The sequence below is a fragment of the Rhinopithecus roxellana genome, chromosome 11 (genome assembly GCF_007565055.1).
Source record: "Rhinopithecus roxellana isolate Shanxi Qingling chromosome 11, ASM756505v1, whole genome shotgun sequence".
In the NCBI taxonomy this organism is placed as follows: Eukaryota; Metazoa; Chordata; class Mammalia; order Primates; family Cercopithecidae; genus Rhinopithecus; species Rhinopithecus roxellana.
In genome coordinates this window covers 4,706,587-4,850,765 of record NC_044559.1, presented here as the reverse complement: position 1 = coordinate 4,850,765, position 144,179 = coordinate 4,706,587, and the positions used below count along the sequence as shown (strand labels likewise).

At 43.1% G+C, this 144,179-nt stretch overlaps 6 protein-coding genes across 10 annotated transcripts; all 6 read right to left on the bottom strand.

The window, feature by feature from the left end:
• Positions 1–61,218: 61,218 nt before the first annotated feature.
• LOC104668759 lies at positions 61,219–62,998 on the bottom strand. The gene is given in 5 exon segments (XM_010371539.2): positions 61,219–61,446; positions 61,449–61,691; positions 61,693–61,752; positions 62,158–62,221; positions 62,901–62,998. Coding segments are annotated over 5 exon segments (693 nt in total).
• Positions 62,999–68,115: 5,117 nt separating this feature from the next.
• LOC104668757 (annexin A8) lies at positions 68,116–85,187 on the bottom strand. The gene is given in 12 exon segments (XM_010371537.2): positions 68,116–69,032; positions 71,385–71,507; positions 72,246–72,304; positions 74,229–74,324; positions 74,566–74,659; positions 75,208–75,267; positions 75,756–75,835; positions 76,481–76,571; positions 77,810–77,923; positions 79,211–79,314; positions 80,424–80,514; positions 85,121–85,187. Coding segments are annotated over 12 exon segments (993 nt in total). The 5' UTR covers positions 85,142–85,187; the 3' UTR covers positions 68,116–68,972.
• Positions 85,188–88,805: 3,618 nt separating this feature from the next.
• LOC115900339 (protein FAM25A) lies at positions 88,806–92,988 on the bottom strand. Its single transcript, XM_030940249.1, has 3 exons — positions 92,852–92,988; positions 90,858–90,920; positions 88,806–88,996 (listed from the first exon to the last, which is right to left on the bottom strand). The coding sequence occupies exons 1-3, from the start codon at positions 92,922–92,924 to the stop codon at positions 88,863–88,865; spliced, it is 270 nt and encodes an 89-aa protein (XP_030796109.1). The 5' UTR covers positions 92,925–92,988; the 3' UTR covers positions 88,806–88,862.
• A 4,759-nt stretch (positions 92,989–97,747) lies between these two features.
• LOC104668760 (arf-GAP with GTPase, ANK repeat and PH domain-containing protein 5-like) lies at positions 97,748–118,008 on the bottom strand. Its single transcript, XM_030940248.1, has 8 exons — positions 117,711–118,008; positions 117,027–117,214; positions 116,582–116,650; positions 114,240–114,308; positions 111,596–111,630; positions 104,161–104,261; positions 98,444–98,495; positions 97,748–98,197 (listed from the first exon to the last, which is right to left on the bottom strand). Exons 2-8 carry the CDS (start codon positions 117,130–117,132, stop codon positions 98,156–98,158), a joined length of 474 nt encoding a protein of 157 aa, XP_030796108.1. The 5' UTR covers positions 117,133–117,214; positions 117,711–118,008; the 3' UTR covers positions 97,748–98,155.
• A 7,403-nt stretch (positions 118,009–125,411) lies between these two features.
• LOC104668758 (ribosome biogenesis protein BMS1 homolog) lies at positions 125,412–141,014 on the bottom strand. 5 transcript variants are annotated; one of them, XM_010371538.2, is made up of 8 exons: positions 140,360–141,014; positions 138,787–138,985; positions 137,708–137,897; positions 132,501–132,689; positions 131,474–131,616; positions 130,623–130,744; positions 130,093–130,286; positions 125,412–126,279 (listed from the first exon to the last, which is right to left on the bottom strand). In XM_010371538.2, exons 4-7 carry the CDS (start codon positions 132,681–132,683, stop codon positions 130,219–130,221), a joined length of 516 nt encoding a protein of 171 aa, XP_010369840.1. In that variant the 5' UTR covers positions 132,684–132,689; positions 137,708–137,897; positions 138,787–138,985; positions 140,360–141,014; the 3' UTR covers positions 125,412–126,279; positions 130,093–130,218. The 5 variants fall into 5 exon arrangements, with proteins under 5 accessions (XP_010369840.1, XP_030796103.1, XP_030796105.1 ...); XM_030940243.1 differs by having other exon boundaries at positions 140,512–140,621; XM_030940244.1 differs by lacking the exon at positions 125,412–126,279 and adding an exon at positions 128,406–129,381 and having other exon boundaries at positions 140,362–141,014.
• Positions 139,741–141,014, bottom strand: LOC115900338. Its single transcript, XM_030940247.1, has one exon. It carries the CDS (start codon positions 141,006–141,008, stop codon positions 140,532–140,534), a length of 477 nt encoding a protein of 158 aa, XP_030796107.1. The 5' UTR covers positions 141,009–141,014; the 3' UTR covers positions 139,741–140,531.
• Positions 141,015–144,179: the final 3,165 nt, after the last annotated feature.

Here is a 144,179-nt window from a genome sequence, read left to right as displayed (position 1 = left end):
TAGCAGTTTTTTATTTCAATAGAATATAGGATGAAAATTTTGACTATACCTGAATAAATATTTTTAATATAACTGTTGAGAGTATACAAGTTTAATATTTTAAGGAAATACAATGTCAAATTCTATCAAGCTCTATTCTCAAACTAAAATAATAGCAATTTGCTTTCAAATATTTTGAATATTATTGTGACATTTCCCCCTTCTACCTTTCTGGGACCTTGGACATAGGAACCACATAAGGGTAAATAGTCTAGGTCTTCGTTTTGGGACAGGGGTAATATACTACAGTTCCACAGAGGCTGAGCCAGGTTTCAAGGTTGAGATAGAGAGCTGATGGTAAAAATAACAATGAGAGCAAAGGCCAAAATGTATGGAATATTTATTATGTGTCATTTTTCACTAAGCATTCTAGTACAATATTTCTTCAGATCTATGAAGATCTTACTCAATCTTATATAGTAAATGGTTTTATTATAACCACTTTACAAAATAGAAACACTAACATAAAAAGGTTAAATAATCTGTTTAACTTAACTTGGATTATGAACCCAATTAGCTGTATCCTTAGAACAGAAGCTGTTAGCACTACACTGAACTATACCACACTTGCAAGCCTTCAGAGGAAAATTCCCTAAGAGAAAATGGTATCTATGATTCAGTATTTCTTCCCATACCCTCAGTGACTTACGGTATTTATTTACTAAATGCTAAAGCAGATAGTCCAGTAGGAAATGTGTAGCTAAATGGCCTGGGAAGAGAAGGGAATGCCAAAAAACAGGCAAAATAGAATCTGACACCCTAGGTCTCAGCAAGCGTTTTGAATGGACAAGAAAGAAAGTGACTAGAATGTAACCTCTGAAAAAATGTTGTGAAGCACCAATGGCCTTGAAAAAATCTAAGGAGCTCATGTAAAGGACATCCAGTTCATACTGACAATTGTTGAACAAATTACCTGTTGGAGATGGAGTTGCAGACAAAACAAATATTTGCCACTGCTTTAAAATATGTTTATTGTACTCAGAAGAAAAGTCTGGAACTGTGGTTTCAAAATGAGCTTATCCAACAGTAAGAAGAGGACTGGGGCATACCTTTTAAAATAATAATGATATATTTATAATCATCCTGGTGTGATTTATTTACCTTTTAGTAAATCAAGTTCTCAGAAAACTAAAGTAAAAAAATCTTAACATTACATATGCAGGACTTAATCTGAATAATCATAAATTTTCATAAACATAATTTATATACCACACCATAGCAGCTGTGATATAGTAAATTAGTGAGTTTTCTCTACTGTGGTGTAGCTCTTTCATTCTAAGAATAAAAAAGATTCTGTTATGTCACAAGACATGTATCTGGATGATTAAAAAAATCCAGTCATATATAACTGAAGAAAATATAGTATTTTAGTGGAATGAGAATGTGATATATGAAAACAGAAAATAATTAAATATCTTCAATGGTACTTAAAGAAATAGAACTAACAAAGTTGTATCATGGAAGAGAGGATAGATAGTTCTGTAAAAACACATAAAATAACTTTCTAAGATGAAAATTTTACATATGTAAAAGCATTTGTCAAAGAAAGTAATAATAATTCCATTTATGCATTTGTTCATGTATAACCAATAACTTGTGATGTCATAGAAAAAAATCAAGCATCAAATGGAAAAGCAAATTTTAATAGATAAGAAACTAGTAGCCTTTAAGCTGACAATATATTTGTTTGAATAAAATATATTATTACTTTAAAATAATCAAATTAGCAAAATACCAAAAAAAACTTCACATGAACATCTTAATTTTTGGTATGTGTTTAAATATCAGGACATCTACTCATATTCTTTATAAACAGAGTCATAAGTCTTAGTAGATGCTGCCATGTTTAGGCAGGTTGTCTTTTCTAATTATCCTCAGTTCCCACCATTCCATAGTGTCCCCAGTAGAGATATTACTGACATTTTTCATTTATTGCCATAATTTAGCTGTTGTTTTTCACAGTCAGCTTGCCTTCTTTATTTTAATATTTATGTACCATGTAGGCAGCTCAGTGCTTCCACTCTTGCTGTGAGACAGTCATAGATCTCTTTCGGCCTAGAGTTTTTTATTCTCTTTTTCAAAATTATTTTCCCTAAAAGAATGGAACCTGGGCCGGGCGCGGTGGCTCAAGCCTGTAATCCCAGCACTTTGGGAGGCCGAGACGGGCGGATCGTAAGGTCAGGAGATCAAGACCATCCTGGCTAACCCGGTGAAACCCCGTCTCTACTTAAAAATACAAAAAACTAGCCGTGCAAGGTGGCGGGCGCCTGTGGTCCCAGCTACTCGGGAGGCTGAGGCAGGAGAAAGGCGTAAACCCGGGAGGAGGAGCTTGCAGTGAGCTGAGATCCGGCCACTGCACTCCAGCCTGGGCGACAGAGCAACTCCGTCTCAAAAAAAAAAAAAAAAAAAAAAAAAAGAAAAAAGAATGGAACCTATAAGCCTCCACATAGTGCATTTAAGCTCAATCACTTCTAGAAAACAATGCTAAACTATTCAGAAAGAATGAAGAGAATAAATGAATTCTCCAAACCCAGAACTAATGAGTGCCAGCTCTGAAAATAAAGTTCTTGATTCTTGACATCTGGCCTAGTGTGCCTAGGAAGTATTATCAGTTATTCTGACTCAGTCATTTTAATAACTGAAGTAAACTACTTAACGGTTAAATATTATATACTTAAAATACTTAAATTAACTTAGATATAATCAAATAATTTCACTTTTCAATTCCAAATAATGAAGCGCTTGGTTGTAGGGTATTAGATCTTTCATGGAAGAAAGTAGTCCCGTAAGTCTAAGTACAAATTTCAAATGTAGAATAAAACTGATCAAGCCAGAGACCAGGTTTGGTGAAAAGTATTACATGATATGACTTGTAAAGTATCAATTATTGTGAACAATTTTAAAAAGATCTCATCAGAGCATATTGCATGTACTTGTAAAGGGAAAGGAAGTAAGTATCAGCATATATTGAATACTTTATGCCCATTATACATCAGGCTTTTTAGACTCATTTTACCATTTAATTTTCATGGACATGCTGGGGATAGGGTATTGTTATCATCCCTATTCTTTAGTGAGAACTGAGATTTACAAAAGAATAAGTAAATTTTCCAAAATTAGTTATTAATAATGTGTACACAGACCATTTCCAAATTCATGAGATGATTGCTGTTTTAGTTACTTTGGGCTGTTAAAACAAATTACCGTAGACTGGGTGACTTAATCAGAAAATGCTTGTTCTCACGGTTCTGGAGGCTGGAAAATTTAAGACAAAGAGGTGCTTGCACATCTAGTGACTGATGAGGGCCTATTTCTTTGTTTGCACATGGCCATTTCCTCATTATATACTGACACAGCAGAGACTGAGAGAGAGAAAGAGATTATCTCTTTGGTGTCTCTTCCTATAAGAGTATTAATCTCCTTTACCAACTATTTACTTCCCAAGGGCCCACCACTGAATACTGTCACATTGGGGACTAGGGTTTCACCATATGAATTTTGAAGGTACATAGACATTCAGTTTTAGCAGCTGCTAACAATATTACTCTTACACAACCATTTTTCTTACCTAAATATTTTCAATCAATTATTTAATAAATGGAAGCAGTGGGATTACCTTGGTATGACCGTAAGAATTTATCTGGGAGATGCGTGTGTGTGTGTGCGTGTGTTTGTATGTTTATCGTGGGGGAGAAGTTTGTGAGTAGAAGCAGTGGATTGAGAATCTGGATAATAAGAAAATATTCTATTGATCCTGGTGATTTTAATGTAAGATAGGAGCTGGTTGTCAACTGATTTAATCAGTGAGTATTTCAGTATGAGGCATACTTAGTGACTAAACTTTCACGTGATAATCTGAGGTGAATATTGACATAGAATTAGAATTATAACTCACATAAATTCACACAAAACATTTTTACATTGCCTACTGATTTTTATGCATATAACCAAGAAATAAAGTGCATGGTGGCCACCTTTCTCCAGGAATTTCTAGGGTAATTAGACAAAGTCTTCTAATAATTATAAAAATAAGAACTGAAATAACAAGTACATATTCTGAATTATAAAAGTCATTCAAAGTAACAAAAAGCTTGTATCTTTGATCCCAATAACCTAATTTTCTTTTTAAAATAAAAGTGTTCGAGGCAGGAAAAAAAAAAAAAAAAGCCATAACTAAACCAAGTACAGATCAAGGAAACAGGAATGCGAAACAGTGTATGTGTGTGTGTATGTGTGGCCATGCCTATAGGTATAGTTGTGTATGAATTTAAGTGAACACATTTACTAATTGAATAAAATACAGTAAGTGTTTGTATATGTATATGCATGTTTGTGTTGTATTTTGGAGTTGTTATTCAGCTTTGACAGAATATTCAAATAGAAAACCAAATAGGATTGTCACCTATATTGCATAAATAACCAGAGAAAAGTCACTTAAGTGGTTATAAAAGAAATGTTGAAAATAAATGCAGAGAATTATATTTAGAGTAAGAATGCCCACATGTATTACAGTCCCCAAAAAGCAATTAAGCAGAAGAAATTGCTTTTGGAGCTTGGAAAGATTTAAAGTGTTGCCATTAAAGTTTGAGTTGAATGTTACTCCATGAAAAGAATATATCCTTAAACACTGCTGCCCTGTGCACCAGAACATAACTCACTTTGTGGACAAAGACATAAAGACTCCGATATTGGACCTGTTGCTGGTTAGAAATGTCTTGACAAATGGGATCTAATTAAACTAAAGAGCTTCAGAACAGCATGAGAAACTACTATCAGAGTGAACAGGCAATCTACAGAATGGGAGAAAAATTTTGCAATCTATCCATCTGACAAAGGGCTAATATCCAGAGATTACAAAGAATTTAAACAAATTCACAAGAGAAAAACAATCCCATCAAAAAGTGGGCGAAGGAAATGAACAGACACTTTTCAAAAAAAGGCATTTATGTGGCCAAAAACATATGAGAAAAACTCATCATTACAGAAATGGTCATTACAGAAATGCAAATCAAAACCACAATGAGATACCATCTCAGGCTAGTTAGAATGGCGATCATTAAAAAGTTAGGAAACAACAGATGCCAGAGAGGATGTGGAGAAATAGAAACACTTTTACACTGTTGGTGGGAGTGTAAATTAGTTCAGCCATTGTGGAAGACAGTGTGGTGATTCCTCAAGGATTTAGAACTAGAAATACCATTTGACCCAGAAATCCCATTACTGGGTATATACCCAAAGGATTATAAAGCATTCTGCTATAAAGATACATGCACACATATGTTTACTGCAGCACTATTCACAATAGCAAAGACTTGGAACCAACCCAGTTGCCCATTAATGATAGACTGGATAAAGAAAATGTGGCACATATACACCACGGAATACTATGCAGCCATATAAAAGAATGAGTTCATTTTCTTTGCAGGGACAAGGATGAAGCTGGAAACCATCATTCTCAGCAAACTAACACAGAAACAGAAAATCAAACACCACATGTTCTCACTCAGAATTGGGAGTTGAACAATGACAACATATGGGCACATGGAGGGAAATATCACACACTGGGGCCTGTCGGGGGGTGGGGGTCAAGGGGAGGGATAGCATTAGGAGAAATACCTAATGTAGATGACAGGTTGATGGGCAGCAAACCACCATGGCACATGTATACCTATGTAACAAGCCTGCACCTTCTACAATGTATACCTTAAGTATCATTTAAAAAAAAGAAATGTCTTCGTTAATAATATTTCTCACCTTTTCTAGATATAAATTTAATTCACAGTTGGGTGGGGCATGGTGCCTCACACCTATAATCCATGCCCTTTGGGGGGGCCAAGGCGGGCAGATCACTTGAGGTCAGGAGTTCAAGACCAGCCTCAGCAACATGGTGAAACCCCGTCTTTACTAAAAATACAAAAATTGCTACTCGGGAGGCTGAAGTAGGAGAGTCGCTTGAACCTGGCAGGCAGAGGTTTCAGTGAGCCAAGACTGCACCACCACACTCCAGCTTGGGCAGTAGAGCGATGCTCCATCTTAAAAAAGATAAAAATCAAACTAAAATATAAAAATAAAATTTAATTCACAGTTGTAACCAGCCTAAATTAAAAATATTTCTTAAGAAAAAGATTGAGACTTTATGTTTTAGATAATTGTGTTTTTATGACAGAACACCTACACACACACACACACACACACACACACACACAAACTAAAGAACTTTTTCTGTTATATACCAAATCATACTTTTATTAGTGTGGTTAATTTTATTTTATCTTTCTCTCTGTGTTTCTCTCATCAATTTATCTATTATCTGTCTCTTAATAAATCCATCCATTCATCCTTCCATTCAACCTTCTATTACTTTTAATATTTTTAAATAAACTGCCTATTGCTCTGATTTGTATTCATGTAGACTGGCAGAACATGAAATGACAGAAAGACTTTTATTTGCATGGAATCTCCTGAAATCAGCTAATAATTCACTATGGACTCTGTTTACTCAGATTAATAACTGTGCAGAAATGTCATTATCTGAAGAACACAAATCTGGGGACAGACAGAATTTTAATCATGGGCTCTGTTATTGACTGACTGTGTGATTTTGGTGGCTTAAATAATCCAGACTCTAGTCTTCTCAATTATAAAACAGTAATAATAATGGACTTAACTTTATTATATGTTAAGCAACATAAATTGCTTTGGGTATTTGAAGAAGATAATTAATTGCCATGGATTAGGAATCTGAAATAGAAGCTTGAATTCCCAGGAGTAAAACAAATTTAGCAATACTTGCACGACTGTCGGAGAACCAGGCCACCTAGCAGGTATACATATGCCCCTCTGACTACCTCCTAGATATTTTCTGCCATGTCAGCAGTAGGCAGAGGACCAGTTGGCTTAATGTTTATATTGTTTACATGTGGCAGCTCAAACAATGTGATATGAATATTAACTAAGGAGGGAGACCCTTCACATTTAACATCTGTTCTTCAAGAAAGCCATTAGATAATCACAGTATCCATCTTTTAGGCATACACATCTAAAACACGCATCCATTTGTCTTATTTTAAATCCATATTTTAATTTTCAAAATATTATTTCATGAATATCTTGCCACACAATTATGCTAGTTTTTACTATTTTCTCCCCTAGTGTGTAGAAGAACAAGAGAATATAAATTCCTTGGCATGTCAGTTATTTAGTCACTTCACATTTTGATATTTCCAGAAGTCATAAGTGGATTCTTCTCTCATAGATGTGATTATAAAACACATTTGATTAACCAACTTTTAGTCTTCTGTTTTCTACAAATTAACTCTCTTGTGCAAATGGATTTCTTGATTAAGCCACAACTGGTGGACCTCACAAGTGTCAAATATGTTGTTCCAAAGTGTCAGTTGTTTAAACTCATTTCTCAGCTTGCTATGGATGAGTTTCCTTTCATATCTGGAGGTATCCTGTTGGGGAAACTGAAAGACAAATGTTAAAACTTTATTCACAATATATGCAACAAATATATTTGCTGAAAAACAGTAGAGAAAAGTCATTATACCAAGAGTTTACTACAGCTTTCAATAATTACAAATGAGCAAATCCTGAGAAGCAGGAACATTTGATTTCCAGAATCACACTGTAATATTCAAGCGTCCGTTTTTTAACAAAAAAATCACAAGGCATACAAAGAAACAGGAAATAAGACATATTTAATAGAACAAAATAAATTAACAACTACCATCCCTAAAAATATCTTTAAAATTGTAATTACTGGCAAAAAGATTATTTTTAAAAAATGTTTTAAACCTGCTCAAATAATTGAAGGAAAACCTGAACAACCAAATAAGAAAAATCAGAAAAATAATAAGTGAACAAAATAAAAATATCAATAAAGAAAAACTATAAAAGGAGCCACAAATTCTGGAGCTTTAAAGTATAAAAACTGAAATAAAAAAATTAAATAGAGAAATTCAACAAATTTTACCAGTCAAAAGGCAAAATCAGGAAATTCACAATAGGGCAATAGAAATTATCTATTCTATCTATCAAGTCTAGAAGTAGAAAAAAAAATAACAAAAGTAAATGGCACGTAAGGGGCTTGTGAGATGCCATCAAGAGGACCAACATATGAAGGAGAATCCCAGAAAAAGCAGACAGAGAGAAAAGGCAGGACAAATATTTAAAGAAATAATGGCTGAAAACTTTCCATATTTGATGAAAGATATAAATATACAAATTCAAGAAACATGAATAAACAGCAAGTAAGATAAAGAGATCCACACTGAGACATACAGTTGTCAAATCATTGAAAGCTAAAGACAGACAATTTTGCAAGTAGCTAGGGAAAATCAATTTATTATGTACAAGGGGTTTTCAATCAGATTAAGAACTGTTTTCTCATTATAAATGATAGAGGTCAGAAGATAGTAGAATAATATGTTTTAGTCTGAAAGAAAGACCAAAAACAATAACAACTGCTTACTGAGAATTCTTTATCTGGCAAAACATTCTATCATAAATGAGTAAAAAATTAAGATATGTACAGAGAAACAAAAGATGAGGGAGTTTATAACTTGCAGACCTGCCCTATGAAAAATGCTAAAGAGATTCCTTCAGGTTGAAATGAAAAGACACTAGACAATAACTTAAAGGTGAATGACGAAATAAAGGTTTCCTGGAAAAAGTAAGTTCGTAGACAATTATAAAATTTAGTATTACTTTATTTTTAGTTTATAACTCCATTTTTATTTTCTATATGTGTTGAAAAAAATTATAAAAATAATTATAAATTTATGTTATTCAGCACAGAATGTATATGAATGTAATTTGTGAAACAACATGAAATGGGTAAAGGGACTGCACAGACATGGAGTGTTTCGTGCTATTGAAATTATGTTAGCATTAACTAAAACATAGATGATCATAAATTTAAGATATTAAACAGAATCCTTATGGCAGTTAGAGACAATATTTTTAAAATGCAGACATAAGAAAATGACAAAGGTTTTAAAACATTTCATTATAAAAAATCAACTAATCACAAAAAAAGTATTAAGAGAAGAAATGAACAAAAAATTATAAGCCATACAGAAAACAAAAAGCAAAATGGCAGTAATAATTCTGATCAATAATTTCTATAAAAGTAAATGAAGTAAACTTTCCAATTGAGAGGCAAAAGTTAGTGTACTGGATTTTAAAAATCATACAACTACATATTTTCTATAAGAGACTCAATTTAGATGCAAGCCACAAATAAATTGAAAGTGAAAAACAGAAAAATATATTCCATACAAATGGTAACCAAAAGAGAGGTGTTGTGGCTCTACTCATGTGACATGAATTGACTTTAATTTAACCACTGTTACAATTGGAACAAGGGGATTAAACACTAATAAAAGTATCAATTTATCAAGAAGATATAACAATTATAAATATGCATACACTAAACAACAGAGCCCCCCCAAAATATACAAAGCAAACACTGACAAAATTTAGGGAAAGAAGACGTAGTTCTGCAATAATAGTTGGAGACATCAATGGGCCACTTCAAATTCCTGATAGAAAATCTGCAACAAGAAAATAGAGGAATTAAACAATGGTGTTTATATAAATCAACTATACCTAATAGACATACATAGGACATTCCACTCAACAACAGCAGAATACATGTTCTTTCTGATAGTCCATGTGTTTGGCAACAAAGAATTCTTCAATAAATTTTAAAAACATTAAACTTATACAAAGCAGATTCTCAGAGCACAGTGGAATGGAACTTTAAATCAACAACAAGAGAAAACTGGAAAATATACAAATATATGGCAATTAAACCATGGGTGCCTTTTCAAGCAATGGATCAAAGAAGGGAAATTACAAATATCTGAAGATATGTAATAACAACACAACATACTAAACTTATGAGATGAAGCAAAAGCAGTGCTCAGATGAAAATTTATAGTCGTAAGAGCCTACATTAAAAAATGTACAAAAGATCTCAAATCAATAACATAACTTCAGACTTTTATGAACCAGAAGAGAAAATTAAACACAAGTAAAAGAGAGGAAATAATAATAATTAAAATAGAAATAAATAAAATACAGGGCAGGAATTATAGAGAAAGAAAGAATAAAAACAAAGTTGATTTTATTAAAAAATCGACAAAATTGACAAATTAATCTATATTGATAAAGAAGAAAAGAGGTAATAAATAACTGAAATCAGAGATAAAATTGGGGCTATTACTACTGACCTTATAGAAACAAAAATGATTATGAGGATAATATGACCAAATTAGGCCATAAACTAGATAACCTAGAGGAAATTGTTGAATTTTCTAGAAACACACAAATTACCTAAGCTCACTGAAGAAGAAATAAAAAATACATATCAACAGACCAAAAACAGATAAATACAAGTCGTAGTAAAAAACCACCTAATCAAGAAAATTCTAATACCTACCTACCTACCAGATGTTTTTCTTTTTTTGTCTGAGTCTCCTCTGTTGCCCTTGCTGCTGGAGTGCAGTGGTGCGATCTCGGCTCACTGCAAGCTCCGCCTCCCGGGCTCACGTCATTCTCCTGCCTCCGCCTCCCGAGTACCTGGGACTACAGGCGCCCGCTACCACGTCTGGCTAATTTTTTTGTATTTTTAGTAGAGACGGGGTTTCACCGTGTTAGCCAGGATGTTCTCGATCTTCTGACCTCGTGGTCCGCCCGCCTTGGCCTCCCAAAGTGCTGGGATTTCAGGCGTGAGCCACAGAGAATACCAGATGGTTTTAATGGTAACTTCTAGGATACATTTAGAGACGAAATGGCAGCAATTGCTTGGCAAACTTTCCCAAAAACTGAAATGTAGATATTACTCATTAATTCATTCTATGACGCAAGTATTTCCCTTAGTGTAAATTCAGATGAAGAGATCATAAGAAAATTGCAGGTGAATATTCTTTGCACATATAAATGCAAAAATCTTTACCAAATACTAGGAAACCAAACTCATAAACAGGATTATGCCCTATGACCAAGAAGGATTTATCTTATAAATGTAAGGGTAGTTCAACATAAGAAAATCAATCAATGTAAAGCAGCACATTGAAATTACCGATGTAATACAGCAAAGAAGAAAAAAGAGATGAATTCATTTGACACAGAAATAGCATTTGACAAAATTCAACACACCTTCATGATGAAAGTCACTGAGCATATAGAAGGGAATTTCCTTAACTTAATCAAGGACATTCTAAAAATACCCCCAGCTAACAACATATTCAATGGTGAAAGACTGAACACTTTTCTTTAACATCAGGAACAAGACAAGGATGTCTGCTTTAATCACTAGTGAACATTGCAACTTCTAGCAGAGCAATTGGCAAGACAGACAAATAAGAGGCATTCAAACTGGACAGGAAGGAATAAATTATCTCTTTTTTCAGACTACATGATTCTATATATATATAAAAAAATCCATCAGAGAGCTACCAGAGCTAATAAAAAATTCTGCAAAACTGCATATTACAAGGTCAACATACAAGATTCATTCATGTCTCTATATCCTAGAAATAAATAATCGAAAAACAAAATTAGGAAACAAATTCCATTTATGATAGTATCTAAAAGAACAAAATACCTAAGAATTAATTTAATGAAGAGTGTGAACACTTGTACACTGAAAAGAGCAAAGCATTACTGAAAGAAATTAAAGAAGTTCTAAACAAATTGAAAGTAACCCTATGTTGATGGATTTGAAGACAAATTAATAGTGCTAAAATAGCAGAACTACCTAAGCTGTCTAAAGATTCAATACAATATTTAGTAAAATTCCAACAGTCATTTTACTGAAGCGGAAATGCCATTTCTCAAATTCCTAGAATTGTACATGGAAATCCTAAAAAGCAAAGACAAAGTTGGAGGACTCAAACTCTGCCATTTCAAAACTTATCAAAAACCTGCAGTAATTAAAATAGCATGGAATTAGCATAGGATAGGTATATAGATAAGTGGAATAGAATTGAATCCAGACATAAACCCATATATTTATGGAAAATGTATTTTCAACAAGCCTGCCAAGTCTATTCAATGGGCAAAGAAAAATCTTCAGCAAATGATGTTAGGACAACTGAATTTCCAAAGGCAAATTAACATTAGGCTTCATCCCATATACAAAAATTAACTGACACCATATGTAAAAATGTACTCATACTATATACAAAAATTTATGCAAAATGAATCAATGACTCAAATATGAGAGCCAAAACCAGATACTCTTAGGGATAAATCTTTGTGAACTGGGATTTGGCAATGGATTTTTTAAATACGACACCAAAAATACCACAGCAACAAAAATATATAGATAAGTTGAACTTTATCAAAATTAAAAACATTGGTTCATCAAAGGACATTATGAAGAAAGTGAGAGATAGCTTACAGAATGGAAAAAAATTTGCAAATCATATATCTCATAAGGATTTAGTATATAAATATATGAAGAATCTTTAAAACCCAATAACAGAAGACAAAGAATCTATTTTTTTTAATTTCCATAGTTTATTGGGGAACAGGTGGTGTGTGGTTACATGAATAAGTTCTTTAGTGGTGATTTGTGAGATTCTGGTACATCCATCCCTGATCGTTAGTGATGCTGAGCATTTTTTTCATATGTTTGTTGCCCATTTGTATATCTTCTTTTGAGAAATGTCTATTCATGTCCTTAGTCCACTTTTTGATGGGATTGTTTGTTTTTTTCTTGTGGATTTGTTTGAGTTCATTGTAGATTCTGGATATTAGTCCTGTGAATATTTTTTCCTGCTGTTTGGATTGTCTGTTTACTCTCCAAACCGAGCTATACAGCCAGCAGTCAAGTGCAAAAGGAGCCCACACTTTCAAAGCACTGAGAGAGGGCACAACAATCCTTAGAAAATAGAGGAGCCACATGACTGACTAAGAGCCTACCTACTGGCCATTCCACTTAAGTGCCATCAACTGGATCATAGCCCAAACTTTAATATTAAAAATACTTTGTTAATATATTCTAATATATTCTTCTGTGAAACCAAGGACAAGAGCTCAGTCACAAATAAAGTTCATGCACAAAACCTCAGTCCTCTGGAAACATCCAAATAAGCCAACTGAATGTACTCAAATTAGTTTAAAGAACATCAGCCAACACAGATGAGAAAGAACCAGTGCAAGATCTCTGGCAACTCAAGAAGGCCTAGTGTCTTCTTCTTTCCTCCAAACAACTGCACTAGTTCCCCAGCAAGGATTCTTAACTCAGCTGAAATGGTTGAAATGTAAGAACTAGAATTCAGAATATGGGCTAAATACCGCAATTTAAAGGCACAGAGTGGAAAGCTGGATAAAGAAGCAAGAACCAAGGTTATGCTGTCTTTAAAAGGCCCATCTGACATGCAATGACATCCATAGGCCCAAAGTAAAGGGTTGGAGAAAAGTCTACCAAGAAAACAGGAAACAGAAAAATCTGAAGTTGCTATCCAAATTTCAGACAAAAGAGCCTTTAAATCAACAAACATCACAAAAGACAAAGATGAACTTTATATAATGGTAAAGGGTACAATTCAACAAGAAGATCTAAATATCCTAAATATATATGCATCCAACACAGGAGCACTCAGATTCATAAAGCAAGTTCTTACAGACCTACAAAGAGACTTCAATTTCCACACAATAGTGGGCCATTTCAATACCTGATGGACAGTAATAGACAGATGATCAAGGTGACAAATTAAAAAAGATATTTAGGACCTGAATTCAACACTTGAACAAATGGATGTAATACACATCTATAGAACTCTCCACCCAAAAACAACAGAATATATATACTTCTCATCACCACATGGCACATACTCTAAAATTGACCACACAATTGGACATAAAAACAATCTGTAACAAATTGAAGAAAACTAAAATCCTAAGAACCACACTCTCTGAACATGGTGCAATAAAAACAGAAATCAATACTAAGAAAAACATTCAAAATCACACAATTACATAGAAATTAAGCAACTTGTTCCTGAATGATCTCTGGGTAAACAATAAAATTAAGGCAGAAATAAGATACTTCAAACTAATTGAAACAAAGATACGACATACCAGAATCTCTGGGACACAGCTAAAGCAGTGTTAAGAAAGAAGTTGATAGTGCTAAATGCCCACATTTAAAAAGTCAGAAAGATATCAAATGAACAATCTAGCCTTACATCTAGAGGAACTAGAGAAATAAGAGCAGACCAAACTCAAAGACAGCAGAAGACAAGAAATAACCAAAATCAGAGCTGTACTGAAGGAAACTGACATGCAAAAGACTATGTAAAAGATAAATGAATTCAGGAATTAGTTATTTTAGTTGTTTGAAAGAATTAATTAGATAAATGGATGAATAGCTACATAAATAAAAAAAAGAGAAGATCCAACTAAATACAATCAGAAATGACTGACTGAATGTAAAAGGACATTACCACTGACCCCACAGAAATATAAAGGAACCCTCAGAGACTATGAATACCTCTGTGTACACGAGCTAGAAACCCAAGAAGAAATGTATACATTCCTGGAACCATTCAACCTCCCAAGTTTGAGTTAAGAAGAAATTGAATCCTGGCCAGGCACGGTGGCTCATGCTTGTAATCCCAGCACTTTGGGAGGCCGAGGCGGGTGGATCACGAGGTCAGGAGATCGAGACCACAGTGAAAACCCGTCTCTACTAAAAGTACAAAAAGTTAGCCGGGCGTGGTGGCAGGCGCCTGTAGTCCCAGCTACTCAGGAAGCTGAGGCAGGAGAATAGCTTGAAACCAGGAGGCGGAGCTTGCAGTGAGCCTAGATCACGCCACTGCACTCCAGCCTGGATGACAGAGCGAGACTCCGTCTCAAAAAAAAAAAAAAAGAAAGAAAGAAAGAAATTGAATCCCTAGGCAAACCAATAATGAATTCTGAAATTGAATCAGTAAAAAAAGAGCCTACCAACCAGGAAAAGTCCAGGGCCAGATGGATTCACAGCCAAATTCTACCAGATGTATAAAGAAGAGCTGGTACCATCCCTACTGAAACTATTCCAAAAAATTGAGGAGGAGTCATCCTCCCTTACTCACTCTATGAGGCCAAAATCATCTTGATACCAAAACCTGGCAGAGACACAACAACAACAACAAAGAAAACCTCAGGCCAATATTTTTGATGAACACAGATGCAAAAATCTTTAACAAAATACTGGCAAACCAGCAGGACATCAAAAAGCTAATCCACCACAATCAAGTAGGCTTTATGCCTGGGATGCAAGGTTGGTTCAATATAGGCAAATCAATAGAAGTGATTCACCCCAGAAACGGAACTAAAAACAAAAACTACATGATCATCTCAATAGATGTAGAAAAGGATTTCAATAAAATTCCACATCCTCCCATGTTAAAAACCCTTACCAAACTAGGCACTGAAGGAACATACTTTAAAATAATAAAAGCCATCTATGACAAATGTGCAACCAACGTCATACTGAACGGGAACAAGCTGGAGGCATTCCTCTTGAAAAGAGAAACAAGATAAAGATGTCCTGTCTTATCACTCCCAGTCATCATAGTAATGGAAGTCCTGGCCAGAGCAATAAAACAATAAAAAGAAATAAACCCCATCCATTTAGGAAGGGAGGATGTCCAACTACCCCTGTTTGCAGATGATATGATTCTACACCTAGAAAACCCCATAGTCTCTGTTCCAAAGCTCCTTGATCTAATAAACAACTTCAGCAAAGCTTCAGGATACCAAATCGATGTATGAAAATCAATAATAGCATTTGTATGTACCAACAACATTCAAGCTGACAGCCAAATCAAGAATGCAATCCCATTTACAATAGTCACACAAAAAGTACCTAGGAAAACAACTAACCAGGGTGGTGAAAAATCTCTACAATGAGAATTTAAAATATTGCCCAGGTGAAATCAAAGATGACAGAAACAAATAGAAAAACGTTCCATGCTTGTGGAAAGAAACAATCAATACCATTAAAATGGCCATGCTGCCAAAAACAAAGTACAGATTCAATGTTATTCCTATTAAACTACCGAAGACATTATTCACCAAACTAGAAAAATTATTCTAAAATTCATACCAAAACAAAAATGAGCTTGAATAGCTAAGGCAATCCAAAGCAAAAAGAAAAAAGCTGAAGATATCACATTTCTTGACTTCAAACTAGACTACAATGCTACAGTAACCAAAATGCATCATACTGGTATAAAAACTGACACATAGACCAAGGGAACAAAATAGAGATCCCAGAAATAATGCTGCATACTTACAACCATCAGATGTACAGCAAAGTAAATAAAAACAAGCAATGGAGAGTGGACTCCCTATTCAGCAAATGGTGCTGGGATAACTGGCTATACATATGTAGAAAAATGAAACTGGACCCCTTCCTTACACCATGTACAAAAGTCAACCCAAGATGGATTGAAGACTTTAATGTCAAACCTAAAACTATAAAAACACTGGAAGATAACCTAGGAAATATCATTCTGGACATAGGCCCTGGCAAAGATTTCATAACAAAGATACCAAAAGCAATTGTAACAACAGCAAAAATTGACAAATGTGACTTAATTAAACTAAAGAGCTTCTGCAGAACAAAAAAACCTATCAACACAGTAAACAGGCCACCTACTGAATGGGAGAAAATGCTTACAAACTACGCATCTGACAAAGATCTAATATCCAGAATCTATAAGGAATTTACAAATCAATAAGCAAACAGCAAACCACCCCCTCAAAAAGTGGGCAAAAATATGAACACATACTTTTCAGAAGAAGACATACATATGGTGAATAAGCATATGAAACAATGCTCATCATCACTAATCATGAGAGCAATGCAAATCAAAACCACAATGAGATACCCTCTCACACCAATCAGAATTGCTATTAAAATGTAAAACAACAACAACAGCGAAAACATGCTGGTGAGGTTGAGGAGAAAACGGAACACTTATACACTGCTGGTGGGAATGTGAATTAATTCAGCCATTGTGAAAAGTAGTTTGGCGATTTCTCGAGGAACTCAAAGTAAAATGACCATTTGACCCAGCAATCCCAGTTTTAGGTATATATCCAAAGATAAATAAATTGTTGTACCATAAAGACACATCCACGTGTATCATTTGTGTCATGCTATTCACAATAGTAAAGATATGAAATCAATCAACCTAAATGTCCATCAATGGTAGACTGAATAAAGAAAATGTGGCACATATATGCCATGGAATAACTCTGCAGCCACAGAAAAGCATGAGATCGTGTCCTTTGCAGCAACATGGATGCAACTAGAAGCCATTATCCTAAGTGAACTAACATAGGAACAGAAAACCAAATACTGCACATTCTCACTTAGAAGCAGAAGGTAAACATTGAGTACAGAGGAACACAAAGATGGGAACAACATACATTGGGGGATGCTTGAGGGTGGACAGATGGGGGAGAGTGAGGATAAAAAAACGACCTATAAAGGTACTATGTTTATTACCTGAGTGGCAAAATAATCTGTACAATCAAACCCTGTGACAGACAATTTACCTGTATAACAAACCGCACATGTATGCATGTAACCTAAATTAAAAGCTTTAAAGAAAGAAAAGTGTTGGAAATTACTCAGAATCATTTGAATAACTCAACTGAGCATGCCCTAAACCTTTTGAATTAAAATAATAATATGTCTTCAGTTACAAGACACAACATATGTTAAGATATAACATTTTTATTTTATTTTATTTTATTTTTTGAGACGGAGTTTCACTCTTGTTGCCCAGGCTGGAGTGCAGTGCCGTGATCTCAGCTCACTGCAACATCCATCTCCCAGGTTCAAGCGATTCTCCTGCCTCAGCCTCCCGAGTAGCTGGGATTACAGGTGTGTGCCACCACGCCCAGCTAATTTTTTGTATTTTTAGTAGAGATGGGGTTTCATTATGTTGGCCAGGCTGATCTCGAACTCTCAACCCAGGTGATCCACCTGCCTCGGCCTCCCAAAGTGTAGGGATTACAGGCGTGAGCCACAGCATCCGGCCAAGATGTAACATTTATTTATCAAAGTTTTATAAGTTACAATAGCAAAGACTTGCAATCAACCTAGATGCTCATCAATGGTGAATTAGATAAATACAAAAGGGCACATATATACCATGGAATACTATGCAGCCATGAAAAAGAATAAAATAATGTCCTTTGCAGTGACATAGATACAGCTGGAGACCTAAACAAATTATCCTAAACAAATTAATTCAGGAACATGAAATCAAATACTGTATGTTCTCACTTCTAAGTGGTAACTAAATATTGGGTACTCATGGACATAACCATAGACACTGAAGATTAATAGACAGAAATTGGGTGGGTTAGGAAGTGAAGAAGCAGGGGTTGAGAAAGTAATTATTGGGTACTATATTCACTACCTGTTTGACAAGGTCATTCATATCCCAAACCTCAGCTTCATGCAATATACTTATGTAACAAATGTGAACATGTAATGCCTGAATCTAAAATAAAAGGTGAAAATGTGAAATAAGACACCAAAAAAGAAAAAGTAGTGGAATACTTCCTGTGTTTCACTGTGATTGCAGAATTATCTTAAAAAAATCCAGACCCCAAAATTTTATGGTTAAGAACATTAACCTACCTGAAAAATACAGTTATGCTAATTATGTATTGGTGAAATCTTTTTTCACATCATTACTTTGTTGTCTAAGAAAATCAATAGCATATATCTAGCTATTCAGCAGCATAAGAGTCAAACAATAACCTAAGAAAAGTGATTATTTCGTCTTCCATCATTTCAAATAAAAGAAAATCTTATTTGTAGTCCCTGTAATACGAGAATTGTAGAAAAGTTGCCTATGACCTTGTTTACCTTATGACCCTGGATACATATAGTCTTCTACTAAGGTCCCTCAGAGACATTTGTGTTGCACATGCATAATCTGAATGATCTCACATAAATGTACTGGCCACTAAAATAAAAAATTAAAAACAAACAAACAGAGAGTAATCTCAGGAACTTTGTCTTATTTTTAGACGGAAATGTATCTGCACCTTCACACAGTCTTCAGGTAGCCAACAAAATCCAAATGATATGGAATTGTTAGTAATTTATCATAGGTAAATTCTGCTAAACAATTCACCTTAAACACTTAATGGACTGTAACTCTAGCCACTTCAAAAGAACAAATGAAAAAGCATTGATGGGAACAAAATACAACCTGAAAATGTAATACTGGCAAAGTTTAAGTGAACATGGATGCCTAGAGGTATCTGCATGATCTCCAGGATTAGATAACCTAACAAAGTTGGTAAGTCATGTAACTTTGATCCCACTCAGCTCTTACACACTTTTAGTGACTATATAAAGCATGAATAGTACCACCATGTAGTAGACAATATGTAGTTGCCAAGATTTCATTCTAATCCTATGGTATGATCCTGCGACTAAGCATTTATTAAAAATGTCCACATCTTTCCACATTTTTCTATCTAAGCCCATAGATTTCATTGATTTTTAACAAAGAAACTTGATATCTATGGTCACCTGGTAAAATCTGAGCCATAATTATCAATTATATTTTTGGGGGTAGAACATAGATACAACTGTGAATAAAATATAAATCAAAACATCTATACTAAAGTTAAATTGTTTATTCAATTAATTACTCATATTCATCTATTTTATGCATGGCCATTGAAATACTCTATAAGCTTCTTTGCAAGTGCTTCATTTATCTTACAGATCTTCTGTCTTTTTCCTCCCTCTACTGCCCTTGCTCTGTGTGGGTATCTCTATTTCTTTCCGAACAGCTCTTTTTCATCATTCAAAATCTATTCAGGAAGCAGGAAAAAAAAAAAAACAAAACACTTTAATAGGACACTTTCAACTTTCTGTTTTGTTCCCTTACCAGAACAAAAATTTTTACAACGTACCATGATAGTGAATGAACTTTTACTTTATATCGCCTAAGAAATTATTGTCATGTAAAGTCAATTTTTAGTAATATACTCATTTAGTAAAGTAACTTGAGGATTTCTGTATAGGTATTTTTGTAATTGAAGTAAATTTCTCAATATGGGATTCAGATGTCTTGTATAAGAATCATCTGTGTACTTTTCCAAAATGCTGATGTTTATGATGGTCCCCATGGGACAGGTCCTTCTTTGGGGAAGGAGTGGAGAAATCTGAAAGTTTCAGATGGCACTCAGACGAACTTTGTATGTACTACTATTTGAGAACTGATCAACTTATAGTGCTTCTTCTCATATCTACTTGTAAGTTGTCTCTTAAAAATCATTAGAAATTCAAGAGGTTAAAAATGCCATGCTCTTTCAGGCAATCATCTGGCACAGGATATTATAATAAATGAGATAACAAATCCAGAGAGGTTAACAAAGTCCCCAAGGTCATAGAGCTTGAAAAGCGTTGAGCCGGAATTTAACCCTAATTCCATCTAACTTGGAAACTTATTTCATCCCAGAGGTTTGGGTTTCAAAACTAATTTTGGGACCTAAGAACTCTTGGCTCTTCAGAGTCGTTTACAAAATTGTTTTAGTTGAAGGATTTGTACCAAATAATTATGCCTGATGCTGTGGAGTTTGAGCTAAAATCTAGTTTAGAGAGGTTATGACTTGATGGAAGTCACAGAGCTCATGCAGACTCACATTTCCATGGTCTTTGTACTCCTATTTAGTGCCTCTTTCAAATTTATCTTTTATAGTAAAAAATATAGTTATTTTTTATGTATTCATAAATATTTCCCATTGGAAAATCTATGTTCTGGGTCCGATACCACTGTGTCATTAGGAATTGTTATCAAAACATATTATAGATATAACAGAAGAAACAAAACCTGTATGTAGAGAGAGCAAAGCAGGCAACCTGAAGTCATCTCTAGTCCTTACCTTTATAATCACTGTGACAGTAGCAATACCAGGTGACGTTTTTCCATAAATATCAAAGGCCTCCACCAGAAAAGTGATACCTGCTTCTTAGTCTGGAAATACCTTATAGTCTAAACTCCTTAAAAGGGATAGTTCTCCTGTAAATGGATGTAGTGTAAAAAAGTGCTTCACTTCTGGGCTTCTCATCTGGTAAGACACATTTGCTCCAAGGTCGACATCTTTGGCCTGTAATAAGCAGAAGAATGGTTTTATTAATGACGTTACCAAAATAAAGAAATGCAGGAAGGATGGAAATCATGTGTCAGTGCCTAGGACAGCATGAATTTAACGAGGACAAAAAGACACGTTTTAAAAGAAAAGCACATTATTCAATAATTTACCAGAGAGAGGGAAGGAGGGATGAGGGAGAGAAAGATGGAGGGAGGGAGGAAAGGAGGGAGGCAGTGAGAGGGAGAGTCAGAGAGAGAGAGAGAGAGAGATCTTCTCATAAGATTCTGTCATTGTTGATGTTATTACTATACCTATATAACTTGAAAAATCACTAAATGAATTATATCACAGTAAAGAAATAAATATTGTCTTAAATGGTTGTTTCTTATTTTTGCTGATTTGATAACCTTGAACAAATATTTTTAATAAAAATAAATACTGAGTGATTTCCATAAACATGATAGATGGCTAAAGTACTATAAGAAAACTAAGAAAACGTAAGTAGTAATTCTTTTCCACAGGGATCCTGTAATACATCTCTAGAGATCGCTCTACTATACTTCCCTTCATTTAACTAGCATTTGAGTAGTAGTTACGCACAGGTGCTGTAGAGAGCACCAAAAGGAACCAAGACACAAATATTGCCCCACAGATTATGGTCTCAGAGAAGAAACAAGAAACAAATACTAAAATAGAAAGGAAAAAATGTGACATGCTATCTAAAAGATGTTCTAAATTGGGAACGATGTCCTTTAGCTGAAAGGGTGGGTTTTCATGGGAGTCTTGTAGAATGGCTATTTCACTCCGTAGTACAGACTAGCAAATGCACCTCAGGTACAGAAAACCGAATGGAGCAAGAATGAAAATTGGGAAGATTCAGAGTATGTTATAATGTGCATTTTTTAATGCAAACACCTCCTATGTGAACCTCAGCCTTGGTCTCCTCCAGTCAATTATTGACTTAACAATCAGAAAGATGCTATTAAAGCATACATTTTATTATGCAATTTTTCCTGCTTAAAATCCTCTGGTTTTTAATTCAATTTTCAGTCAATGCCATTATCCTTAACTTGGTAAGAGCCACTACATTTTCTAGACCTTTAGTCCCTCACCCCTCACCCCTTCCTGTCTTCCATGATTTTGACCAGGCTTTTTTCCCCCTACTACTTTAAACAATCTTTCTTCTTTTTCTGCTTGAACAGCTCTTACTTGTCCCTCAGTTGCAGGCTCAGCTGCAGACACTCAGCAATGTTGACTGCATCAGGAGGCAGCAGGTGACTCGATGTTATGGGCTCATAGGAAAACCCTTCTCCTCTTCAGAGGGCCTTACTCTGAGGTGGCCTCACCCCAGTTGTCTTTACTGGGTAAGGGCCTCTTTGCCCACCCCCTGGTGCCTCACTAACCTTCCTAGCCTCAGACAAATCTAAACTCAAGTCAAAACCAGGGTGGAGACAGGCCTACCTCAGCTCCAGAGAGAGACAGCCTGAGTTCCCCTCCCTCTGGTCCCACTTCCTTGCAAGGATCAGCCTCTTCCTGGATGATGACACCAGGGCTCTTCACCCCCTGGGGAGGGGTCCAGCCCACGTCTGTGGCTCTGGTCTGGGCCCTGAGGGGACACACAGTAAGTGGTAAACACAGAGGGACAAGGTCGTGAGCCAAACAATGTCCTCAATGGTTAAGATGTATAGGCCAGAGGGAAGTTGATCAGGGAATAACCTTAGAAGCATCCAGGGACTGATGGGGAAGGAGCTGTACTTGGAGGACCTGTGATGCAAGTTATAGAATCAAAGGTGTGGCCCCTGGCTTTGCTGTGTCCTCCTGGGATGGGTAGCAGGACAGAAGCCACCATGCAGAGAGTAGTCACACACACTTGGGCTTGCTTTAACCTGGGTCTTTCTTTACCAATGCATTTCTGGTTACACTGGGGAAACCTAGGTGGCTAACACATGTTTTTAGGGGTCAGAAGACCTGGCTGCACTTTTCTCTCTTTCTGCCTGCACTCCAGCCACACTGGCCTTCGAGTTTGTAGAATGCCTATACTCTGCTCTGCCTCAGGGCCTTTGCATATACTGTGCTCACTTTATGGAAAGCTTTGCTCTCAATCTCATCCAACCCCTTTAATTATTTGAATGCTATCCATCCTTCAACATTCAGTTCAAATATCACAGCCAGAATAGGTAAAATCTGTGTAATAAACTCTCTTAGTTTCCTCCAATTTTTTCTTCCTGACATTTATCTAGGTTTGTAGTCATGTATTTTTTGTGGCGGTTAGGCTAATATCTGCCTCCTCACTAGTGTTTAACCACTAGTTAAAAACTAGAGGCTTAATCTCTGAGGTCACATCTCTGAGGGCAGAGAGATGAGTGACTGGTCCAGTCTTATTCCCAATATCAAGGCCAGAGCCTGTCAGGCAGCAAATGCTCAGTAAGCATTTGTTGAGTTGACTTTGAATTGTCAGAGCCAGAGGGAGGGTTTAGCACTGACACATGGAGGACATCATGAGAGAAGCCACATTTCGTTAGGACCTGGCCCTGGGGAGATTTCTTAAGCCAAAGGATTGGGTCTGCCATCCCTTCCATCCAAGGAGGAGTCCGAAGACAGGGTCAGCATTTTGCTTGTCCTCCACAGTTGCTAACGTTTTTTTTTTTTTGAGACAAAGTCTGCCTTTGTCACCCAGGCTGGAGTACAGTGGCATGACTAAAACTCACTGTAACCTCCACCTCCCAGTGTCAGGCAATTCTCCTGCCTCAGCCTCCTGAGTAGCTGAGATTACAGGCATGTGCCACCATGCCCAGCTAATTTTTGTATTTATAGTTAGAGACGGGGTTTCACCACATTGGCCAGGTTGGTCTTGAACTCCTGACCTTGTGATCCATCTTCCTTGGCTTCCCAGAGTGCTGGGATTACAGGCATGAGCCACTGAGCCTGGTCCACAGTTGCTAACTTTTAACACACAGGAGATTTCATGTAAAAATTGTGACTTGCATTCTTCTTTGGAAGAATCTGAAGTCAAGCAGCCCTGGCCTGCATTCGTGCATGGCTGCCTTTGTGGGATCTTGGTCACAGCTGGCCCTTTGCGTGGGCATGCTACCCTTCAGTTAGTTGGACCCTCTTCACTAATTTTTAGCCCTGCTTGCTTCTGTTAGCAGGTGTGGACTTCTACCTGAGCACACAGATTAGAAAGAGATGGAAAAACCACATGGCCTTGCAGAATAAGTGAGATCTCATCTCCACGCAATGAAGAATCAGTGGTAGGCCTCTTTGCAGAACCTCCCTGGAGGGGGATTGCTATGGTTGCAAGTGTTCCACAAAGTTTATGTGTTGGAAACTTAATCCCCAATGCAGCAGTTTTGAGAGGAGGGAGTAACGTAGAGAAAAATATCCAGAAATCTGTATACAGGTGATATGGTTTGGCTCTATGTCCCCACCCAAATCTCCTGTTGAATTGTGGTCTTCAGTGTTAGAGGAGGGGCCTGCGGGGAGGTGATTGGATGATGGGGGTGGATTTCCCCCTCACTGTTCTTGTCATAGTGAGTGAGTTCTCATGAGATCATCACTCTCCCTCCTGCTCCAACATGTGAAGGATGTGTTTGCTTCCTCTTTCCCTTCTGCCATGATTTTAAGTTTCCTGAGGCTTCCCCAACCATGCTTCCTGTACAACCTGTGGAACTGTGAATCAACTAAACCTCTTTTCCTCATAAATTGCCCAGTCTCAGGTCATTCTTTACAGCAGTGTGAGAACAGATTAATACAACAGGGTTCCCCATGGATCTGTTATAAAAATTAGGTTGTGGATGTCTATCATGAAACTCCAGGAGGATGGACAAAGGGTGACTGGAAAGCAGAGAGCCGGCACTTTCAGAGTTCATGTGGGGCATGGGGGGACTCCTGCATTCCTACCAGCCAGAGTGGAGCATCCTTGTAGAAAATCTGGTGTGTTCGGTTTAGATCCCAGAAAAGTCATATTTTGGCAGGAGGAGTAAAGAAGCCCTAAAATAAAGTCTAATCCAACCCCTTTCCTTCAGTCAAAGCTTCAAAACAAACCTTAAAAGGGTCAGGGTAATTTGTAAGTAACTCAGTTGGCTGCCAGAAAAATATCTACCAGTCTTTACAGGAGGACAACAAAATCCAGCATTAAATAAAGTATAATTAACAATGTTCAGTGGCATATAAGAAATAGAGCCGGGCGCGGTGGCTCAAGCCTGTAATCCCAGCACTTTGGGAGGCCGAGACGGGCGGATCACAAGGTCAGGAGATCGAGACCATCCTGGCGAACACGGTGAAACCCCGTCTCTACTAAACAATACAAAAAACTAGCCGGGCGAGGTGGCGGGCGCCTATAGTCCCAGCTACTCGGGAGGTTGAGGCAGAAGAATGGCGTAAACCCGGGAGGCGGAGCTTACAGTGAGCCGAGATCCGGCCACTGCACTCCAGCCTGGGCGACAGAGTGAGACTCCGTCTCAAAAAAAAAAAAAAGAAATAGAGACATGTAAAGATGCACAAAAGTGCAACTCCTACCAGGAGAAAAACCAGTCAATAGAAACACACTCAGGAATGATGGATGTTGGAAATAGCACACAAAGGATTTAAAGCACCAATTACAGATATGCACATGAATTTAAAGGAAACATGAAAGTAATCATCAAAGAAGGAGAAAAATTAAAAAGGAAATACTAAAGCTGGAAATAAAATATCTTAAATAAAAAATTTCTTAATGAAGTGAACAGATTAGACGTGAAGAAGAAAAGATCAGTGAACTTGAATGTTGCAATAGAAACTTTCAAAACTGAAACTCAATCAAAAGAGACTTAAAAAATGTAAATGAATCTTTAGTAACCTGTGGGAAAATACCCATACAAGTATGGGTCACATACTTGTAATTGGAAGCTGAGAAGGAAAGGAAAGAGGGAAGAGAAAAAAATATTTGAAGAAATAAAGGTAAAAAATGCTCCAAATTTGATGAAACATATAGCACCACCCATCCACGATGCTCAATAGATCAAAAGCAAGATAAACACAAAGAAAATTATGCAAGGTAAAACATAATCCAATTGCTAAATACCCGTGGCTAAGAAATGTGGGTGGTTTCATCAAATCTAATGAAGACCTGAATAGGACAGACAGACTGACTCTCCTGCAAGTTAGAGAGAAGTTCATCCTGACTGACTGCTTTGAGCTGGGACATGGTTTTTTCCTGCCATTGGACTTGAACTGAAGTATCAGCTTTTTATGAGTCTTGGGCCTGCCAGCCCTTGAACTGGAAGTACACCATTGGCTCTGCTCTTTCCAGCTTACTAACCACAGATTTTGGGACTTGTCAGCCTCCATAATCATAGGAGCCAATTCCTTACACACACACACACACACACACACGTTATGTATACGTATAAAATTATATGTCATTATATATTTAAGTATAATCATATCTATCTATTCCAAAATTGGTTCTCTAATCTGATTACATTTAAAGTTGCTAATAACTTTATTTCCTGTTGTAAAGAGAGCACTAATAGTCCATGGCATGATCTAGCAATAAAGATATCACCAATGGGTACTCCTAATCAACCCCTTATAAGAGACAAGGAGCTGGGTGAGTATGTATACTTTCAATTATTTTCCTCAAACTAACAAATATAATAAGACTGTCCAGGTGTTTCTAATGTGAAGTGATACCAAGTGGACAAAGGATGAAAAACACTTAATAGTATGTGGGTAAATACAAAGGCTTTTCTCACTTTTAAATTTCCTTAAAAGATAATTGATTGTTTAAACAAAAATAATAACGACATACTGTGTGGTTTATAACATATTAAAGCAAAATATGTAATGATAGCATGACAGACAGAATGGAGGAAATGGAAGTATATGATTGTAAGGTCTTATATTGTACATAAAATGTTATAATAGTCTATTTGTGACGAGCTAATGATACATATTGTGTACCCTAATGCAACCACTAAATATGAAGCCAGAGTTATAGCTAATGAACTCACAGTGGAGATAAAATAGAACCATAAACATTTTTAATTCCTCTAAAAGAAATCAAGAAAAGAGAAATAAAGGATGAAGAACAGATGAAATGAACAGAGAACAAATGACAAATGGTAGATTTATACCCAACTATACTGATAATTATATTAAATGAAACTAGTCTAAAAATTCCAATAAAAAGACAAATATTTTTAGATGGTATAATAAGGCAAGATTCAACTCTATGTTGTCTAAAGACTCCAATAATTTAAAGGCACATGTAGGTTAAAAGTAAGAGGATGGAAAAAAATATACAATGTAGCACCAATTACAAGAAAGTCGGAGTGGCTAGTTAAATATCAGAAAAAGTAAACTTCAGAACAAGAAATAAAAGGGAACATTTCATAACGATAAATTTATCAGGAAGAGAAAAATTCTAAACATGTATTCACCTAATAATAGAACTTCAAAATATGACAAAGAAATGGACAGAACTGAAGGGGGAAGTACAGAAATCTACACTTATATTTACAAGTTGTCATACTTGTCTCTCAGTAACTTATATAACAAGTAGAAACAAATGAAAAAAGGAGTAGGACACTTGAACAATACTATTAACCAACTTGATTTAATTGACGCCTATAGAACCTTCTACCTAAATACAGATTTTTACATGGAGTGTTCTATATCCTACGAATGCAAAGTCAGTTTAATCAACAGTGCAATAAATCAATCAATGCAATTCACCATATTTGTAGAATCCACATTTTTTCCAACTGAACACAAAACATTCATTAAAATGGACCATATCTGAGGCAGAAAACAAGTTTTTATACATTTAGGAGGACCAAAGTAATACAGAACATGTTATCTAAATTCAGTGGAACTAAAATAGAAATTAATAGCAGAAGGATATCTAGAAAATCCCCAAGTATTTTTAAATAATACTTTTAAATAATACATGGATCAAAGAGAAAATCACAAAAGATCTTTTAAAATAATTTTTTCTAAATAAGAATTAGAACACAGAATGTCAAAATTTATGTAATGATTAGAGACAAATTTATAACTTTAAATAATTTTTATTAGAAAATATAAAAAGTCCGAGGTCAATGATTTAAGCTTTACTTTAAGAAGTTGGAAAAAGAGGAACCAATTAAACCTAATGTAAGTAGAAGAAAGGAAATCAAGTTAATAGCAGAAAACAATGTAATAGAAAAAGGAATAATAAAGAAAGTCAATAAGATAAAAAGTTATTTGAAAAGATCAATAAAATTGATAAACTCCTAATAAAAAGTCATAAAACAAATTACCAACATCACTAATAAAAGAGGGAATAAAAATTACAGACAATGCAGAGATTACAGAAATAATATGGGGATATTATGGAAGCTTTATGGCAACAAATTTGACAACCCAGAGGAAACGGGAACATTTTTCCAAAGAAAAATTACTGAAGCCCACTGAAGAAAAAAATAGATAACCCGAATAGCTCTATAACCAGTTAAAGAAATTAACTTTGTAATTAAAAACCTTCACACAAGGAAAATTCCAGGCTCCAATGACTTCACTAGTGAATTCAATCAAATATTTAAGGAAGTAGTAGTATCACTTTTATACAAACTTGCAGAAAGTAAAGGAGGAGGAAAGACTTTCTAACTTAATATATGGGGTCAGCATAACCCCAATATCAAACTCAGAGAAAAAATACTACAAGAAAAAAATCTTATAGGCCAATGTCCACAAGGAATATACATGCAGCTGGGCACCATGGCTCATGCCTGTAATCCCGGCACTTTGAGAGACTGAGGCGGGTGGATCACTTGAGGCCAGGAGTTCAAGACCAGCCTGGGCAACATGGTGAAATCCCATCTCTACTAAAAATACAAAAAATTAGCTGGGTGTGGTAGTGTACACATGTAATCCCCACTACTCAGGAAGCTGAGGCAGGAGAATCACTTGAACCTGGGAGGTGGAGGTTGCAGTGAGCTGAGATTGCACCATTGCACTCCAGCCTGGAAGACAGAGTCTTGCTCTGTCTCCAACAAACAAACAAACAAACAAAGGAATATACATGCAGATATCCTTAAAATATTTTAGTATGGTGAATCGGGGAATATATGTAAAGGGTAATACACCATGACCAAGAGTGCTTATCCTAGAAATACAAAGTTAATCAGTGCAATTGATCAATCAATGAATGCAATTCTAGTAGTTTAAAGCAGAAAACCCATGTGATGATCTAGATAGATGTTATAAAAACATTTGATAATATGCAATACTCATTCATGATGTACTTTTTTAAAAAAATAAAATCCTCTTAAAATACTGGAGTAGAAGGGGACTTCATCAACCTGAAAAAATGCCGTCATGAAAAACCTACAGGTATTATCAAACTTAATAGTGAAAGACATAATGTTTTCCTCCTCAGGTTGGGAGTGAGGCAGGAATGTCCACTTTTGCCATGGTCATTCAACATTGTATCAGAAGTCCTAGGTGGTACAACAAGGTAAGAAGACATACCAACATAAGATTTGAAAGGAGGAAGTAAAACTGATTCCATTCATAGAAGAAATAATAATGTACCTGAAAATCCTAAGGAACTTACAAAAAAGTTACTAAAATAAGTAAATTTAGCAAGGTTATAAGATATAATGGTCAACAAACAAAAGATCAGTTGTTTTCCTAAATTCTGGCACATTGGAAGATTAAATTCTATAAATAATACTGTTTATAGTGCCATTTGAAAATAGTTACAAGATGAGCAAAACCACTATGTAAAAAACTATGAAACGTGGAGACAAAGTGAAGCAGGCCTAAATGAAAGTAGAGATGTACCTGTATGTATGGATTGGAAGCTCAGTATTGTCAAGAAGTCAGCTGTCCTGATTTTTGGTGGAAATGGACAAAGCGATTCCAAAATCTACATGGAAGTAGAAATAATCTAGAACAGTCAAAGCAATTTTTAAAAAGAACGAATGTTGAATACTTATCTACTTTATTTCAAGATTATAGGAAAGCCAGTAATTAAGACATGTGGTAGAGGTTTTAGTTTAGACAAGTCGGTCAGTGGAACAGAATTAGATGTCCTGTTTCTGGACATACATAATATTTTGATTTCTGATGAAGTTACCAAAGTAAATTGATGGGGAAAAAGATAGTTTTTGAATAAATGGTGCTAAAACAAGTGAAGATCTATATGTGAAAAAAGTGAACTTCAACCCTTACCTATACTATAACTTGAAATGGATCACAGACAAAATAAAAGCTAAATTTGTAAAGCTTCTAGAGAAAAACATAAAAGAAAATCTTCACAACTTGGGCAAGCAAAGATTTCTCAGGGCACAAAAAATTTTCAAGGAGAAAAATTGATAAATGGGCCTTATTGAAATTAAAAGCTTTGGTCTACAAAAGGCACCATGAAGGGAAAATGAAAGGGCAAGTTGGAGACCAGGAGAAAATATACACAGGTATCTGGCAAAGTAATGGTATGCAAATTTAAAAAGAACCCTGGAAGATCAATAAGAAGAAGACAACATAACTTGATCAAAATGGGCAGAAAAGTTCGAGCAGACACTTCCCAAAACAACCAATAAACACATGAAAAGATGCACTGCAGCATTACGTATCAGAGAAATGTGACAGCCCCTCAGACCACAAGGATGCCTGAACTTAAAGATCGACAGTTCTGAATTTTTGTAAGAATCGGGAGCAACTAGAAGTCTTGTACAATGTTAGTGGAAATTCAAGATTAATACTGTCACTTCGAAAAACAGTTTGGAAGTTTCTTATGAATTTAAATATATACTTACTATACGAACTAGAAATTTCCATATCAAGTTAAAAAGCTGCACAGCAAAGGAAATGACAAAGTGAAGAGACAGCCCACAGAATGGGAGAAAATATTTGCAAACTACTCATCTGATCAATAACCAGAATGTATGCAAAGCTCAAACAACTAAATAGGAAGAAATCTAATAATATAATTAAAAATGGCCAAAATATCTGAATAGCCACTTCTCAAAAGAGGTCATACAAATGACACATAGGCATATGAAAAGGTGCTCAACATCATTGACTATCAGAGATATGCAAATCAAAACTACAATGGGATATCATGTCAACCTGGTTAAAATGGCTTTTATCCAAAAGAAAGGCGATAAAAAATGCTGGCGAGGATGTGGAGAAAAGCAAACCCTTATACACTGTTGGTGGGAATGTAGATTAATACAGCCACTAGGATGAACAGTATGGAGGTTCCCCAAACAACTGAAAATAGAGCTACCTATGATCCAGCAATCCTACTGGTAAGTAAATACCCAAAAGAAAGGAAATTAGTATATCAAAGAGATATCTGCACTCTCGAGTTTATTTCAACACTGTTCACAATAGCCAAGATTTGAAATCACTCTAACTGTTCACCAGTAGACAAATGGATAAAGAAACTGTGGTACATATATACAATGGAGTACTATTCAGCCATAAAAAGAGAATAAGATCCGGTCATTTGCAACAACATGGATGGAATTGGATGACATAATGTTAAATGAAATAAAAAAGGCACAGAAACACAAATTTTGCATGTTCTTACTCATTTATGGGAGCTAAAAATTAAAAATATTGAACTTATGGAGATAGAGGGTGAAATGATGGTCACCAGAGCCAGGAAAAGGTTGTGGGGGTTGAGGGGTAGGAAACGGGGATGGTTAATGGGTACCAAAGTATAGTTAAATACAATGAATAAGATGTGGTATTAATAGGTTGGCCAGTCAACGATAATTTTTAGTATATTTAAAAATAAGCAAATGTGTATAATTGGAATGTTCATATCACAAAGAAATGATAAATGCTTGAGGTGATGGATACCTTATTTACCTGATGTGATTATTACACATTGTATGCCTGTATCAAAACACCTTGTGTACTCCGTAAATATATACACCTACTATGCACCCATAAAAATTTAAAAAACCCAGAAATTCCACTCCTAGGTATTTATTTACTCAAGAGGAATAAAAACACCTGTGTTCACAAGGACTTATAAACAAATATTTATAACAATTTTAGTAGCCTCAAACTGGGGAAAAACCCCAAACAGTAGAATGGATAAGCAAATTGTGATATAGCTGCAGAATGGAACACTACCCAACACTAAAGCAGGAGAGATTACAGATACACATGACAAGGAGAATGGAGCTCAGAAACATTATGATGAGTGAAAGGAGCCCACACAAGAGATGACAGTCATGGTGATATAGTTTGGCTGTGTCCCCACCCAAATCTCATCTTGAATTCCCATGTGTTGTGGGAGGGACCCAGTGGAGGGTAATGGAATCATGGGGGCAGATCTTTCCTGTGCTGTTCTTATGATAGTGAATAAACCGCATGAGATGTGATGGTGTTATAAGGGGGAGTTCCCCTGCACAAGCGCTCTCTTTGCCTGCTGCCATCCACGTAAGATGTCACTTGCTCCTCCTTGCCTCCCACCATGATTGTGAGGCGTCCCCAGCGACTTGGAACCGTAAGTCCATTAAATCTGTTTTTTTTGTAAATTGCCCAGTCTTGGGTATGTCTTTATCAGCAGCGTGAAAATGGATTAATACACAAGGGATGCTCGATGACAGTGATGCATTCTCAGAAACACATCATTATGGGATTTTGCCATTGTGTGAACATCATCGAGTGTACTTACACGAACCTAAATGCTATAGCCTACTAAACACCTGGGCTCTATAGCATAGTCCACTGCTCCTAGGCTACCATGTTTTATTTCCTAGCATGTGACTATACTGAATACTGCAGGCAACTGTAACACAGTAATATTTGTATATCCAAACATAGCTAAATATAGAAAGGGTAGAGTAAAAATACAGCATAAAAGTAGTGCACCTCTGCAGGGTATCTACCATGAATGAAGCTTGCAGGTCTGAAAGTTGCTCTGGATGAGCTAGTGAGTGAGTGGTGAGTGAATGTGAAGTCCCAGGACATCACTGTACACTATTATAGATTTTATAAACACTATACCCTTAGGCTACACTAAATGTATTTAAAATCTTTTTTCTTCCTTCAATAATAAATGAATCTTAGCTTTTTTATGTTATCAAGTTTAATTTTTTTAACGTTTTGAGTTTTTTATAAATAATTAGCTTAAGACACAAACACATTGTACAGCTGTTCAAAAATATTTTCTTTCTTTATATCCTTATCCTATAAGGTTTTTTCTTTTTTTTTTAATTTTAAATTAGAAAAAAATTAAAATGAAGACACACACACATTAGCCCACACCTACTTGGGGTCAGAATTATCAATATCACTGTGTTCCACCTCCACATCTTGTCCTACCAGATGGTCTTCTGGGGCAATCACGCACATGGAGCTGTCATGGGAGAAACCGCCCCCACTATCCAATTACCTCCGCCTATCTGGTCCTGACTTTAACACGGAGGGATTATGGGGATCATAATTCAAGATGACATTTTGGGTGGGGATACAGCCAAATTGTATCATCGATGTTATCCTCTCAGAACTCAAGAGAGGGGTGAGGGCTGGGAGAGGGCCAGTGGATGAGCGCATCTGAAGGGGCCAGTAGAAGCAGTTGACCTTTTGGAGAAGGAGGCAGGAAAGGCCGGGGAGGTAGGTGGCCTGGGAGGCCCAGAGGGTTGGGGGAGAACGTGGGGGTGGAGTGACAGTTGGGCATCCCGAGGTAGGGACTGGAAAAGGAGACCTAGGGAGTTCCAGATGTACCCACCTTTCTCTTTGTGACTTAATGCTGGTTGCATGACCTGTAGGTCACATTGCAGGGGATTTGGTGTACAGTATGAGCTCTGTGGTTCCCTGCTTTGAGAAAAGGGATCCTCCTTACCAACTTTCTATGTGATTGTGGTAAGGGTAATAATAAAGAGAGCTCTCCACTGCCCACCACAAGGGCAGTCAGAGGACCTCCATTGGCCAGAGTGTGTCACACATTGGACGTGCTTATTTGGGATCAGCACTGTGGAAAACAGGGCCAATCAGGATCTATTGTTAGGAAACTGAGTGCTGGGAGAGGAAATGTCTCTCCTTCTGCATGTGCTCCAAGGACTCTGAGCTTGGACCTGCTGAGCACCATAGCTGTCTCCTGGGGAGCCTGTGTCTGAAGCTGAAGCCCAGGAGAGCCCTGCAGAGGCCAGAGACGGGGAGGGAAAACTGAGGACCTTGCTTGAACTCCTGGATCCAACCTCACTTCAAAGTCATGGTCACGGATTTCCCAGTTAGAGAGCTCACTTTGAGAGGTGGGGTCTCTGTCCCATTCCCTGGAATCTAGGTGAGCTCTATGAATTCTCTGACCCATAGAGTGAGAGGACATGGTGCTGTACCTGCTTCTAAGCTCAGGGCTAAGAGGCTGTCAGCTTCCACTTCCTGCCTTTCTGATCCAGATGCCATGCAGTGAGAAGCCCAAGCCACATGGAGGAGCCGTGCCTAGGCCTACAGACCACAACCTTCGCTTGGTTCCCAGCTGCCAGCTATGTGAGGAAGCCACTTGGGATGTCCAGCCCTGTCAGGCCTTTGGATGACTCAGACGCCATCTGACTAACCCAGGGAGAGACCCCACACAACACCTGCCCTGCCTTAGCCAAGCCAACTCCCTCAACTGTGAAAGATAGTGACAAATTATTGTTTTAAGCCACTAGGTTTTGAGGTTGTTTATTATGCATTATTTAAAAATAATTAAAATTATTTCAAAAACTGTTTATTGTGACTGATATGGATGCTTAAGGTCCTAGCATAAATGTGTCCTCACTTGATTTAGATGTCAAAATAGGAATCTGCACCTTGAATCTCATCATAGAGCTCCATGAAGCTTTGGGTAGCCTCAAGAATTTTAGAGTGCAGGAGCTTAAATTCAAGTAACTCTGGCAGAACACTGATGACCTCCCTCCTCCGGCTGTATCATGCACAGCCCGCTTCAGCTAAGGGGACAGAAGGAGGGAGCCAGCATTTCTCTGAGGACCAATTCTAAACACCTTGGGATCAATAAGATGCTTTCTGAGCATTGCTTTACGCCTATGCTAAGAAGCTGGGGCAAGAGTAGCTTTTTTTTTTTTTAAATAGGATATTTTATGTAAATTTTTATTCAAGTGAACAGACATATACAAAAATATGCAAATTATAAGTATATGGTTCGATTAATCTTTGCCAAGGGAACCATGTCACCGGCACTCAGATTAAAGAATTGAACACTGTAAGCACCCAAGAAATCTACTTGCACCCTGTGTTGGTCATGCTCCCCCAACAGTGATAGTCACCTCATTCTCCAGAGGCCTTAGGCATTGCCTCAGGATCGTGGTGAAAGCTTCTCTGGGTGGGGCTGCTTGGGGACCAGCCATCCTGCGGTGGGCCCATGATAAGCACCTGTGGCACCACACCTCTGGCCAGCAGGCCTGCTGGGAACACCTGTAGGAAGACCTTGGCAGGATCATTGGCCCTTGAGTCAGCTGCTTGCTCAACTTCATGACCAGAGCTAAAGGTAAATGCAAATACTGTGGCCATGCCATGCTTAGGACTCGAGCATGGTGCAGCCTCTCTGTAGGCCAGGGGAGGACCATTAATATGGCTCCCTGCCAAGGGTCTCAGGGATTCTGAATGGCACAGTCTCTGCAGACCTTGCACTGTGTGGCTTCAGGTCATCCAGGAGAACTAAAATGTGTGGGCCCTGAGGGTGCCTTTGGGTGCTCATAGCCTCATTAAGAAGATGGAGAGGTGAGCAGATGTCACATATGCCAGGACAGTGGAAGCATCAAGGAAGGAGAAAGGATGGGGAGGATATCATCCCAAAGGGATGGGAAAGGGCCTGGTATGTCTGGAAAGTGAAGAAGGCCAGAGTGACCGGAACAAAAGACACCTGGCCAGAGAGCTGGGAGATGAGGGCAGGCAAGGAGGAAGGGGCTTTCCAGGCAAGGCTGAAGCCTGGATTTACCCAGAAGGCAATGAAAAGCCACCAGATACTTTAGGGGACCCATGGTGTTGTAAAATGAAGAATTTGGGCTTTGCCTCAGGTTCCTGGAAGGGAGCTTCTGCACCCTTGGCATTTTCAGGGTGGCAGGGGTGTCTTTGCTATTCCTCGTGGGTCCCTGGGCCACACCGGAGTTTATGCTGACCAGGTGATTCATGGTGGGACTCCATAGTTTCAGGATGCAGGCTGGCCAACCCTGGAAAGACCAGCCATGTGAATAGAGGGTCAGGACTTTGAGCCACATGATATCGGCCTGACCTCTGGGGAGAAAGCGGGTATCAGAATTGGGTACAAATGTGTAAGCAATGATTTCATCAGTCATGCCTACATAACAAAACCCAAATAAAAACTCTGGACATTGTAGCTCAGTGGAGCCACCCTGGTTGGTAATCGTATAACCACATTCTGGGAGGCTTCGCATTTGGGAATCTTCCCAAAACTCTCCCTGTGCATCTTTTCATTTAGCTTGTCCTGACTTGTACCAATCAAGAAAATCGGAATTGTAAGTACAGAGGTTGGTGAGGCATTCTAGTGAATTATTTATTCAACCTGAAGCCCTGAGTGGGAGCCTCTATCTTGGTAGCCAGTGATCAGAAGTGTGGGTGCACTGGGAAAGCAGCTGGTGTCCTGCAGGGCCCTAAGCCTGTGGCATCTGTGCTAACATCCGGTGGTTACTGTCAAGCCTTCTTTACTCCGTCAGGTCTGTGCTTCAGATGCACTGCTCTGTGGAGTGGGGAGGGGACCTGGAATGCATTTCAGCTCATGGGGCTCATGATTTGAACTCAGGCCTAATATGTTAATGAGCAGACACCTGGCCAAGCCCTGGGGGACCTCAAAAAACCAAGAGAGGGGAAGCATCAAGAATGTGATGAGAGAGTTTGCGGCCATGGGAGTGTCACCTTTGCCTCCTCTTCTCCCTGTGCCTGGAAAGGCTGGCCTGTCTGGCTGCCCAGAATAGATGGGGAGAGGTTTAATTGAATCACCTACTGGGTTGGGTAAAGTAAACTGTCGTCATTGCAAATATAATCAAGACTGTATTTTAACAATAAAAAATGTGATTATAATGACATATTTATTAGCTCCTTTCACCTGGGTGGATCTGAGGACATTTCAGAACATAAGTGATTGGAATTGCTTGGCCTACCTCACACACTTACACACACATACACACACACACTCACAGAGACACACACTTACACAGTCCTGTGCATGCACACAAGTGTGTACATACCCACACACATTTCCACTCGCATGTGTGTGTGCACACTCACATACACAAACACAGAGACACATGCTTACAGGGCATCTGGCACTCCGGCCGGCTCTGACACACAGCCCCTCCTGAGAGTGGGCAGTAAGCATTGGGGGGACATCTAGATCCTCCCTGGGGAAGCTGGAAGGCTGACCACCTGGCGAGCAGCAGGGCCCACTCACTGGAGCCCCTGCCTGGATGAGCTGGCTTTGCTCAGCTCCAGCTGCGTTTCCCTCTGTAGACTGTGGGATTGGAAAGCCCTCATCACATGATGTAACTCTCACAAGGCTGTAATCTTCTTCCCTGTCCAGGTCCCAGAGGCTTCAGGCTCTTTGTGGAGTCACCTGCTTGGGCAGCCACGGTTCTGTGGGGCTGCTTGTCAGAGAGTGCAAAGGCTGAGGTCAGTCAGACTTGGGTTTGACTGCTGACTCCATCTCTTACCTGCTGTGTGGCTGTAAGCAAATGCTTATTCTCGCTGGGACTCAGTTTCATCATCTACAAAGTGAAATGTGTTCATACTTCCCTTATGGTCAGTGAGGATGGAATGGGGTAACATTCTGCATCCTGCCTGGCACCACAGGCATATGAGGTGTTCCATAAGTGAATGTTGATTGTGTCAGACAAGAAAGCTGCCTGCCCTCCTCCTCCTCGGCCCTGTGCAGCGGCTGGGGTGGATGAGAAAGCCCATGTTTCCTGAATATCTGTTGGCACCAGGCACTTCTTTGGCTGCTGTCTGAATGTCTGTCTTAGGTTCCAGCTCAGGTCTCTTGGACCAGTCCCCTGGTGTGGGGTAGGGATGCCTGGAACGGCTCTAGCGGCAAGGCCATATCTTGCCAGGTTGCCGGGATGAGCTGAGCATTGTGTCCATGGTGGGTGTCTGAAGGAAATAATGTACACAGTGGTCCATTTCCAAGACCAAGTGCCTTGAATCGGCTTAGGTCAGCAAACTATAGAAGAAAGAGGACACACTAGGCCCCTGCTTGGATAGCTGATGCCTGCTTGTCGGCCTCCTCCTTCCTCCTTCTTCCCCACCCCCTTAGTTGCCCTCACCCGAACCAAAGAAGTTTAAGTTAAAAGTTTACTAGTCTGCAGAATAGCTTGATTTGTCTGTTCTTGTCAGCCTGCCTCGCTACTTAGGTCATAAGTCAAATACTCGAAGAGCCCCTGAGCTGATTAGGATTGCAATGCATTGTGAGCTGCAGCAAAACGCAGCAAGACAACCCTAAAAAAAAACACCTAAAGCCCCTGCCTAACAATCAATTGGCAATATCTGGGAAGATTGTGATCCCACAGTACTCCGTCTATGAGCAACTTGGGGAGGGACCCACAGTACTCCGTCTATGAGCAACTAGGGATAAACTGCTTGTCGAAGCTTCTGGGTGTGCCTGTCCCTCAGACACCCCATCTTGCAAGACCATCATTAAAAGTTTCACTTTCGCTGCTCTCCAGGTCTCTGAGTCCATTCTTTGGGTTTGGATGGGTAAGTTTGTTTCTCACATGTACAAGCCAGAGGTCCATGGGTGACAATCGGGGACCAAGGAGCTTTGTCCATGGGGCCGTAATGGAATGACAGGGCAGAGGTTATCCGACTCTGAGGGCTGGAGGAAGATATGGTTTCTACCTCTTGTCTCATTTCCTACTCATTTAGCCTTCGGAGGCAGGCGCTGCCACTATCCCATGGAGGAGTCTGACACTGTGGGTGGGGAAGGCTGCAGTTACCCTGTGAGTAGCCGGGCTGGACTCCACCCTTGCTCCCTCCTACAATCGACCTCCTGCTCCTCCCAACAACCTTCCTGAAGGAGGCAGTAACCACTGTGCCCTTGCAGCCTCCCTGGCAACCGACTTCTGAATCATCCCACTGCAGAGATCTCATTACTGCAGTGAGTGTGGCTCCAGCCTCCCCTCCCTTGGCTGCTAATGAGCGCCCTAATTTGATTGCCTCCAAATGAATGTGATGCAAAATTAAAAGATGCCAGAAGACATGACCATAAATCCAGTGAGTTGGCTTCAATTTATTATGTTTGAATTCAATTAGATTTCTCCCCCGATCTTTTCCGAATATTTATCTAACTGCTGACTACAGAGCGATAACTGGAAGGGGCTATTATCGTTTAATTCCAGCCTCCTCCATTCAGCTTGGGCTCTGGCAGTACCGTTGGATGGAAAATCTCAGCCTGGATGTGGGGAGGTCAAGGGAGTTCAAGGTCAGCTGCTAAGCCTTCTGCCAGTCAGCCAGCATATTTCCTGTTGGTGAAGAGACTCAAAGCAATATACTCGATTAAAATGTTTTAAAAATGATTTTTAGTGCATAAACACTTCAAGAGACTCCACAGAAGGGAGTGTTGGTGTCAAGGCCTTTGTTGTGTGACAGGCAGCCAGGGGTATGGGGATCTAGGGTCTGGGCTCAGCCTGGCCACAAATTTGTGTGACTCGGGAAAATCACTAACCTTTTCCAGCCTTGGCTTCTCCATTTGCAAAATGAAGAAGTTGGACTCTGGGAACTGTTTTCAGTGACTCTGGATTCTGCACTGCTACTCTCCTTTTAATTTCAGGGTGTTTGCCCACTCTCCTTTCCCACCCCCACAGCCATGTGTCCTGTTTGACCCTGGGAATCTGACTTCTTTAAGCTGGCTCTCGGGCTTTCTTACTGACTGGACAGAGGTTAGCCCGTGGGAGACTCTAGCTGGAAGGCAAAAGTATAGGAAGAGAGAGAGAGTGATCAGGGTATTCCCCCACCCCGTCCCCACTGCCCCTGCCCAAGGCTATGTCTCTCCAAGACATCAGCTCCTGCTGGAAGCCCCTTCTCCACATCTCTAGCTCTTACTGGCTCTGGCAACACTATTCCTCTCTGTCCCTTTAGTCCCATGGGTAACAGCATCCTAGAATTGTCTTCGTGCTTCTCAACATCCCTTGTTCATCCTCTTCACCTGGCCACACTTCTGTAAGGACTACTGACATTAAAGTCTCATCATCTGAACCATTCAATGCCATTTCTTGCCATGATCCTGAGCAATGCAGATGCTAAATCCACTTTTAGACTGCGGTTTTCCATGGAGGGCTCCCTGAGTCTCGAGGGGAGATGAGACAAAAGCAGTCCTGGCTTGGGAGCCTGTTGTGCAATTGGGGAGGTGCCAGAGCAAGGGAGACGCTGTCCCTATGGGCATGGCCAGGCCTCCAGCCTCGGGGAGGCGAGGGAGACGGTGACCGTCTCCTGGGAGTGAGGAGCTGGGGGGATGGTTCCACCCTGCCCCTCACCCCCACCTCCAGAGAGTGAAAGACAATGGGATGTGGAAGGAGGGCAAAGGGGAGGAGGAAGAGGCTCCCTGTCCTGCTGGGTCCTTAGCCAAGTTTGAAGTGGAAGAGTGAGAAGCCCCCATCTAGAGCAAAGGAGTGTGCCCTCAGGGGAGGGGAGAGAGGCTGATGACACAGAGGGCTCACTGGCTCTGAAATGGGCCTCCCAGTGGAACAGTGACGAGAGGCAGAGTCAGCGGTGGCAGAAGAGCAGGAAGGAGAGGAGTCCCAGAGCAGGATGGAAGGAGTAGCAGGGAGATGGCATGGCCAGGGCTGGCCTATGGGGCGATGACCAAAGGTTGCAGGGATGGGTTCAGGAATGAGACCAGTGAAGGATTCTGATTTATGGCTCCCAGCTTTGATGTAAGTCGATGACCGGAACCCCTGGAGGAGGGTGGAGAATCTGACTCCGAATATGTGGCCCAGGAGCCCTGCATGAAGGAGCTGGGGCCTGAAGAGTAACTCTGCATTGAGCACTAGGCCTGGGTCATGGCAGACCAGCATCTTGGGGCCACAGCTGGCTGCCTGGGGCTTCTGCTGGCAGGGCAGGCCGAGTTCTGCCTCAGTGGTTCCCACAGCTTGGACCTTGTGCTGCCCCTTGCAGGAGGGAAGCCTGGCGGTGAATGTTGATTTACCTGGAGACATCTGGGGATGAGCAGCCACCAGGAGGGATGGTGCTCCCGGCCTTCTGAAAGACCAGGGCTGATAAAGAAGGGATGTGAACGTAAGAGATGGGTGCGGATGGGAGCAGGTGGCCTTAGTGAGCTTCCTAGCCTTGGGGCTTTGGGTGGCTGTGACCTGTGAGTTGGTAGGAAACTTGGGTACCAGGTAACCAGGCCAAGACTTCTGGGCAAGCAGAGTTGGGATCTAGGGAAAGAGTCTGGGCTCCAACCCAGATCCCAGAGATGCAAAGGCGAATCAGATCCTGGCTGGCTGCTCTCTCTGATGGCTCCCAGTCCTCCCCCAGACCCAGGGCTATAGGCCAGACTGGCAGGGGCAAGAGGCAGGAGCTGAGTGGGACATGTCCAGTGTCCTGACCAAACATAGACTGGACCCAGATGAGCCATATGCCTGGGAAACAGAGAAATGGGGCGAGGCCAGGTCTTCTTGTGAGAATGAATGTGCCTTACTCTCTCCTGAAGAGAGGGTGAAGACAAGAGTTCATTCATTCATTCGTAACTGCTTTTTGATTTAAGCAGGCGAGTTTGTTTAACAGGCTGGGAACATCTCTCTTTTATTGAAACATGTGACATAGCAGGTTAAACTCCTAAAGATTCAGCATAGCAGATGAGAATCGAGGAAGTTTCCTTCTCAAAAAGCATAACTTGCATGTGAAGAAAGATGGTTCCAAATTATGTTTTTTCCCCATGACTCTAAAATTTTATCCCAAATGGAGTTACAATATTAGATATTGATCAGATCAGCACTTCATATCAAAGCTCAATCCATCCAAATATTTAAAAATCTTTCACTCTCACAGCACATCTTGTGATCAACATAAAACAAACAGCAACAAATCAAATATGAGAGAAGGGTTTATGGTGAGAGAAAACAGTTTCTAACCTCTCCCCTCCCCAGTCCTGGCCTCACTCTCCAGAGCCAACTTCTTGTAAACATTTCCATTTTTAGTACTTCTGGTGGGTGCCTCCACAATGCTTAGTAGCACGTATAGGCACTTAGTTTTTTATTCATCTGTAGCAAATGTATCTACCTCCTATGACGGAACATAAGAAACGGCCTCATTATGCACCTCTTCTTCCTCCCTTCATCATTCCAAAGCTTTATCATTTTGGCATAATTATTTTTAGTTTTCTGTTATTTACTTTTAAAACTTTAAACCATAGAATTGTACTTTGATTCTGCATTCCATCCACCTCAGGGAGGGTGACGGTCTGGGGCAGCCAGGTTGGGTCTGTTCCCATACCCTCCCCTTCTTCTGAAAGGACTCTCCCCTCCTTCTCAGGGGCCTGTGCCCATGACCGGCCAGTCACAGGGCCAGGCGTATGTCCTGGGCCCTGGCCACTGTGGGATACAGGCATGCTCCCCAGTCTTGACCACTAAGAATCCTCCAGGACTTTCACTACAAAAACTGCTCTCTTTTGTTCTGGGATTACCTCTAGGAAGGAAACGTAAAATCGGCTGTAGTAGGGTGCCTCCAGGCCCCTGACATGTGGAAAGATGGTGCAGGAGAAAACCAACCCAAAGGTCAGTGGGGGTGGAGAGGAAGTTGTGAGAGAGATCAAGCTGTGGTGGTAAGAAAGGCGGCCGGTCCTGCTCACTGATGCCTCCATTGCTTCCACACTGTTACAGTTACACTGGCTTGACAACTTCAGTATTAGCATTAAGAGAATTGTTTCAGTTTTCCAGCTAATGCAGGGTGTATTGTACACCCCACCTCAGGTAAGATGAGAATTAGCGCATAGGCTGCCTGTGCTACTTTTCTGTTGCTGCTGTAACAAGTTTCCACAAATTTACGATTTGCTTAGAGCATCACACATCTTACAGTTCTGGAGCCAGAAGTCCAGCATGGGTCTCACGGGGCTAAAATCAGTGTCACAGGGCAGCTGTGTTCCCATGAGGCAGCTGTGTTCCCATGAGGCTCCGGTAGGAGACCGTTTCCTTGCTTTTTCCAGCTTCTAGAGGCTGATGGAGTTCCTTGGCCAGCCACCTTCTTCCTCCATTGTCACAGCAGGCGTAGTTTCACTCTGACCTCTTCTGCTTCTCCTTTCCACCAAAGGGCCTTTGTGGTTACACTGGGTACAACTGGGTGCTTAGCCTGTCTAATATTGCCACACCCTCTTGTGAATCTTCTTTTTTCTTTTTTAAGAGATAGAGTCTCTCTTTGTTGCCTAGGATGGAGCAGAGTGGTGTGATGATAACTCACTGCAGGCTTGAACTCCTGTCCTCAAGCGATCCTCCTCCCTCAGCCTCCCAAAGTGCTGGGATTACAGGTGAGAGCCACAGTGCTAGGCCTCTCATGAACCTTGTCTTCCAGAAATGTGTTGGACTCTTATCTATTAGTAAGCCATCTTTCTCTCTTTTTTAATGCTTTTCCCTTATAGATTTATTCCATTTCAAATTTATACGCTTAAATTTCAGTGATGTCTTAGGAAGAACAGGAGAGGAGGAACAAAGGAACAAACCTCTTTAATGGGAAGGTGAAAGGACCCTTTTAAAAGTGTGCAGTGGGGACAGCCTGGGCTTGGGCTCTGGTAAGACCTGGTGAATGGTGGGTTAATACTCCCTCCCTCACTTGGTGTTGCTGGGAGGATAAAACAGAAGATGTGGTGAACAGGTGTCCAACAGCTACCTCTTGCTTTGTGCAGCCGGCGTCACATCCAGGCCGAGTGCTGTGGGGAGTGTGGCTCATCCTGCTGGGGCCACCCCAGGCCTCGCTCACTGGAGACTCTGGAATCAGGGCTGACTGAGCAGCCTGTGGCACTGAAGAATGTTCTAGGAAAGGAGGTGTGTCCTCCTTGGAGGGGAAAGCTTCATGGTGGCTGAGCTGAGGGTAAGGGGTGGGTGAGGGCCATTTGAAGAGTCACCGCCCCTACACTCTTTTATATTTTGGAGCCTCCACCCACGCCACTTCAAACAACAAAACACACACATCTAAGTCAGTAAGTGCACTTCGTGTATATCTATATAAGTGATGTGCAATTACTATATAATGGTTCACTAGCTGACCTGACATTACTCACATATCGTAGACATGTGACTAACTGTAGGCGTGTAATCAAGTGTTCACATCTTATTACACATTTAATTCCTAAGGCATTTCTACAATTTTATTTGAGAATTTTAGAACTGCCAATTTTTTTTTCATGTTTCAAACCTTTTTACAGGTGCTGAAAAATCCCAAAGGCCCTATATTCTGGGACCAAAATGGACAAAATAGCCCTAGGAAGTATGCTTGGGAGGATGGTGACGGCTGGGCTTGCTGAGGGAGGTGCCAGCTAAGGTGCTGGGCACACCAGAGGCAGGGGATCTGGACCACAACTGTTAGTTTGATGAATACACTAACAGCGGAATGACCCCACCGGGAGTGGCCAGCAAGCAGGGTCCAACAGGAAAGACATCTGGGAGGCCAGCAAGTGGAATCCTGGCTCTGCCACCTTCGTGCTGTGTGATATCAGCCAAGTTACTTGTCCTCTCTGATTCTCAAATGCTTGGAGGCCCTTTGACCTCTAGAGTCTATGGGACCAGAGTGACCACAAGGCTCTGGTTTGTTGGTGGCTGCCTCTTTATTTAACTCCTTTTCTCAAATATGGTCTATGGACTTTGCTTAAAGTAAGGTGTCCTGTGCACACTCTTCTCCCTGACCTTGAGGCCATGAAGAAGCCTGCCCTGCAGAAGGACTGAGGAAACTAGTGAAAGGAAGGGGAGAGGGGAGATAAAGTGCTCAGGTTACAGAATGTGAGAATCATGCCCCTTTTCTCCAACCGAAGACATTCCTAGGCGCTTTATCTCCCCTGTTGCAATTCCCAAATCACAAAAGCCTTATGCATCCAGTTTGGCTGACATCCACCCCAATGGGAGTGAGTGAGATTGAACCACTCCTCAGGTGAATGGAAAATTAAGGCCAACCGAGGCCTACCCAGTGCCCCACTGTGGGGCCTAAAAGGAGCAGCCACTGGCCAGAAAGCTCTTTGGGGACCCAGCAGAAATAGCAGAGGTGGGGATGCGAGCTTCCGCCTGCATTTGTTCCAGGGTGGTCCAGTGAGGATTTGGAAGGAATGGTGTGGAAGGACCCTGCCCAAGAAGGTTGGATGCTGGCTGGGAAATGCCCAGGCTGCCAGTTCCCTACCCTGGGGAAAGGCCAGGCTGGCACAAGCCAGAGCCAGAGTCCAAAGTCACAGAGAGGCCACACCTGGGCACTGCTCCCAGCAAGGGAGGGTCCAAGCTGGGAATTACTTCTCTTTGGAAAGCGAGGTCCCAGTATGGGGTCATGATGGGGGTGGTACAGAAATACTGCTATTGTTGCTGTTGTCCTGTCACTTCTGGCATTAGAAATGGTGTTAAGCTTCTATGTGACGGGCATTGGAGGTCAAACCTGAAACAGATGAGGTCCATCCCTTTACGAGGCTCACATTCTAGGTAGGGAGACAGGTACCTTCTCCACCTAAGAAACAACAAGAGATACAGAATGCAATAACTGTCCTGAAGAGAAAAACCAGGGGATGGAGAGAGAATAATGGTGGTAGGACGGGTCAGACTTTACGATGGTAAATAAGGAGTGGTCTCTGAGAAGGGGCGAGGCAGAGGAATTGAGGCTCAGGGAAGTGAAGCACTTGCGCAAGGCTGCTTGCTGGTCATGGCAGAGCCAGCAAGCTCATTCCCTCCTCATTATGTCAACCTTTGGGACGAGGGTCTGGGCAGGACAGAAACTACTGCACCAGGGGTGTGTGGCTCCAGCAGAGAAAGCCAAGGTGCCCCATGCAATCCAGAACCTGAGCCTTCTGGGCTCAATCTTCAAAGGAATGACACTCAGAGTTGTGTCCCCTGCCTTTTCTCCACCTTCCTGAGCTTTTCCCACCTCCACTCTGGTGGGTTTGGGGACAGGACCTGCCCTCTGCAAAATGATGACCGAGAATAAGTTGGATTTTCAAGGAGACCTTGGAGAACACCACCTGCTTACTGTGCAAAGCAGGAAACAGGTCTGGAGAGGGTGCACCATTTTTTCAGCATCATACACCTGACCTACAGCAGAGTTTCCTAAAGGCTCCCTCGGTGCTTTTTCCATTGCTGTGGCCAGATCCCTCCACAGGAACTTACAGGAACTCAAAGGAACGAGTCACTCATGGCAGAATCACTAATGTGATGGAGGATGGGAGTGAGAGACGGCATAATGTCAATTCTGGCACATGCCTGGCACATGGGAAACTGTCCATGAGTGGTTGCTTCCCACCACTTCCACCGCCTGGTTTGGGACATGTCTAAGCTCCCCTGCTGAGCCCAGGGTCTAGCATGTCATGGGAGCTCAGAAGTTTGCTAACTGACTGCATGAATGCTGAGATGTGGGATGTGCTCCTTCTTGCTTTCTCATTCTCAAAGAACACTCTTATACACCTGTTTGGGGGGGATGGTATATAGGCAATCGACTTTTGCCTACCCACTTCCATTATATGAGCATGCACGCAGCGCACGCGCGCGCACACACACACACACACACACACACACACCACACACACCCCTGCCTTCTCAAACTTGTGGAACCAGAAAGGATGCTGCAAGGCCTAAGATAATAATTGCTGGTCTCTTTTTTCTTATGCTTTAGCAGGAAAAACGCACTCCTCCAAGCACACAGCTGCAGAGGTCTTTCGGAGCAGCATGCAGTCTTTAATCACGTTGTGGAGGACAGGATGATCTGTGCCTCAGGAATCTGCTTAGTTGATAACTCAATTCCACGGTTGGGCCCCATTTGTAAGCAGTCATGGCACATCCCACAGAAACCTATAATCTAATTATGGCTGCTGCATCAGTCCTCATCCTTCATGCTGTCATCCACAGCTCCTCACTACCCATTTTACGTGGATGAAGGCTATCTGAGGTACTGAAGGGCAAACATCTGATCTTCCCACTGGAGGCCTGGGCTGCTTTCCTTATTCCCACAGCAGCCACAAGTATTGGGATCACAGCTTGAAAGGCTCTTGTTGGTCCCTGGGACTGGGGCAGTCAGGACAATTTCAGGCCTTTATGAATGGAGGCATTTCATTACTTCAGATCTCACCTAGTCTTGGAGGTCCTGGGCATTTTTAGAACTCACCCAGCCAGATAGCCACTCAGGGTGAGGCTACCTGGATTGTTTATTGGCAACGAATGTTGAATCAGAGACTGTTAGAAAACCAGAAATGAAGATTTTAACAACACACGTAGCGGAACCTAAAGAGGTTTAATCAGTAGGATTGGTACCAGTTCTTTGTACGTCTGATAGAATTTAGCTGTGAATCCATCTAGTCCAGGGCTTTTTTTTGTTGTCGTTGGTAGGTTTTTTATTATTGGTTTAATTTCAGAGCTTGATATTGGTCTATTCAGGGCATTAGTCTCTTCCTGATTCAATCTTGGGAGATTGTATGTTCCCAGGAATTTATCCATTTCCTCTAGATTTTCTAATTTGTGTGCATAGAATTACTCACAGTATTTTCTGAGGATCTTTTGTATTTCTGCATGTATCAGCATGCCATACTGTTTAAGCACATGGACTTTGCAGTTGGACATTCCTGAGTACAAACTCTGCTTCTGACAGAGCATTTAGGTGACTTAGTCTGCTGACTAAGCTGCAGTATCTTCATCTGCAAATGAAGATAATACCCACCTCAGCGGGTAGCTGAGGTCATTAAATGATATCAGATTTCGAAGCATTAGATGCTCACCTTGTAGTAATGATTACTATTGTAATTACTATTAGTGTGGAAACACACACAGGCCTCTAAACTGTCCTGGGTACAGAGAAGGCTCTACAGACAGGTCCTGTTTTAAATTGCAAGAGATACTCAGGCAGTCTTCAGTAGACAAAGGCAGAGGCCATTCAGTGCAGAGGAGGACATTCTGTCCCCTGGTTAGGAAACCTGAACTATGAAGGAGAAAAAAATATTGAGTTAATATTCAGAACAACTTTCCTGAAGTAAATAAATAAATAAAGGAAGACTTGAATTTTCAGACTGAAGGGTAAACTGATTTAGAGAAGTCAATGCTGAGATGACAGATCCTAAAAAAATGAATGTTTGACTTTAAGAAAAAGAATCATAGGTGTATCCAGTAGAAAACCATCTCTCCAAAAACCAATCAAGACAACAACAAAAATAAAAACAACTACCCCCACACAATCACATGAAAACTCAAACCAAGAGAAACACTTGCAGAATGTCAGAATAAGGACTTCTGAAAATCCTTCCTTAACAACGAGTGCACTAGCAAAAATGTCAAAATCAACCTTTTCAGAGTTCTGGAAATTAACCAAATTGCTTTCAGCAATCCAAGTTAGATTCATTCAAGAAACATAGCTGAATCTCAGTAAGAATAGCGAATTTTGTGGTGTTTTAATTTGCCTTATTCATAGTCTTCTTTTCTAAGCTCTATGATAGACTTGAAAATAAATGTTCTCAGCTAGGCATGGTGGCTCACACCTGTAATCCTAGCACTTTGGGAGGCTGAGATGGGAGGGATTGCTTAAGTCCATGAGTTTGAGACCAGTCTGGACAACACAGAGACAACCTCTGTCTCTACACACACACACACACACACACACACACACACACACACAGACACACGCAATTAACATTCTCACAACCATGGCAGCTGTGAAAACCAGCAGCCTGGTAGCCACTGGGGAGGACAGAATAGTTTTGGAGCCCTCCAAAAAATTCCATCCTCAGAAGGTTGTCACTATTTGATCCGTCTGACAGCTTCTTGGAAAAGGCACATTCTTAAGGATTGTCTTTTTTTTTTTTTTTTTTTTTTGAGACGGAGTCTCACTCTGTCGCTCAGGCTGGAGTGCAGTGATGGATCTCGGCTCACTGCAAGCTCCATGTCCCAGGTTCACCCCATTCTCCTGCCTCAGCCTCCCGAGTAGCTGGGACTACAGGCACCCACCACCACACACAGCTAAATTTGTTTTTGTATTTTTAGTAAAGATGGGGTTTCACTGTGTTAGCTAGGATGATCTCGACCCCCTGACCTTATGATCCGCCTGCCTCGGCCTCCCAAAGTGCTGGGATTACAGGCGTGAGCCACCGTGCCTGGCCCTTGGGATTGTCTTTGCTTAACATGGTTCGGAGCTTAGTCTGTGTGAACAGCCCTATCCTGAGGGAATCTGTCAAAAACAATCAGCAAAAATTGTTTAACATTGCAACTGCCTGAAATGGCAGTACCAGTTGGGGCTAATGAGAGGCTGACCAAAACACTTAAAAGGGAAAACTGGGGAATGAGGTAATCATAGTGGCTTTGGAAAAGCTCTGACATTTTCTTAAGAACCTAGAAGGCCATGTGCATGTGCAGGGTTGTACACATGTCCAAGACAGATCTAACTAGAGCTCAACTTTTGTTTAGCTTTGAGGCTCTGTGCAAGCAGGAAGTAAACTCTGAGGCAGAGTTGTCAGCTGCTTGCTGAAGCATTGAAGGCATGACCCAACATGCACAAAGCTTCTCAGAAAAGGTAGGGAGATTTAGTGGTGCATGGAATTTAAAGAAATCTCTGTCCAAAAATTAACGGACAACTAAACTGAGGAAAGACTTCAGTGGCTACACATGACAAAGAGTATACATTAAAACTTAGTCCAGGTAATTCACTAAACAGAGAGAAACAGCAGCATCAGCAACAACAAACAGAAGCAACAACAAATTGTGAAGAGGGGTGAGGTCTGATTTCTAGAGATGCCACGTTATTTATTTAAAACGTTCAGTTTTTAAGAAAAAATTATGAGAAATGCAAATAAACAAAATGTGTGGCCTATTCACAGGGAAAAAGCAGCCATTAGAAACTTTTTCTTGAGGAAGCCCAGACATTGGACTTACGATCAAAGACTTTAGAACAAGTCTTAAAAACATGTTTAAACAACTAAACAAAAACATGTTTAAAGAATTTTAAAAAGCATGACAATGATGTCTTACCAAATACAGCATATCAATAAAGAGATAGAAAGTTATATAAAAAAGGGAACAAAATAAAATTCTGGGTTGAAAGTGCAACTGAAATAAAAAATTATTAACCAGAGGGGCTTAACAGCCAATTTGAGCAGGCAGAAAAAAGATTCAGTAAGTTGAATATGGGTCAATTGAGATTATACAATCCAGGGAACAGAAAGTCAAAAGAACGAAGAAAAATGAACACAGCCTCAGAGAGAATACCCATATGTATATAATGAGAATCCCAGAAGAAGAGGAGATAAAGGGACAGAAAGAATATTTGAAGAAATAATTGCCATAAACTTCCCAAATTTGATGAAGAACATTAATTTACATGCTCAAGAAGTTCAGTGAACTTCAGGTGGTATAAAAACAAAGAAATCTATACCTAGGTACATCAGAGTCAAACTATCAAAAGCCAATGACAAAAAGAGAATCTTGAAAGCTACAAAAGAAAAATAACTCAGCATATACACTCTAGTTTCAAACACTTCAATAAGATTAACAGCTGACTTCTTATCAAAACCATTCAGGCAAGAAGGCAATGGGATAACATATTAAAAGTATTGTGAGAAAATGACTGTCAACCAAGAATTCTATATTTAGCAAGGGTATCTTTGAAAAAAGAATGAAGAAATGCCTAGCTAGATGAATGAAAAATGAGAGAATCCACCATGAGTAGATCTTACCTACAAGAAATACTAAAAGGAGTACCTCAGGCTGAAATGAAAGGACACTAGATGGTAACTTCATCCACACAAAGAAATAAAGAGCACTGCAAGGTAATTACATAATTAAAAAGACAGTGTAATGTATTTTTATTTGTAATTCTTATCTGATTTAAAAATAGCTACATAGATGAGTAATTGTAAAACTGCATTGTTGGGCTTATAATGTATAAAGATGTAATTTGTATGATAATATTTACACAAAGGAAGGGGGCACTGAAGCAATCTTTTAATATATTGTTGAATCTTTAATATATTGAAGCAATCTTTTAATATATTGTTGAAATTAAGTTGGATTGATACGGATTAGATTGTTTTAAGGTAAAATGTTATAATCCCCAGGGCAAGAATAAGAAAATAACTAAAAATATATGGTAAAACAAATAAAAGAATTAAGATGATATGCTAGAAAATATCAATTGAATTCAAAAGACGGCAGTAATAAAGGAATAGAAGAACAAAAAAGATGTAGGACATATAAAAATAGCAAAATGGAAGGTGTAGAGTCTATCTTTTCAGTAAATCATATTAAATGTAAATAGAGTAAACATACTATTCAAAATGCAGAGGTTGTCAAAATTGATTTTTAAAAACTGAATCAACTATGTGTTATCTATAAGAGACATATTTTACACTCAAAGATACAAATAGGTTGAAAGTAATAGGATGGAAAAAGATAAACCATGAAAGTAGTAACCAAAGGGGAGCTAGAGTGTCTGGCTATACTAACAGTAGACCAAATAGACTCTAAGGCAAAAATTATTACAAAAGACAAGGAAAAACATTTTATAATTGTAAAGGTTTCAATCCATTAAGAATACATGGCAATTAAGAATATATATGCACTTAATAGCAGAGATCCAAATACATGAGGCAAAAACTGAAGTGAGAAACAGAAAATTTGACAACTGTAGTTGGAGACATTATTACTGCACTTTCAACAATGGATAGAACAACTAGGCAGAAGATCAACAAGGACATAGAAGATATGAAAAAAACAGTAAACCAACTAGAGCTAGTAGTTACCCATAGAACACTCCACCACCACCAACAGAATAGACATTCTTTATATGTGTATATGGAATGTTCTCAAGAACAAATCTTGTCATGAGAAGAATAGTGGCCCCCAAAGATATCCATGCCCTAATCCCTGGAATCACATTATATTACATGACAAAAGGGGCTTTGCAGATATGATTAAGGGTATAAACCTTGAGATGCAGAGATTACCCTGGATTGTCTGGGTGGGCCCAATCAAAATACATGATTTCTTAAAGGTGGAGACACTTTCCTGGTCATGGTAGGGAGATGAAATGGAAGAAGGAGGAGACAATTGAGGTGTGAGAAAGGTTTAAGTGACTACTAAACTGATGGACTTGATCCACCATTGCTGCCTTTGAAGATGGAGGAAGGGGACTATTAATAAGGGAATGTGGGTAGCTTCTAGAAGCTGGGAACAGTTCAGCTGACAGCCAGCAAGGAAGTGGGAATCTCAGTCCTACAACTTGCAGGAACTGAATTCTACCAACAACTTGAAAGAACAAGAGAACTCTCCGAGAATTTCCACAAGGGAATATAACCACACAGATTCCTATTTTTAGCCCAGTAAGACATGTCAGACTTCTGATCTTCAAAACCACAATATAATAAATTTGTGTTAGGTACAAACTTGTGGTAATTTGTTATGGCAGCAATAGAAAACACATATGTGTATATTCAGCCATAAAACAAAACTCAGTAAATTTATTTTATTTTATTATTTTTTTTTTGAGGCGGAGTCTCGCTCTGTCGCCCAGACTGGAGTGCAGTGGCCAGATCTCAGCTCACTGCAAGCTCCGCCTCCCGGGTTTACGCCATTCTCCTGCCTCAGCCTCCTGAGTAGCTGGGACTACAGGCGCCCGCCACCTCGCCCGGCTAGTTTTTGTATTTTTAATAGAGATGGGGTTTCACCGTGTTAGCCAGGATGGTCTCGATCTCCTAACCTCGTGATCCGCCCGTCTCGGCCTCCCAAAGTGCTGGGATTACAGGCTTGAGCCACCGCGCCCGGCCAAAACTCAGTAAATTTAAAATAATTGAAATCATATAGAATATGTTCTCTAACAACAGTGGACTGAAATTCAAAACCAAAAACAGAAAGAAATTTCGGACATCCACAAATATGTAGACATTAAACGACACACTCCAAAATAATCAATGGGTCAAAGAAGAAATCACAATGAAAATTAGAAAATTATTTGAAATGAATGAAAATAAAATAACAACATATCAAAGTATATGGGATGCAGCCAAAGCAATACTTAGGGAGACTTTTATAGTTGTAAATGCCTACATTAAAAAGAAGAAAGATCTCGATAACCCAAACTTCCACATTAAGAAAGTAGAAAAGGAAGCTCAAACTAAGCCCAAAGCAAGCAGAAAGAAGAAAATAATAAAGGTTGTAGTGGAAATAAATAAAATAGGGAATAGAAAAAACACTAAGGGAAAAAACAAGAGTAATTGCTTCACTGAAAAGAACAATAAAAGTAGTAAACCTTTAGCTTGACTGACAGGAAAAAAGTTATGTGTCCTATTTCATTCCCTATACATTAAATCATTAAATTATTAATGTATAGGGAATTAAATTATTTATGTTTAGAGAATGAAATATGGCACACCACTACCACCTCATAGAAATAAAAGGATTATAAAGGAATACTATAAACAATTGTAAGACATCAAAATTTTAACTTGGGTGAAATGGAAAAATTCCTAGAAAGACAGGAACTACCAAAACTGACTCAAGAACAAATAGAAAATTTGAATAATAAGTAAGTCCCTTAGTAAGTAAAGGGATTAAATTAGTAATTAAGAATCTCAATGGGCTCAATGGGGAAAGGATTCCCTATTTAATCAATGGTGCTGGGAAAATTGGCTAGCCATAAGTAGAAAGCTGAAACTGGATCCTTCCTTACTCCTTATATGAAGATTAATTCAAGATGGATTAGAGACTTAAATTTTAGACCTAATACCATAAAAACCCTAGAAGAAAATCTAGGTAGTACCATTCAGGACATAGGCATGGGCAAAGACTTCATGTCTAAAACACGAAAAGCAACGGCAGCAAAAGCCAAAATTGACAAATGGGATCTAATTAAACTAAAGAGCTTCTGCACAGCAAAAGAAACTACCATCAGAGTGAACAGGCAACCTACAGAATGGGAGAAAATTTTTGCAACCTACTCATCTGACAAAGGGCTAATATCCAGAATCTACAAAGAACTCAAACAAATATACAAGAAAAAAACAACCCCATCAAAAAGTGGGGAAAGGATATGAACAGACATTTCTCAAAAGAAGACATTCATACAGCCAACAGACACATGAAAAAATGCTCATCATCACTCGCCATCAGAGAAATGCAAATCAAAACCACAATGAGATACCATGTCACACCAGTTAGAATGGCAATCATTAAAAAATCAGGAAACAACAGGTGTTGGAGAGGATGTGGAGAAATAGGAACACTTTTACACTGTTGGTGGGATTGTAAACTAGTTCAACCATTATGGAAAACAGTATGGCAATTCCTCAAGGATCTAGAACTAGATGTACCATATGACCCAGCCATCCCACTACTGGGTATATACCCAAAGGATTATAAATTATTCGACTACAAAGACACATGCACACGTATGTTTATTGCGGCACTATTCACAATAGCAAAGACTTGGAATCAACCCAAATGTCCATCTGTGACAGACTGGATTAAGAAAATGTGGCACATATACACCATGGAATACTATGCAGCCATAAAAAAGGATGAGTTTGCATCCTTTGTAGGGACATGGATGCAGCTGGAAACCATCATTCTTAGCAAACTATCACAAGAAGAGAAAACCAAACACCGCATGTTCTCACTCATAGGTGGGAACTGAACAATGAGATCACTTGGACTCGGGAAGGGGAACATCACACACTGGGGCATATCATGTGGGGGGAGGAGGGAGGGATTGCATTGGGGAGTTATACATGATATAAATGATGAATTGATGGGTGCTGACGAGTTGATGGGGGCAGCACACCAACATGGCAGAAATATACATATGTAACAAACCTGCACATTATGCACATGTACCCTAGAACTTAAAGTATAATAAAAATAAAAAATAAAAATAAATAAATAAAATAAATAAATAAATAAAAAGAATCTCACCATGCACAAAAAACTCAGTACCAAATGGTTTCGCTGATTAGCTTTCCCAAACATTTAAAAAAGATTATTGTCAATTCTTCACAATCTTTTCCAAAAATAGAAGAAACAAACTTCAACTGATTCTATGATGTCCTTATTATTATCATGATACTAAAACAAAAGACATTCTAAGAGAACAGAGCAATATCTTTCACGAATATTAATACAAAAATTATCAACAAAATACTAGCACACTAAACCCAGAAACATATAAAATGATTACGTATCACAATCAAGCGAAATTTATTTCAGGAATGCAAAGTTGGTTTAACATAATAAAACAAATCTAATTAATACACCACATTAATAAAATGAAGGACAAAATTCACCTAATCTCAATAGATGCAGAAAAAGCATTTGACAAAATCAATATCCTTTCATGATAAAACACTCATAAAACTAGAAATAGAGGAGAATTTATGAAATCTAATAAAGAGCATCTATGAAAAACCACAACTGACATCGTCCCAAAGGGTGAAAGAGTGGATACTTTCCTTCTAAGACCAGGAAGAAGGAAAGGAAGTCCATGCTCACCACTTCTATTCACCATTTTATTAGAGCTCTGAGCTAGGGCAATTATGCAAATAAGTAAATACATAAATTTTAAAAATAGCATCCAAATTGAAAAGAAAGATGTAAACTATATTTACAGATGATATAATCTAAGAAATTCACAAAATAGCTATTACAACTAATAAATGAGTTCAACAAGATTGCAGATACAAGAACAATATGAAAAACAAATATATTTCTACACACTAGCAATGAATAATCTGAATATAAGATTAAGAACGCAATTCCATTTACAATGGCATCAGACAAAATAAAAGGCTTCTGAATAAATTTAACAAATAAGCCTAAGACTTGTACGTACTGAAAACAATAAAACACCACTGAAGGAAATTAAGGAAGATCTAAATAAATGAAAAAACATCCTATGTTCACGGATTGGGAAGACTTAATATTGTTAAGATGTCAATGTTTCCCAAATTGGTCTACAGATTCAATGCAATCTTGATTGAAAGATTGTGTGCCTTTTTCTCAGAAATTCATATGGAGATGCAAGAGACCCAGAATAGCCAACATGATCTTGAAAGGGAGAGGACTACACTTCCTGATTTAAAAACTTACTACAGGTTGGGTGCAGTGGCTCACACCTGTAATCCCAGCACTTTGGGAGGCTGAGTTGGGAGGATTGCTTGAACCCGGGAGTTTGAGATCAACCTGGGCAACATAATGAGGCCCCGTCTCTAAAAAAATAAAAAAAGATTAGCTGGGTATGGTGGTGTGTGCCTGCAGTCCCAGCAACTTGGGAGGCCAAGGTGGGAGAATCACTTAAGCCCAAGAGGTCCATGATGCAGTGACCTATGATCAAGCCACTGCACTCCAGCCTGGGCAACAGAACAAGACCCTATCTCAAAAACAAAATGAAACAAAGCAAACCCCCCAAACCCCAAAGAAAACCAAACTCATTACCAATGTCTAGTAATCAAGATAGCCCAATACTAGAAATGTAATAGAATAGAAAATCCAATATTAAACCTTCACATTTATGGTTAACTGATTTTTGACAAAGGTGCCAAGACAATTCAAGAGGATTTAAAAAAAGGCATTAACAAATGATGCTGGGACAACCGGATTTCCACATGTAAAGGAAAGAAACTGGACACTTACCTTACATCATGTACAAAACTTGACTCAAAATGGATCAAAGTTCTAAATGTAAGAGCTAACACTATAAAACCATAGAGGTAAATGTTTATGACCTTGGATTGGTAAAAGGATTCTTAGATATAACACCAAAAGCAGAAGTGACCAAACAAAAAAAAATAAGCAGGACATTATCAAAATTGACAGCTTTTGTGCTTCAAAGGACACCATCAAGAAAGTCAAAAAGCAATCCACAAAATGGGAGGGAATATTTGCAAATCATATATATATGATAATCACATATATATGATGTGATATATATATGATGTGATATATATGATGTGAAATATATGATGTGATATATGTGATATATATGATGTGATATATGTGATATATATCATGTAATATATATCATGTAATATAATTTGATAAGCGACTTGTATCCAGAATATATGAAGAACTCTAACAACTCAGCAATAAAAGACAATAAACTAATTAAAACATGGGCAAATAATTTGAATAAATATTTCTCCAAAGAAGATATACTCATGATCAAAAAGCACATGCAACGATGCTTGACATTATTAGTCATTAGGAAAGTGCAAATAGAACCACAATAAGATACAACTACACGCCCATTAGTATGGCTTTCATAGAAAAAGACAGGAAATAAGAAGTGTTGGTGAAGATGCAGGAAATTGAAAACCCCATTCATTGCTGATGTGAACATAAAATGGTGCTGTCACTTTGGAAAACAGTTTGGTAGTTTCTCAAAAAGTTGGGTGTAGTATTATCATATGACCAAGGAATTCCACTCCTAGATACATACCCAAGAGAACTGAAAACATATATCCACACAATATCTTGTACAAGTGTATTCAAAGCAGCATTATTCATAATACCCTAAAAGCAGAAACAATCCAAATGTCTGTCAACTAATGAATGGATAAACAATTGTGGTATTCCTTTCCAGTGGTAGGAGAGAGAATTGATTAGGGAAACGTGGCAGATTCACTAAACTCCACTAAATGACGGACCTGAGCCAACAGTTCACAGGAAAACAACACAAAAGGCCTTTAAATATATAAAAAGCATCACTTTAAAAACTTGACTTGTCATCACAGGAAGTCAAACTGAAACACTGAATTACTATACTTTGTCCACCAGATGAGTGAGGATCAAATTTTGAAGATTACTGTCTTAGTAAGAGGTTTAGGAAATTGGTATTTTCCTTCCGTACTGATGAGAATGCTATTTTTGGGACATCTTGACAAAAATCTATCTTAAGTACAATTCCACATACTCTTTGATCTAAACACAATATTTTAGGAGTCTATCGTATGGTGATACAAAGTAATATAAGAATGTTTATTGTAATAATTTCCAATAACAAGTTACTAAAACCAGCCTAAACAACCAAAAACAGACTAAATGAGTAGAGATTGGTTAAATAAATTATGGTACATTCACAGTGAAATTTTACACTGCTATTAAAAAGTATTAATTTTTCCCAAAGATATATTAAATACATATAATTTCAAATCGAAAGAAGACTAGCATTAGACAAAAGCTAGAGAAGGAGGGAAAGTACATATATTTTTGCATATATCTAGAGAATTTCTAGAGGCATATACAGGAAACTTAATAACTGTGAGAGAGTTTGGAGAGGACTTTGGCTGGGGGTTCTGGAGTGGTGCAGAGATTTATTTTCACCATTTACTCTTTTGTACTTCTTGATTTTCTAGAAGCACGTGCAAGAGGAATTTCTAGAAGCATATACAAGAAACTTAATAACTGTGAGAGCGTTTGGAGAGGACTTTGGCTGGGGTCTCTAGAGTGGTGCAGAGATTTATTTTCACCATTTACTCTTGTAGTACTTGATTTTTATCAAGTGCATGCATTACTTTTTTGCCTTTTAGGTTTTTATTTTAGGTATGTTTAGACTTTTAAATTTTCAAATAATCGTAGATTGACAAGAATTTGTGAAGGGGTCCCAATATCCTTCACCCAGTTTCCCCAATGTTTTACGTTCTATAGAACAATATCAAAACAAGGAAACTGACATTAGCACCATGTGCATTCTTCTATTACATTGTATCACATGTGTAGATTCCCGTAACCACCAAGACACAAAACCATCCCATCACCCAAGATCTCTCCTGCTACCTCTTTGTAGTCACACTTCCCCACCACCCCCTCTAACGCCTGCCAACCACTAATCTCTTTTCCATGTTTATAATTTTGCCCCTGGAAGAATGTTACACAAGTGAAATCCTACAGTATGTGACTTTTTGAGATTGCTTTTTTTTTCACTTGGCCTAATGCTCTTGAGATTCATCCATTTAGTTATTTGCATCAATAATTTGTTTCTTTTTATTGCTGAATATTGGCATAGATGTGTCACTTAGTCTAAGCATTCACTTAGTGAGGGACATTTTGGTTCATTGCTAGTTTCTGGCTATGATAGGAAGACACAGGAGAAAATCATCTGGACCTAGGAGATGAGGATACACAGGCATGGCACCCAAGTACGATTCATTAAAGAAAGAATTGATAAATTGGACTTCATCAAAATTAAAAACTTTGCCTCTGCAAAATATTCTGTTAAGATGATGAAAGGACAAGCTACAGAGGGGAGAAAATATTTGCAAATCGCGTATCTGACAAAGGACTCACATTTACAATGCATAATGAGCTCTCAAAACTCAACAGTAAAAAAATAATCTAGTAAGAAATTGGGCAATAGACATGAAGAGACATTTCATCGCTGAGGAAAGTAAGCATGTGGAAATATATTTAACATCATTAGCTTTTGGGGAAATGCCAATTGAGATCATGAGAAATCACTACACACTTATTTGAGCGGCTGAAATAAAAACGTAGTGATAAAACCAAATGCTATCAAGGATGCAGAGAAACCAAATTTCTCACCCCTTGCTTGTGGGAATATAACATGATACACACAGCCACTCCCAAAAATAGATTGGCAGTTTCTCAGAAAACATGTACTTATCATATTAGTCCACAATCACATTCCTGGGCATTTATCAGAGAAATTATAATTTAAGTTTGCACAAAAATCTACACACAACTGTTCATAACTGCTCTATTCATAGTGTTTTTATTGGCAGGTAATTTACATACAATGAAATGTAAAAATCTTAAATTTTACAATTCAATGTGTGTTGTCAAATGCCTGCATTCCTGTCCTCCCCCACTGTAAGATTTAGAACATTCTAGCACCCCCAAAAAGTTCTTTCATGCCCCCTTCAGCTAACCTCTGCCATGCCACTCCATCCACAAACCCCAACGCAACTATTTTTATTAAAAAAAAAAAAAAATGGCAAAAATCGCAATTACTTTTGCATCAACTTAATAGTAGTCTGATTTTTAAACCACAGATTTGTTTTCATATAAATGGAATCATACAATGTATATTCTTTCATACCTGACGTCTTTCATTCAGGAACCTGATTCAGAGCTTCTGCCGTGTAGTAGGTGGCATCAATAGTTCATTTTCTTTTTATTGTCTGCTAAGATTCCATTGTATGGATTCAATCTAGTCTGTTTATTCGTTCTCCTGTGAATGAATATTTGGGTTATTTCTAGTTTTTGTCTTTTATGAATAAAGCTTCTATTTTCATTGTTTTATAAATCTATTTGTTAGATATGAGTTTCACTTCTTTATCCTTGGATAAAAACCTAAGGATGGACTCGCTGGATTATATAATAGGGTATTTGTTTAAATTTACAAGAAACAACCAAACCATTTTCAAAAGTGTTTGCATTCTTTTCCTTACTCGCCTGAAATATATGAGGTGGGCTTGTTTGAAGTTTGTGAATGTGTATGAGTTTCTCATGTGTGTACTGGCATTTGTCTACGTTCCTTTGTGAATAGTTTACCCAGCCTTTTTTAAAAAGAATGAACATTTTGTTGAGTTATAGGAATTATTAAATACTTCAGAATCAAGAATCAAGTCACTTGTTATGTTTTACGCATATTTTCTCCTAGTCTTTGACTTGCCTATTGATTTGTTTCTTACTGAAGTTTTTTTTTCTCACGGATTAAGTCCAAGGTGTGTCTTTTTCGTCCAGCCAGGTGGCCCCGGCGGGTCGCTACTCAGGGACCCACGTGGGCCAGGGCGGTGCAACAGTGACCCACAGGGGCCAGTGCAGTGAAGTGGCTTTGAAATCTGATTGGAGAAACAGACTGCTCAGCTGTAAGAACACACAGCGCTCCAGAAAACTGGTGTTCAACAGAACGCGTCACTCCGGCTTCCGCTGCTGCGGCGGAGAGTCAGGTTCTCGCGCAAGGCCCCGCACGTCCGCCCCCGCGCGCCCGCTTCTCTGTCCGGAGAAAGCCTTTCTGCGGGGGCGGAAGCCGCTACAAGAGAGCGGGTTTCCAGGCACGCCTGGCGCCACTAGGCGGCACTGAGGCGGCGCTGCGCCCTGACTGCCGGTTGGAGGCGACACGGGCTCTGGGGCAGGGACCGCTTTTAAGAGTTTGCTGGTCACGAGGGGAGGCATGGGGGCGCGACCTTGTCCAAGATCTGTCTGCAAGGGACCCTTCCCAGCCTTTGTGAACACAGCCCGGGGAAAGGGGCCGTCCGGGGAGTAAAGGCAGCAAAGGCAGCCCGGGAAGAGGAGGAGGGGCTGAAACCAAAGGCATCCTGCGTACCCAGTTGTTCCCAGGGGACAAGTCCCCCGGTTAGCTGGGCACAGGGAGGCATGGGGAACGGCAGCGACTGCGTTGGGATGGGGCGGCTGCCCCCAGGTTGGGGCGGTGACCCGTGTTCCACCAGGCCAGGCACAGGGCTGAGGTGGCTGACTCCTGTTTCACAAGTGAAGACCTGGTCACCCCAGCGGCAAGGCATTCCGGAGTGGGAGAATTCCTGAGTCCTGGGAAGGAAGCTTTGGTTACAGGGCTGTGGCCCTGAGCAGGAGCTGGCTGGCCCAGCAGGGTGGGCCAGCACTTAAGTCAAGGCTGAGCGCCAGGCACCAGGGACTCGGGTCTGAGAGACCTGATGTACATCCTGCTGCAGAGCAGATCACAGATGCGCCCGCATGAATCCCCAGGCTGAGCCCAGAATTCCCTGGAAAATGCCCAGGAACACAGGTAGTCACCACGCTAGGACATCACACAGGGCCCACCTTGGCCAAATACCACGAGGGATCTTGGACACCTGCATGGGGCCATGGAAGTGCCTGCAAACTCACACTCAGGCCTGGTGCTCACCGAGGTATTGCAGATATTTGTGGTCTCAGAGTAGGAGCTTGGGGAAATCAGTGTCTGCTCTTCACTGCAGGAACAGAGATGCAGTGACCTAGGACACATGACAAATATTTAAAACGACGTCCTTTGTCAAGGACAGAGGTAGCCAAGGCCAGCCTTCTCCAGGAAAGTACCCCAGGACCCCAAAGCGCAGGGCTGTTAGGTGGGAGGGAATTGGTCTGTGTGTCTCCCTAGAGTGTTGCAACACTTTGGCGCTGGGCTCCCTGTCGCAGACTCACCTTCCATACTTAAGCCAGAGGCTTATGAAAGCCAGGCTAAGATCCTCCCCTGCCTATCCCTGTAAAGCCTCCCCACTGGTCCCTGGAAATCCTTTGAGCTTCTTAGCCCCACAGCATGAGCCTGCTCTGACTCAGGCCCTGACCTGCTCTTTCTCTTCTGTCTCTCCCTCCTCTGTTGATATGGACACACGATTCCTTTGGCATGTCCGGTACAGACCAGACCCCCTGCTGTTGTTAGCATTCCTCCCTCTCCCTGGAATGTTCTTTCCTATCTGTCTACCTGATAAGCACTGAGTCGTCCTGCAAAACTCTGCACAGCTTTCACCTTCCCTGTGGAGCCTCCCCTGGCCAGCCCCACCCTGTTGCAGGCAGAATGCTTGGCGGTGTAACAATGTGGGTTGCTGACCACAAATCCATTCCCTCTTTATTCCTTGCCAAGGGAATGCTGATTTTGAGGTCTGTTTTCACTTATTGGAATAGTCCTGAATAAAATCTGGTTTTACTACTTTATCGTCTAGCTCTGGTTTTTCTTTGCCGTAGGTATTCCCTGCTTGTAGCCTTGCCATAGCTCTATCATTGCTGCTGATGATAGTTATCAACCCTCGGGAAGGTGACCCTAAACAAGCCAAGTCCAACACGCTAGCTCTACCCCCTGGGAGCATGAGACCAACAAGGGTGGGCATGTGCCCGGTTCTGGCCTTGCCCTCATGGACTGCGGGTCAGGGGTGGGAAGCTCTTACAGAGCAGCTGTAGCGGCCATAGGGGCCATCCTGCTGGCCATGCCATGGCAGTGTCAGAACCCCAAACAACACCTGGGGTGAAGGAGCTGCCGAAAGAGTGAAGCGACCCCACTTTGTCCTGTTAGATCTGTCTGGGAAGTATTTTTATTAGGGTTGGCTGGGTAAGCTTTCTTCCACAGGGAGCCTAAGGGGGCCCAGAGAGTCTTCTTAGAACTGGAGGCCATCAAAGATTGGCTCAGGCTCACTGACTAGTAGGCTCTCCTGTTCCCAAAGTCCATACTCTTGTTTGTTGTTATTCAAAAATATTTGTTGAATGCCTGCTATCTACTAGGCCCTGAATGTTTAAAAACAAATAAAGTTCCTGCCTTCAAGGGGCTTACAGTTTTTCTGAGAGGACACGTAAAGAGATAAAATGTCGTTAGGGTGTAGTTCTGTGTAATTGAGAGTGTTCTTAGGTGCTAACAAGAGCATCTACTCTGTAGTTTAAGCAGAAAACAAATGTATGAAAGGCTATTGGAGAGCTCACATAATTCTGTGTGGCACAAACACTGTGTCTCAAATCATGCTGCAGAGCAAACTTGGGGCTCACTATGCTGGACCATGTTGTGCCTTCTCTCCCAGCCAGTGCTGCAATGGAAGAAAAGGAATTCAGCTCCTAGGAAATGCAAAACATTGATCTGTGGATAGAGAAGGAGTATATGTAGGTATCATCTCTTGGAGGGAATTAAAAAGTAACGATGATAGAGCTATGGCAAGGCTACAAGCAGGGAATACCTTATGGCAAAGAAAAACCAGAGCTAGACGATAAAGTAGCAAAACCAGATTTTATTCAGGACTATTGCAATAAGCGAAAACAGACCTCAGTATACAGTCAGGCTCATTCTAAAAACAGCATGAGAAGTTGAGAGTTGGAGCCATGGAGCAGGTAGGAGTTGAAAGATGGAAAATTACCAAGAGGAAACGTCAGGGGTGAGGGTGATGCTGGCTAAACTGACCTAACAGGATACCTGCTGAAGAAAGGCCAGGGTGACCAGATATCACCTGGGAAGGTGGAGGATGAGGACCCTGATCAGATATTGGGAGTGGTCAGATAGGAACAAGGGGGGTTCTTGCTGAATTGACTTTGTGGGGTTGTTGCTCAAACTGGATTTTATAAGAAAGTACACAGATGAGCCTAGCAGATTCAGGAGCCTGACTCTAGTTTGCTCAAGCAAAGAATCTTTGTCACTACTCCCTTGTTTTTCCCCTATGCTGAAATTAAACTAGGCAGGCTCCAAATTATCTTTAAAAACATAGGTGTGTTTTTAAAACATTCCAAAGAGCAATTGCAAAAGCACCTGTGGAATGTGTCTGCTTTACCAGAAGTGCCCAAAAGGTTACTCCAGCAAAAATGATTAGCAGGTGCTGTGGATGCTGCTGGTGTCCTGGCCAGGTCCCCTTTGCTTCCTTCCCCAGGTGCCATGGGGGTCACCTGGTGGGAGTCAGCACAGGGGGCCGTGACCCCCTACACCCATGCCGCTCCAGCTTTGACATCAGGCAGAGAGAGCTTCCCCTCTAATCTGAGGAGACCTCCTGCTGCCAGGCCTGTCCCAGCTTTCTCTGCTGGTAGGGAGGCAGTGGGGGTGATGTCCATTCTGCCCCATCAGGGGAGATGAATCAACTTTATGGCTCTGCTTAAGCAGATCCTCTTGCTGGGTACATACTTGGATGTGACCAAATTTCCTTGGCTGCAGCTCTTCTCAAGGCTCCTGTTTGGCCACGTGAGGCCTGTTTTGCGGTGGGCTGCAAAAGAAGCCATCGAACCAGTGGTCAGGAGGGCTTGCAGGGCAGAGAGATCCTCTAAGTCTGTTCCTTCCTTTTCCCTCTCCTCTCCTCTCCTCTCCTCTCCTCTCCTCTCCTCTCCTCTCCTCTCCTCTCCTCTCCTCTCCTCTCCTCCTCCCTTTCCTTTCCTTTCCTGTCCTTTCCTCTCCTCTCATTCCCTCCCTCCCTCCCTCCCTCCCTCCCTTCCTTCCTTCCTTCCTTCCTTCCTTCCTTCCTTCCTTCCTTCCTCTCTCTCTCCCTCTCTTACTTTCTCTCTCTCTTTCTTTTTCTTTTTTTGACAGAGTCTCACTCTGTCACCCAGGCTGGAGTGCAGTGGTGCGATCTCCTCTCACTGCAAGCTCTGCCTCCTGGGTTCACGCCATTCTCCTGCCTCAGCCTCCCCAGTAGCTAGGACTACAGGCGCTGCCACCACGCCCGGCTATTTTTTTTTTTTTTTTTTGTATTTTTTAGCAGAGAGGGGGTTTCACTGTGTTAACCAGGATGGTCTCAATCTCCTGACCACGAGGTCATCTGCCCGCCTCGGCCTCCCAAAGTGCTGGGATTACAGACTGAGCCACCGTGCCTGGCCCCTCTAAATCCTTTCTAAAGGGCTTTGGCAGAAAGCAGCTGGGCAGTGGCTCAGCACTGAAAGCAAGTTGGCACACAAAGCAGGACTTGAACTGAAAGAAAAGGAAAAAGAATCCTCACCCAGGGCTGGGATCCAAGAGACACACACTGATACAGCTACTAAAAGGTTGTTAAACTCCCGAAGGGCCCCCGCCTTGCTGTGTTATGGTCTGATTGTGTGTTGTTGAAGCCTTTACCCCCAGTTTGATGGTGTTTGGACATGAGCCTTTGGAAGGTAATTAGGGTTAGATGAGGTTAGGAGGGTGGGGCCCTCATGATGGTATAGTGGTCTTATGAAAAGAGCAAGAGAGAGAGAACTCTTCCCCGCGTGACTATGTGTAAGCACAGAGGAAAGGTCATGGAAGGACGTGTCAAAAAGGCAGCCTTCTGCAAGCCAGGAAGAGACCCTCCCCGGAACTAAATTGATCTTAGACTTTCCAGTCTGCAGAACTGTGAGAAATAAGTGTCTGTTTTTAAGCCACCTATTTATGGTATTTTGTATGTCAGTCTGAAAAGACTAAGACATGTTGGTGAATAGCTGCTGCACCCCAAACACCCAGGAGCCTCCCCTGGGGCCCCACAGACTCCCTGCCATCCAGCACTAAGAAGGGTTGAGGCCTGGCCCCGCAGGGGCCACTATTCAAGCTCTGCTCCACCCCTGCAGACAACAGCCATTCAGGTGAGTGGGTTGTGCCACAGCAGTTGTTAAATATTCTGAGCACCACTTGTGGTGGATTTAAAAACAGTCCCCAGATTCATTGAAACTCTTCTCATTGACAGATGGGGTCTGTGTCCCCTTTCCTTGAAGCCGGGGTGGCTTGTGATGTCTTCAGCTGATAGGGCACCGGGGAAGTGATGCCATGTGACTCCTGACACTAACTCACAGAAGGCAATGTGGTGTCCTCCTTGTCCACTGGGAGACCGTGGAGCCCCACCCCTTGCTACCCTGAGGCCGCCATGCTGGAGAAGCTACGTGTAGGAGCTCAGGGGACAGTCCCAGTTGAGCGTGGCCTTTCAGCCATCTCACCAGGGGCCCAACATGTGAGTGAAGAGGCATCCAGATGATTGCAACCCTCTGCCTTAGAGTCACCCCAAACTTCAGGTCTTCCCAACTGAGACTGAGTCCCCTTACTTGTTGGGGCAGAGACAAGCACCTTGCTGTGCCCGCCAGAATTCCTGACCCACAGAGTCTGTGAACATTATACATGAGGATTTTACACCACTGGCTCTGGGATGGTGTGAAAGGCGGCAGTTGTAACTGGGAGCCCACCCTGTATAGAAAGGTGAGGAAACAGGCTGAGAGAGTAAGTGACTCAGTCACTGATACAGTTTGGATATGCCCTCCAAATGTCATGTTGAAATGTGATCCCCAGTGTTGGAGGTGGGGCCTGGTGGGAGGTGTTTAGGTCAGGGGGCGGATCCCTCATGGCCTGGTGCTGTCCTCACCGTCTTGCGCTCTGACAGGATCTGGTTGTTTAAAAGTGTGTGGCACCTCCCCCCACCTCTCTTGCTCCCACTCTCACTGCGTGATGTTGGCTCACCCTTCACCTTCCGTCATGACTGTAAGGTCCCTTCAGAGGCCTCCTCAGAAGCTGAGCAGATGCTGGCACCATGCTTCCTATAGAGCCTGTAGGATTGTGAGTCAGTAAATTACCCAGACTCAGGTATTGCTTTATGGCAACACAAGAATAGGCTAACACAGTCAAAGTCATGGAGCTGGCACAGGGCAGAGCCAGAATCTGCCTCCCATCCAAGTGAATTCAAAGCCCACGCTGTTCCCATCTCCCTGATCAGGGAGGTTCCTGGGCACACGATTACCCCTCAGGGCCACTTGAGGGGAAGTTCAGAAGCTGGAGCATGTTCAGGGGTGATGGCCCCAAACCAGGCTCCAGGAGGGACCACTGAAGGAATTGGGGACACCGGGCTTTGACAGAAGTAATCGCAGAATTTGTGGGGCTTCTTCAGATATCCAAAATGTTGTTACTGGGAATGAATAAGTGTTGTGGCCCCAGATGGCAGAGGTGTGGGCTTGATGCGGCTGATTTTAGTTCAGGTGAAGCAAGAACTTTGCCGGTCACATCCACTGGAAAAAGACTGGGCTGTCAAAGGATGCAGTGAGTCCCCATCTTTGGAGGCAGCCAAGTGCACCCGGAGTACTTAACTGCACCCTGAGTACCCCCAGTATACCCTGAGTACCCAAGTGCACCCCAAGCACACCAAGGACCACTCCCGGGTGGATGCCAAGGAGATAGTCAGGCTGCAGGTTGGAACAGGACCAGCTGACTTTAAATCCCTCTCTAACCCTGAGATACGAGGATGTAGCCTACACATCAAGAGGTGAATAGAATCTACCCTCATTTGCAAGGGTTGTCCCCAGGGCAGCGGTGGGTGCAGCCCATCCAGTGTTCCCACTGGGAGATGCCCACCGGGTGCTCAGGCTTTGTGGCTCCCCAAAGCTCTGTTTCTGACAGATTAAATTGGTCCTACTCTGGTGCCTGCTAAACATCCAAAGGCACTTTGAGTTGAATACAAATCTTTATTATTTTGAAAACCACAGCAAAGGCACTTCAGAATCTCCAGGTACCCGGTCTCAGTTGCTGTTCGGTGGGGACAAGAGTGGTGCTGAGGGCATGGTCACGCCCTTCTGTGCTGCATGCAGAGGAGTGCGAGGCCAGGGCACTGACCTGGTCAGCCACCAGGGGAGCCCACGCCGCTTAGAACAGTGTCCTTAGGTCAGGAATTTGTAGTTTGTTTTGTTATTAAGGTGGTAAGAGAATTTTTCATCCATTTAGAGCCTAACATTTTTAGATGAATGTTAATGGCTTCTTGGTTAGGATGGATACGTGTTCGTTTCTCAGCTGCTGAAGGATGTGTGTTCTAAAACAAAAGGGCTCCCAGCCAGCTCTCCGGCTGCCTGATAGAGAAGCATATCAGTAAGACACTTGTTAAAAACCCATATTCCCTGGCCCCTCTTGTGGAGACCCTGTCTCAGTAGATGGGAGTGGGGCCGAGGTCTGTATAACCTGTGCCCAGGAGACTCTGTGACCAGCTTGGGAAGCTCCTGCAGGGAGGAAGGAATGACCCAAAAGCCCCCAGGCCCTTCATGCCGAGGCATCTGTCTGGCTGGAGAAACGCTAAGGTTGGCGTTGTGCTCACACTGGGAAATGACCTGGAGGAAGTTGGGAAGAGGAGCCCAGGCCGGTTCTACCCTCTGGGTCAGAAACCCAGCTGGAAAGCACTGGAAATAGGGAAATAGAAGACTAAAAGGCTGGGACTCCCCCTCCCCCACACCCAACCTGCGTCCATGGCTGAGGTTGAGTGAGGAGGCCTGGAGACTCTGGCTTCATGGCCTTCGCTCTTGTTCTTCTGTGCCTCAGGGGTCGCTGCCCACCAGGCTCAGCAGGGTGTTCTTGTAGTCACCACTGGTGTCTTCCTGTGGGCAGGAGATGCATGAGCATGAGAAGGGGCTTGTTTGTGCCTGGCTTGGCAATGGCGGTGTGTTGTTATGACTAATAGCTGTGCCCCTGGCCTGCACCTGGCCCTGCCCTCCAGGGTTCCTAGCCGCAGGGGTTGTGCCATCACCCCTCTTTCCTTGTTTTTAATTTCATGCCATTCCTTTGCATGTCCTTTTGATTCTCTTAGCAATTACATGCAGGAGTGATGTGGAAAATGAATCAGAGACAGTTCAACTGCTAAACAAGGAAGATGTCAGCTGTCCCAGAGTTCTTCTATTCGGGAGCCAGGGGTGCCCAGCCATTCATTTACACAACACGATGCATCGTTATTCAACACCTGCTGTGGCAGCTTGGGAACCAAGGCTGAGAGTGAGGCACCAGCACACACCTGGGGGCAGGGCCGGGGGTGGAAGGAGCCTGGACCATCGCGCCCTGATAGTGTGGCTGAGGCAAGCCCCTTCACCTCTGTGGGACTCATCTGTGAAATGAGATTGATGCTGCGCTGCCGTGCATCCTGCTGAGACGTGGTAAGGGCAGAGCAGGAGAAAGGCAAGCTGGTCTACCCTGCAGCTGACTCACATCGGGTCCACAGTGTTTGTCTCCTGATGAGACTGACCTTGTGGTCTGATGGCTGAGGAGCCCTGTTTCTTAGATACTGGTAGGTCCTGATGGGACTGGCTAGTCCAGGGTCTGCACACAGAGCTGGGAAATGGGCCAGGTCAGATCATCCAGATTCTTCTTCATGCAGTTGATGACAATGGGGCCAAGAGAGGGGAGTGGATTCATTCACAGCAGCATGGTGAGTAAGGGGTAGGCTGGGGCTAGACTTTCCACACTCTGAAGCAGTTTAGGTCTCATGGTTATTGTCTGTTTTTCACCGCTTAGTAAAATTTGCCTGTTTTGAATCTGAAATCTTGTCACAGGTTTCAAACTACAATTAATTTTTTTTTTTAACTTTTTTCTTTCTAGACACAGTCTCACTCTGTCACCCAGGCTGGAGTGCAGTGATGCAGTTCTAGCTCACTGCAGCCTTGAACTCCTGGGCTCAAGCGATCCTCCCGCCTTGGCCTACCAAAGCACTGGGATTACAGGTGTGGGCCACCACGCCTGGTGATTTTTATTATTTTGAAGACAATTTTTGTAATAGTTTTTAGAAAGAGAAGCATTAATTTTGTTTACTTTTTCAAATACATGAGTTATACTTGGAGTGTTTATATGTTTGCCTCTTAATTTCGATGCAAGAGTTTTTAGTTCATATTAGTATTGAAAACCATTTTTGCTTTAATGACATCTGTGGTCTACACTAAAAAGAAAATGTTTTGTCAAGGTATTTGTGATTCTAACTCAATTTTCTTAAGTTACAACATTAGATAAAATTTGAAGAGGGTGGCTTTATCTATCTCTAGAAATCTCTCTGATGCCGTAAGTTACCATGTGTGGTTAAAAGGGTTAATGACAATCAGCTCAGACCGTCTGCAGGTGACAGCAGCAGTCCAGGCTGGTGTGTGCCTTGCCCTCCTGTCTCCCAACAAGATTGGCTGGGGAGCCTAAAGTGAAACCAAGAATAATTCCAACCATCCCTTCCCCCTGCCCACCTGCTGCCCCATCTTGAAACATCTGGAAACAGAAATGTCTTTTCCATCTATTGCCAGCTATGTGTTTCTTGAAAAGTGCACTTAACAACGACATTTGCGGAAGAGCTAGAGACTTGACTTAGTAGCCAAAGACGACTTGGGGATATATTTGTCCTAATGTGACTTCTGCTAATGAAATCATCAAGACCTCAATTTGCAGACACCCCCAGATGAGCTGTTTCTCCTGATTATCACAGTGTGATAATCACTCTGTGTTTTGAAGGCTCCAGAACTCTTGCTAATTGGAATCTGGTTAGACAGATCAATTAGACAGTCTATTGACGCTCATCTGACTTAGAAGTTGGCTGCCAGGACTACTTAAATCTGGATTTGAGCAGTGGGCCCGATTCCTACCGGACTAGTGCATCTCATTGACTATTCAGAGGTGGCTTCTTCTGCAAGGATTTGGTGTCTTTTCCAAGGAGCAACCATAACTCAAATGTGAAACCAACTTCCTGAGTGGGACACAAGGGAGCCTCTGTGCCCTGGTCTCTGCATCCCCCCTCTGCCCCCAACTCCCCTTGGGATCCAGCCACACTGACCTCTGCTATTCCCTGCACACAACACATGGTCAGGAATACAAGCGCATGGTGCCCACTGGGAAGGGAAGGGCTCACGTGGCGTTGGCCACAGCCTCCAGGTCTCCCCGAATGTCTAGGTTTCAGGCTGGCCTCAACATTGGGAATGGCTGCTTACCATGATCATGCTGCTGAGGGTCTTGCCGTACATCTTCTTGAAGTGACACTTGATAAGATTTAAGTCAATCTCGCTCCTTGAAACGATGTTTCTTATCAGGGTCCCATCGCGCGTCCCTGCTCCCTGGGCAAGACAGCAGCCATCAAAATCCTGCCTCACCTTTCCTGTCCATCTCTGAGTGATGGATGGATCTGTGTGGTCGGGTTCTGGGGCTTTTAGAGGGAGGGAAGGAGCCTGTGCTTCAGTCAAGGAAGCATTAGGAGGGATGCTTTGGTGGCTTAGGGTGTCCACTCCTTCAATCCCTTCTCACCCACTGCCCAGAACTCTTCCTTTATGATGCCAAGTGCTCCAAACTGCATTATGTTTGGTTTGCCATATCATATTCTAGACACGAAATACTCACTGCTCCAGGAACAAGACTTCCTACTAGAGCAACAGCAGCAGTCAGCTCAGCCAGGAATTTCACAGGCAGGGCCTTCCTGCTCACCTTCATCCCTGACCAGTCTCATGTCAGCTAGGGCCACATGGCCAAGGGAATCGCATGCCCTCTCTCATTTCCTGGGCAGAAGTGGCCAGAGGGCTTGGGTTTCGGGTGTGGAACTAACTTCAGGGGATATCAGCAACCATCAATCAGAGAAAACAGGCATTGGTTTTAGTTTCAGGGAATTATTCACCTCTGGAGAGGCAGCGTCCCTTTCCCAGACTCAATTTCACCTCTGAGAACTAAAACCTTTCTGATCCACAACAGGTTGGGGTAAGAGAACTCCCCAGTGTGGAGGATGGTGGTGGCTTTGAGCTCCTTGACTTTGCACTTGGTGCTATGTAGGGTGACTGTCAGGAAGCAGAAGACAGGACAATTACCTTCATGGCATAGTAGAGTCTCTCTGCAAAGTAGCTGTGGAGGTTTCGGGTGCATTTCACTGGCAAACAAGAAAGCTACGTTAATGTCTGGAGCTGGTAGGTGGCACTGCCTACAACTTTATGTCTTCCCTTGGGTCTTAAGAGTCAGTGTTGTGCAAGGCTGGGCATATTTCTTTGTGCCCTGCCTTTCCCAAAGTGAGAGGCTTTGTGTCAGGTGGTGTGGGACAGGGAAGGAAGCCCGGGGCACTGGGCACAGCTCCAAAGGCCCAAGCAGGCAGGCAAAGTGTAAGATGTGAAATGCACCGGACTGTGGGGCTCATCTGAAGACACCAGCTCAAGCCCATCCGAGGGCAGCTCAGACTCAGGACAGGCCCTGGGCTCTCAACTGAAAATCCAGTCACTCAGCTCCACAGAGGCACTGTGGTATGGTGGCTGCTGGCCTTAGAGTGCCCTCTCTCTGTCACTTATCAGCAGGAACGCTGCATTTTGAATTCCCATGTGACAAGTGGAGTTTGGCCCCAGAGGACTAAGGCACCTGGGGGTGTCTGGTCCAGAGAGTGGGCCCATGCTTGCTCCCATGGGTGCTGCTCAGAGACTTGGCATCTGAGTGGGGAAGTTTGGCGTTTTCACCCAGGGCTGTAGAAGGAGCGTGGGCTTTGAGTGAGCTAGGCGTGTATTCACTTCCTGTCTTGATGGTGCAGTATGGTTTCATTACTTGACCTCCCTGACTCATCTGGGAAGTGAGACTGATGCAAGGCTTCAAGGGTAAGTAAATAGGAAGGCCCAGCATGACAGGGCACTGCATGGCTTCACTGTTCCCTGCTAGCAGACTTCATTCATGGCGGGTTCAGGCCAGATCCAGGGGTGGACTTTGGAAGCTGAGATTGGAGCAGGGGTGTGATTAGATGTCCTGACATAGACCGGATTGTGTCACAGCATCCAAGGCCAGCTGGGGTGTCTCAGATCGCCCTGTCCACCGAGAGAGGCAAGGACACAGCAGGGAGCCTGCTGGCTGCTGGCCTCTGCACGGAGGCAGCCTGGTGTGGAGCTGAGAGCTGCAGACCAGGAGTCCGGACCTGGGCTCTGTGTGTAAGTGAGAGAAGAGACGTCCCTCTGTCCTGGGCCTCAGCTCTCTACTCTGCAGGGACTCTTCCCATTGTGATCTCAGCCCTGGACCCCATGAGAGCTCTGGAGTGGGTCCTCCTGAGTAGCCTGACTTCCTGCTGTGGGGAAGATCCCCAGTGTTTCTCAGCACCAGACCATCCGTCACTCAGTTTGGACTCAAGCCACACATCACTGTTTCTTCAACTGGCAATGAAGGCAGGGGCCGGGCCCCCGGCTTATGTCCAGAAAGGTGACTTTGTGCTGGCCAGGGCTTCATAACCAGAGCCAGAGCGCTCCCTGCATGGCTGCCATGAGTACACAAAGGGTTGGGGCTGGCATAATCACTGGCATATGTATTCGTGTGTGCACACACACACTGTCTCTCTCACACACACTCACATCACACTGTCTCACACACACTCACATCACACTGTCTCACACACACTCACATCACACTGTCTCACACACACTCACATCCCACCCACACAGTCATGCATACACACCCTCAGGCACACTCTCATGCAAACACGTTCTCACGCACACACACTCTCATGCACACACACTCTCATGCACACTCATGCACACACACACTCACGCAGACACACTCTCATGCACACACACCCTCATGCACATACACCCACACAGCACTGGGCACCACGTGGGCATCACAGAGATCAATCCTTGGCAGCACACACTGGGACTCTAGAGGTGGAGCAGTCCCTGGGTGAAGGGGACAGGCAGAGTGTGCACTGAGGGGACATCCCGTGAAGGTGACATGGATTATTTCTCTTGCGGTCACATCTCTAGGCCCTTTGTTCTTTTGGTGCTGCCCCACGGTGAGCCCTGTGGCCTGAAAAATGTGCATGTCTGAGCTCTTACCCACAGTGAGCATGGCCTCTTCCAGCGAGCCGTGGGTCTCACTCTTGATGCTGTCCTCAATGCTCTTGTTGGCAATTTTCTCATACTCTTCAAACACTGTGGAGAGGGCTCTGCTCAGGGGATGGTCAGACCTCCTTGTGATGCCCCTCAGTGTCTCGGATCAGAGACTGCACATCAGTGTGCTGCCCTGACCTCCCACTTGGTGGCCAGGGAAAGAGTCCTGGCCTCTGTGGCTCTCTCCCTAACTCTAGACTTGGCAAGGCAGAAGCATGAGGGAGAGACTCATGACCAGGATACGCCCTGTGACCCCGGCCCCAGCCCCCTCCCTCCCTGGTACCTCTCAGCAGGTGAGTGGCACTGCACGTGCACAGGATGGTGATGAATTTCATCTCATCAGTCCCACGGATCTTCTTGCCTGCCGCATACAGATCGTAGCATTGGAACACCCACAATAAGCCGGTGAGGGAGACCAGGGAGGTGAGGGACTGAGCCCCAGAGTCCCAGAGCTTTGCAGCCGTGGCTGGGCCCTGTCCACTCTACCAGGCCAGCATGCTCCTCTGCTTGGTCATCTCTGACAGGGAGCTCCCCTTTCTCTAGCAGCTCTGGCTTAGAATCTTTTCTCCATCCTGGGCTACAATCTGCTCTAGGAACTGCCCAGTTCCCAGGCTTCCCTCTGCCAGCAGGCAGACCTACAAAACCTGGACACATTGTGTCCAGCCCTGGGGCTCAGCATCCCCAGGTTCATGGGCTGTTGCTGCCAGGACAGAGCTTTAGTGCTCCCACACCCCCAAGTCACGCTCCTTCCTCCCGAGTCTCCCAGCACCCTCACTCTCCTCCCCAGACACCAGAAGGCAAAGGCCTATAGGGAGCTGAGCTGGGTGGGTCCCAGCTTAGTGTCAGAGAAAGCCCCCACAGGCAGAGGAGCTGGAGTCCAGATGGCAGGGGGTGGGGCCACATGGCCAGCTGGGCGCAGCCTCACCTGTGCGTCTTGGAGGGCCAGTCCCGGGTCCACAAAGCTGCTCACATCATCCCTGCTGCCCTAGGAGCAGAGGAGGTGGATCTGTAAGGCAGGCCAGCTGACGAGAGCATTAAGGGCAGAGGCGGGATCCTGGGCTTGGAGGGTAGGCATGGCTCTGCTGCTTTTTGGCTGTGGAAACTTCAGCAAGCCAGTTATTCTCTTCAGCCCTCGGTTTCCTCATTTGTACAATGGGGGTGGTAAGGACTGTCTCATAAGGCTTGGGGGATTCAGTGAGCTAAGGTAAGCAAAGTGCCTGGCATGAGGCCTGCACGAAGGCTCTGCTCTCCTCGCCCTTCCAGGACGCTCTCACATGGCTGAGTAAGGACAGGTGTGGGGCCTCTGCAGTCAGGACCCTCTAACCATGCTGAGACACATCCAATGAGCCCTGGCTGCTGGGCTATCCCATGCCCCTGCCTTGATTCTTGTGGCTCTATTCCAGGGCTACTCCCTGGAGTGGAGCTCTTGGGACCCCCAAACCACGGCACTCCCAAGAGCCTAGGTTGTGATACCTGCAGGAGGTACACCAGGATCCTCTCCAGGTAGCCACTTGTGTCTGCTTGGATGTCCTCCTCCAGGCTGGACCCGTAGTCTGCAGGGAAACAGGACCATGAGGCACAAGCAGAGGTCCACAGCCTGATTTCTTCCTTCCAGCCCTGTTCCCCATACTTCTCCTGATTAAAGCCTTCTAGGAATGAAAGTCCTTGGCACAGGGCATGGATGCAATGCTCGGATGTCCAAGTGGCTGCCACCTGGGTGGTGGTTCACAACTAGAAGCAACATGCATACACAACCAAGCGCAAAGCACAAGATGGACCAGATCAGAGAGCGAGGCCAGGGGCTGCCAACCAAGCTCCATTTCATCTCAAGGCTTGGCAAAGCCAAAGCCTCCAGCAAAACTCCCCACTGGCTACACAATGTGGAGGACTGACTGGCCTGTGCTAGCCTGGGGTCCACACCCCCCACTAACACAGTCCTCAGGGCAGAGATTTTAGTTGGTCACGTGCCTCTCTCCCCTGTAAGGGGCTGGTGAGCTTACAGATCAAGTCTAAGTCATGTTCAATGTCACCATCAGGCACAGATCTTGGCACACGGTTGGTGCTCAGCACCTGTGGGTAAAAAAGTCCCCAAAGGGTCCTTTCTAGTGTGGTCCAGGTTACTTCTTGATCCTTGTTCCCCGCCAGGCTGCCAAAGCTTGTGGCCACTCCTGAGCCCCTCCATCTGTGCCACCCCTTACCTTCCTCATACGCCTTCATTATCTCCTACAGCTGGTTCTTGGTCTGAGAGGCCAGGATCTCAATGATGACACCCTCCTTGGTTCCTAAGCCCTGTGGACAGAAACCTCTGCCTGCTGGAGTGCTCTGCCATGACCTTCTGCTCTGTCCACACCTTCTTTTCTCAAGATGCCTAAGCCTCAGGGAGGACCTCACTGCCCTGTCCCACTTGGAGTGGGAGGATTGTTATGCCCAGACCGTTTGTTCCCCGAAGAAGACCACCAGAGTCCAGAGTCAAAGCCAAGCGGCAAGGATCTTTAATGCAAGTTCGAACTTGGTCCCTCCGTTCCACAACATACACGAGGGCCCTGAACAATGCGTGCGCTTGCTTTTTATAGCTCGAGGTAAACAGGACTTGTCAGGTTACAGAGGAACAAGGCATTTCTCTAGGCTACAGCATTACAATTGGTTTACATTTTAAATTATACTTTTAGCAGCTTTCTTATTGGTTCCTGCGCTTTTACAAACAGTTGTAACCTTATCGGAGATTCTCCAGGTGTTTTTCTTTGAGATATATGGAGGAATGTGTTTGTGTTGGGCCCAGGAAGTGGAGGCATTGCTCAAGGCTGTGATGTGTTTGTGTCGGGCCCAGGAAGTGGAGGCATATGGGGCGATGTGATGTGCTCAAGGCTGTGATGTGTTGAGGAATGTGTTGTTTCAGATGTGATGAGAAAATCACATGCTTGTCTTCAGTGATGGACATTGAGGGCAAGTGGTGTGATGGGGAAGCCCTGTCTCAGCTCTCCCTCCTTAGGTGGGTGGTGTCAGACAGGCTGCTCCATGTCCCGCAGCCTAAGCATCCCGATCCATAAACAGGAATAAGCCTCCCCTGCCCCAAAGGTAGATTAGGGGACACGGGTGTAAAATGCCTGGCAGTGCCCACGCAGCAGCATCTTTTCAAGCAAAATGACTATAGTTACTGGGTCCCCATCCCTATTAATCTGCAAAAGCAAAGAGTAGTGAGAGGTAAAGGGAAACCCAGGGGGCTATGCCTGGGACTGTAGAGGCAGGTTTCCAATACCACTGTACACCTGAGCTTGTGAGGTTCTGAGAAGTACCGATTTTGGCTTCATCATGGCCACTCAACATGTCAGTCAGGAACCAGTGACTCCAGGTGTTGGGTGCAGTCTGAGCAGCTGACTGCCTGCTCACTGGGCCCAGCTGTGGCCCATGTGGCCATTCCAAGCAGTGGCTCAAGGGGAGCTCTGGGCTGCCAGTGCCTGGTCCCCGTATTGCCCCTACCCAGTCATGTGAGCACCCCTGCCACTTCCCTGCCCTGTTAGCCTGGTTACCTTAATGGCATCATGCAGCTCCTTGGCTTCGTATCTGTATGGCAGGTACATAAGGGCCACAATGAGCCTCTCGAACTTGCCACACAGCTCCGACTTCAAGGTCTCAGTGAGGTCCTAATGCAGGAACAGGGAAAGGTGATATTTGTCGTAAGCCAGACCCACCTGAGTGCAGGCAGCGGTGTGGTGGCTGGGCCCAGGGGCTTGGGCTGGATTCTGCGTGGGCCCTGCCGTGTGCTGGCTGGGTTTCTTGGGCCAGCTCCTTAGCTTCTCTGAGCATCAGTATCTTTACCAGTTACATGGAGATAAACATGCTCCTGCTTCATCCCATTGCTTTGGGTGTTGATAGAGAGATGTGTGTGACTCAACTCAGCATTCAGTGCAGTGCTGGGCACATCATAAGCTCTCAGTAAAATGAAATTGGCATTGCTAGCTAGACTGCAAGCTCTGAGTGTGGCATTGCCATAAAATACGTGTGCCTCCTTTGAAGGGCACATGTTGCTACAAGGAGCCATCAGGCTACATCAGCTGATCTGCAGAGCAGCAGAGAGATCAACGGCTTTGTCAGACCTGGATTTTAATCCCCCACCTTGTTGATTACAGGCTCTGGGACCTTGGGCAACTTACAGCCTCTCTGAGCACCAGTTTCTCCAAATGTTTGAATGCAAAGAATAATGTATAGCTGTGAGGACTAAGAGAAGGAAACTGTAAAAATGTGCACTGGGTTCTCCAAGAGAATATCTGAGCTGATCTTCCCTTGTTAAATCTCCAGACTAATGATTTGAGTCACTAGAGGCTTCAGGCAACCATGGCTATGCACATATTTAATCCTGTGTTTACTGTGTACCCTCAAATGTCAGGCTTTGCCCTAGGGGTGGAGGGCAGGTGGGAGGAGAAACAAAGGGTCCAGCATACTTGTTCCAGGCTCTTAGAATTCCCAGGTGGCAGAAGGGATGAGGTGTGGGTGCAAGCAGCTCGACTGAGGAAAATGTGCCCACACCCCAGAACAGAGCGAAGCCAGGCCCTGCATGCTCAGGGTATGGGAAAGAGAAGGTGGTCTGGGCTCAGGGGGCAGGGCAAGATAGCCTGGGGGCAGGGAGACAGACCTCCAGTGGGGCCTGTGGGGTGCATGAGAAGGAATGCTGTGAGAGAGGAGGCAGGAAAGGAAGCAGGGAAGGCCAGCCCCTGGCCCGGGCACTGACACCTAAAAGTAGGTCTGCCAGATGAAACACAGGGCGGCCAGTTACATGTGAATTTCGATAAAGAACAATTGTTTTCGTGCATATAGGTTCCATGTGCCCATGCTGCCAGTGGGCTGGCTCTAGGGGAAAGTCGTCCAGAATGGAGCTGCCTCCCAGGCTATACCCCCAACCCCAAGGCTCACCTATCCCCACCCCCACCAGCCTTCCCCTTGCCTTGCCAAACAGCCTTGAAGGACTTGGCGATCTGCTGCGGCTGTGCGTTGCTTCTCTTGGTGAGCACATCAATGATAGCCTGCTCGTTGGTCCCTGCAGGGATATAGCGTGAGTGACCCTCTACCCCAGGGTCACCCACTGGTGAGGGTGGAGGAGGGGAAGGTGAAGGCAGCTGCTTGGTGGCTGAGCAGCTGGGAGCCGACACCCGGATAGTTCCAAAACCCCGGACCATTTCCCACCCCACACCCCCACAATGCTGGGGTGTGCCCAGGGCCAGCCTCACAAGATGGAATCTGAGGTCTGGGTGGCTCTGGACATCAGCCCGGGCCTTTGGAGCTTGGCCGAGTGAGATCTCCGGCTCTGCCCTCCTTTGTGTTGGTCACAGTAGGGGAAGGTCAGGACTAAGAGTCCAACCCCTGGATCTGAGGCCTGGCCCAGCAACTGCGTGGCATTGGGCAGCCAGCCTCATTTCCCTGGGCCTCCGTTTTCTCATTTGGGAAGTGGAGATAACTTTCTGCTTCACAGAAAGCAGAGGGCATGAGAATGTTTTCTGGGCTTGTCAGGAGCGGCAGTTCTCGTTAATGCCCCTGATCCTCAGGCAGAGCCGGCTAAGGGGTCAGTCCCAGCTGGGGTGAGGTCAGGGTGCATGCTCTGCTCTCAGGTCAGGAGGGCTTTCTGGGCAAGCTGTTTAAATCTGGCCTCAGGTCAGCCCTTGCCCACTCATGGTAGTGCTGAGGGCGGCACTGGGCAAGTGCCGGAGATGGGAAGGGAGCCGGCTCCGTGGCCATTGACATGCGGCAAGGGGGCCTTCAGTCAGCCCCACAAACTCCCCACACCTCTGTTCCTGGCGTTGTACAGCACCATCCCCTTCATACTTCATGTGACACACAAGGCCAAGAATTATTGGGGCCACTTTACAAGTGAGAAAGCTGAGACTGATGGGAAGTCACTCACAGGGACACATAGCTGACCTCCCCACCCCTATTACCCAGGGAAGAGCAGCACCCTCCTGTCCAGTCTTGCAGGGTGGGTGCTGACCTCACTGCAGAAACAGAAGGCTATGTGACTCTCTGGGTAGTAGAGTCAGTCTCAGAGTATCATGGGACACCCCAGCTCCCCAGATGTCCCCTGGCACCTGCTTGCCAGGGCTGTGAGCAGAGAGGTCTTGAGCAGAGATGGCAAGGCTGCCAACAACTACTCACCGATCCCCTTCATGGCTTTGTAGAGGGTCTCTGCATCAGGGTCTGGGTTGAAGTGGGAGCTGCTCTTCACTGTGACACCCTCCTGTTCAATCTGCAAGAGAACCAGGCCTGCTCAAAGCAGGCAGGGACAGGGAGGGCAGAGCAGGCTCCCAGCCCATCTTGTAGCCTGCCCTGACAGGGTAAGCCCCTCCCCTGGGCACGGAGATCTGCTCAGCCCTTGCAGGCCAGTACTGAGTCCTTCAGCCCCTTGGCCAACAGGGTGGAGTAGCCAGAGCCAGAGTTTGTGGGGAGAAGCCACGAAACCTTTCCTGTCCCTACCTGTGCCATCTGAGGGCAGATAGCAGCCCCAGTCACACCTAGCTCCTTCCAGCATCACCCACCAGCAGCAGGAAGGGACAAACTCACCCAAAGTTAGGGGAGAACGAACACTTAAGCAAAGGCTTCCTGGAGCTGCATGCGCCGCCTTCAGAGCGTGCAGATGAGGCTGGAAGGCTGGGCATAGTTCTGCCTTTCTGAGGAATGGTTTGAGCTCAGTCTGCCCTCTTCCTGGGGAGTTAGGACTTACAGGAACTTAGAGGGCGGGGGCTCAGCTGAGCATCCTGATAGTTCAGGGTGTTTGCAAGTCCACAGGCCCATGGGGCTCAGAGCGTCAGGTTTAGAAAAACCCGCAGGATGCTCTGCAGATTGTGAAATGAACCAGATAACCAGGTGCCCGAGCCCTTGACTTCCAAGCCTCCAGTTCAGGGCTTGCCTGGAGGCTCTTTAAACTGCAGAATTTCTCAGATGATTAAGACAGACGACTCCTCATAAGCATGTTTCGGGTGGAGGAATGGTAGAGAGTGGAGGGATATTGGAGATAGGTATTGAATTAGAGGGAGACTCAGAGATACTCCAGAATGAAAAAGAGTTTAGTCCCATCCAGTCTTGTCTTCCATTCACCTGTTCACTTATTCCTTCCATCACCTCCATCATTTGCCCTTCTACTTTCCCACCTACCCACTTATCCATTTGACTACCACATCCATCCATCCATCCATCCATCCATCCATCCATCCATCCAGGCCCTGGGCTAGATTCTGAAAATACAGAGATTCCCATGGATGGTATATCTGTAAGTATCTTTCCTTTGAGTAAGAGGTAAGGCATCTTTCTGAACCCTTTGCTTTAATTTCAAATGTCTGGTGACAGATCTTCCTGAGTCATTTCTTAGCACCATGTTGCACAGCAGAAATTGTTAGAAATAATTCCTATGGAAATTCCATCCAGAGACAGCCAATGTGGTCCCAGATATTGCTCATCAGTGCACACACACACGATATCCCTTGCTTGTAGAGTAACGCTCTGCTATTACTCCTTTTAGCACTTTGAGCCCCTTGTGTGTGCCAGACCTGGGCCAGGTGCTTTAGATGCAATGCTTATGTCACGGCTTCCTCAACAGTTGTGCTAGGTAAGTACTGATCCCTCACTTTACAGAAAGGGAGCTGGACTCCCTTACACAGACAGTAAGCAGTGCTGCTGGGACTCCCCAGCCTGACTCAGAAGCTGAGCTCTATCTACCTCCCCTGCCCTACTGATGACTCAACCTTTCCCAGGCAATGAATGTTCCTGGAATGTTCCACTAAAGGAAGCTTCACCCACAGGAATGCAGGTCGTCTGGGAAGGTGCGGGGCATCTCAGCTCTCGGTGCCTGCCGGCTTCCCTCTGTCCCGGCTCTCTCGGGTGCTGTGGTGCACCAGCTAGTGGCCAGGTTGTGTGACTGCATCCCTCAGGAGCATGCAGTCCAGCAGGGGTGCGGTAGGGTTCAGGTGAAGCATTTGTAAGCAGCTCCCAGGCTGGTTCTTATTTTGCTGCATTAAGAAGCCTCTGTCTCACTTCCCACTCTAAGGTTTTAGAAAATAAGTGTTCTGGCCGGGCGCGGTGGCTCAAGCCTGTAATCCCAGCACTTTGGGAGGCCGAGACGGGTGGATCACGAGGTCAGGAGATCGAGACCATCCTGGCTAACATGGTGAAACCCCGTCTCTACTAAAAAATACAAAAAAAAAAAAAAAAAAAAAAACTAGCTGGGCGAGGTGGCGGGCACCTGTAGTCCCAGCTACTCGGGGAGGTTGAGGCAGGAGAATGGCGCAAACCCGGGAGGCGGAGCTTGCAGTGAGCTGAGATCCGGTCACTGCACTCCAGCCTGGGCGACAGAGCGAGACTCCGTCTCAAAAAAAAAAAAAAAAAAAGAAAAGAAAATAAGTGTTCTAGGAATTGGAGCCCTGGCCATCAGTGTGGAGTCCTGGAGCTCCAGAACCCCGGCTGAGAAGGAAGGGTCAGCCTCAGGCTCCTGCAGGGTCTTGCCCAGGGCCGTGCTAGTACAGATAGGCACATTTGCATTGAAGAGGTGACTCAGACCAGACTGTGACTACATCTATTCATATAGCTCGTTCTGTGACAGGCACGGGGGAGCTGCCACACCTTGGCCTTCCCCTGCTATGTGGCTGCCCAGAGGCCTGGGAGATGGGTTTGTCTCTCTGAGACACAGAGGAAAAGGCAACACCAAAAAGAGAGGTGCAAAAGGGGCTCTGCCCGCAGACAGCGCCTCTCCAGTGGCTCCCTCATCCCTCCCATCCTGTTCCTGGTCCAGCTTTGTGCCCAGAGGACACTGGGTCCTCGCTGGAAGCTCAGCTCTTGCAGGTGCAGGTGGGGTCTACCTGTGAACTTGCTGCCCCGAGCCAGCTGTCGCATAGGACAGGGACGGCCAGGGTACATTTTTGGCCCTGGAGTCAGGCTGTTCAGATTCTCACCCAGACTCTGACACTTACTAGTGAGTTCGGGCACCTGCCTAGCCTGCTTGTGCCTCAGTTTCCTCATCTGTGGATAAGGATACTGGTATCTTCTTCATAGACTTCTTTTTTTTTTTAATTTTTTTGAGTCGGAGTTTCGCTCTTGTTGCCCAGGCTGGAGTGCAATGGTGCTATCTCGGCTCACCGCAACCTCCGCCTCCCAGGTTCAAGCGATTCTCCTGCCTCAGCCTCCCTAGTAACTGGGATTACAGGCATGTGCCCACCACACCCGGCTAATTTTGTATTTTTTGTAGAGACGAGTTTCTCTATATTGGTCAGGCTGGGCTCGAACTCCCGACCTCAGGTGATCCACCCACCCCGGCCTTCCAAAGTGCTGGGATTACAGGCATGAGCCACCACGCCCGGCCTTCATAGACTTCTTGTGAGGTTCAAGGGAGATACTGAATGTGAGGTGCTTAGAGGAGGCCCCGGCACACAGTAGGGACTCAGTGAGTGCCACAGTGATCCTGTCAATTTGGCAGGTCCCTACATGGAGTGTCCTGCTGCACTGGGTGCAAGGCCCAGTGTCAGACCACCTTGACCAGCAAGTGACTTTGGAAACCACCCAGCACTGGGATCTCCCTGCCATGTCCACCTCCTCAAAGGCAGGTTCCCAGCAGCCTGGTTGAAGCTGGAGGCTGCCATGGCCCCTTGTCCTGGAAGATGGCTGCTTCCCTGGGGGCCAGGGGAGCTGCCCCACCTCACCCTGGCTTCCTGTGTGTCCCACCTGTCCAGAACCTAGCATGTCTGGCCCTGAGGACCCTTGCCTGGGTTGATATCTACGATCCAGAGATTCCCTGAAGCTGGACAAGCCTGGTTCCCACAAAAGCTCACAGAGAGCCTGGGGCTGGGCAGAGAGACCCAAGTGCTCTCTGACTGGAGCCTGCTGGCCATTGGACCCTAGCAAGTCACTCAGTGTCTCTGAGCTTCCATTTCCTCATCTGCAAAACAGAAAGTGCAGCCCTGTCATGCCTGGGAGGAAAGGAAAAGGGCGTGCAGAGCCGGCAGCCAGGAGATGTCACCTCTGTCCCCTCCTGGATATTCAACTCCTTAGCACAGCGATGGCCTCGGGCTCAAGCATAGATGGAAAGCTCCTGAGAACCCATCAGTTCTGCTGGGGATGGGCTGCCCTGAGCTCCGGGTTCCTCAGGGCTCTAGTAGGCCAGGTCCTCCTGCCTCCCCTCTTCCCTCTCCAGTCTTGACAAATGAACATGATTGATCTCGGAGGTGAAGGCACTGATGGGTCCCCAACAGCATATTCAGGTTACTCTCCCGCTCAAAGCCCTTCAATGCCTTCCCACTGCTCTTAAGGTAAAGTCTGAACTCCTCAGCCTGCCAGGCAAGGCCTTTCGGGACCTGATCCTGCCTTCTTCCCCAGGTCCATCTTCTCCGGAACCAGGTCCCTCGAGCTGTGCTGAGCAGCTTCCCTCAAAGCCAAGCTCCCCGCCCTCTGACCCTCTGACACAGTTCCCTCTGCCGGGAGCAGTATGCCTGATTCTCCCCAAATGCACACGTGTGTGCACCCCATACACATTTACACACAAGGCTCAACCATGACACACCCTCCTTTGAGTGGTCTCACCCCTTCAAGGGTCTCCCCCGCACTCCTCTCAAACCTCAGCTTCCCCCTTGCATTTCTAGATTTCTTCAGCAGCCTGTCTTCCGGCTCAGGTCCCATCCCTGCCATGGGCACTCTAGGCCTGGGACTATTTCATCTCGGCCCCTCCCCACCCTCCATGCTTGGCCCAGGAGGCAGCCAAATGTAGAATGAGCCACTCCCAGCCAAGGGCGACTTTACATTTCTCAGGCCTCCCTGGTGACCAGCACCCAACACCATGCAGGAGCCCAACTCTCTTGCCAGCTCCCACTTACCCAGGCTTTCCACCAGGCCATCTCATTCACCTCGGGGGCACCTTTCCCAGGGAGATGAAGAGATACAAGTCGGCCTCCACACGTCTGGCTCCTGCAGCAGAGGAATGAGCAGGCTGCTGCCTTAGGTGTGGGGGTGCAAGCCCGCCCTGGGCCACACCCAGTGCCACACCTGCCTGCCGCCCCCTCGCCCCCGGGCTCTGCCTGGCTTTGGGCGTCTCCTGTGGCTCCCAGGCCCCACCCAGACACTGTCCAGGCCTGCTCTCGGGAATTATGCAACTCACTGTCAGATAATTGGGCTGTGGTTGTTATGCATACTGGAAATTCTTAGCTCCAGCCTGCAAAATCTCCACTCAGTAAACACAGCTCCATGTTGATCAGGCTGGTCTCACACTCCCGACCTCAGGTGATCTGCCCACCTCGGCCTACCAAAGTGCTGGGATTACAGGAGTGAGCCACCGCACCCAGCCCATTTTCATCATTCCTAACAGCCATGGAGCATTCCATTTAATCAACTGTATATGCAATATTTTATTTTTCCCGGGGCCAAGGGGCTCATATTCACCACAGTTGGGAGGCCAGTTGGTGAGAAGGTGGCAGGCGGCACAGCCACCTTATACAGCATGCCATACTGGTCCACTGTCAGACAGGTGATGGCCTCAGCTCCACCACCCCCCCGGTGACTCCGGCTCCTGCCTGGCTCTGCCCGGCCACCACAACCCCTCGGGAGCATTCAGAGGCATCACTGGAGGGTGTGTGGTTAGTGGAGCAGCTGGTAGTTCTCTGCATATCCTCGCTGCTCATGGGGAGGTCTCGTTTCTTTGGTGGAAGCCATTCCTGACTCCTCTCATGAACAGGTTTCATATTGCTTTGTGGTGTTCCTGGAGCCTGGAAGGAGTCGGCTTGCTCCCTGGGGCATCAGGAGGGGCTTCTCTGTAGCTTCTCTGTACCCCTCTCTGCTTCTGGCTGGGGCGCCCACATCTGAACTTCCAGTGGTGCTTCTGAGCAGCTGTAGTAAGTGTCCTCCCATCCTCCCGGCTGTCAGGCCTCTGAGCCCAAGCCAAGCCATATCATCCCCTGTGACTTGCACAGATACGCCCAGATGGCCTGAAGTAACTGAAGAATCACAAAAAAGTGAAAAGGCCCTGCCCTGCCTTAACTGATGACATTCCACCACAAAAGAAGTGAAAATGGCCGGTCCTTGCCTTAAGCGATGACATTATCTTGTGAAATTCCTTTTTCTGGCTCATCCTGGCTCAAAAAACTCCCCTACTGAGCACCTTGTAACCCCCACTCCTGCGCGCCAGAGAACAACCCCCCTTTGACTGTAATTTTCCTTTACGTACCTAAATCCTCAGCCCACCTGTACCCAGGTGATTAAAAAGCTTTATTGCTCACACAAAGCCTGTTTGGTGGTCTCTTCACACAGACGCGCATGACACCGGCTGGCTGGGAAGCCAGCCTATTTCACAGCACTTCCCGGGATCCATCCGCTTGTCCTGGAGCCCTGGCAACGAAGGCTGCCGCCATCCCCCGCCCCGGAGCCACCCCACACCCCTGTATATGCAATATTTGTTTTCCAGTCCCTTTTGGTGTCCATCTAGGTACAGGTCTCATTTTTTGAGCTAAAGTATTTAGAATACACTGGAAGTAACAGATGTCACCTCCATATTGCACGCCAAACCTAATAAGCAGAGCAAAACTTTTCATCCAAGTGATTTGGTTAGCATTTTAGGATGTTTCTAATCTCTCAGTAATACAAATATGTCACAATAGATCTGTGTGTTTATCCTTCGGGCACCTGTGTGTACCTGTGCACACCTGGAGAATAAAGTCCTGTGAGAGGAACTGCCATCCAAAGAGGGTGTTTCAGTCTATAATAGTGCCACCAACAATGTGCTCTTGTTTCTGAGTTTGCGTTTGGATCAGGAGAATTTGAAAGTCATCAAGAACCAAACCAGGCTATAAGGTTCAGCTGTAGCTGGAAAGTGGCAAATGTTCCAAAGCTAAGACATTGGCTATTCCTGGGCTGTTCACAAACTGTGAGGCCAATTCTAGATGAGATCCAGAAATACGGTGAGCAACTCACTTATTTTTTAAGCAAAACACCTTTTCTTCTAATTTATGCTAAGAACAAATAGCTTCCAGCAGAGAAATAGGGGATGCAATATTTTTATAAATTAATTCTCTTTTTTTATTAAAAAAAATTTAAGTTAAATGCTACTTAAAGATATGTTTAACCTCTGTGATACTGAATTGCTCATGAGAAGAAAGAGAGAGGGCCAGGCATCTTGCCCACTACTACCCACTATCAACATGTAGGCCTGACATCAGTCGCTAAATATTCTGGGCCGGGCGTGGTGGCTCACGCCTGTAATCCCAGCACTTTGGGAGGCCAAGGCAGGCAGATGATAAGGTCAGGAGATCGGGACCATCCTGGCTAACATGGTGAAACCCCGTCTCTACTAAAAATACAAAAAATTAGCTGGGACTGGTGGCGGGCGCCTGTAGTCCCAGCTACTCGGGAGGCTGAGGCAGGAGAATTGTTTGAATCCAGGAGGCAGAGGTTGCAGTGAGCCAAGACCATGCCACTGCACTCCTGCCTAGGCAACAGAGTGAAACTCCATCTTAAAAAAAAAAAAATCAACAGTGGCTTCTAGGATGACTAAGCAGTGACTCAGTCTCTCCTTGACCAGATTCTGTAACTGTCCAGCAGAAATGCTTATCTGAGCTCTGCGAGAACAAGAAGCAGCTCAGTGGGGGCCTTCCTTGCTAAATTCTTTATCAAGCTGGTCTGTTATCTGCCCTGAGTCCTGCATGAACATCTCAAGAAAAATCCCCCAAAACATGTGAGACAAATGAGGGTCCTCCCTTAGCGTGTTCTTGAAGCACTGAGGTGCCTGAAAGTTTGTATAGTTTCTGGGGAAACAGTTTTGTAGGAAACGTAGCACAGACACTATTCATCCAGAAGAGCCCCTTCCTGACATGAAAGGTCTTAGCGTGAGAGAGAAGCATCTGATTCATCATGGGGACCTATCCAGCCAGCAGCAGGGGCCCCAGTGCCAGTGTCCGCCTCAGCAGAGGAGACACGGGGGACATGCAGTGTTTCTATTGAAAAATATTTCACCTAGGGGGACTATAGTTAGCAGGAATGTATTGTATGTTTCAATGTAGCTAGAAGGCTAGGCACGGTATTCCATGCCTATAACCCCAGCATTTTAGGAGGTCCAGGCAGGCAGATCACTTGAGGTCAGGAGTTCAAGACCAGCCTGGCTAACATGGTGAAATCCCATCTCTACTAAAAATACAGGAAAAAAAAAAAATTAGCCGGGCATGGTGGCCTGCGCTTGTAGTCCAAGCCACTCGGGAGACTGAGGCAGGAGAAGAATTGCTTGAACCTGGGAGGCAGAGGTTGCAGTGAGCCAAGATCACACAAGACTCTGTCTCAAAACAAAAAACAAACAAAAAAAAGTAGCTAACAGAGGGGACTTGAAATGTACCCAACACATAGTAATACCAAATATTCAAGGTGATGGACACCCCAAACACTGATTGATCACCACACATTCTGTGCATGTAGTAAACACTCAAATGTACTCTATAAATACGTAAAATATTTTATATCAACAAGAAAATACTTTGCCTAGTGTTTCCATCCAAATGGGAATAAATCCAGGGCTTGATGTACTCATTTCACGGCTTTTTATTGAGACTCGGAAAGGGTGGGCCGTGGTAGCAGGTGCACTCACTGTCCAAGTTTGCCCAGACTCTCTGCTGCATGGGTGATGGCATTTGTGACTGTGTTGGTCACTGTCTCAGTAACTTCCTTCATCTTTTTGTCCGCTGACTCTTGGGCTTTCTTTACGGCTTCGGCAATGGCTGTTGGAAAGAAAGAGGAAGAATGTCCTAGTGATCCACCTGCTGAACTTGCGTCCCCTTGATTGGCCTGTGGGATGTGGCCATCTTAATGGATTAGTCCCTGGAGTGGCCCAATGGGACCAAGGGCAGCAGGACTCCTGGCAGAATGAATTTGAATTTGGTTTTAATTTCCCCAACAACTTGTATTTCTTCAACTGTGAGTGAGACTGAGCATCTCATGGGTACATTGCCTGCTTGTCCTTTTTTCTGGAAAATGCCTGCTCATGTCTTTTGGCCATTTTTATATTGGGTTGTTATATTGGATTATCATTTTTATTACACATATTTTTAATGAGTTTTTCTTTTGCCTTAGTTTATAATTTTTTTTTTTTTTTTTTTTTTTTGGCTATAGAAAATTTCGAAGTTTTGGATTGCCAAATTTACTTAATATTTCCTTTATGGCCGCTGGTTTTTTTTTGTCATGGTTCTAAAGATTCTCCCCTCTCCAAGATTAGGCCAAACTCTCTTATGTTATTACAATGTCTAAATGTTTATGATGTCTTCCCCCTCAAAACGCATGTTGAAATCCTCAGCCTTAATGTAATGATATTAAGAGGTGCAGCCTTCGGGAGGTTGAAATTAGCACCCACATAAAAGAGACCACAGAGAGCTAGCTCCTTCCACCATGTGAGGACACAGCAAGGCCCATCCACGAACCAGGAAGATGCCCTCACCAGATGCCAAATCTGCCAGTGCCTTGACCTTGGACTTCCCATCCTCCAGGAGTGTGAGAAATAAATTTCTATTGTTTCTAAGTCATTTCTAAGTCACCCAGTTTATGGTTTGTTTTTGTTTTTGAGACAGTCTTGCTCTGTCACCCAGGCTGGAGCACAGTGGTATAATCTCAGCTCACTGCAACCTCTGCCTCCCCAGTTCAAGGGCGTCTCCTGCCTCAGACTCCTGAGTAGCTGGGATTACAGGCATGTGCCACCATGCCCAGCTAATTTTTGTATTTTTAGTAGTGATGGGGTTTCACCATATTGGTCAGGCTGGTCTCGAACTCCTGACCCCAGGTGGCCCACCTGCCTTGGCCTCCCGAAGGGCTAGGATTACAGGTGTGAGCCACTGCACCTGTCCTTTGGTATTTTATAATAGCAGCCTGAGCTAAGATGGTTATCTCCTAGTAAGTTAATAAATTCTTGTATGTAAATTTAAGTCCTTCATGTACCCGGAATCTATTTTGTTGAAACGGAATGAGATATACACATGCTTTGTGCATAATGTTACTCACAGCTCACACACATCAATTTAACATTTAACATATAATTTTACAAGTTTTTTTTTTTTTTTTTTTTTTGAAACGGAGTCTCACTGTCACCCAGGCTGGAGTGCAGTGGCGCCATCTCGGCTCACTGCAAGCTCCGCCTTTCGGGTTCATGCCATTCTCCTACCTCAGCCTCCCAAGTAGCTGGGACTACAGGCGCCCGCCACTGCGCCCAGCTAATTTTTTGTATTTTTAGTAGAGACAGGATTTCACCACGGACCTTGTGATCCGCCCGCCTCGCCCTCCCAAAGTGCTGGGATTACAGGCGTGAGCCGCTGCACCTGGCCGTGTTAAATGTTTTGTCCCAGTGTGCTGTCACATAGTCTTTTGTGACTTTGTCTTCTTATCATTCCACAGAGAGAACCATCTAGACAGTGCCCTAACGCAGTACGCTCTGTGGCCTCCGATGAGCATAGATAACTGCCCCAGCCGAGAGGCTCTGAAAGGCTGCACCATCAGGGGCAGTGTTTGACCTGGTTAGTCAAAGAACAGGTTGGCCCAGCACCTGGCTTCCCTTCCTCCCTCCCTGCTTCCCTGCCCGACCTCAGCCGACTGTACCTTTCTCTCCAGTCTCCTTGGCGTGTCCCACGACCTCCTTCACCACTTCCTCCACGGCATGAACTGAACAGAGGAGACAAGTCCAGGGTGAGGGCTCAGAGCAGGCCCACTGCCCTCCCAGTCCAGGGAGAGGTCTCAAAGAAGGCCCACTGCTCCCCAAGTCCAGGGTGAGGGCTCAGAGCAGGCCCACTTATCCTCACAATAGACCTATACGTCCCTGGACATCCAAGGTGGGGCTCTGGGATGCCACCCCCAGCCAGGACAGACTGGCTCATGAGAAGGAACTTCCCCCACAGCTGGCTTCGTTCAGAGATGCCAGGGCCCTGGCTGCCTGAAGATGAGCTCAGTGAGTCCCATGAAGGCACAGGTTCCCCAAGCCCCTTGGCCCTGCCCGGCCTGGAATGGCAATGAGCAGGCCATCTTGCCAGCTGAGACATGAAGCCCAGGCTGGGCCTGTGTGCCAGGTCACACCCCTTTCAGGATGTGCTGGTGCCTGCCTCAGATCGGTTTCCAACGCCTCATCCAGTAAAACCACATCTCTCAAAGCAATTCCTCCAACAAGAGGGAATTCTCTGCCTACGTCAGAGTTTTTTAAAGTGTGGGTGGTAGCGTGCTAGAACTGAAAAATTTCGTAGTCAGAAGAAATGGTTCTTACTCTAACTCTACCTTCCACCTCTGGGTTCCCTCATCTTTAGAATGGGAATTTGTTGGGATGATGAGACCAACACCAGGTCGTGGGGGCGACAAAGTCCCACAGAGACAAAGGAATGAGAAAAAGACAGTTTGAGAGAGAAATTGGACGAGGGGGCCATCGCACGTGTGGAGGCTGCAAAGGCCCCGAGCTCTGGGAGCCCACGCTATTTATTGGTGATCTAGCAAGGAAACAGGTGGTGAGGATGTGGGGGTTGAAAGGAAAAGGTGTATCAAGTGAATGAGAAACGTATGGCTACTTGAGATAATGGGCGTGCTGGAAGCCAGGAGCCAACAAGTCTAGCAGACATGCAAGCCCTGCCTCAGCTTCTCTCCCAACACTCAGCTTTTCTCCCGACAGGAATCATAGAAAACTCAGAGGCTAGTGAAAGGTTAAAGCAGGTGGTCCACACCAGCTGCAGAGTCAAAAACAAAATATGCATCTACTGCCATTTAGAAAGAGGACACAAACTCAGGTAAGACTGTTTTTCACATGATGACCCACGGGTGGGGTCTGGCTGGATCTCCCCACACACAGCTGCTGACTTCTGCCTACAAAATACACTTCCGGACCGGGCGCAGTGGCTCACGCCTGTAATCCCAGCACTTTGGGAGGCGAAGAGGAACGGATCACTTGAGGTCAGGTGTTTGAGACTAGTCTGGCCAACAGGGAGAAACCCCGTCTCTGCTAAAAATACAAAAATTAGCCGGGCATGGTGGTGGGTGCCTGTAATCCCAGCTACTCCGGAGGCTGAGGCAGGAGAATCACTGGAACCCAGGAGGCAGAGTTTACAGTGAACTGAGATCGCACCACTACACTCCAGCCTGGCAGTCAGAGCAAGACTACATCTCAAATACAAATAAAAATAAGAGTAAACATGCTGTAGAGGACTTGGATGACATTGAAAATGTCCTTTTTGACTTTGAACAGATCAGACTTGGAGACTTGTTAAGAAATCTCTGAAGCTTTACAGTTATGGTAAAAATAAAAATTCATCTTCCTTTTCCTGCATAGGTTATTCAGAATAGGCTGTTTTGACAAGAAAGGTTCCCCAGATTTCCAGAGGAAAGGGTCCAAGCTGCCAGTGTTCACCCAGCACCCGGACTCATGCCCTGCCCCCAGGAGACCTCCCCAGATCTGCACCCCTTAACTCCGTGCTATCCTGGTTAGGCTGCAGACCAGGGTTCCTGAGGGACCAAGGCCTCCCCTGAGGTCCTCACCTGCCTACTAAGATCCGCCTCCAACAGACCCAGTCTGCCCCAGATCCCCCCAGCCCAGGTAGAAAGGAGCCCCAGGTCCTCACCGGCTCCCTCAGTGGCCTTCTCGGTGCGGTGGGCCAGGCCCTCAGCAGCCAGCTTCCCCAGGCCTCCCAGCATCGCGTGGCAGCAGACGGTGGCCAACTAGGATGCTGAGGACTGGCCCAATGTGTTTTTATAGCTGCCTCTGGTGCCTGTCTATGCTCTGGCCCCAGCCCAGTAGGAGGTTGGACAGGTGAGTCAGAGAGGGCGGCAGCAGGAAGGGGCTGGGTGGAACCACCCTGGCACTGGGGTGGCAGCATCCCCTGACATCATGAGACTTCTGTAACCCTGTCCTAGGGACCCCATGAAGGATAGGGGCAGGGAGCAGGGCTGAGGCTGGACAGGAGAGATCTGGACATGCCTCTTCCTTGAGGCAGGGGGCGTGAGTGCCAGCCCCCCGAGACCAAAGCTTCCCAAGCCTGTGGGCACTGATATGTACCTGGAGACAAGGCCTAGGATTCCAAGCTTGCTGCTCAATGTCTCCAGTATGGCCCAGTGGGGGGTTTGGGGGTTCTATGGGCCTGGAAACCTGGGCAGTCCTTTGGGTCACAAACACAAGTAGAGTGAGGGTGACTGCCTTCCCCATTCCTGGAGACCCTGGCTCTGCAGAGCAGTTTGCAGCCTCCATGGGATAGGTGGGGCGTTCAGGGTGGTGCCTTGCCCAAGGCAGAGGGGGGCACAGCACTGAGCAGAAGCGTAGTCACCTGGCACCACTCAGCTGATGCTCACTCACCCAAGAGGCTCTATGACGTCAGCGGTGCCTTCTATCCCCTGGCTGTCCTGGAGGAGTAGGCAGAGGCCTCCACCACCACTCAGGGAGATGCTTCTGGCCCTAGCTAGAATCTCCTAGAAAGCAGCTTCCCTGGCTCCTGGCACATCGCATGAGGAATGGCAGGGCTGCTCCCTTGTTACCCATGATGGACAGACATGCCTCAAGCCATCTGCCACATGCTGCTTCCCTTAGTCACCAGCCCAACCTGAGCCTCTGTTTCCTCATCTGTAAAATGGGGATAGCGTGCCTTCCTGGCTGTGTCACTAATCATCCCTGAGACAAAGCATGCAAGCGCCTGGTAAACACCTGTTTCCTCCACTCATCACTGAGGAGCTGGGAGGTGCCCTTGGGCAGTGAGCTCTGACCTACCGGTGAGGTGGGCCAAGGAGTGACTAGGACATGAGGCTGCCTGGAGCCAGAGGGCTGGGGGATGTGACTTCCGCTGGCCAGGAGCCAAGGAGAGGTCTTCCCATGCTCCTACTTCTGGGGTGCAGGCCTGGGGCAGGGGTCTGAGGCTCTCTCCCCAGTGCAGGCTCCTGGAGCTGCTCTCCTGGGTGTGTTGGGGCCTGATTAGTTTACTGGACTGTGGGCCCTCCCAGTCTGGGACCCAGGAGCTGAGACCCTCTTGCATTCCTGCATGGTGTTTGGGGGCTCCAGGGCTACGGCCAGTCCCCCTAGGGTGGGCAGTGGGTATCGTGGGCAGCAGGACCTCTGGGTCTCAAGGCCATAGCCCCACACATGCCATTGCTGTCTCCTTTGGGCAGGGGTGAATCGGGGCTTAAACAATTTAGAGGGGCCCTCTTTATGAAAGGGAATTCAATCATATGATTCTTGCACATTTTTCATTTATATACGTATGAACTTCTGGACCCAGACAGGGCTGTGAAAGTGGGGGGCCTGGAGCTCAGGCGGGTCCAGATGACCCTGTCCTCCTTTGTAACAGCCAGAGTCCAGGATGTTTTGCCCAGGGCCATTGGGCTGGCACTGCAGAGGGTTGGGGGGTGGGGAGACCCTGGGGACACGGCTGGTAGGAATTGTGCTAGGAAACCTCAGGGATGCTCCCTGGACCTGTCAAAGCCCCTTTCCTGCTCCTTCTGAGGCTGTGTGTCCCCCACCCCCACAGGGGTCCTTTCTATGCCTGTTCCCCTCACAAGTGTCATCTGCCTGCTCTAGAATGGCTTCCACACCCCACAGACCCCCTCCTCATGAGCTCCCACCCTAGGGTACTCTGCACCAGTCCCCTCTCTCAGGAGCTCACCAGCCCCAGACAGCCTGTTGTCAGAGCTCAGCTACACAGCAGGACCCTGGCCCACTGCCCAGCCCAGAGCCAGGCCTACCACAGCCTCTGGGGACAACTGCCCTTCCCCCCACCCCCTCCACATGGTCCCTGCCAGTGAGACCCTGCCCTGCTAATTTAATGCACTGCCTTGGTGTGAGCACTGCGATTCTAATGACAACACACCATGGCCCTAGACCTCCTGGGCAAGGCTGGGTCCAGACACAGATCCCAAATGCCTTTGGGGGAGAAGACAAGAGGCCTGGGGAGGCCCAGGACCAGACATGGGCCCCAGGCCCTGGTGCCCTCCCACTTGGCCTTCCAGCTGCTGCTGCTGTGACCAGATCCCTGTCCACCCAGCCCAGCCCATGGGCCCCAGCAGGCCCTCTGTGTCCCACCTCTGGGGTAGACCCCTAAGAGCGGGACCCCTTTCTAGCCAAAGAACCTAAGATAGCCCCAAATCCTCCTAACCATGATGGATCCTGGTCTGAGGGGCTGGGCTCAGGTGACTCCTGCAGGGAACTTCACCTGTCTGGATGAGGTCAAGGGTGAATTACGTGGGACCTGCCCCCCTACCCCATCATGAAAGAGGTCCAGTCCACAGTGGCCCAAGGGGGCTGCCCTTGGACCCAGGGATCCAAGTCAGCACATCCTGAGTCAGAAAGTCAAGTCCAGCCTCCCCTCAGTCAGGGAGAATCTGGCTTTGACAGGAGCAGATAAATTCTCAAGGTGGGATTTGGTTAACAAACTAGCTTGGCAAGGGACTAGCTGGCTGAATCACTGAGTCAAGGAGAGCCAGTGTTTCAAATAGCAATTTGCCAACTTAGCAATGACCAATTCTGAAAAACAATTTGTTTATTTGAAGTACTTAAATACTTAGGCTGTCTCATGTCTGAAGCCTGATGATGCCTTGTGTGATTTAAAGGACAGACGTCACACAGTCCATCCTGCTGGTGTCTTCTCCCACTTTTGTTCTGTGGATTTGAGCTCACAGCTTGTGCTGTGCCCACCGCCTGCCCCCCCTAACGAGACTCCTGGAGACTTGGCTGGCCAGTCACCAGAGGAAGAGGGGCCCGGCAGCACGCCAGCATCCACCCACCTGTGGGTATCAGTCAGGCTCCTGGGGGAAGCCAGAGGACGTATTCGAATGGGTACTTGAGGAAAGGGGTTGTTCACAGAAGTGTGGACAGAGTTAAGGGAACCAGTGAGAGATGAGGAATGCCCTGGAGCAGCAAGAGGGGGAGCTGTTCTCTCTCTGGGTCTAGAGGGACAGGAAAGGTGTCCACAGACCCCAAAGACAGCTGTGGGTGTAGAGGAGGATCATCAGGAGCTGCAGTCATCAGTAGAAAGATGTGGCCACTGCCAAACCAGCAAGGAAGAATCTGAGCAAATAACCACCTCTCCTCTCTCTTCCACCTCCTGTGACATCCCCCACTGTCTGAATTCCACTAGGGCCAGAGAGCGAGGCATGCTGGTGATGCAGTCCAAGAGGGAGCGGGCAGAGAGGAGCCAGTGGGTATGGAGGCGAAACAGAGAAACAGAGAATTCCAGCTCACTCTGCGGGATGTTGGGTCTGAAAGAAACATGGCAGCAGCTTTATTATTATTATTATTATTACTATTATTTTGAGATGGAGTTTCACTCTTGTTGCCCAGGGTGAAGTGCAGTAGTGTGATCTCGGCTCACTGCAACTTCTGCCTCCCAGGTTCAACAGATCCTCCTGCCTCAGCCTCCTGAGTAGCTGGGATTACAGGCACACACCACCATGCCTTGCTAATTTTTGTATTTTTGGTAGAGATTGGGTTTCACCATGTGGGCCAGCCTGGTATCGAACTCCTGACCTCAGGTGCTCCACCTGCCTCGGCCTCCCAAAGGGCTGGGATTACAGGTGTGAGCCACTGTGCTCAGCCTGCAGCAGCTTAATTTTACAGTATCCCTTTTCTCCTTCTGGAAACTATATGGAGCAACAACAAGACTGAGGAGGAGGAGGAGGAGGAAGAAAAAGTCTATCATCAACACACACATCAAACTCAACTTCAGAGAAATTGGGAAGCTGGGAAGCCACGTAAACCCAAAAGCAGGTGACACCAGCAGAACCAACCCAGGAAGCCAGGGAAGTGCAGAAGAACAGGGCATGGGGGGTGGCCCTGGGGAGGATCTTCATTGTTGCCAGCAACACACACTCCCAGGAGGAGAGGACCCTCAGAGTGAGAACGGAGACCTGCGGAAGTGAAGAATGAAGGAGCAGGTGCTGCCCGGGGAAGTCCAGGGGTGCAGAATCTGAGAGCATCCCTTCCCAAGAGAGGCGGGAACACTTGGGAAGGCAGGGCTGAGTCCCTGGAGGCTGTATCCAGGAAAGGAGGCTGGCAGTAGAACCTGCCTGAAGCCAAGTGGGTTCTGAGAGGCAGAGGGGCAGCGCTACAGAGGTGAGGCTGACGCTTCTGTGCAGGAAGGGCAGGCTCCTGAGGAAGGGAGCCCCGAATGCTCTCCACTAGATTCCCAGGGAGCCCCACTCCCTCCACAGGGACCTTGAGCTGACATCTGGGAAATGCCATTCATATTGGAACCTCCGATACACTGCTGTGAATGTGAGGGTTTCATGACTGATGGGGTAGGTTTCTCTCTTCCAACTCAATAGTATAATTTCCATTTATTCCTCCCCCAGCCTCCCTGAACGTTCACCTCTTAAGATAGCCACAGTACAGTGATCAGAACCAGGAAATCCACATTCTCATATTTAACCAGATTAAAATTATTTCACAAAATAAACAATTTTATTAATATAATACATTTAAATAGTTTAAATATATTTAAATTATTTAATTTAAAATGAACATATTAGCTAAAGTCCTTATTGGAGTTTCACCACTTTTTCCACTAATGTCCTTTTTCTGTTCCCAAATGCCACCCAGGATCACAGGGCATTTAGTTATTTCTTAGTCTCTTGCCATTTTGTAGGACTGCAGTGACAGTCCCTCAGTCTTTCCTTATCTTTCCTAACCGTGACACTTTGAACCAGTACTGATCAGTATTTGTCAAATGTTCCTCGATTTGGGTTTGTCTGATGTATTTCCATGACTGGACTGAAGTTATGCACTTTTGGCCATTACAGTACAAAAATGATGTGGAATCCTTCCCCGTGCATTCCATCAGAGTTATGGCACTGATAGTTCTTCTTACTGATGATGTTGAACTTGTTCGTTTGGTTCAGGTTTCTGCTTGAACAGGGACCTGGGAGGCAGAGCCTGCAGGGAGCCGAGATCACATGACTGCACTCCAGCCTGGGCTACAGAGAGACTCCACCTCAAAAAAAAAAAAAAAAAAAAAGATACATTCTCTGTTATTTGGATAATATATTTACTCATACTAGCTCACTAACTAAACAGAGTTGCAGATCCATTCTTATTCCAGCACATTCTTTTTACAACACTTAAGATGACTAAATGTAACATGAAATGGGGAAGATTTTTAAAAAGATGCCTTTGACTTCAGCATTAAACAGATACAAGTGTATGATGAAAATACAACCGCAATAAAAGTGCCACTTACCGTAAATGAGTATAACTGCTCATCAAATATGCTCAAAGATCCATCTGCATCTCTATAAAATAAGAGTGTGCATTACTTCAAAAACTGTTAATATCTTACTATAGTATCTGTTTAGTAAAATAATGCCTCCTGTGTGCTTTAGTGTTTACCAAAGCAGTTTTTATGAATTCTTCTGGATGCTGACTTGCAGAGGGTTTCCTGACTTCTTTCTCAGCACATCATGTCCTGTACTGTGAAGTCTTTTTTACAATAACCAGTCAGAAATGCCCATAAGTATTGACTCTCCCTAACAGGCAATGGCAATAAACCGAATATATTTTCAGTCTTCTAACCACACATTGAAACACAAGAATGTTTTACAAAGCAGTAGTGATGACTTTAATAAATGTAAACGTGATTCAGATTTTCTAGCTTCCTTTCTCTTTAGTTCTCTGTAGTATACTCTCGTGACATATTTATGTATTTTCTGTTGTTTGAATTAAAAACTCATTTGCCTTTTTAAGAGGCCAGTCTTTGATGAACTTTAAACTTTGTAAAGCTAATGCATTGTGCCTGTGTAATAAACCAGTCGTTCTCCAAATGTGCTCTGTGGACCTCTCAGGATCCCCAACACACCCTTTCCAGAAGGCCTAAGAGGCCAACTGTTCTCCTTTTTTTTTTTTTTTTTTTTTTTGAGACCGAGTTTCACTCTTGTTGCCCGGGCTGGAGTACAATGGCACAATCTCCGTTCACGGCAATCTTTGTCTCCCAGTTTCAAGTGATTCTCCTACCTCAACCTCCCAAGTAGCTGGGATTACAGGCGCCCACCACCACACCTGGCTAATTTTTGTATTTTTAGTAGAGATGTGGTTTCACCATGTTGGCCAGGCTGGTATTGAACTCCTGACCTCAGGTGATCTGCTCGCCTCGGACTCCCAAAGTGCTGGGATTACAGGCCTGAGCCACTGTGCCTGGCCAACACTGTTCTGAATCATACTAATTAAACCTGAGAAAGCTGATTAAAAAATTTAAAAATTTGTAAAAGTAATACAAAGTCATTGCCTGCTTTTTCGTTGACATTTGTCATGACTGTATAAAAGTGGGTAAAACTGCTGGTTTCTCAGCATAAATCAAGGCAGTGGTACCAATTACATTAGTCACTCTATTCTTTACTATCCCCTACAGTTAAAAAACGTAGCCTGAATTACTTAAGAATGTCTTTGATGAAGCAGTAAAAATTAATGTTATTAAATCTTGACATGTCTCTTTAATATTCTGATAAGTGGAAAGTTAACAAGAAGCGCTTCTGCTGACTGCAGTACAGTCGTTTTTTTTTTTTTTTTTTTTAAAGAATTCGTGATTTAATTGTGAACTGAACAACCAATTTTTTCACAGAACATTGTTTTTATTTAAAAGTACAACTGGGCCAGCGCTGTGGCTCATGCCTGTAAAATCCCAGCACTTTGGGAGGCCAAAGCAGGCAGATGGCTTGAGCTCCTTCAGGAGTTCGAGACCAGCCTAGGCAACATAACAAAAACCTGCCTCTACCAACAATACAAGAAAATTAGCCTGGCGTGGTGCCACACATCTGTGGTCCCAGCTACACAGGAGCCTGAGGTGAGAGGATTGCTTGAGCTGAGATCATGCCAACGCACTCCAGCCAAGTGACACAGTGAGACTCAGTCTAAAAAAAGAAGTACAACTATCATTCCCAAAAACAAATGAAGTGAGAGGTTGTCCCTTCAAGGAAAATAAGTATTTCTTCCCAACGATAAAATGTAAGCTTTCCTGAGGACTTTGAAAAACTTCTTCCTGCCACTGTAGGCTTGACAGCTTTTCAATACTTAAAGGCATTTTAAAGTAAGATTGATGATTAAACTAAAAGTGATTTTTGACATAATAAAACATAAACCAATATATTCCAAGTAACTAATGCATAATATTATAAATGCAAGTATGGGGGGAAGATCCATTTACTGTGCAAGAAAGATCAATGAGTACTGATGGAATACATTTATTAATATGGAAAATGCCACTGTAACTAATTTAAGAAACTAGCACTTGTGAAGTTTTGATTTAGTATTAAAGAACACCCACAACTGTCTGAAAAGTTTAAAATACACCTTTTACCAGCTACATATTTGCATGAGGTTAGGTCACTTTATTGCTTCTTTTTTTCTATATTTGAGATGGAGTCTCCCTCTGTCGCTCAGGCTGGGGTGCAATAGCAAGATCTCGGCTCACTGCAACCTCTGCTTCCCAGGTTCAAGTGATTCTCCGGTCTCAGCCTTCCAAGTAGCTGGACTACAGGCATGCACCACCATGTCCAACCATTTTTTGTACTTTCAGCAGAGGCGGGTTTCACCATGTTAGTCAGGATGGTCTCGATCTCCTGACCTTGTGGTCCACCCACGTTGGCCTCCCAAAGTGCTGGGGTTACAGGCGTGAGCCACCGTGCTCAGCCTCTTATTGCTTTTTTAAAGCAAATTGCAAAGAAATATCTAGAGAATCCAGTTGTCTCCTATTAAGCTCAACATGAGAGATTTTAAATAATACAAATACATGACACACTTTTTACTCAACTTTTGATTGTAGAAAAGTTATTTTTTCAATGAAAAATTTCTGTTAATAATATTGTTCTCAAGGAATATTTTCTGTTGTTACAACCTGGGTTATGGGTTACTACTGACATCTAGTTGATAGAGGCCATGAATGTTACTAAACTCTCCGCAATGCACAGGACAGTCCTCACAACAAAGCATTATGTAGCTCATAATATCAACAGTGGTAAGGCTGTGAAATCTAAACTAAAAATATATTTTGAAAAAAATTCTCAATGTTATATTTCAACCACAGTAAATATCAGTATAATCAATATAAACACATACTCTTTGAGATTCTCAATCATTTAAGAATTAAGAGTCTTAAGAACAAAGAAAACACAAATAATTTGCTTCGATATTTTAGCAGGCACATTACAGCTTATGATGTCTAGAGCTGTGACCTAACACTGAGCTTGACATCTTGCAAAGTAATTAGCTAGAATAACAAGACAGGTTTCTAAAAAGCTCATCTTTGCATGATATCATGATGTATCTCCAAGGTCACTCTGTGGAAGGAAAAACAATTCATAACAATAGACGTTATCATTTGTTAGGCCTTAAGACATTTTTTAAAAGGGGGCAGAGGAAACTCTCCTAGCAGCCCTGAAATCCAAATCTTCTAGTTCGGAACAGTACCATAAGGGCACTTTGTTTTCATTTCTTGGTTTTTCACGAAAATACGAGAACCAAAACGTGAGGCAATACGCTGTTAAGAAGACATGTTTCTGTTGATTGACGATTATAATATATAAATAATAACAGATTTCCCTGTTATATGCTCTTCTACTCACAAAACCTTTTGTCCCATGCGATTTATTTTATGTGTTTATTTTTTGACCCAGAGTCTCGCTCTGTTGTTCAGACTGGAGTGCAGTGGTGGGATCGTGGCTCACCACAACCTCCACCTCCCAGGTTCAAGCGATTCTCATGCCTCAGCCTCCCAAGTAGCTGGGGCTCACTGCAACCTCTGTCTCCCAGGTTCAAGCGATTCACCGGTCTCAGCCTCAGCACAGTTTTGTGCCACTATGCCCAGGTAATTTTGTGTGTGTGTGTTGTTTTGGGGATAGAGATTCACTCTTGTTGCCCAGGCTTGAGTGCAATGGTGTGATCTTGGCTCACCACAACTTCTGCCTCCCGGGTTCAAGCCATTCCCCTGCCTCAACATCCTGAGTAGCTGGGATTACAGGCATGCACCACCACGCCCAGCTAATTTTGTAGAGTGAGGCTGAAAACAACTGAGGGAAGGCAAATCTCAATTTTATTAATAGGTCTACACAATATTAGCACTTTTTAAAAAGCCTGAAACATTAGTATGTAAGATGGATATGTCTATAGTGCTTCAAGTAGTTTTCATCTCTGAAATAATTTTAAAATCACGGAATTTAAAGTTACATGCTGGAAAGGACCAATGACCTTACATGACATTTAATTCAACACTCATTTTACAGATCAGGGAAACAAACCTTAAAACTGACTTGCCCAAGGTCCCACCAAATAGGAGCAGTTTCTCGTCCTAAACTCAAATGAAGCCGTGGCTCTCAAACTTTGCTGCACATTAAAATCACCTGAGAAGCTTTAATAACTGACTCATCTTCAACACGAGACATTTTAATGTAATGAGTGCTGGGTATGACTTCGGGCATCAAGGTTGTTGGTAAAAGTTTCCCAGGTGATTTCAATGTGCAGCAAAGTTTGGAATGATTGAGCTGGGGTGAAAATCAGAGTCTTCTGGGATGCCTTTCTTCACATAAAGATGCCTCACATCCATCCCTATTTTCCTAAAAGGCTTCTCAGTGCCTAGAGATAGAGGGAAGGTGAAGATGGGAAGATGCATGTGTTTGCAGACCTGTATTTTGAAAAAACACCTTGCATAAGTGATCTCAGTGAGTTCCACCTATCCCACTGACAACAGTGCACTACTGACTCATCATAAACATTTTTCAAAATCTTTTCTTGAAGCCAATTTGCCCTATTAATTTGCTCAATAAACCTTTATTTCACCAATAGTGAATATACCAAAGGATTATTTCTCAAACTTGCTGATGGCAAATTAAAACTTAGTTTACTTTCAAAAGTAGACTTCTAAAAAGTAGAATGAGGAAAAAAACATCAAATATGTTTGAGCAAGATTAATCTTCAAAGCTATTTTTTAATTACATGCTAACATATCAAAATCTTTTGAACTCAAAAGAAGCCAGGGACTGTAGTCAAGGTAGTTTTGGTGTATGTGTGCTCAAAGATTTAAAGAGACTCGGCTGACTACAGACATTTAGTGATTACTCAATAGGTCCCAAAGCTCAGGACTTGAGACAGAGTTTGAGTCCAGTTTTTGCGGAAACACAATTTCATCACAACTATTGTTAAAAGGGAGGGAGGAAAGTGACATGAGTGTAAACTTGCCACTTTTATTGAAGTAAAAGTTACTGACAATTGAATTAGCTAAAAAGGCTAGTGCATTTGAAACAAAATTGTTTATAAGCTAGTCATGTTTATAGAATGAAAAGTAAAATTAAAGATAAAAACATTAATATTCTAAATTAGTACTTTCCAAACTGTGTTCTAAAAATCAACACTCATGACCCAAGGAGATGATAATAATGTACACTGGACAGCCCCTATGGAGCTGGTGCTGGTGTTGGTTGTTCCTTTTAAAATAAACTCCATCTCAGGGTGCTCTCAAAGTGCATCTTTGTAGCCCACGAGGTGCTCGTGCACATTGGGAGAAATTCAAATGAAGATACACTATGGTGCCAGAAGAGGAAAAGCTGTTCCTTCTTCCGAGTCGAATGTCGAAAGTAGTACACACTGATTTAGGCCCATAATGCATTGAACAACTAAGTTTTCACAAAGAAACATTCAATAAAGGGAATCTTCCTTCTCACTGAGTTCAACAGTGTCTCAAGGCATAAAGGCATAAAAAAAAATACGCTTTTTCTGGGATTGTTTCTTTGCTGATTTTTCCTTCCACCAAGACATCTAAGATTAAAAGAGAAATTGATACTTAATATTTAGAATCTGGATATCAATATATAGTTGACTCCAATTTCTTAAACTGATTGCTGAAGAGGAAAAACAAATGACTGAAATAATTTTAGAATAAAGGAATCCATCCCTTGGCAGTATAGCTGTACTCACGATATTATTGTCATTGTAAGATAAGGCTGGCTGGCTGTGCTGTCATCAAGGAATATTGTCGAACATGAGCTGTATTGTCGACTGAAATGCACAGTAGATACCTGAAGGGGAAGGGAAGTGTAAGTTAAACTTATTAAACTGTACTTTTTCTTGGTTAAAATGTGAAATGACAAAGCACTAAGATATTTCTTACACTCCATGAACTGCCTGAGTGCGGTATCATGTGCACTCTACAGAAAACCCATCGGAGGCTCTTAACTTCCAGAGACGATGTTTAAGATACGGGTCATAAAATGCTGCCCTTAATATGGTACCTGTCATCAAACCTAACAAGGATTTTATGAATTCCCTTTAAAAATCATGAGAAAAGTTTAAAATAAGATTTCACTGTTTTTTTTTTTCTACAGCTATATAAAGCAGCCAAGAATTTCTATTTCTTTTTTTTTAATTTTTAATTTTTTATTTATTTTATTTATTATACTTTAAGTTCTAGGGTACATGTGCATAACGTGCAGGTTTGTTACATATGTATACTTGTGCCATGTTGGTGTGCTGCACCCATCAACTCGTCAGCACCCATCAATTCATCATTTATATCAGGTATAACTCCCAATGCAATCCCTCCCCCCCACCCCATGATACGCCCCGGTGTGTGATGTTCCCCTTCCTGAGTCCAAGTGATCTCATTGAGAACTGAACAATAAGAATTTCTATTTCTATGATTTATTTATTACAATAAAATGTAATGTATTAAATAATACTGGTACAAGAGCATTTTATTGCAGTGAATACAAGACTAATGCATTTACTAAATTACTCATCCTAAATGTATTATTTCAGGTGATATTGTGACAAAACAAGTGTTTCAGATTCAGAGGCTCTGTGTGCCAGGGCTGCTAGGCCACCAACAAGCGAGGAAGCCATAGGTTTCTCTAGTCCTATTTTCTTATGTGGAGGAGAAAAAGAGTATCACTTAAATATTCTCTCACACCCTGAAAACAGATGACAACTTAAAAAGCTAACTTTCACTTCATGTTTAAATAAGATTGCCATGACATGACTCAAATGAGACTCTCAGAGAATATTTTCCATTCATTTCAAAACTTGATCCATTTCATTCAATAAATCATCTGACCTGCACCTAGCCATTTTCCTGCTCTACCCCTGCTCTCTGCCTAGAATACTGCTTTTCTCTTTCCTTGCTTCAGCAAGCTAGACTCCATCTACCCTCTTAGATCTCTTTGTCGGCAGCCACACCAAAATTTTTTTTTGTACACTAATTAGTAGAATTCACCACTGCTTACAAGATACGAATTGTTGCAGAGTATTCCCCTCATGAGAAAGTATGCCTCTCCGTAAGAGTAGGGAGGGCCCTTACTCTTCCTATCTCCAGTGCTGAGCATAGAATTTTGAGTAAATCCATAACTTTGACAAGTGTTTGACAATTCAGTTATAATTTGGAAGATAAGTCTTACTACATTTAATTATAGCAAAAACATTACTAACAGTTTACTGTTTATAGGTATTATTTAAGGTAGTCACAAAATAGAAACAATCTAATGTCAGTCAGCATAAATCAGAGTTTGAAATGTTATGATCTTTAACAAGAAATGGAAGGGGTTACTTAGCAGTTTTAAGGTTTGATAACAAAAACTAAAAAATAATTGTACCTAGTAATTTAGTAAGTCAAAACCAAAGCCTTACCATCAAAGGTCCAGTACCCATTGGATGCCGATGCCCACCCACTGACTTCTTCTGCTGTACCTGGTGCCTCTCATTTTAACCCATTAAAAATACTAAAGTTGTTTTCCTTGTAGAGGTCTTTACCTCCTTGGTTAAGTCTATTCCTAAGTATTTTATTTTATGTTATGTTATCTTATGTTATTTTATTTTATTTTTGCAGCTATCATAAAAGGGGTTGAGTTCTTGGTTTGATTCTAAGGTTGGGTGCTGTTGGGGTATAACAGAGCTACTGATTTGTGTACATTAATTTTGTCTCCTGAAACTTTCCTGAATTCATTTATCAGTTTAGGGTTTCCTAGGTATATGATCATATCACCAGCAAACAGCAACAGTTTGACTTCCTCTTTACTGATCTGGATGCCTTTTTTGGCTTTCTCTTGTGTGATTGCTCTGGCCAGGCCTTCCAGTACTATGCTGAATAGAAGTGGTGAGAGTGGGCATCTTTGTCTTGTTCCGGTTCTCAGGGGGAATGCTTTCAATTTTTCCCGTTCAGTATTATGTTGGCTGTGGGTTTGTCATAGATGGCTTTTATTACATTGAGGTATGACCCTTGTATGCCAATTTTGCTGAGGGTTTTAATCATAAAAGGATGCTGCATTCAGTCAAATGCTTTTTCTGTGTCTATTGAGATGATCATGTGATTTTTTGTTTTTAATTCTGTTTATGTGGTGTATCACATTTATTGACTTGTGTATGTTAATCCATCCCTGCATCCCTGGTATGAAACCCATTTGATCATGGTGGATTATCTTTTTTTTTTGAGATGGAGTCTTGCTCTGTCACCCAGGCTGGAGTGCAGTGGGGTGATCTTGGTTTACTGCAACCTCTGTCTCCCAGGTTCAAGTGATTCTCCTGCCTCAGCCTCCTGAACAGCTGGGATTACAGGCACGCACCATCACACTCAGCTAATTTCTATATTTTTAGTAGAGACAGGGTTTCACCATGTTGGCCAGGCTGGTCTCAAACTCCTGACCTCGTGATCCACCCGCTTTGGCCTCCCACAAGTGCTGGGATTACAGGTGTGAGCCACTGTGCCCGGCTGGATTATCTTTTTGATATGCCATTGGGAACTACAGAACATTGCTGAATGAAATCATGGACACAAACAAATGGAAAGACATCCCATGCTCATGAATGGGTAGAATGAATATTGTGAAAATGACCATACTGCCAAAAGCAATCTACAAATTCAACCTAATTCCCATAAAAATACCACCATCCTTCTTCACAGAACTAGAAAAAACCACCCTAAAATTCATATGGGACCAAACAAGAACCCACATAACCAAAACAAAACTAAGCAAAAACCACAAATCTGGAGGCATCACATTACTTATTTCAAACTATACTAGAAAGTGACTGGAACAGAAGTGAGCCTGTTTGTCTTGTAGAACTAATGGGAGGTTGTGAACTTACAGGGAAATAGCACTTTGGAAAGTAGGGTAAAATGTAAAACAGTAGGCCATAGTCACCAAAATAGCATGGTAGTGGTACAAAAATAGGCACATACACCAATAGAACATAATAGAGAACCCAGAAATAAACTCAAATACCTGTAGCCAACTGATTTTCAACAAAGACAACTAAAACACAAGGTGAAGAAAGTAAACCCTATTCAACAAGTGGTGCTGGGATAATTGGCAAGCCACATGCAGGAGAATGAAACTGGATCCTCAACTCTCACCTTACACAAAAATCAACTCAAGATGGATCAAGAACATAAATCTATGACTTGAAACCGTAAAAATTCTAGAAGATAACACTGGAAAAACCCATCTAGACACTGGCTTAGGCAAAGATTTCATGATCAAGAACACAAAAGCAAATGTAACAAAAGCAAATGCAACAGAAACAAACAGGTGAGACTTAACTAAAGAGCTTCTGCACAAGAAAAGGAACAATCAGCAGAGTAAGCAGACAACCCACAGAGTGGGAGGGAATCTTCACAGTCTATACATTGGACAAGGGGCTATGATCCAGAATCTACGAGGAACTCAAACAAATTACAACTACAAAAATATGGAACCAGCTCAAATGCCCATCAGTCAATGAGTGGATAAGGAAAATGTGATCTACATACACACACCTATATATATATAAGGAATACCACTCAGCCATAATAAGGAATAAATTAATGGCATTCCCAGCAACCTGGATAGAAGTAAAGACTATTATTCCAAGTGAAGTATCTCAGGCATGGAAAACCAAACATTATATGTTCTCATTCATACATGGGAACTAAGCTATGAGGATGCAAAGCCGTAAGAATGATACAATGGACTTTGGGGACTCAGGGAAAAAGCTGGGAGAAGGGCGAGGGATAAAAGACTACAAACTGGGTTCAGTGGATACTGCTCAGGTGATGGGTGCACCAAAATCTCACAAATCATCACTAAAGAACTTAGTCATGTAACCAAATACCACCTGTTCCCCCAAAAACCTATAGAAATAATAAATAAATAAAGTGCAACATTTTTCTCAGCAAACATAAATAAAATAAAACAAAGACTAAAGTTCACATTTTTCGCTCTCCTTTTGGGCAGGACAAATTTTAGGTATGTTTTTAAAGAATTAACAACTTTTTTCCTTTTTCTGAGACAGGGTCTCCCTTTGTTGCCCAGGCTGGAGTGCAGTGGTACAATTATAGTTAACTGCAGCCTCAAACTCCTGAGCTGAAGTGATCCTCTGCCTCAGCCTCCTGAGTAGGTAAAACGAAAGGCACATGCCACCAGGCCTGGCTAATTTGTTATTTAACGTTTTTGTAGACATGAGGTCTTGTTATGTTGACCAGGCTAAAAATGAACAAATCTTAATTAACTTAAATATTTCTAACACTTTGGGCATTCATGAAAACAGCTCCATCTCTGTTGTGAAGTAATGGGAAGTATATGGCAGTGGATAAAGTTTGAAAATATTAGACAAGGCCTTAGGAGAAAAGTGTGTATGCTTATTATAGATATATTAGTTTTAAAAATTCTCTGGGTTAATATCATTAATTATACTCAAATTAGACTTTGATTTAAACACAGGCCCTAAATTTGGATAAAATATAATAGATTGACCACAATCCAGAAGTCTCATTAGTCATAAAATAAAGGTTACACCCATGACCAGGAGAGAAGGTTGACAGAGATAATTTTTAATAAATGCTGAGACATAAAAAGTAGATAAAGGAGTGGTAAATAACACGGAAGCGCAACTTTGGTCCCTACAGAAAGTGACTGGAACAGAAGTGAGCCAGTTTGTCTTGCAGAACTAAAGGCAGGTTGTGAACTTACAGACAAATGGCACTTTGGAAAGTAGGGTAAAGTATAAAACAAAAGCCAGCAAGGTCAGTTGAAAATCTCTAACCAGAGACCCAAGTCCACCTGTCCTTCCATCTGACAAGAAACTTAGACGTGTGTTCTCTGGATATATCAAACCCAAGAATTTCTGGCTCAGAGATACCATGGCTTAAACCTGAGATATAAAGAAAACTGTACACCAAATATGGAACTCCAACTTCCTTCGCTAACTCTGCTTTTGGAAAGCAAGTGGCCATGCTTTTACTTTCCAGGCAGAAAATTGGGAGATCTTTCTCAGAAGAAACTGAAATGTCTCAAATAAAGATCCCCAGATAATACACTGAGGTCCCCCAGATGAAAAGCTAGTTTGGCTTGCAAAACCTCACAGTGAGTGCTATCAGTTAACAGAAGTCCTGCTTCCAAATAAAGCAGGCCAGGGACCACCACACATTGGAGGGAAGCCTCCAATAACAGAAATCAAAGCAACAGAAAAAAGGAATTCATGGGAGCAGTCAAAACCAGGAGCAAAACTTAACAAAAAAAATCTTAAAACACTCTCAAAAATATAAAATTCAATAGAAATAGTAGAGGATAAAGTCACAGAATATCCCAGAACTAGAATAAAAAGACAAACTGAAAAAAAACAGAAGGGGAAAAATTAAAAACCAATGCAGGTGTACTGGTCTAAGCAGCCTAGCATCTGAATAACAAGACTATCAGTAAAAGAAACAGAGAAAATAAATTCTCAAGAAGAGATAGTCTCAGGTTTAGTAGCCTCAATAGAAAAATAAAAAATATATTAAAAATAAAATATAACAGCCCAAGATGCTGTTATAAAATTTCAGAACCTGAGAGAGAGAGAAGATCCTAAAAAGCTTCCACAGATACCTAAAACCTGGGTGTAAATAGTGTATCACACACTGGCAATAGATTCAAGAACAACACTGTAATGACAGCACAACTGTGAAATGTCTTCAGAACCATAAAATTTAGATTCAACCTAGAGGTGTCCTCTCTATCAAAGAGGAGGGATTTTAAGACTGGCCAGCTCTCTAAACATCTATACCCAGGAAAATGTGTTCAAGTACAACTAGAGAGGATTACAGGACAGAAGGAAACACAGAATCAGGGACTCAGGCGATGCCACACAAGACAGCAGTTATGTGAGATCCCAAAAGACTTTAAGGAGATAGCACAGAAAAGCAGACATCGAGCATATCTAGGGAAAGCCACTCCATACTGAACTAGGATGACAAAAGGCCAAAGAAAGTTGCCCCCCCGACACACACACAAAAGGAACAGATGTGTTTTCGCAGATGGAAAATATCTTTGAAAGGCATGTGATAAATGCTACAACACTTGGGGGAAAACAGCTGTTAGAAAATAAGCAAACGAATATAGTCAGAAAATTAGCTTCACGCTAAAAAATAATGGATGTGAAAGCAAACAGACCACCCAGAGGCTACTTACTATATTTGGATGGATAAAGTAACATCGGCTAGGAAAAAAGAAAAGATCCAGGAGAATTGCAGAAGTGCTCAGATTTCAGAACTGTTTCAGAGACAGGATGAAGGACATGTAATGCGGAGGCACAGTGAAAACACCACATGACTTAGCAGTGAATAATATTTGCAGAGTCATAATCATGTAAATATTACTGATTTAATGAAAAAGTGTGCTACTATTGGAAGAAAAGGAGGGAGAAAAATAAGATCATGGTGTAGTGAGGAAGGTATGCTTTCACCTGCTGTGATAGAAAGTCAGTAGACTGTGCTGGCAATTAACTTAGCTATTCTATTTTTGTTATTTCATTAAAAATAAGATTAAATATTTAGGGCAGAACTTTTTTTATTTTTATTTTTATTTTTTTTTGAAACAGAGTTTCACTCTCTCACCCAGGCTAGAGTGCAATGGCATGATCTCGGCTCACTGCAACCTCTGCTTCCCGTGTTCAAGTAATTCTCCTGCCTCAGCCTCCTGAGTAGCTGAGATTCCAGGCATGCACCACCGCGCCTGGCTAATTTTGTATTTTTAGTAGAGAGACAGAATTTCACCATGTTGGTCAGGGTTGTCTCGAACTCCTGACCTCAGATGATCCGCCCACCTTGACCTCCTAAAGTGCTGGGATTACAGGCGTGAGCCACCATGCCCAGCCTTAAAGCAGATCTTTTTACCACAACCAGATGATTGAAATTTAACTTAAATATCAGAAATTCTTAAAAGGACACACTAAGCTAAAGACTTTTCTGGATAAATTTAATACTTAGGAAAATAGAAGAGATTTAGAAAATCCACAAAAAGGGGTCCATGCTATCGCCACTGGGTCCACATTGTAATTTAAAGAAATCAAGAGAGAGATACTTTTATGTCAAACTATCTATTTGTTAACTATTTGACCGTTTACTTACATGGTTTGTACAGTTGCTGCTTCTTATTTCTACAACTAAGAATAAAAAAAAAAACAAAACTGGTCACTTCTGATACAAATACCATAAAATAAAAGTAGTTAGTAACATCTTACTGATTACTCCTATGTAAAATGAGACAAAATTCCATTTAAAAAATTATTTTCAATAATTTATAATTTAAATTATCTGGCACGATTAATTTCATAAAGTTTCTATTATGTACAAATGAAAGTTTCTATTTCATAAAGTTTATATTACATAAAAATGAAAGAATCCTCATGTACAAAAGAAAAGGGCAAAAAAATTAGGCCAGATGAAAATCTTAGCTAATAAAAAGGTTTAACTGTTGTATATATGAGCCATGATCCATCAGGATTCTCTCATTCTGCATTTACACATAGCTTACTTTAATTATCAGAAGCTAAGAGCTAACAGCTCTGAGAACTACTTCCTGATCAAATACCTATCTCTAGATGCAACAGAATCCCTGTAAGCATCTTGAACCACACTTAGTGGTTATCTACTAATATGTCACTAAACATAAAACAAAACAAAAAAGGGTCTTTGTACAACTGGAAAGTAACCTATCTTAATTTTTTTTTTTTTTTTTTTTTTTTTTTTGAGACGGAGTCTCACTGTCACCTAGGCTGGAGTGCAGTGGCGGGATCTCAGCTCACTGCAACCTCTGCTTCCCAGGCTCAAGTGATTCTCCAGCCTTAGCCTCCCGACTAGCTGGGACTACAGGCACATGCGACCACGCCTAGCTAATTTTTGTTTATTTTTAGTGGAGATGAGGTTACACTGCATTAGCCAAGATGGTCTTGATCGCCTAACCTCGTGATCCACCCACCTCGGCCTCTCAAAGGGCTGGGATTACAGGCATAAGCCACAGAGCCTGGCCTAAATTTTAATTTTAAAATGAGTATACAAACCTAATTGGACATGGTGTCTGCAGCACAAAAAATCATTTTTTTTTTTTTTTCTAAAATAAGGCCAGAATAATAAAAGCCCCAAGAGGGACTTGAGCCGTGCTTTGTTTCCTACATTGCCTCTGCCTTTGATGCTGGAAGGGCCTTGTAGGCAAAAGTTCCTACCACTGAAGAGTAAGGGACATGGAATAGCTTTTCTTTTACCGCTTCCATGCTCTCTAGGTGAGAGAAGCCCATGGCTCTGGAAGGAACTGGGAAATACAATTCTGATATATGTTGGATATGTTCCCCTCCAAATCTCACGTTAACATGTGACCGTTAATGCTGGAGACAGGGCCTAGTGGGAGGTGTTTGGGTAATGGCAGGGGATTCCTTATGAATGGCTTGGTCCCATCCCCATGGTAATAAGCAAATTCTCATTATGGTAGTTTAAAAGACTGTAGTACCGGCTGGGTGTGGTGGCTCAAGCCTGTAATTCTAGCACTTTGGGAGGCTGAAGCAGGCGGATCACCTGAGGTCAGGAGTTTGAGACCAGCCTGGTCAACATGGTGAAAACCTGTCTCTACCAAACATACAAAAATTAGCCAGGTGTTGTGGTGCCTGCCTATAGTCCCAGCTACTCAGGAGGTTAAGGCAGGAGGATTGCTTGAACTTGGGAGGTGGAGGTTGTAGTGAGCTGAGATCACACCATTGCACTCCAGCCTGGGCAACAGAGCAAGACTCCATTTCAAAAAAAAAAAAAAAAAAGAGTGTGGCACCTTCCCCCTTCCCCTCTCTCTTCCCTCTTTCACTGTGTGGAACCACCTCCTTCCCCTTTGCCTTCTATCATGATTGTAAGCTTGCTGAGGCCCTCACCAGAAGCAGATGTTGAAGCCATGTCTTACAGCCTGAAGATCTATGAGCCGATTAAACCTCTTTTTGTTATAAATTACCCAGCCTTAGGTATCTGTTTACAGTAATGTAAAAAATGAACACAAATTCTAATCAGAAATAAATGACTCAAAGTCTACTCATACTACAAAAACAAAGGTTAGAAACTCCCATATTTTACTGTGCTGCATTACTTCACATATTATTATAGAAACCTCACTTGTATTCTTGCTGTTTAAGTCAACTGGAAAACTTGGCTGTGTATGGCTTTTTAGCAAATAAATGAGGATTTAACATAACATTAAGGAAAATAAGCAAGAGTAGGGCATGTTTAAATTAACATCACATCAAATGAAAAGGTTAATAACTTAAAAGTTTTGAGTAGCATAAACTTGGATGTGGTAAATGAATGTGGTCAGAGGACTGTGTGAGAGGAGGCCCAAATCACAGATTCAATCCCCGATGATAAACAGCTACGTTTTTAATTTGTTTAAAAGAAAACCAAGCTGAAATCTAAGTTCTATCATTCATCTTTAAAAGGTACTCTTTGGAGCAAGGGAAAAGGGACCAAGAATTATGAATAAGAGAAATCCATGACTCCTCCATCACATGACAAATTGTGTTGATAAAAAGATGGCAAAATGTATAAACAAAAAGTTTACATATTTTCACTAAAACGGTAACAACTAAAGGAAAGTATATCACACATTAAAATAAGACAAGTGAATATGTGAAAAGTTGAAAAATTTAAACCAATATGAGTTTTTCTAAATACTTCCTATAATACACCTGATCAAACAAGAGTTTTCACTGTTTCTCTTGGTGGAAAAAAAACACTGTCTCACCATCTCTTTGAGAGTTCCTGTGGAATATTGTGCTTGCTTCTGGATTGGCAGAAGGGTTAAACTCCAAAGCTATATGCATAGAGGGAGAAAGGAAAAAAAGAGGTAATCATTTATAAAAATTTATCAATTCGTTTATTCAACTACTGCATTTAGGCTATTTCACTACTTCTCCTTTTATTCTTATCCGTTGAAATGAATGTATACATATAAGAGACAGCCAGGCAAGATGGCACATGCTTGTAGTCCCAGCTACTCAGGAGGCTGAGATGGGAAAATCACTTGAACCCAGGTCAGGAATTTGAGGCCAGCATGTGTAACATAGTGACACCCTCCTTTATTTAAAAAAAAAAAAAATGAAGAGGTAAATGTTGGCTTTGAGTTGTATAAAATCGACTTTGCATAAAATAAATTGAGATGGCAGTAAGTTTTAAAAGACAGGTCTATTTTATAGGCAAAATATAAGATGTATTCTAGAGTTTTAAAAAATTTTAAAAAGTAAATTCAGCATATCTGTCACTTTCCATATCATTCTGAGGACACAGAATGTTAGTTCTGTTGAGTAGCTGTCTTCCACAGACATGCGATATCTCTAAGTCTTCATTTCTTCATTAGCAATACATAGGGAGAATATACACAGGCCTTATTTGTATTGGAAAGGGCCAAGTGAGACATACATAAACTGTGTTGTAATCCTAAAGAATGACAATAAACAGCCATTTTTGGGCTCTCATCCAATACTACCCATCTACTAACTGGTATGTAACATCAATCAGATTTTCCTTACGTCACCAAACAGACTATAAGTTTACACAAGTACTTACATGCTTTGTAAGTACTTTAATTCACATATTTGTTTATCCTAAAGCAATCCTTAAATATCTTGAAAAGTGAGGATAGTACTTACAAGTTACAAAGTCATACTCATCATGAGTCTTAATTATTCTACCTCTTAAAAAATTAAGAGCCCAACCAAAGTTTAAATAGAAGAGCTATAAGATATCTCCTCTAGAACAATGAAATCTCTGGCATTTAAATGAAACCAATAAGCCGACTGGATTTAATATCTTTATGATGCAATGTTTTCTATTTTGAAAATTTTAGTTTTTATTCAAGAATCATGTTATTACCCAGAATTACTTTTACCTAGAGTCATCTCTTTGCAAAATTTTAGAGGCAAACCAACTATTTTCTCTTTTCTACTGGCTCCCATCACCTGCCTCTCCCAGCAGTGTAGAGACTTAAAAATCTCCAACTTTCTTCCTTTTCTTCTTTTTTTCTTGTGAGACGGGGTCTCACTCTGTCACCCAGGCTGGAGTGCATTGGCATGATCTCTGCTCACTGCAACCTCCGCCTCCCAGGTTCAAGCAATTCTCCAGCCTCAGCCTCTCGAGTAGCTGGAACTACAGGCATGCGCCACCACACCCAGCTAATTTTTGTATTTTTTTTTAGTAGAGACGGGGTTTCACCATGTTGGCCAGGCTGGTCTTGAACTCCTGACCTCAGGTGATCCACCTGCCTCAGCCTCCCAAAGTGCTGGGATTGCAGGAGTGAGCCACCATGCCTGGCCAAAACTCTGACTTTCTTATCTTTGAACAAGATGCTATTGTCAGGAGGGGAAAGGACAAAGGGGGAGCCACAGCAACAAACACTCTTACAGGGAAGGTCTGACATTTTAACCTGCAATCTTTACATTACATATTAAAAGTCTACATTGACGTTTCATGTCTTTTGAAAGTTTTGACCATGAACCAATCCCCATCTCTCTTTTAGAATAAGGAGGTAAATAAAGTCTGTTAAGTCACCAGAATAAATCTGGAGACACATTTTGTGTTAAAGTCAGAATTTTAAAGTAATCAGAGGCTCATGGGTAAACTCCTTTGACAAACCACTCTACCACCACACAACCATTTTTCTGCAGTCCTGGCCGTGACGTTTCACATCTTTCACAATTATTTTAAGCACCCTCCTTTTTTTTTCTTCTCTGTTCAAATTACAGTTAGAAGAAACTAAGCAGCTTCTATCAAGGTGACTTACAGCAGCCCATTAAGAATCCCATATAGCCTCTCCCATGGCAACCTCCATTCTGATTTTAAATAAGAAATCCCCAAATATTTGAATATGAACTGTCCTGAGATTTAGCTACTTTAACAAAGGAAAGAATTAGGCACTTACCTGGTTCCTTCACTTAGGTACCATCTGGACAGGTACAAAGAAAAAGTAAGATGGCTGCTGGAAAGTTGGGATATTTGAGTTTTTATTGAGAAAAGGAAGAAAATAGTCCAAAGAAGCCTCAACAAAGTCCCACAGGATAATACACAGAGATACAGACAACGTTGTCTCACCATCTGTTTGAGAGTTCCCGTGGAATATTGTGCTTGCCTCTGAATTGGCAGAAGGTTTAAACTCCAAAGCTGTATGTATAGAGGGAGAAGAGAAAAAAAAAAGATGTAATCATTTATAAAAATTTATCAACTTGTTTATTCGACTGCTGCTTATTCGACAAGAATAGCCAGAAATAAATGGTCCCATGGCAGCCTGGGAGAATGAGATGAGAGAGCAAGAACTGGGCGATTGGGAGGGGAGGTGGAAAAGAAACTGACTGGACTTGGTGGGGAAAGACTAAGGGGTGGGAATGCAAGGCAGAGCCAGCTTTTGTTCCTGGCCAGCCCTGGGAAAGCTGGCTACAGGCAGAAAGGAGCTCGAAGTGGGCGATGCCTCCCAGGGGACCTTGGGGACAGCAGCAGCCAGAAGCAAGCAGAAGGCAGATGGCACCCGTCACCTCCTTACCTTCAGGCATCTCTTGGTCATGGATATGATGCATGTGGACATCGTCACCAACTTCAACAGTCACTGCAGCAGGCTGTACAGCAGCAGCCATGGGCGCTCCTGCCATCCTGTCCCCAGCTCCAGCCTCATAGATCTCGGACTCCGAGGGGCACACTGACCCCTGTTGCTGGTCAAACTCAGGGCTGTCCCTGGGGCACACACAACAGGTCAGTATGTTCCCCATGGGGCGTCTCTACTGTCTGCCACCACCTGTGCCTCTGCTCACAACTTTGGCCACGCACTCCTGCTGCCCTAGGCCGATGCTATGCTGCACTTGCAGAGATGGTCTTGCCCGCTGCTCGCCTGACTACCTCACAGCCCGGCCCGGGCCCCAGATGGGGATGCAGGCCAAGGCCTGTGCCCTGCCGCCTCCCGAGTTGACTTGTCTGGGAGGGTGAAGACCAGCCGGCTTATTTAATAGGTTGTGAACCCAACAAGCGCTGAGAGACACAACTGTCTGAGGAGAGAACAGAGGGAGCTCCTTCTCCTTCTGTAGTCACCTACAGACTGAAGCCCACTGGCCCAGGTGGGAGACTAGGCATATAGCACACAATGCCCCACCCCACACTTCACAATGCCCTCCCTGACTGCTCACAGTGCCCCACCCTGGTTGCCACCCCTTCCCAACAGCTCAGAATGCCCCACCCTGTGGCTTATGAGGCTGCTGCTCTCCTGGCCCCTCGTGCAGTGCCAGTGGGACTAAGGTTTTCATCCATCACCAGCTTCCTGAATTTTTTAGTCCTAAGAAAAGCACAGGGTAGTTCGTTACTTGAAGCCATCTTCCTCTATGAGTTCTACACAAAGTCTCAGTAGAGTGGGTCCCATTAGCAACCAAGTTGAACAATTTTTATTTGCTGACTGAATATAGATAATTTTTATTTTATTTGCTGACTGAATTACTGACTGCTTTTGTAACTAAACACTCCTCTCCTGTCTTTCAATGAGTGGTCGTTTTTGTCTGCAACTTGACCACAGCAATCCCTGGGGTCCTAGCTCTATTCTCAATAAAGAGTTAACAGCTGTGTGTCTTGAATGACATCTTAGGACCCATCCTGCCTCCACCTCCTCCTCCATAAAATAGAAACCTAACTTGTCCCTCCAAGCTCTGAAATGCTGAAACTTACCAACTCCCTTTTCTCCCAGCTATTTCTTCCTTCCACAGCAGAGACTTTCAGATTTTCTTTCTTTTACTAACAAAGCACTAAGCATGATTTTGTCATACAAAATCGAGAGCCATAAAGTGGGTTACCACAGTCCTAATTTAATAAAGATGAATACTCGACATCTGACAAGTAGTGTGTGCCTGACAGTGTCCCCAGTGTGCTACGCTCATTTAACCCTCAGAAACAATCTCTTTTTACAGATTTTACAGAATAAGTTGAGATGGAGAAGGTAAGTAACCTCCCAAAGGTCACATGACTGCTAAGGGTGGGGCCACAATTTGATCCCAGGTAGTCTGAATTCCCCCAATTCCTCAGGCATGATTATCAGAAAGTATATTAGTCTGTTTTCACACTGATATAAATACCTGACGTTGGGTAATTATAAAGGAAAGGGGTTTAATTGACTCACAGTTTCACATGGCGGGGGAGGCCTCAGGAAACTTACAATCATGGCAGAAGGGGAGCCAGGTCTGACTTACATGGTGGCCACACAGAGAGTGTGAACATGTAAAGGAGCAACTGTCAAACATGTATGAAACCATCAGATCTCAGCTGGGAACAGTGGCTCACACCTGTAACCCTAGCACTTTGGGAGGCCAAGGCAGGTGGATCAACTGAGGTCAGGAGTTCAAGACCAGCCTAGCTAATGTAGTGAAATCCCATCTCTATTAAAAATACAAAATTTAGCTGGGTGTGGTGGTGCATACCTGTAATACCAGCTACTCAGGAGGCTGAGTCAGGAAAATCGCTGGAACCCAGGAGGCAGAGGCTGCAGTGAGCCAAGATCATGCCATGGCACTCCAGCCTGGGCAACAGAGCAAGACTCCATCCTCAAAAACAAATGAAATGAAACCCTATAAGATTGCATGAGAGATCACTGAATATCACAAGAACAGCATGAGGAAAACTGCCCCCATGATCCAATCACCTCCCCCCAGACCCCTCCCTCGACACATAAGGATTATGGGGATTACAATTCATGATGAGATTTGGGTGGGGACATGGCAAAACCATATTAGAAAGTAAAGGTAGAAGTCAAGCTTGGACGGGAAGTGGCACTGTAGATTATTATTATCTTTTGAGATGAAGTTTTGCTCTTGTTGCCCAATGAAATTTTTTCTCTAATTTCTAATCTAAGATGTATAGAAATACAATTGATAAATGATTCTGGCTATTAACCTTTTATGCTTCTGAGAGGTGACAATGTGCTAGCAGCCCTCGCTTTCTGCACCTCCTTGGCCTCGGCATCCACTCTGGCAGTGCTTGAGGAGCCCTTCAGCCCGCCATGGCATGGTGGGAGCCCCGCTCTGGGCTGGCCAAGGCTACACAAGCTGCTCCCAGGCCAGCACGAGTTTCGGGTGGGTGTGGGCTTGGCAGGCCCTGCACTCAAGAGTGGCTGGCTGGCACTGCCCGCCCTGGGCAGTGAGGGGCTTAGCACCTGGGCCAGCAGCTGCAGAGGGTGCGCTGGGTACCCCAGCAGTGCCGGCTCGCCAGGACTCAGCTGCCTCCCCACGGGGCAGGGCTCGGGACCTGCAGCCCACCATGCCCGAGCCTTCCTCTTTACCCCCGCCCCCCAGTGGGCTCCTGCTCAGCCCAAGCCTCCCTGACGACGGCCCAAGGGCTGAGGAGTGCGGGCGCACTGAGCTGCACCAGTGGGCAGGTCCACCTGCAGCCCCTGTGCGGATCCGCTAGGTGAAGTCAGCTGGGCTCCTGAGTCTAGTGGGGACTTGGAGAACCTTTATGTCTAGCTAAGGGATTGTAAATGCACCAATCAGCACTCTGTGTTTGGCTCAGGGTTTGTAAATACACCAATCAGTACTCTGTGTCTAGCTCGAGGTTTGTAAATACACCAATCGGTACTCTGTATCTGCTAACCTAGTGGGGACTTTGAAAACTTTTATGTCCAGCTAGAGGATTGTAAATGCACCAATCAGCACTCTGTGTCTAGCTCAGGGATTGTAAATGCACCAGTCAGCACCCTGTCAAAATGGTCCAATCAGCTCTCTGTAAAATGGGCCAATCAGCTCTCTGTAAAATGGACCAATCAGCACGATGTGGGTGGGCCAGATAAGGGAATAAAGGCAGGCTGCCCCAGCTAGCCAGTAGCCACTCTTGTGGGTTTGCATCCCCTTCAACAGTGTGGAAGCTTTGTTCTTTTCCTCTTCGCAATAAATCTTGCTGCTGCTCACTCTTTGGGTCCATGCTGCCTTTATGAGCTGTAACATTCAACCCAAAGGTCTGCAGCTTCATTCTTGAAGTCAGTGAGACCAAGAACCCACCAATTCCGGACACACTTCAACCTTGCTGAACACATTTTTTTTTTTTGGAGATGGAGTTTCACGCTTGTTGCCCAGGCTGGAGTGCAATGGCGCAATCTTGGATCACCACAACCTCCACCACCCAGGCTCAAGTGATTCTCCTGCCTCAGCCTCCCAAGTAACTGGGATTCCAGGCATGCACCACCATGCCCGGCTAATTTTGTATTTTTAGTAGAGATGGGGTTTCTCCATGTTGGTCAGGCTGGTCTCGAGCTCCCAAACTCAGGAGATCCACCCGCCTCAGACTCCCAAAGTGCTGGGACTACAAGCATGAGCCACCATGCCCAGCCTGATTAATATATTTTTAAAACAACTTTTTTTTTTTTTTTTTTTTTTTTTTTTTTTTTTTTTGGAGACAGAGTCTCACTCTGTTGCCCAGGCAGTGACACAATTCTGGCTCACTGCAATTTCCACCTCCTGGGTTCAACTGATTCTCATTCAAGTGCCTAAGCCTCTCAAGTAGCTGGGATTGCAGGAGCCCACCACCATGCTCGGCTAATGTTTGTATTTTTAGTAGAGATGGGGTTTCACCATGTTGGTCAGGCTGATCTGGAACGCCTGACCTCAGGTGATCCACCTGCCTTGGCCTCCCAAAGTGCTGGGATTACAGGTGTGAGCCACCACTCCTGAACAAAAAAAAACATCTTTTTGATGTGGATTTTAAAATGCCTCCCCTTCTTTCAACATTAAGTCCCTTCTACATGTCAGGGACGGTATGTGTGAAATAGTCCCAATGCTCAATGAGTGCAGGCAGACACACAAAGGCTTAAGGAGTTCCGTTTTCTGAGACCACACTGCTGGACAGTATATGAACCTGGGATACAAACCCACCTCTATTTGACCTCAAATTTGATGCTGGGGTGGTTTTAATTTTATTCTGGGAATTTCAGTCATTGAACCATAAAAAGGTGAGAAGTCTCTGTCAGATGTGTGTGTAGTGGTCTGTATAATAAGAAAGAACTGAAGGAAGCTACCAGAGCAATTAAGAGACTTTATCTGAAGGCAGAGTAATGCTAAGGGCAGTGGCAGTGACAAAAGTGGAGGAAAAAATCTGTGATCGTTTGGGAGAGAGAATAGGAAGTGCTTGGTCATGAGATGTGAAAGAAGAGGGGAAGCAGAGGAAAAACAGACCTGCTCAGGTTCTGCTGGCGAAGACTGGGTACGTAGCCGTGCCTTCCTCCTGGCAGAGAATGTAGGAGAAATGGGTAAGGAAGAAAACATGGTTTTTTACTCTCAGTGTCACATTAAAATGGAACTCTGATCAAAAGTTGAATATAGGCCGGGTGCGGTGGCTCACACCCGTAATCCCAGCACTTTGGGAGGCCAAGGCCAGCGGATCACGAGGTCAGGAGATTGAGACCATCCTGGCTAACATGGTGAAACCCCATCTCTACTAAAAATACAAAAAAATTAGCCAGGCGTGGTGGTGGGCGCCTGTAGTCCCAGCTACTTGGGAGGCTGAGGCAGGAGAATGGCGAGAACCCAGAAGGTGGAGCTTGCAGTGAGCTGAGATGCGCCACTGCACTCCAGCCTGGGGAACAGAACGAGACTCCGTCTCAAAAAAACAAAACAAAACAAAACAAAACTACCGTGGGAAAAAGAATATTATGTATAGAAAAGTCTACACTTCTTGATACGACTAACTAAAAAAAAGCCTGACACACTAAACAAAACCCAAAAAATGCCTTCCCTAAAAGTGGGTAACTTGAAAAGTAATTTGAGCAAAAATCAAGGAGTTGAATTATAAATAAACGTATCAACAAAGTGAAAGATGAATTTAATTTTTCCCACAAAAAGTTAAAAGAAATAACAGCAACTTTAGAGGAAGAGGAAAAAATAAGAAAATTATATGCAATTGCAAAATGTGTGAATATTTACAAACTCTAATATATAACTACAAAACAGACCAGAAGAATCATTACTAATGGAAACAAAGGGTCGTTTCAAAAATCAGAGGAGGGATGATTCATATTTAATTTGATTCTGTGGAAAATATTTAATGTTTGAGGACAAAACTCGGTGATATGTTGAAATGCAGGAAACCACAGTGGAAGGAAAAATAATTCAAGAAAGCTCAGTTTCAGTAACCAATATCTAGTAAAATCTTTAAGACCTAGAGGCTCCAGTATGTGTTAATTGTCTGAAGACCTAGAAATGTCATTAGATACCATTTTGGATAATTCTTGTAGACTTGAGATAATGTCTATTTAAAGTAACAAAATAGTGCCTGTATTTCTGTATTCATTACAGAAAACAAATGGATATGGAAAGGAAACTAGCATGCTATGCCACAATCTCTAAAGAAAGATTAGGGAAGTTTCAGCTTAAAGGAAAAATAATCACAACAAAGTTTTACAACCCTTTGCAAGCATATATGAAAAACATACAAAAAGTTTGTAATGATCTTTTCCTAAGCTAAGAGAACAGAAAAAATGAGAAAAATTAAATTGTAAAATGAACCTTTGGTTTAGAGGTAAGAAACATTTTATGACAGTCAGGAGATCAGGGTTGCACAGTGTATTATGTGAATGTTGTGACTCATTGGTTTCATCTTGGATATCATAACTTGACATTTTGTAAAAGTGATTTTGCATGGGAATTTTTTCAGGTGCCCTATAAAGTCCTTTCTCACGAGAAGCGAATCATAATCTTTCATATTCTTGAGATATCTTAATGGCATCTTTTACAGTCTTCCATTGTTTAGGTAAACCTGGGAATCATGTTTGGGTATCGTCTCATCCAACTTCTTTACCCATCCCCATCATAAGTCAGGAAGGTCTTGGATATTTTCTGCTCTAGCAATTAATTCATCATTAATCCTGGAGTTATTTGCTATTCCAGTCATTTGTCCTACTTCACTTCCTGTAAGCATGATGAATTTACCACCATTAACTCCTAAACCATATTAAATCTGTACATCTGATTTGACTTTGTGACCAAAGGTTCTATGTATATCCTGTAATTCTTGCCTAGTATGAAACTTACTTTCAGTAGAGATTGTATTTCTGCACTCATGCACCTATGTAACTTGCACTGTTACTGCTGGTCGGGCTTTCCAGGGGTCATGATAACCTCCTAGGTTCTCTGGAAGAGGGACATATTCTTCAGGATGACGTTGTAATATTTTGTTAGCTAAAATCGTCTATCTAAATGGATAGTTCCTAATGTCTTGAGTAATAAATCTGGTACTTTTTATTTTTCTTCACTCTTCGAGTTGATGTGGCTAATTCCTGAGGTTGGGTTATCAGGCCAGTATCAGACTGGTCTTTGCCAGAACTTTTTGCCTAATACATTTCTCTACTGCTTTCTACAGGTCACTGGATGTTAATATGGGTTCCGGAATGCAATTTTAAAAAATGTTTTGTAAATGACTTGCAACATGGTCATTTAATTTTCAAATATAATTTGCAAGTGAAATGTGTAGGACTCCAATAAGGCACAATGACCTAGATCCTGGGTATGATCCCCTCGAAAGAGGCAAATAGTGAATTGAGCAAGCTCACTCATGTCTGCTTACACGAGTCACTTCTGAACTGCTCAACGGCAGGCAGGGGGAATGACCTCTGGTTGGCAGATGTCCACTCACTGTGATCCTGGATTGGACATATAGTTACCTTGAGTCAGGCCAGTCCTGTGTTGTTGGACTATTTCTTGGAGATACACTCATTAGTGACTGTTAAGGTACCTGAGTTATTAGGTGCCTGTAGACTATGCCCAGTGATATGTGCATTAGGTACAAACTCCCTAGCTGCGTTGACACTGACTGAAGCTGTGAGGTTTCACAATGACACATCAGCCAAATACAGATGTTCAGATTTACCATTTATCAAGAGGTCTTCACACTATTAATTATACAATTATCATTCTACACACAGGCAGTGATAAAGGGAGTAAAAAGCCACAGCCATGGCTCGGGAGACCAGTGTGCCTCCAGAAGAGTCCAGTGGGTCCAGAAGCCCTTTGGATGCTGGTCAGAGGCTCCTTTTGGGCAGAGATCACAGCAGTAGCCAACAGGTCTGGAGAAGTCCTTAGAGTTCTCATGGACAAAGCTTCTGAAGGCATCTTAGACAAGACCTTGTCTTTGCTGGTTTTATGATCCTCTGCAGATGGGTCTATTCTCATTATCTCAGCCACCTTTCACTTCCTATCAGTTCATTTCAGGTCTCTCATGATCCCAGGCAGCAGTAGTTGTTATCTTATCACTTCAGTTCATTCATATATGTTTATCTCTTTGGGGATGAGGGGACAACTTCACTGTGGACTTAATTCTACCGGAGATGTGTGACCCCATTTTAAGACAACAGGATCACAAATTAATATTACCTATCGCCAGGGCAGACAATAGCTACCACCTGGGGCTGAAAGCAGGTAACTCCATTTATTCTGCAAACATTCTGTCTTGATTATGGTGCCAGTTGCTGCAAGGGACTTCCTTTCCACCACCTGTTTTTCACAAGGTTTGAGTCTGAACTGCTAACAGTCTACTGATTTCTGGGTAAAGGGATTGACTGCACCATCCTAGCCTGTCAGAGCACTTGCCCCAATACTTCCACTTTAAGAGTTTTCCACGTTGTGCAGAACTACAGTCCATGAATCCACTCATTTTCTCTCTTAAGAGAATAAACAGGCCGGGCGCAGTGGCTCATGCCTGTAATCCCACCACTTTGGGGGGGCCGAGGTGGGCAGATCATTTGAGGTCAGGAGTTCGAGACCAGCTTCATCTACATACTGAAACCTCGTCTCTACTGAAAAAAAAAAAAAACAAAAATTAGCCGGGCGTGGTAGTGGGCGTCCGTAATCCCAGCTACTTAGGAGGCTGAGGCAGGAGAATTGCTTGAATCCGGGAGGTGGAGGTTGCAGTGAGCCAAGATTGTGCCACTGCACTCCAGCCTGGATGACAGAGCGAGATTCCCTCTCAAAAAATAAAAAATAAAAAATAAATTACCTTCATTCTGAGAAGGTATAATCATCAACATATTATTGAGCACAACTATGCACACATGCACTTCTGCATTCACAAGCCATGCTGCGTGCACACACTGATGCTCCTAGATTCCTTTTTTGAAGAGATGGTGTCTTGGTTGTCATCCAGGCTGGAGAGCAGTGTTAGGATCACAGCTCACTGTAGCTTCAAACTCCCGGGTTCACGTGATCCTCCTACCTCAGGCTCCTGAGTAGCCTGAACTACAGGAATGAGGCACCATGCCCAGCCAATGTTTTCATGTTTTTGTAGAGATGAAATCTTGCTATGTTGCCCAGGCTGGTCTTGAACTCCTGGCCTCAAGGAATCCTCCTGCCTTGCCCTCCCAATGTGCTGAGATTACAGATATGAACCATTGTGCCCAGTCACTAGATTCTTTATTAACAACAAAATTTGTTTGCTGACACTTAGGCAATGAATTGCTAAATAGTAGTTCATAAATTGCTAATTTACAAGTCAATATAAATGAGTTGAGTAAACACAAAAATAACAGCATAAATTAATAAACAGCTTACGACTTCAAGTTTCTTTTTTTTCCTTTAAAATGTAGTTCTGACAGAGACTACTACTTGTTCATTCCATGGAAAAGTCACAGGTGGCTGAAATGTCAGAGGTACACTTATTAACACCTTGCTGCCTTTTGTGTAGCTTCCTCTTAGTACTTCACCAGTTGGGACTGACTCACCTCTCCAGCTGGGTTCAGGAGCCAGACAGGAGCACACAGAACTGGAAATCCAAAGTCATCTCTGACACTAAAAGCAATGAAAACATAAATAACCAAATATATTACCAAGGAATGAACAAGAGGTCGATATTAAGTACAGTAGGAAGAAAGCATTTAATCGACCAGGCTTTCATTCTGACAAAGTAATTTACCACACGCATGTCTCTATCTGACATGTGTGAATGGAAAAAGAAGAGGTGACAATAGAGCAGAGGATTCCTCTTCCAATTGTCTCTGATCTATTCAACCTTTGTTACAGGTCAGAGAGTTCCCCAATTTATTAATAAACAACAGAGATAATATGGCAACCAAGACACAGAGACGTACTAGAGTACTGCTCAGTTCTCTGCCTAGGCCTGATTCTGCTGATTCCTGACAATGAGCGCTGTGAAATTTCGAGGCAGATCAATACACACACGCACAAACACACAAAAAAGATACTTCATGGGCAAAAAGCACCAAAGATATAAAACAAAATGTCTGAAAGACCATTAAACAACTTCTGATGAAATGCTGTTTGCATTTTGCAGAAGCAAAATATTCACCACCAAACCTACAATTAGCTTAAAAATTACAATAAGTATAGTACTTTTGGATCCCATCTCCAATTCATACCTTATCAACATGTAATAATCACACTGCATCTAACACAAAGCTGGAGAGACTTTATATGCTGAATACAACTTGTACAGTAAGAAGGAAAGTTTTTGAAATACTGAGAATACAACATTTGTATGCCATGCTTGACTTCACCAGTTAAAAGAAAATACAATCATTTCTATTCTTAAAATGTATTGAAATAAAATGTAGAAAAGAGTATTCTAATACCAATTAACATTAAGAGAACATATCTCTAAACCAAAGATCTTGGATCTTCTAGAAAGACAAAATCAACCTGTATATATCTGGGTAAGAAAAAAAAATCAAGGGATCAAGAGAGGAGAGAGGATGTTAGCACAGAATCATCTCCCAAAATGGCTGTCCGACACATTCAACCAGTTTTCAAGTCCATTTGTTTTTCCTCCTTTGGCATCAACAGCCTGTATTACCAAGGAAATGCAAAATAATTCAATTTGTACATTAATCAGCTAATCTAGAAATGGCAATATAGTCAATGAAAATACAAAGAAACAGAAAATGTCAAGGAATTGTTTAAGATGTTTAAGATGACAGAGCATAGGGAAAAAATGATCTGATAGACACTGGAAGAGTTAATAAGCAAACTCAGGCATGGTTCCCTAACACCACACTTCAAAAGAACTTATAGAGAGAATAAAGGAATAACCCTTTTTAAAAAATCTAATTTTAGAAAAAAAATTGCTGAACAGGGAAGTTAGTGTTTTGTAGATCTTTTGGAAAGCTGATTAATTTCTAAGCTAAAAATACATGATCCTTAAGAGAAATGGCTGAGTCCAGGCCCAAGGCAGGAAGAGGGCAAAATGAGCCTGGATCCTCTTGTTCTGTCAGAAAGGAAGAAATGCTCAAAGACTAACAGAGACAGTTGAAAGGACACAGGAGACAGGCTGAAGGCTCCTGTGGCCGAATCTGGGACAGCACAGGCATCAGAAAGAACAATGACAGTGATGGAAAATAACCCATTGAATAAAACACAAGTGCATTAGTCAGCAGTGATACCAAAATAAAGGGAAGAAGTGAAAGCTCTTTGCTAAAAATTCCAGCTAACAAATGTAGGAGGAATGACACAGGAAGAATATTCATTTAAAGTCACCAGTGCCATAACTGATAGAGAAGATCATAAGGAGGCTAAAATCACTGGATGAAAGAAAACTATACGAAGCAAAATAGATAAAAATATGAAAACATAAATTAGAAAAAACTAAAAATCGTACCATAAGAGATGGATAAGTTACAATATAGGAATAATAGGCCAGGCACAGTGGCTCACATCTGTAATCCCAGGATTTGGGAGGCCAAGGCGGGAGGATTGCTTGAGCCCAAGAGTTCGAGACCAGCCTAGGCAACATAATGAGAACTCGTCCCTAGAACAAAACAAAAAAAATTAGCTTGGAGTGGTGGTGTACTCTTGTAATCCCAGGTACTTGTGGGGCCGAAGCAGGAGGATCACTTGAGCCTGGGAGTTCAAGGCTGCAGTGAGCCAAGATCACGCCACTGCACTCCAGCCTGGGAGACAAAGTGAGACCTTATCTCAAAACAAAAACAAAAACAAAGAAACCACAATAACAAAAAAACACCGGTAACAACAAAAGGATGACTACATAAAGACTGTATAGAAAAAAAATGCTCAGAATATAGAAATAAAATTATGTATTTTACCTGTAACTGTATTAGAAGATAGTATTCTTGTATACAACTAGCAGGATATGCAAAAATGAAAATAGCTAATAACACTCGTTATCTCAGGCACTGTGGTAGGTAGTTTATGCACACTGTAACAAATTACATACTCGATTGTCTCAAAATTTTCAGATAAATTTTACTGGGAGTCACAAATCAATACAACAAAACCAATGTTTTGCAAACATCCACTAATTACAAAGGTATACAAATGCTTAACCCAGGCTGAAAAATAATTCACATAAGCCATACATCAGTGGAAACCTACCCATGGGAGATAATACAACATAATCTAAATAAAACTTTCAGAGACAAGGCATGTGGCTTCTGGACAGCCACAAACTCCCTGACTCTCCTCTAGTGTTTTGGCCACCAAAAGAAAGCCAAGTGGCTTCAGGTCTCTTAAAAAACAAGAAAGCAACCTATGGAAGATGGCGTGGTATTTGAGGAACATTTGGGGTCTGTTGAAAAATGCATCCTGTATTTTATTTCTAGAAAAGCCTCCCTTGTAATGTCAGGTAAGTGAAGAGCCCTCAGAGACATATGCACACACAAAGAAAAACAAAACAACATAGAATGAATCCCACCAAAATGTGTTATGATGGCAGAATTACAGGTGATATGATCTTCTGTAGTATATCTTTTCATTAAAAATAGAAAAAAAGCCGACTTCCCCTTGATTATCTATAGCCTCTGACCCAAGTGGCTTGGAATCAGAAAACAGCGTCACCCGACTTGAAGCCATCTCGGCATCAATGGTGGAGTGAGTGGAGATGAGACTCTGGACCAGCTCATGGGTGGGCCCCACCTCGTCCTGTAAAGACCACCAAGAAAGGGCATGTGAGGAAAGCACAGAGATCCTGGAGAGATACTGGTTTCACTCAGTTCTCAAAATTATCTTAGACACATTTCCTGAGAACCTTTCTTAAGGCCTCAAAAACCAGAGAAGAAAATCCTTACAACAAAGCTTGAAATGGATCCCCATATCCATTAAACTTTTCCAAAGCTCAGTGAGTATATAACCTGATAACCTAAACACCTAGCTAGAAAAATCTCAGTTCCAGTGCTACAACAATGCTAGCTTTTCTAACATTTTAAAATAACCCTGATTTTAACCCAATAAAATTCCACTTGAGAACTAAGAAATAAACATTGGAAATCCGCTTTAAAATAAAGAATGAGGAGACCATTGTGAATGAGAAAAAGAAAAAGACCAATGAGAGCTGGCAAGCACACTGGTTTTGTAGAAACGGAGATAAGCTGTGCAGGTGCCACACAGGCAGCAGGGCCCGCACTGGGGCCACATATCAAGGAGGCATGGAGGAATGGAGGACAGGACTCTTCTGTTTGGTACAATGAAAAAAAGGTATTCTTTTTATTCTACATATTTACAATATGCATTTGGGCCTTTATTATAAGTACAAGAGAAAAATCTTCAATAAATAAAAGCTGAGTACATTACTTTTTTTGATTAAAAAATAGACTCGGAAAGAATGAGAGTTCAGAGCAATGACCCCCATCTCACCGATGCCTGAAAACCATGGCTGCCACCAAGGTCAACATAGACAGCATCTTTGTCATACAGCACTCGCCCAACTCCAGAAAGAGGCGCATAAACCAGCTTCTCCTTCTCATTTAAACAGCGCTTCTTTCATTGTTCAGGAAGAGCGCAAGGGTCTGGGAGGAAACTGATGTCATGCATGGCAAAATCTTCTATTCCTGGAAGACAGGACCCAAAAAGCAAGCTTCAGCTGACAGGAAGTAAGCATCTACTGTTGACTTGGGGGTTAACAACGATCCACAGTCCAAGGGCTTAACCCGTGACCCTAAAGAAGGGCATCATGCCACACGGGAATAGTGTCCCTCTAGCTACAAGACAAGAGGTCAGAGAAGAGGGGATTCGATAACACTCTGCAGGCCTACACATAGTTGGCTTATTAAAACCTCCAGCAAGGCCATCTTCCCTTATATGGTCATTTTTCAGTTTTCCTGAAAAATGAAGCCACCCCAAGAATCCTATGTGTAATTTTAGTATGTTCTACAACAAGAGAATACCTGCCATGTGAATTTGGCTTTTATTTTTCAAGTGTGCTCCTCTTACATAACCATAAAGTGACACCTGCCGGTCACATTTGATGTTTGTTCGGCTATCCTCTGGGTTTGTCAAATCTTCCATCCTAGAAAAATAAACACAATCATACAGCAGAAATGAATGACAAAAGTTCCTATACCTCCTTTCATGTGTCAGTGACTCATCACACTCTTGTCCACTAAGCATGCCGTTTAGAAAACTAGAAAATGCAGAAATAAGGAAGCACCATTCACCATCCAGCAGTGGAAAAGGGGCAGGCACACAACTGTGTCTCTAGGCTGAAAGTGACATTTATTCGGGAAGACACCAGACAGGGAGATGACATCCACCTGGAGTCAGGGAAGAGTGAGGAACATATTCAGAAAATCCCTTTCTGGAAGAGGGTGAGCCTGTGCTCTGGGATTTTTACTGTGGCCTGGATTCTGGCAGGTGGAGAAAGGGTGTTCCAGGCTGAGAAAACCACAGCACAAAGAAGAGCACAAAGGAAGGAAACTGAAGGCACACACGAGGACTCAAGCACCCGGGCACGAAGGCAGCATCACTGAAAACTGAGGATGAACGTAGGATGGGGCCACATCCTGCAGCCTTAAATGCTTCCAAGTCCTCCCATTGTCCTAAACTTCTCATAGTTAATTTACTCCTAAAGGCACAGCATCTTTGAGCAATGATATAAGTAGACATTTTCCATCAACTACACTTCTACCCCTGACTATTCAAACAGGCACAAAATAAATCCTATCACTGTTCTTTTTCTAGCCTTTTTAGCTTTGAAATATGTGGCCCAGGAAGAAAAAAGTTTACAATCACTTTTTACCTGTCTGCCAGGATATAAGGGTGAGAAGCCTGCCATGTGAGAAGCCTAAACTTCATAACTGTAATAAAACGGCCCAGATTGTGGATTTCTTGGTTTTGATATTCTCCATGCACCATTCCAGAAAGGTAGAACACCTTGGCACCCTAAACATTAAAGGAAAATTAAAAATTAAATTCCAATTAAATTCTCATCACTACTGCAACAGAATAAAAGCTCTAAACAAGAAGCAGTCCTAAGAAGGGAGACTTCCAGCAAAACCACTGTCCTGAGGCTTCCAGAGCCTTGCCGGCTTCTTTCAGGACTTATTAGAACCCCACAGAGGCAGACTGCTCTGCAGCCGAGCAGGGGCATCCATCTAAGTATGGTGAGGAGAGGGAGGTGAAGCCTCTGAGCACAGAAACAGTTCTGTGGCCGATGGACCAGAGCAGTATGGAAAGGAAGGGGCAGTGCCTGGTCCTGTAACTGGCAGAAACTTCTGATGTACTCGATTAAGTCCCCACCCCCAAACACCCAGACACTGCCTGGTGCAGCAGGTACAGAGACAAATGAAATACATCAAGAGGCCCAGAATATGCACTCTCTTGAGGGAAACCTTCCAGAGACTGGGAACACATACACTAAGGGAATTCAGGAGGCAAATCCTAGAGATGTTTAGCAACGTCTCTTCAGTCTTTTTGTTTGTTTGTTTGAGACGGAGTCTCACTCTGTCACCCAGGCTGGAGTGCAGTGGCACAATCTCAGCTCACTGCATCCTTTGACTTCCAGCTTCAAGCAATTCTCACGTCTCAGCCTCCTGAGTAGCTGGGATTACAGGCGCGCACCACCACACCCGACTAATTTTTGCATTTTCAGTAGAGACGGGGTTTGGCCATATTGCCCTGAGCTCGAAACTCCTGGCCTCAAGTGATCCACCAGAGTCTGCCTCCCAAAGTGCTCGGATTACAGGCATGAGCCACTGTGCCCGGCCTCTTCAGTCTATTTTAAAAGGATTATACTGTTGGTATCTAACAATTATTTCTCTTCCTACCGGGTAAACTTCTGTCCAGAATCTGTGTTTTAATCGCTTCTTTGTCTTCTTTCGTTTCTTATTATGCTTGAAGGAGTCGAGGTGGGTGAGAACTCCCATAATTTTAGGAAAGCCATGTACTTGACAGATGTTTAGAAACTCAAAGGTTTCTATTTCAAACCCAAAGCTGGCATCTATAAGCATCAGTACCTACAAGCAGAACACATCATTTCTCAAAGAAACTACCAAAGCAGACCACCTACACTAGGGGTTGGCAACTGGCCATGGGCCAAATCCACCCATCACCTGTGTTTGTAACTAAAGTTTTATTGGAACACAGCCACATTAATTCATTTACATATTGTCTATGGCTGCCTGTGCACTACAACTGCAGAGCTAAGTAGCTGCAAAAGATACGATCCACAAAGCCGAAAATATTTACTATCTGGCCCTCGACAGAAAAGTCCCACTGCAGACTAAATCAAATGACTACACAGGCATCACTCAGAGAAACCACCACCCTCTGACTTGCTCTTAAAACAACCATAAAACAATGCCCACTAGGATATAAACTTGCATTTTAAGAATTCTAATCATGAGAAGTAACTCAGAAAAGGCTGGGTCTAACCTGGCCCTTACCTAAGAAATCCTAATTTAAAGAAATGAAGTTTTCTATAATATATTTTTACATCAAATAACAGGTCTCTGATACCCAAAGAGTGGGAAGAAAGTGATAATCAATGAAATATATTAAATAGGTACAGAAAACCAACCTCTTCTTTCAATCTCCTCACACACACACACACACACACATCTGTTTTTGCTGGGAAGTATGCAGTGTACACCTCTATCTTGTACATTAATTTGTATAACTCAATTGCTCAGAAATTTTTTTAAACAGCTACCAGTTTAGAATTAAGTCAAAAAACGGTAAGATTATGATGAATGGTAGTCTATAAGAAAATATAAGCAGATAAGACCAATTTTTAAAATTTAAGACACTTCAAAGATGCAAAATAATTTCAGAATTGATTCCTGGAAACTTCTAGTTTTAATATTAAAGATAGTTCTGTTCTTATCTTTCCATGGATAACTGAAAATAACACAAAATGGAAACAGAAATGCCCACCTTTGATTAAACTAGGAAACATTCAAAACCCGAAACCACAGAATATATGAAGTTGGGCTTGTACGAAAGCACAACTGCCACGGCAGACCGAGGCAGCAAGCAGAGCTCTCCAGCAACACTGGACCAGCTAGAAGAACAGGTGGAAAATCCTCACACCACATCTGATGCCACAGAGTGCCAAGGGGCAAGCAGCTGGTTGTAGGGTCAGGAAGAATAGGGAGCAAACAGGCCCTCAGCTGCCAATCTTTGTCATCTAAGCCAGTGTTACTCCCCTAATCCACACACACATGTACACACCCAAATCCACGTACTTTGTGTGCCTTTGCCGTAGTCAGGAGGCTCTGACAACCCAGAGCAGAGCAATCAACATAAGCTAGGCTAAATAAATTATGGTGCCTCCATAGAATGGAATATTATATTAAAAAGAAGGAGGCAGAGCTACAGTACTTACTGATTATATACCTCCAAGATATATTACAGGAAAAAAGCAAACCATAGAAGAGTGTGTAAAATAAGCTACCACTTGTGTTTTTAAAGGGTGCCATGTGTGTTTCTATGCATCTGGAAGGATACTGCTCTGCAGGGACCTGAGAGACCAGCGGTCAGAGCAAGGAAAGAGAAAACGCGCATTGTGTGTACCCTGCATTAGTTAGAGTGCTTTACCAAATGTGTGTGCTCTTTTTGAAAATCTGAAAAAGATTCACATAGGCATCTCTCTCAATGATGGTTAAGAGGCTGGGAAGGGGAGCAGGGGGGGAGTGACAAAGAGGGAAAGGTTAACAGGTACAAAAATACAGTTACATAGAATAAATTCTAGTGTCCAACAGCACAATAGGGTGACTATAATTTATTATATAATTCAGAATAACTAAAAGAATGAAATTAAAATGTTCCCAACACAAAGAAATTATAAATGTTTGAAGTGACGGATATCTGAATTACCCTGATTTGATCATCACACATTATATGCTTCTATCAAAATACTACATGTCCCCTATAAATATGCACAACTATTATGTATCCATAATAACTAAAAATAAAAAAGTAAAGGCATCTCTTAATATGTATGTCTTTAAAATTAGAAACTTGCTACATTTTAAATAAAAGAGAAACAAATGACTTCTGTGAACTGTTTCAATCTTTTCAAGTATACAAGGTTTAGTAATCTTTATACAACTTTACATTAATTACACTTATTTTTACTAATAGTAGCATTACATATTCAAAATTTGAATGTTATTTAGTTTTCTGACATTAAATGGCACAACATTAAAATTTGTATTACTTTTTCCTTTATATTTTAGGAGTCTTCCTGGGCCAAAGTATAAAATCTGTAGCTCTAGAAAGAACTAAATAAAAATGAAAAAACCAAGGTATCTGTCACCCCACACTTCCTAACCAATATGGCTTATTTTTTTGCTTTTTTTTTTTTTTTTTTTGGAGACAGAATTTCACTCTTGTTGCCCAGGCTGGAGTGCAATGGTGTGATCTCGGCTCACCACAACCTCCGCCTCCCAGGTTGAAGCGATTCTCCTGCTAATCCTAAGTAACTGGGATTACAGGCATGCACCACCTCACCTGGCTAATTTTGTATTTTTAGTAGAGACAGGGTTTCTGCATGTTGGTCAGGCTGGTCTCGAACTCCCGACCTCAGGTGATCTGCCCACTTCGGTCTCCCAAAGTGCTGGGATTACAGGTGTGACCCACCGTGTCTGGCTTTTTTTTTTTTTTCTGCTAATTTGTATTTCATTTTTGCTAATTCAAAAGAGAGTTAATAGAATATCAGGAATAGTGAACATTATCATTTCCATAAATCCAAGAGCTTGTACATTTTCCACACACTGAGTACTGTCTACATTTTCTATTGATAAACTCTGGCCAATTTTTCAGGCAATTCATGTACTTACTTTAGCGTTATCATTAAGGATGAAGGTTCCAGAACCATCAGGAACAAGGGTCCCATCTTTACACTAATTACTTAACTGCTAGGAAGCTCTATTTCATCTTATGTAAACTACAGATAATACCTACTCATCTCAAGGGTGTATCAAGGGTTTATGTAAGCTAAATTTGTAGAAAGCAGTTAGCACAGTGCCAGAAAGAGTCCAAGAAGAAATGGTACTTACTATGATATATTTCTACGTATATATGTATGCATGTTAATGAGCTCTTATTAGCTGTGTTCATTAAAGGTTTTCTCCATGCTGTCATTTGCTTTTAGATTTTGGAATACATTTCATTGTGCACATTCCATCTGTATTATTAATATAACAACATTTATTACTATTATTGTCATCATCAATTCAGTCACATCTACTGTATCCCTGATATTGACCATGATTCCTTTAATAATCATAAAACTCTCTTCCCTTCATCACAGGGTAAATAACCTATCACAACGCTGTAAGTCTCTATCAGCACCCCAGGCTGCCCCTGCTGACTAACCAGATCTGCTGCTTTAGCCAGATCAATCATCATATTAATGTCACACCCACATTCAATAATGGCGAGTCTGCGCTTTTTACCTATAAGTGAAAAGATGAAAATTTTACTTTAAAAAGACCCTGAAAAAATTCTAACCATGAACTCTTAATTTTCATTTTTTAATTGCATCCAGTGAAACACCATATACGTTTACAGGAGTGTACCCGAAGTTCATTTTTATAGGCAAAAACTGGTAAAATAAAATAAATTCCATCTTGTTTTTTTTCCTGTGTTCTAAATTTAGATAATATCAAAAGTCTACCCAGATGAATAAAAGTGCTCAAACAGGGAAAATTCTGACTGGACAGGCTCCATGATAACCATGATCCTGCTGTTCAGCTGCGGGCCAATGTCTTCATCTCTATCAAAATTTCCTGTATTCCCACTATAGCTACAAACATCCTCAAACACAATGCAACAGAATATTTATAACAATAATTATTTGTAAATTAAGGTAGTAAGAAAATGGTCAAGAAAATATGGGCTGGGCACAGTGGCTCACGCCTGTAGTCCCAGCACCTTGAGAGACCAGGACAGGTGGATCCCTTGAGCCCAGTTTTAACACCAGCCTGGACCACATGGGGAAACCCCATCTCTACAAAAATGTAAAAATAAAAATAAAAATAAAAAAAAGAAAAATTAGTGAGGCATGGTGGCATATACTACTCAGGAGGCTAAGGTAGGAGGATAGCTTGAGCCTCGGAGGTTGAGGCTGCAGTGAGCTGTAATCACACCACTGCATTCCAGCCTGTGCCACAGAGTAAGACTCTGCCTCAAAAAAAGGAAAAGAAAATGCAGATGCTCCAAAGATAAAGAAAAGCCTCAATCCAACTATATTACTGCAATAACAAGAGATTTCAGAGTGTGCATTGCCATTCCACCACTGGAAGTTTGTTTCATCTTCCCTCAAACTTGGAAAGGTCACCATCTCCCAAAGCAGACAAATTCTCATAGGAAAAAGAGAAAACATGCACTTCCACCAGTATGTGGCTTCATAAGGGCAAGCATGTGCACCTGGCACATAGGAGGTACGTGCTATGTGTTAAATGATGTGTTCACAGTGACCAGGCCTGCTAGGCCCCTCCAAGGAACATGCTTGGCAAAGCCATAGAGCAGTCAGGATAAGATATGTATCACATCCTTATCTCTGGGAACTTACCCTTTTCTGAAATTATAGCTAACTTAGTAAAAGTATAAGAGAGGTAGGGCCGGGCGCCGTGGCTCAAGCCTGTAATCCCAGCACTCTGGGAGGCCGAGACGGGCGGATCACGAGGTCAGGAGATCGAGACCATCCTGGCTAACACGGTGAAACCTCATCTCTACTAAAAAATACAAAAAACTAACCAGGTGAGGTGGCGGGTGCCTGTAGTCCCAGCTACTCGGGAGGCTGAGGCAGGAGAATGGCGTAAACCCGGGAGGCGGAGCTTGCAGTGAGCCGAGATCCGGCCACTGCACTCCAGCCTGGGCCACAGAGCGAGACTCCGTCTCAAAAAAAAAAAGAGAGATAACATGATATGAAAATATTTAACATGTTCCACTCAAGTAAACAACAAACACACGCATGTCCCTCAGACAACAGTCACGCCAACTCTGTGTCTGCAGCGGCATCTCCTACCTGACACGACCATCACAGGGTCTGTGATCTCGGTCAACTTCTGCTGGGTGAAGTTCCGAATGAGGCATTGTATCAAAGTGCTCTTTCCAACTTCGGAGGCCCCGTCACCATGGCCACTATTGATGGGGGCTCTAGTGGAGTTTGATCAACCATTGGAATATGATGCTTTTTTGTCTTCAAATCCTTAGTCCTATTTATTTAAAAAAAAAAAAAGTAAACTCATTTTCAAAATAGAGTAAAAGGTACCAACCTTATAAGTAAACTTTTTAAAGTATACTTACAGATATGAGTACTTTAGTATACTTTATAGAGAATACAACAGACAATATACAAATATAAGTAACTTGTCAATTATTAACTTCTGACCCCCATCCAAATCAATTGCTGTTCAATAAAGATGTAACAAGATGACTTCAATAGTATAGAGTTGAAAATTAAATACTCCTTAAATCTGACTATTTTATGAGTGATTTAATAGTTTTTTAAAAACCAAAAGGTAAATACTGAGGCAGTGCGTCATAACAGATAAGAGCAGAGGCTCTGGAGTTAAATTTGGCTCTCCTACTTACTGGTTATATGATTGGAGGTAACTTGTTTTCTTGACCTCAGTTTTCTTGTCTATAAAATGAGGGCAGGAATGATCCTACTCTGGTAAGGCTGCTGGAAGGATTTAGTTGAATAACGTTTAAAGTACACTGCTAAGAATATCACAAGGACTCACTAAATAAAGCTATGTTAGTAGTACATACTGCAATTTTTGCATTTTATATTACAACTTTGTAAAACATATCCAGGGGGAAAAAGCACACTTATCACCGTAGAAACAGTTTAAAGTTTAGGAAGAAACAAATTCTCTAAATTCTTGTATCTTGGGCAAGAAACACCAACCAGTGTGCAGATGCTGGAGGCAAGGCAGCTTCTATGGCAAAGCTTCTCACATTTTAGTAAAAGCCACACAACACGCATCTGCATGTCTTTTGGAGCGGGACTAAACTCGTGAATCCAAATGTCACCTGTGAGAGGCTCCTACTATTTAAAAAGAATCGATGGAAGAACCATCAGACTGTAGCTAAACATACCTGTGATCGAGCCATCCAACAGCAGACTGAACTGCAAAAGCTTTGGGATTTCTCTTCCCGGCATCTTTGTCTCCTAGCTGGAGATCCTGCAGATGCCGCTTCTTTTTCTTTGCAGCTTTGGTCCACTGTTTTTCTTTCTGTGTTTCTTCTGGTCCTTAGTCTCCATAGTGGCTACTTACCAATAACAAGTAACTCTAACCTACAAGGAAGAAGGTTGGGGTAAGGAGGTGGGAGAAGCATTTTACAATCCAGGCAATACCCAGGCAAAAACATTGAATTTCATTTATTTCTTTATGAAGAGATGATGTATTTGTTCACTGAACAAGGGTAGAAACTGCTTAACCATCCCCAATTTAATTTCTCTCTGTTATGCTGTAAATTAGATGAGTTACCTCTACTAAGGTTACATTTTATGGTTAACTTACTTTTTATTCATCTTAAGTGTCAACATCAGCACTATCTATTTCTGCAAGGATGGAAATATTCTATATCTGTACTTTTCAGCTATTTACGCATTAGCCACATGTGGTTACTTAAAATGTACTTAAAGAAACTGAAAAAAATGAATTTTTAATTAATTTCATTCTAACTCTATATAGTCACATGTGGCTACTTACTTGACAGCTCAGACATAGATATCAACTGGACTAATGAAGTGGTTTCCTAACTTAAACTGAAACTTAGATTTTAATAAAATATTTAAAACGTTTTTATGAACTTCCAATATGATCGCAGTATTACTTTTAGTACCTGTTGACTCTGTAAAACTCCTAAATTACAGCTCATCTACATACATTTGAAAAATAGCAATATCTGTATGTGCGAGATATGAATGGTTCGAGATGATGCCTGGAGACCCCATGGACTTACAGAGACCCAGTGATTTCTGAGGTACCTAGGAAGCTGTGGCCAATAAATTGGTAATCATTGAATTAGTGAGTTTTTTTTTTTAGGATATCAGGCCGCATAAAATCTGACAGTTTGATTGAAAAAAAGCGGAGCAGGGTGCCATTTCATTCAATTAAGGTCTTATATTCATTCCGTTTAATAAATATTTGTGTCTGTCTACGATGCGCTAGCCACTGTGCCAGTAAATGGATATAGCTATGATCTGACTGGCAGAGGAAATCCAAACTAGTATCTTCCCTGCCATTCAACAAGGGCTACATTGCAAGGCTGCACAGGGTACTGGAGCACAGAGGTTAGTCAGAGGCTTCCCACAGACACACACACGAGCGGAAACAGAAAGTCTTTATATATCACCATAATGTCAAGGAACACTAGACGGGAGTTAGGAGAGCTGGGCACTAGGAACGCTTTGAAACTGAATAGCTGTGTGATTTCAGAGGTTATGTTGCTTCTCTACTATGATTTAGTGCCGAACTTGTACTGTTTCTCCCCCTTCTCTTCTTGGTGGGAAAAGCACAATTTGGGCTCAACAGATTCGGCTCAGGTCTAAGTCGCCTGCCGGGGGCCACGTCGCCAGGAAACGACGTCTCCCCGACACCTTCCCTCCCAGTCCGGGCTCTCTGCAGGGATTCATCCCGTCACTGTCCCAACGACCCCTGGGCACACCTCCGGCAGATGCTAAATATGCTGCTCCTCGGGAGCAAAGATGATCCGGAGGACCGGGGAAGGACCTTTTCACGCGCAAGACTCGCGATCTTCCCAGTGCCCCAGAGCCAGGGACCCCACCGCCGCCTACCGCAGCCCGCGGCACCGAACCTGCTCACAACTACGACTCCTTAGGTCCACTTGGACACCGCCGGAAACGGAAATTCACCCTCGTGCCGACTCGCCGGGGGGAAACAAAAAGGCAGAGAAAAAGAGACCGCCGCCTGGACCACTTTCAGGGGAGAGCTGGAAGAAAGACTAGTAAACAGCTGAGTGCGGGCGCCGGCGCCGTCTGCGCAGTGCCTTCCACCGGCTCCCTCCGGATTCAGCCCCACCCCGCTCTCGGAATCCGCCGCCTCAACTCCCGCGGTGGGACTCCCTAGCAGCGTGCACTGCGCTCGCCCCAGTCCTCCCCGAAGGCCAGGGCAGCTGTGCGGACTGGCGCGGGTTACGTGATGCCGTGCAAAAGCCAGAAGGAGACACATTTGGTTCTGGCCGCCCCGGAGCCACCGTACCCGGTGCGAATGGACTATGGCTGATTGGGAGTCCACTTCCTCCTCTATAAAGATGACAGACCAGGGAGATCTCGCGTTCTGGGGGTGCCCCATAGCCCTCTTTTGACCGGAAGCGGTGGCTCACACCTGTAATCCCAGCCCTTTGGGAGGCCAAGGCAGGAGGATCGCTTGAGCCCAGTTCAAGACCAACCTGGGCAACATAGGGAGGCTGCCTCTCAAAAAAAAAAAAAAAAGAAAGAAAGAAAAGAAAACCAAAAAATAAAAAGCCAAAGTCGTGGCGGGCGCCTGTGGTCCCTGTGGTCCCAGATACTCTGGAGGCTGCAGCGGGACGATCGCTTGAGCTTGGGAGGCGGAGGTTGCAGTGAGCTGAGATCGAGCCACTGCACTCCAGCCTGGGCAACAGAGCAAGACACTGTCTCAGAGAAAAATAAATAAATAATAAATAAATAAATAAATAAAATAAGGCCCTCTTTTTCCAGCACCAACAGACTCTGAGGGCAGGGACAAACTGACCCAGCCTAAACTGCCTCGCCTTCCCTGCTCCCGAGAAAGGGGCTTTCCCTGAGGGGACGTAGCATCTTGCCATTTTCTTCCTGCACAGCTTTGCCTTCCCAGGGATCTGCCCATTGCCACCTGAGGAAATGCTTTGGAGCCCATCTAACCCCCAGCCCAGCTCCTTGGAACGCCTACAGAGTGTATATTGTCAGAGGATGCACCTTCCTCCAGTCTTGGAGGGGTTCCTTGCAATATGATCCCACCAGTGCACTCAAGGCTCAATTCTACACCAAAAAACTAGGCCCACTCCTGTCACCGAGACCCCCAGGCTTCAGGTCCTGTCACAGGGACCTTGTTTTCGCCCCCAGCAGCCCCCAGGTATTCACTCTGCATAGGCTATATACTGGGTGCTAGACGAGGGAGGCTACCCACGTGGCGCATGCTTCCCTTATCCCTGAAGAGCTTAGGGTCTAACTTCTTCACACTAGGCCTCTTCCTGGAGATGTCAGTATCCGGGTAGATAATCCTTCTAACATCCTTCTGATCTCATGAAGCCTACTCTTGTCCTCTGCCCTACCTCAGCTTCCCCCTCCCTCCATGATCAGACCTTAGACCTTGTCAGGTCCAACGACTGCAACCCTCACAGTATCCCACTCTGACCACCACCTCCTATCTAGAGCAATGGAGAGACTTTGTAGGTGAAAGCCGTCTTTGTTACTGGTTCTCCTATGCTCCCTCACCTGGCTCCTGCAGGTGGTTGACTTCTCCAGGGACACAGTGACCAGTGCCCAGCAGGTCCCACTCCTCCCACCAGCTCCAGGCAGTTTTGTTATAGAATAACTCTTCTGAGACACCGCTCCTTTCCCCAGCACCTAAGGAAGTATTTCTAGTACGTTCCAGTGGTATAGCACCAGTGACTCTCCTGACATGGAGAGGGCCATGGCTGGGTTCCTCTGATGAGGGGCAAGGCACTAAGAGGGGAGGACTCTCCTGAGTTCTCTACCTCAGCCCTAGACTAGTGGCTACTCCTACTATACTTCCTACTAGTCTGTGCTGGGTTACACCACTTCCCTGTTGCAATTAACAATTCCATATGTACACTTTTCCTGTTCAAATGACTGTGTGACTTCTCTTTCCTAATTGGACTCTGACCAATACACTATCATTTGCCAACAACTCCCAAAGTTTTATCCGTGACTCAGACCTCTAACCTGAACTCCAGCTGCCTCCATGACATATCCATTTGGATGTTTAATAGACATTTCCAAAGTGGTATGCCCAACAGAACTCAGGATCTTCCCTCTCAAACCAACTGCTCAGCAGTCTTATGATCTCAGTTGATGGCAACTCAGAACTGAATTGCAGGACACTCAGGTTGTATCTGCAGAGAACTGGTGAACTGCTTAGTGTGGAAAACCCACACATTTGGTGTCAGAAGTGTGTGAGTAGAAACAGTTTTCCTTTTATGTCTGTTGGATGGATAATGATGAACCTAGCAGGGCACAGAAAGCCAGGCAGCAGTGAAACTGAGAATGAAGTTATAGTTAATAGCAGAGAATGAAAAAGAAAAGACAGATAAGACATTTTGAAGAAAGCACAGTAATGTATTCCCAACAGGTAGGATTTACTGGATGAAGGAGAGAAGAGGCAAAGATAACTACAAAATTTCTAGCCTGAGAGACTGGTAGAGAAAAATGGAGGTATCAGGGACAGATGGGGTTATTAAGAAAAAGGATTGGATTTTAAAAAGGAAGATCTGGTGTAAAATTATCCTCAGGAAAATTGGAAATCCAGGCACATACTTCTCTCCATCATGCCCTTGCATAGTGCAGTCTCTCTGCCTGTCCATGCCTCGCCTCCCCTTCCCTAGGATTCCTCTTCCTCTCTTAAGACTCATCTCAAATATCACCTAGACTTGTAAGTAATTTACATGAAACTGGATAGCTGAGGTTTCAAGCCTTTATCCCTTTTAAACTTTTTTATAACAAGTTACTGTTATCTTTTACTAAATCCAACTTTATGTTCACCATTTTAGCTAGCATCATTTCTGATTCCAAGACCTGTTTAGTGTAAAAGTGCAGATAAGTTTACAGTCAATCAAGATCAAAATAAAAGAATCTACCAAAAAAATTAACAAGATCTCCTTTTAATGAATAATCCTCCATCCATCAGGCTGCAAATTAAATACCTAACATAAAACAAAGCTGTATGTTTTATGGATATGTACCTATATAACTGCAGGGAACATGATTTGGAAGGATATACACTTAGAGAAGACTGGGGTCATATGTGGTACTCAAGGGAGTCTTCAGCTTTCTTTTTGTATTTAAATTTTGATAGAAATATATATATATGTATTATAATTTTAATTTTTTTTTTTTTTTTGAGACGGAGTCTTGCTCTGTCCCCCAGGCTGGAGTGCAGTGGCCGGATATCAACTCACTGCAAGCTCCGCCTTCCGGGTTTACACCATTCTCCTGCCTCAGCCTCCCGAGTAGCTGGGACTACAGGCATCCGCCACCTCGCCTGGCTAGTTTTTTGTATTTTTTAGTAGAGACAGGGTTTCACCATGTTAGCCAGGATGGTCTCGATCTCTTGACCTCGTGATCCACCTGTCTCGGCCTCCCAAAGTGCTGGGATTACAGGCTTGAGCCACCGTGCCCGGCCTAATTTTAAATTTTTAATGAAAAAAAGTATTTTTCCTTTTTTTCCCTTGATCTGTCAGCAGGTTATATTTTTCCAATATCAGCTGAACATTTGCTTCCCAGA

Excerpts from the sequence above, each read along its gene's own strand:
- LOC115900339 (XM_030940249.1), bottom strand. The coding sequence starts at position 92,924 with ATGCTGGGAGGCCTGGGGAAGCTGGCTGCTGAGGGCCTGGCCCACCGC. Across the intron at positions 90,921-92,851 it reads GAAGGCCACTGAGGGAGCCG|TTCATGCCGTGGAGGAAGTG; the intron begins GTGAGGACCTGG and ends TCCTCTGTTCAG. Across the intron at positions 88,997-90,857 it reads CAAGGAGACTGGAGAGAAAG|CCATTGCCGAAGCCGTAAAG; the intron begins GTACAGTCGGCT and ends TCTTTCCAACAG.
- LOC104668760 (XM_030940248.1), bottom strand. The coding sequence starts at position 117,132 with ATGGCAGGAGCGCCCATGGCTGCTGCTGTACAGCCTGCTGCAGTGACT. Across the intron at positions 116,651-117,026 it reads TGACCAAGAGATGCCTGAAG|CTTTGGAGTTTAAACCTTCT; the intron begins GTAAGGAGGTGA and ends CTATACATACAG. Across the intron at positions 114,309-116,581 it reads CGGGAACTCTCAAACAGATG|CTTTGGAGTTTAACCCTTCT; the intron begins GTGAGACAACGT and ends CTATGCATATAG.
- LOC104668758 (XM_010371538.2), bottom strand. The coding sequence starts at position 132,683 with ATGCTTATAGATGCCAGCTTTGGGTTTGAAATAGAAACCTTTGAGTTT. Across the intron at positions 131,617-132,500 it reads TCTGGACAGAAGTTTACCCG|GGTGCCAAGGTGTTCTACCT; the intron begins GTAGGAAGAGAA and ends TTTAATGTTTAG. Across the intron at positions 130,745-131,473 it reads CCTTATATCCTGGCAGACAG|GATGGAAGATTTGACAAACC; the intron begins GTAAAAAGTGAT and ends TTATTTTTCTAG.
- LOC115900338 (XM_030940247.1), bottom strand. The coding sequence starts at position 141,008 with ATGGGGCACCCCCAGAACGCGAGATCTCCCTGGTCTGTCATCTTTATA.